Source organism: Numenius arquata, chromosome 12 (genome assembly GCF_964106895.1).
Source record: "Numenius arquata chromosome 12, bNumArq3.hap1.1, whole genome shotgun sequence".
In the NCBI taxonomy this organism is placed as follows: Eukaryota; Metazoa; Chordata; class Aves; order Charadriiformes; family Scolopacidae; genus Numenius; species Numenius arquata.
Genome location: NC_133587.1, coordinates 40,825,370 through 40,969,548, shown reverse-complemented (window position 1 = coordinate 40,969,548; position 144,179 = coordinate 40,825,370). Strand labels below are relative to the sequence as shown.

Below are 144,179 nucleotides of genomic sequence, written 5' to 3'. Positions count from 1 at the left end.
ATACAGACAAGAAAGTTTTGCTCCCCTCTAGAGGGGCACTTGTTGGCCAGATCTGTCAATGTTTGCTGAGCAAAAGCTTCAGTCTGGAAATTCAGAGAGGCAAAAGCAAACAGGAACCTTTAAGTGCAGTTGTTGTTATGGGGGAGAGTAATCTGGGAAAGGTTACCAACACAAAAAAAAGTAAATTCAAGGAGGAACTAATCTAAACAAGGACGAGAAAAGAGACAGGAAAATAACACTGAGATTCAATCTTGATAAAGCTGAGACAGCTAGGGTAAAGCAAAGCATCCAGAACATTTCCACTGACAAGGAGCAAAGAAAACTAAAGATGAATAGTCAGAGTCTGATGGAAAGAATATGGCAGAGGAAAAAACTGAGTTTAGGTCTTCCTAGACCTGGTTATTACTGTAGCCATGGGGCTGTGGTGACTTACTAGAAGCAAGCTGGAGGAACTAATGAATACTAATAAGGGACTCATAAGAGTCAATTTATTATCCAAGCTTTATGCAGGGCTTTGGGGTGTCATATTGCTTAACAATGTGTTGAAAAACACAATTAGGACCTTATTTGAATAATTCACATTATTTTAAACCTTTCTCAGTATGCCCCTCTCTAACCTGCAAACATGAGCTCAACCCATTAATTTATTTGGATCATGGTACCCGTAAAGTCTTCATTGGCCACATCCATGCTAGTGAACAACAGAGACGTTAGAGACCACTCCCAGGACAAGATATGGCCAAACTCTTAAGCCATCCAGCTAAAACCTTCACTGTCCTTCTGTCCCTGGGTGGCCTTATCTATACAACCCATCATGAACCTGTGGTCTGTGTTACCCACTCAAAGCATATCCAGACTGAGAGGGTGCTTCTCATCCCAGATCAAAAAGCAATTAGGGATTGTGCTGGCAAACTACGGTGTGTGAGCAGGTTACTGACTCCCTCTCTTGGCCCTCTGCATCTTAATGGTGTAGGTGTAGCTTATGGGGTACACATCCAGCTGTGCCAAACTGAAGGGCACCATCATATACATGGATAAAGGGGACGCTTAAGCAAGTCATTATAAGCAGTAGTCCTTATGGGCATCTCTGCTGAACAGCCAAGGTATGAGGAGCATGCTGAGTAGATAGAGGATGTTGGAAGATGCACAAGCTTGAACACAACTTTTCTTTTACCTGCGAGTCCCTTAACAAGTTTGGGTTTTTTTCATGGCCTTCACCACTGTTATGAGACATGATTAATTACAAGCTGTATAGGATTATTCTTTGAAACAACTGTTTCAATTAATCTAGGTTTTTAGCCCTGTACACTATGCTGTGCTCCAAGATGGACAAAATGGAGCCTTTAAGCCCATTTCACTCTTTCTTCTTTGGGTGGTTTTGATGCCATATGAAAGCAGGTGTAAATTTCTGTACATGTATCCTCGTTCATGTAAACAGACCTTGGTTGATTTCAACCAAATTTAAAAGAAAGGTAGAAAACTCAGAGACAGTAAATTTCTAAAACACTTATTAAAATAGGCAGCTGAGTAGAAAAGTCCTCTTAGCGAACTTTAACTACCCTTCTAGACATCACAAAACCTGGGGAAAATTGGGGAAAATAAATAAGAGAGGGAAAATATACACAAGCATGACCAGTGCAAAACAGTCTTCATCTATTCCACTGCTCATAGAACGACTATGCTTTTTTGCTTTAAATTTAAGTCTCATTGCATCTTTAGCTCTTTGGTATTTCATGCAAATCTTCTCACGGGAAAGTATATTAATCTAAGATTCCCAGCCATGACACATAACGAAGTCAAATCTGTGAGGAATATGAAGCCAATTGCTAACTATTATTTAAGAGAAATAAATTGTTTCATTAACATTCATGGTGTTTTAGACCTCATTTTCTGTTATCACGATAATTTTATAGAATTTATTTGTAATTTACCAACAGCTTTCTACTTCTCATACTTGGAAATTGGAAAATAGTATTTTATTTATCCATCTTGGGCATTTTCTATTAACAGTGCTGCTGAAATATAGACCTGTACTTAAAGAAACCCAACAAACACAGCAACAGAACTAGGAAAATTTATATATACACATGCGTATAAATATATATGCGTGCTTAGGAAGAGAAAATCTAGGATAAATTACCAAGATAGAGGGGAAACCTTCCTAACAAGACCTATTTTATAATAGCTCCCCTGGGGAAGTGATGAGCACATAATTTCTTGAAATACTGAACATGAGCTTTTTCAAAACCAACAAGTGTAGGGCACTGGAGGGAAAAATTCTACTGGCAAGGAGTTAGACCATTTAATACTCCTTTCCTATCTCTACAGTTTGTGATTCCTATCTCTACAGTCTGTGGAGATCTCAAGGGGCTAAATGAGCCTCAGAGATTCTAACATTGCTTTCCAGTAGTTTCTTATCAGTCAGAAGTGAGAAAACAGCTGGGGAGTTACCAGAGCACTTCATGCAATTTCCCAAACCAGGTCAGACTAAAGCAACCTATCGCCTTGGTACATGATAGATCCAAGAATGGAGATTATTAATACCATATAACATCTGACTATGCTGCCTATAGTGGTCGGCTGTAAAGACCTATGCCCTGTCATTAACAAAGACATTGTCCATTATTTCCTTATTAGGTTAATAAGGAAAATTCAGAAAAACAAGGATGAAGACAATCAAAACTGATGAGGCAGGGGAACAACATTTTTCTTTTTTTCCAAGCTATCTTTCCAGCACACCCCTGTTGACCCACCTATCTCCAGGCCCCTGCCTGCAACCAGATAGCCAAAGGCAGCTGCTTTGCTCAACAAACAAACTTGTGTACCCACTGCATGTGGGTTTTGCCTATGAATCACCTTCTGATGTTGTTCCAGTTCTTTTCTGTGCATTTATTAAAAACCATTCCAAGAGTGGGATGGACATCAGACGAAAGATGGCTCAGTCAAAGAAGCTGTAATTTCATGTGGAATTGCCTCAGGACTTACCAGTCTGAGGAAACTGCACAGATGTTGTATTTCTGAGCATTAACTTATCACTGAATAGGCACTGTTTCAACATAATTTATATTTCAGTCTTGGGATTTCCCTGACAACCTCCTCCAAATCATTTCTAGCTGTTAATGTCCTGTCAGATTTAATGATTCTGGCTTCTCTGACAGTTTTATCCTTAATGTGAAATAAATGCCTTCCTGATGTTTCTCTCACTGTTGCTAATGGGGTGGTAGCTTTACATTTTTATTCATGTTTGTCTTTTGGTCTTCAGAGGCTAATCAAATCCGGCCTCTGAAGGCCAAGAAATGGATCCTGCTGGCTTCACTGAAAGTTAGACAAGTCTCCTGTCCAGGTGGGACTGCAATGGTCAGTGAGGCAGATGTGGAGGGGGATAAATCTCAAAGGAAGCCACTCCTACTGGATAACTAAAGGCAGAGGAGTTACTTGAGAGACACAATATTTTTGCCAGAGGAAGCAGAAAGAAGGAAAAGTATTGGGATTCTTCAGACACCATCACAGGCACAGGATCAGCCTTATTAAGCATAGGCCAGAGGAATGAAAACTTTTACTCACTAAAACTTGTTTCACTCTATACAACTAGATATCCAGGTTTCACAGCGCACACAGTCTAGTCAGAGCACCACAACCTGAATAACCAGCCCTTGTGTATCAACTGCAAGGATTTACTCTTTGTGTAACACAGACACAGAGAAGCCTGACATTTCTTTACTCAGCCCTTGTAAGATTTAACATCCTCGACTTAGGTCAGAAATCCTCCATAGAGTGTACTGATTCCCTCTGATGCTGTAATGTAGAATCATAGTATAATTTGGGTTGGAAGGGACCTTTAAAGGTTATCTAGTCCAACCGCCCATGCAGTAAGCAAGGACCTTTTCAACTAGATCAGTTTGCTCAGATCCTTGTACAACCTGACCTTGAATGTTTCCAGGGATGGGGCAGCTACCTCTCTGGGCAAAAAAAGGAGAAAACCTATTCAAAAATATCTTTAAGCTACAATTCCTATCATCTAACAAATGCTTGCTTCTGGAGACTGGGTCCAGTCCAATGCCAGCAAATTAAATGGTCCTCTCTGGGAAGTTATCATCTTTGCAAAGACTAAATCTTAAGTTCCTTAAGATTTGCATTTTCTGGGTTGCAAAAGTCTATACCATAGTTCCTAGGCATTGATTATTACAGGAAGGGAATAGTAGTTATATGATTTGTCTCCTTGATTGTTGGTGTAAAGAGAGGCTCCTCCAGAGGCTGTGACCAAACACTCATCCCTCTCATTTGAATAGGGAGAAGTACAAGAAGCCTAAACTGCTGACTTTTGTGTCAAACTGATGCTTAAAATTGGGTGACATGAATATGTCCCTCCCCATGGTGTCTCGGCTACAAACAACTTTCAGAAGGATCCAGGAATTGTGAGGTCCTTAGCCACAGAGGTGGAAGAGTGTGTTTCCATCAAGAAAATGGTGATCCAGGTGACAGTTGTGTGGAATGCGTGAAACATTGGCAGCACGTTCTAATATTGATAGAAGATAGAAATTTGCAACCCAGACTTCAAGGAGTATAAATTCTCTTCCCCTGGATTATGCAGGCTACTGAGGGATCCACCTTGTTCTATAAACAAGATGACAGAAAAGCAAGACATTCAAAGAAGCATTTCCCCTGTGGCAAGATTTGATTCTGCCTTATTTGGATGATTTTTCCAATGTGACCGAAGCATCTTCAGAACAAAACAATACAAGAAAAAAACCTGGCCCAGAAGCACAAAATGTAACGTGGAGAAGGGACTCCTATCTCTAACACAGCAAGTATTTCAGAGAACCTAATTCTTCATACTCACTGTTTCCTTCTCTCATTTTTAAAAACCAGAACCTTCTCACAAGGTCAGAATGAAGAATAATTCTTCATACTGCGGGCTGTGGAGCTATTGCATTCCTTTTCAACAACACCAGAACCACATGAGAAAGTTTGCAAATACCATTTCAGATAGCAGGGAATGAGTTGCCTTACATAAGACCTCACTGTCCTATTTAGTTAATAGTCAGCTTAGCTAAAATTTTAATATCTGGTACCTGTTATCACTATTAGTAACAAATACTATATAGGCAGTTATCCCTTAATCTGACAGTACCACTGCCAACATTTAATTAATTTACCTAAAGGCCTGGTACTGCCTCAGTGGGGTAAAGGAATGTTTCACCATTTATTTAGAGGTAAAACATAACCCAACTGCCATTTTCAGGCACTTGAACACTGTCTGATTTTCCAGATGTGCAACACCATTCGTTTCAGCAACACAGCCAGATAGCTGGTTCCTAAACAGATTTAGAAGCCTAATTTCTGAGCTGACAACATTTTTTTGTAATATCTGTAATGTCTGAATACCTGACATTCCAATGATCCTTCATCATCATTATTTTTCTTCATTCTGTAAATGAATTTTCATGAAATAATTACTTCCAGGGCACAATGGAAGGATAAACTACTTGCATTTCACACACAGTTTATGTTTGGGAGAAACTCCAGGTCTAGAACTTTTCCTTCCACTTGTTTTCCAATTCAGCCAACGTACTGGAAGGTGCATTTGTTCTAGAAACCAGTCTGGTATGAAACCTATTCAGTCCATAGGTTGTGAATGGAAACTGCTGGTATCTATATGAAGTGCTCATATGATGTGCTCTTATGTGTTGGCCCATTTAATCTTCAAATGTAAAAGACACAATTTCATGTGTAGTTACTCTTTTGTAATAGAAATGGTCTTTTTTTTTGTGAGTGTGGTATTAGCAGCACTTTCAACAGCCACTATAACAAAGTGAAATAATTTATGACCACTAGGTCTCAATTTCATACAAATCCTTTCTCAAACTCATTTCTGAATTTGAATAATTTCTTTCAACAACAACAACAAAACTTATTATATTCTTGGGATTCTCCAACAATCAGAAATGCAGAAACACAGAAATAATAACAAAATTACTTTTAAAAAAAGAACATACATTTGCAATCCCCCCCACTTTTGGCCAATGACCACACCTAGCACAACCTGGAGTTCATCCTGTATCCACTTGTTTAAACAACTAAAGAACAATGAGACATTTCTGGACATTCCTGCAATTGCCTTCTATCCATCAGCTCTGGCAGCTGCTTGGCAACTCTTTACTTGGCCTCTGAAGTAAACCCACCCTCTGAAGAAAACACTCAAACCTCTACAGCCAGCCTGTTTGCCTGCAAAGTGATTAATTTTGAGCATCTTGAAACCAAAGCCAGTGTGTTGATAACATGAAACAAACAGGGAGCAGTGTGTGGAACAGCTAGGAACAAACCGTTCCTGCTTTGCAAGCCAGGTTTATATTCTCACCACGCATTAGGTTTTCCAAGGGATGGAAAATAAGCACCCTGGGCAAGTTTGAAAGGCTTGAGAGAAGATCTTCCTTGTTATCCACCTCCTCATCTCTATGATTGTGGAGACACCCTTTGATAAACATACATTAAAACTCTTCATGTTACTCAAGCCTAAGATCAACCTCTCTGCTGAAATTCGGAGTCTTACCTCTCTGAGCCATCCCTGAAAATTCCTTCCATTATTCTATTGATAAAACATGAATATTTCATATAATAACATATACTGATAAGACACGAAGGCTGAGATGAAGAGGCCTCTTATGAAACCCAGTTAAGAAATACTTGGGTTATCTCAACCAGATGTTATAAAACTCACCACAGGAATTACTGGCTTAGATATGCTGGGCTGTGTTAGGAAGCATTCAAGCCACATGATTAACGGTTTCTTTTAGCTTTAAAATCCACATATCCTTGCAGCTATTGAACTTGCTAACTCCTTCTCTGCAACTCATGCGACAATATCCGTTTATACCATCTTTTCAGAAAAGTGTTTGCAAAGAAAAGCTTAAAAGCATCAAGAAACAAAAGATTCCATTTTCCTTTAATAATTTTCAAGTCAGTATCACAATCTGGAGGGATCTGCCTCAGGATTTATGAGTTATACAAAGTTAGCCTACTTACCTACCGTATACGCTTTTATCTTGTGCTCATCCCATAGTTTCTGGACATGCCCAGTTGTAGCCAAGAAAAACTTAATTAATCTTGGCTTAAGTCAAGGTAAACAATCTAAAGCATTTTAAAATGGTCTCTGGGGCTTAAAAGAAAGCAAACAAGCTTCACTAATGGAATACATGATTTCATTCCACAAGCTATTGTTGAGGTTTCTTCAATTTGGTTGAACATCTGTAATGATTTTCCAAAAAGATAGCAATAAATATTGTTTGTAGCAAGAGAGTTTGATTTCATGTCCCTTCTGATTTTTCCTGACAGTCCTCAAGATGATCCTGGGAATGCCCTGGTCATCTTTTTCTTTTTTCTCCCCACCCCTTCCTTCACACATAGCAAAGCATCCTGAGGAATCATGACAGACAGGGAACCGAGGTGTCACCTGCTTGTTCACTTTAACAAAGGCAGTGTGCTCACAGCATGTTATACGTAACATCAGAAATATGTATGGGGATGGTTTATTTAGGGTCCCTCTAAAACACTGAGCTCCTCTTACCTAAGTGTTTTTGGAAGGGGACCAAGCTGATGTATCGTTGGAACCAGCTTCCAGCATGCACCTGTCTTTACTTAACTTCAAAATTTAGTCTGTGCTGGACATAGCTGGATAAGGTGTTATCCTCTAAAAGCTGGTTATTAAAATTCCTTATTCCCTTTAGAAAAACAATGAAATTAAGTTGTTAAAGACAAGTCCTGAATACATTTCAGAGCGTCCTGAAGGTAATCTAAGTGGGTGGCTTACGGTTCATTGAGCTATCATACATTCACTGCTCCCATAGCCTGGAAAGATTTCCAAGAGACACAAACGAGTGAGGCAGGACCAAGCATGAGGTGTCAGAGAGCTCAACGGGACCACTGACTTTGCTCTTATGACCAAAATTGCGACGGAGACCAGCTCCAGGGCAGGTAAGACTGCGCTGGGAGTAGCGATCTGTAGCTGAAAAGGCCGAGGGAAAGCTCTTTTTGGGGCTTTTTTGTCGCCGGGCAAAGCCTCCTCCACGTGGTGGGGGCTGACAGCTGGTGGGCCGGCTGCTGACTAAGCCTGGGCGGAGCCAGCGCCTCCCACGGCCCATCACACCGCCATCCTATAAGAAGCCCCGGGGGAGGGCAGAAGCTAGCTTCTGCCCACCGAGCAGCAACCAGTTGCTGGGTGGGTGTCCTGGTCGGTGCCTAACGCCGCTGCAACTTGTACAGCTGGGTCCTGAGCCTCTGCCGTTGCGCAAGGTAAGTTCAATTCCTCGCTCCAACTGACCTTTCCACTGCCTCTTGCTTGCACACATCCAGCCATGGCTAGAACTAGGTCAAAGGCTATTGCCAAGAAAGCTGTGGGCACCCAGACAGAGGCCCCACGCAAACACGTGGGTGTCCAGGCCTCAGGCTGCAGGGAGTGCCGAGGCCTGGCCCTTGCCATGGAGGGTAGTGGTGATGACACCTGTGTCAGATGTGAACAGGTGAATGACCTCCTCGGCCTGGTGGTTGAGCTGAAGGAGGAAGTGGAAAGGTTGAGGAGTATCAGGGAATGTGAGAGGGAGATTGACTGGTGGGCCCACTCCCTGAAAATAAAAGAACATGTTGAGGCCCCACATAAGCCAGAGGACCCTCTCCCCATCTCTCGCCCGACAGTAGAAGGGGATCTCAGAGAAGAGGGGGAATGGAAACAGGTCCCTAGTCGGCGAAGCAGGCGAATCGCCTCCCTGCCTCTCCCACCTCCCCAGTTACCCCTGCAGAACCGGTATGGAATCCTGCAGGAGGAATTGACTGTTGGAGAGGAGGATGGTACAACTAGGCAGGATGTGCCAGAAAGACCACGTCGCCGCAAACCTGGCATCACAACTAGTTCAAGAAGGAAAAGCAGAAGGGTCATCGTTGTGGGTGACTCTCTATTGAAGGGGGCAGAGGGACCAATATGCTGTCCTGACCCGCTTCACAGGGAAGTCTGCTGCCTCCCTGGGGCACGGGTCAGGGACGTGTTGGACAAAGTTCCTGCTCTAGTCAACCCTTCTGACTATTACCCCCTTGTAGTTTTTCAGGTAGGCAGTGATGATGTATATAATACATCCAGGAAATTAAAAACAATCATAAAGGACTTTAAGACACTGGGAAAACTGGTTGAGGGATCAGGGGCACAGGTAATTTTTTCAGCGATACCCTTAGTTGCAGGAGGAAATCCTGAAAGAAATAAAAAGGCAACTGCGATAAACAAGTGGCTCAGAAACTGGTGCCATCACCGAAATTTTGGGTATTCTGAACTCAGGGAATTTTATATGGCACCGAGTCGGATAGCAACAGATGGAGTACACCTGTCTCAGAAGGGGAGAAAGATACTGGCAAGTGAGTTGGCGGGGCTTGTTGAAAGGGCTTTAAACTAGGATCGAAGGGGGAGGGGGTTAAGCGTAGGTTGAGCAGAAAAAAACTCAAAGAGAGCCTTCAACCTGCCATCTCAGCTAATAAGTCGGCCCCTTTAGGCACCCAGCTGAAGTGCCTTTACACAAATGCACGCGGCATGGGGAACAAACAAGAGGAGTTAGAGATGTGCGCACGCCTCCAGGGCTACGACATTATTGGCATCACCGAGACGTGGTGGGATGGCTCTTACGACTGGAGTGTTCGAATGGAAGGTTACAAGCTCTTCAGGAAGGACAGGCTGGGCAGAAGGGGAGGGGGTGTTGCCCTCTATGTCAAGGACCAGCTGGAATGTATGGAGCTTCACCTGGGGATGGGTGAAGACAAGACAGAGAGCTTATGGGTCAGGATTAAAGGGAGCACGGGGGCAGGTGATGTTACAGTAGGAGTCTGCTACAGGCCACCAGATCAAAGTGACAGCGAGGATGTGGCCCTCTACAAACAGATAGGGGCAGCATCGCGCTCACACGCTCTGGTCCTCATGGGGGACTTCAACCACCCCGACATCTGTTGGAAGGACAACACAGCAGAGCACAGGAAATCCAGGAAGTTCTTAGAATGTGTCGACGACAACTTTCTTCTGCAAATAATAGAGGAACCAACGAGGAAAGGAGCAGTGCTGGACCTTGTCCTCACCAACAAGGAGGGGCTGGTCGGGAATGTCAAGTTCAAGGGTAGCCTCGGCTGCAGTGACCATGAGATGATAGAATTCAAGATTCATAAGGCAGCAAGGAGGGTGCGCAGCAAGCTGGCTACCCTGGACTTCAAAAGAGCAGACTTTGATCTCCTGAGAGATCTGATTGGTAAGGTAGCGTGGGAAAAAGAACTGGAAGGGAGAGGGGCCCAAAAAAGCTGGGTGGTATTTAAGGATTGCCTCCTCCAAGCTCAGGAGAGGTGCATCCCAAAAAAGAAGAAATCGGGCAAAATAGCCAGTAGGCCGGCGTGGATGAACAAGGAACTGCTGGACAAACTCAGGACCAAAAAGGAGGCCTATAGAGGGTGGAAGCAGGGAAAGGTAGACTGGGAAGAATACAGAGAAGCTGTCCGAGTCACCAGAAACCTGATCAGGCAAGCGAAAGCCCAGGCAGAACTAAATCTAGCCAGGGATGTGAAAAATAACAAGAAGAACTTCTATAGATATATCAGGGATAAAAATAAGACGAGGGAAGCTGTGGGTCCCCTCCGGAAGGAAACGGGAGACCTGGTCACCCAGGATGTGGATAAGGCTGAGCTACTGAATGACTTCTTTGCCTCAGTCTTCACTGGCAAGGGCCCTAACCACACTGCCCAAGTCACGGAGGGCAAGAACAGGGGCTCTGGGAATGAAGAAGCACCCACAGTACAAGAAGACGAGGTTCGAGACCTCTTAAAGAACCTGAAGGTGCATAAGTCCATGGGACCTGATGAAATCCATCCACGGGTCCTGAGAGAACTGGCGGACGAAGTTGCTAAGCCCCTCTCCATCATATTTGAGAAATCGTGGCAGTCTGGTGAAGTTCCCACTGACTGGAAAAAAGGGAACATAACTCCAATATTCAAAAAAGGAAACAAAGAAGACCCGGGTAACTACAGGCCGGTCAGTCTCACCTCTGTGCCTGGCAAGATCATGGAGCAGATCCTCCTGAAATCCTTGCTAAGGCACATGGAGAATAAAGAAGTGATTGGAAACAGCCAACATGGCTTCACCAAGGACAAATCGTGCCTGACAAATTTGGTGGCCTTTTACAATACTGCCACAGACTTGGTAGACAAGGGCAGAGCGACTGACGTCATTTACCTGGACTTATGCAAAGCATTTGACACTGTCCCGCACGACATCCTGGTCTCAAAATTGGAAACTCATGGATTCGATGGATGGACCACTCGGTGGATAGGGAACTGGCTGGATGGCCGCATCCAAAGGGTTGCAGTCAATGGCTCAATGTCCAGGTGGCGGCCAGTAACGAGTGGTGTTCCGCAGGGGTCGGTGCTGGGACCAGTGCTGTTTAACATCTTTGTCGGTGACATGGACAGTGGGATGGAGTGCACCCTCAGCAAGTTTGCTGATGACACCAAGCTCGGTGGCGCAGTTGACACGCTGGAGGGAAGGGATGCCATCCAGAGGGACCTAGACAGGCTGGAGAGGTGGGCTCGTGCAAATTGCATGAAGTTCAACCAAGCCAAGTGCAGGGTCCTGCACCTGGGACGTGGCAACCCCAGGCACAAATACAAGTTGGGTGGAGAATGGCTGGAGAGCAGCCCCGAGGAGAAGGACTTGGGAGTGCTTATGGATGAGAAGCTCAACATGAGCAGGCAGTGTGCACTGGCAGCCCAGAGAGCCAACCGTGTCCTGGGCTGCATCAGGAGAAGTGTGGCCAGCAGGTCTCGCGAGGTGATTCTGCCCCTCTACTCTGCGCTCGTGAGACCCCTCCTGGAGTACTGTGTCCAGCTTTGGAGTCCTCAACACAGAAAGGACATGGACCTGTTGGAACGGGTCCAGCGGAGGGCCACGAGGATGATCAGAGGGATGGAGCACCTCTCCTATGAAGACAGACTGAGAGAGCTGGGGTTGTTCAGCCTGGAGAAGAGAAGGCTCCGGGGAGACCTTATAACAGCCTATCAATACCTGAAGGGAGCCTACAGAAGAGCTGAAGAGGGACTCTTTGTCAGGAAGAGTGGTGACAGGACAAGGGGCAATGGTTTTAAATTGGAAGAGAAGAGATTTAGATTAGATATAAGGAAGAAATTCTTTACAGTGAGGGTGGTGAGGCACTGGAACAGGTTGCCCAGGGAAGTTGTGGATGCCCCATCCCTGGAAGTGTTCAAGGCCAGGCTGGATGGGGCTTTAAGCAACCTGCTCTAGTGAGAGGTGTCCCTGCCCATGGCAGGGGGGTTGGAACTAGATGATCTTTAAGGTCCTTTCCAACTCTAGCCATTCTATGATTCTATGATTCTATGAAAAGCAAGAGAGTTATCTGAGAAAGGCACTCCTGTTGAGATCAACGAGTGAGGGCCAGAGACCAGCAACTTCAAAAGCCTTCAAGGACTTCTGCCAACATTTGGTGACACCATTGGGAATCTAGTCATGGCTCTCAAGTTCTTCTTTCCTATGTAGATAACAACAGCAACCTGTCTGTGTTTTGTCTTGAACCTCAACAGCACAATATTCGTCACATTGAATTACCCAGTACAGGGCCATGACTCTTTGAGAGACCAGAACACAGCTTCTAAGGGACATCAAGGAAAATGCGTGAACTACTGGTCTGTCTTGGGCCTTGAAAACCTGAAAGGAAAAGGTTATGGAAACTGTACCCTAAAGTAAAATGTGAAAGGAGGGAAAAGTTGTTTTTTGTTGGTTTGCTTGCTTGCTTGTTTGCTTCCGAATAAAAAATGAAGGGAATTCCCTGTTGCCTTGTACAGGTCTGTAGAGTTCTGGGCAGTGAAAGCTCATTACACTAAACTTCAGTGCTCAGGAAACCATATCTTTAGAAAGCTGAGAAAAATTCCCTTTAAAACTCCTAAACATGCACAATATCAAGGTCATCAGAATAATAGCTGCAAAATACACATACATGTAAATCTTTTCAGGGAAAAGAAATACTGAGATATTGCTTGTCCTCTTTCCACCAAATATGGGAAGAAGAATTATTTTAGGGTAGAGTTAAATATTTCTTTTGGATAAAAGGCTATGTTCTGTTAGTCATCAGAATGGAAATAGAGTGTAAATCATTCATAGTCAGCTGCATTCTGCATTTCTTTCCTCTACCTGAATTTGAGTCCTTTGTTATTCACATAAATACAGATGTCTATAAAGGTCACCCAAAACCAAGCAAGAGTGATACATTAGTATATACTCATCACTGCGAGGTCTCAGCCTATGAAGCCTTTTGGTTTTCTTCTTTATGTTCATTCACCCGTTTGGTTACTTCATAACGATGATTCACTGTCCTTTATTTCTTCATTATTCTTTCATTTCAGGCATGGTTTTCTATTCATTTCTCTTCTTATTTGATTGATGTTCTGAAATGTTAAAGTTGCAAAATATATTTTTTAATGAAAAATCCTTTACAAATGAAGGAACTAAAAATAATCAGAAAATACTATCCTGGTGGTGTACATATGCTCCAATTCTGAGCACTATTATTTATGCATTTTGATAAAATCTTTGATTTGAAAAGGCTGTTTATCGTTATAGTTCTGACAGGTGACATCTGCCTTTTTCATTTGTTTGGTTTGGGATATTTTTTTGAAAATGAACTGACAGATGTTTTAAAAATGTAAATGTAAAAGATGTCTATGATAATACAGGATGAAAATGTAACATGAAATGCTCTATTGTCCTATTCTCATTGAAATATCAGCCCTACCATTGATTCTGTGTTTCTTTTACTTCATGATAGCTGTGTCCAGGCCATAAAAATACACAATTCCAAAATATCAAGAAAATATCCAACCTTTGTTGAGGAAAAGTTTTCTGTTTGATGAGGTAGGGCGGGAGTAGAAAACATGTATCTACTCCTACCATTGGCTGTAAACTTCAAGTGTGTAATGGGCACTTGCTCAGAAACAGTCCACGCGTTTATTACAGCCTATAAAAGCAAAGTCCTGCTCTCATCCCTTGGTTGCTGAGAGCAGTGAACGCCAGATCAAAACATCCCCTGGCAGAATAATTACCCTCTGCTGAGATCCGTGCTACTGTGGCTGTTTCACCTCCAGAATGAGAGCTGACTTGGTTGAAGGTACAAGCTATGCCGGGTATATAGGGTGTTAATATGTGCCATGACACCAGATGTGGCTCATTTGTAGTGCATGGCAAGACTTTCGAGTTAAATTTCCACTTACTGATTGCAAACAGGGGTTTACGAATGTAATGAAAATGTTTATTTGGAAGAAGGTTTAAGCAATCAGCGTTTCTTAGCAGGCACTGAAGATCTATGACCGCAGCATTAGAAAGGTGACATTTGAATTCCTAAAATCTGAAGACCGATCTATAAATAGTGGAAAGTGGAAGAGAAAGGGAATGGGAAACAAGTTCATCTTCCAAGCTGCCCACATATCACCTCGACTTAAATGCATTTGGTGCCCTGTTCATGGGTGCACAGTCTTTTCCCTTTGTCCCCAAAGAGGTGTCAGAAGCTCCTATAAACCTTCCACCTACCAAAGCCCCTGAATCAGGCTGCTATTTGTCATTTGTCATTTGTCATCGTCCTCCTCTGCAAAACAAACTCTCCATCCATGCGTTCCACTGTACATAACAAACCAGATAATAAAGCTGCCAAGAAAGGTCATTCTCTGTGTTTTTTTCTTCCTCTTTCACACAGCTTCTGTGAAAAAACATGACAGGTGGTTTGAATAAAAAATACTACATGCTTTCTTTTTTTCATCAAAAGGCTGATGAAGAATGGCTTGTCTGTCACATCCTTCTTGCAATATCTTTACTGGGCCAGGCTGAAACAGAGGCATTTTTGGAAGCAGCAGTGCTCCCAAGCATTTTCTGGGTGGCTGACCTGAACAGCATGTGTGTGGAGATAGATATATCAGACTGTTCTGATGCACTGCAAGCCAACACACTCTCTACAAGCCAACCAGGACTACCAGGGTTTTATTACAATTGAGCCTTGGCCAGTGGGTGTCACTAAAAATTAGCTGTAAGGGAAATTAAACAACAACAAAAAGAAAACAAACCCAAGAAAAAACATGAGGGCAAGAGAACCTGAATATTAAAAAAGCATTTCAGAACTTATTTTTGGCCCCAAGCCTTGTTTTGAATCCTTCCTTTGGTCAAACAATGGCAATGAGATCAGAGCCAGGCATCTAGTGCCCGCTAATTACTATCTGGAGTGACGCTCACAGTGAATAGCTGGTAGGAGGCCCGGATAGGATGGGAAATGATTTTGCTGAAGTATCCCGCATGGATTCCCTGGTGGTGGTGGCATGTTTCTTTATGGGCTTCCTACGTTGCTCTCCCTCACGCAGTGGGGGAACGCCAGCCAGGTGACTCACTGAGATTCTGCCCCATGTTTACTGCAACAACCCTCTCCACAGGGACTTGTTCACTGTGTGGAGCCTGATTTTCCCAACATCTCAAAGGGCTAATTTTAAATTAACAAAAGCTTTGGAAGGCAGGGAGAAGGGAAGGGGGAGGGGGATTTCTTGTAGGAGGAAAGAGATGGCAGAAATAGACTCCTTCCTTTTTCCTTTCTCTTGTCCAAGATAAGGAAACATCACAGCTAAAGGCAATTTAAAAACAACTTAAAAGGCAGATAAATTTAGTCACAAGTATTCCGCTGGGTGGACAATCGAGGTATAGAACAAGTCTTCAGCCAGAAGGTTTTTAGGAAAAACTATCAGTGGTCAAGGAAAAGGGGCAAAAATCAAGGAAATAGTGTTCACATTAAAACCACCATAGGACTAGGTCATAAACCTCTCTAGAGGAAAGATAGTCCAGTAGTTAACACAATGGACTTTAGTTTCTGCATTCCACCCAGGTCTCCTGGTCCAATCCAGGCTTCCTCTCTAACTTCGACAGAGTCACTTCAGCTTTTCTGTGTCTTAATTCTCCACTCATAACATAATGATATTAACTTGAAGATGGCTAGGACCAATGTATGAAAGGCTATGAACTTTGCTGAAGTTATAATTATATTAATGAGAAGTTGCATACAATTCTTAAGACAACTGTTGTACTCTGAAAAAAAACCATCAAAAACCAAGACTGGATAGTTTCACTGGGGAGCTCTGATACTTCATGGTCCAAGTTTCTAACTGAGAGATAAAGAATAAGACATGAGCCCTGCAAACTGGTCCTGAGATTTGCTTCCTGAGCATATGAAGCCAATGGCATACTTTCATTGTGTGTCTCCTGGAAAAGCACTAGCCAATTTGTCCACCCAAAGAAAAGTAAAGCTGAATTGGAATGCCTCAATATACTTTGATTGGAGGTGTCCTTCTGTGGAATGTAGTGTGGAAGGTATATTCACATGGCTGGAATCCCAGTGTAGAAGGGGTATGCACATGATGCACATCTTCAGGAAGCCTAAGAGGAGATGTCCTCTATCATATGAAAGACTTCATGTTCCAGTTCTATCAAGACTCAAACTCTTCCAAATCTTTAAAAAGGTGAAGAAACTCATAATTCAAGGAGAAAAAAAACGAAGGTGAAGAATGAATCTCACAGGCACTACTACAATCTGATGGTCTTTCTGTCAAAAATTGAAGGGACTTGTAGCTCTGAGGCAGGGAGATGCTATGAGAAAAGGACAGTGGCAAATACTCAGCAGAAAGTAGTTTTGCATGGAACCAAACATAATATACTCACACTTCAGATTTAATACAAGGATTATAGTAAAGCCCCCTCCTTTTATGTTTCTTGTCAACTGTCTTTTTGATACTCTTATTGACTGTTTTCTCAGCGATCTTTGGGTTATAAGGATTTTGTGCCAACTTCTAAAGTTTCATGGGCCAACAAAGATATCCTATCCATTCTTGTGGTGAACTTGTATCAACCACAGGTCAGCACTAGCTTAAGGATGTCTGTATAACGCTGTATTGCACTAAGTAAACATGTCTTTAATCTCTCTGTACCATCTGGAAAATTATTTCGCTGATTTTTCTCTTTTGATTTTCTTTTATGTTGAGATTACAAGTATTAAAGGCAAACCCTTTCTCTTATTACACAAAGCTACATGAACACAAGTATGACAAACTGGTCAGGACCTGTTCCTTGGCCCTGAAGGCAAGTGGTGTGATTCATCTCATGGCCATATGGCTAAACCTTCTTCCATGTGAAAAAAATGCTTGGCCTCACCCATACTGCCCACAGGGAACAGTCTCTGACCTGTGGTGTTACTTGAACCACCTCTGAGCATTGGGAAAGAGAAAAATTACACAGAGGAAAAACTGTTTCGGGGAGGGTGCTAACAGTAGATCACTATGGAAGGCTGCAGGTCCAGCACTGCTCCTCTTTAACAGCACAGACCCAATTTAAGTGTACAGTGCCCAATACAAAAGGCCGCAAGGTTGATTACGTTCTGTGATATTACCATCAAACAAACAAACAAAAAAACCAATGTACTTTTCCAATTCCCTTTTTGATTTGGTTATTATTAATGCAAATCACCAGTCACGAGCACCTCCCTGAAGGAAAATATCGACACGATGACAGCGTGCAATGTCTACATAATCAATCCTCCAGCAGAGGTTCTTGTGCACTGCCAACCATTCTCTGCTGGTTTTTCAGCTCTGGAAAATCAGCACAATACGTTACACCAGTGCGTGAGAGGAAATGCCATTAAAGAACATGACTCTCTTGACAGAGCAATGGAGGTGTGTATTGCTTGGCTTGGCTATGGTTGCACTTTGTTCGTGTCATTGAAACATGCAACTGTGAAAGCAACATCTCTGATAATCCTTCCCCAATGTAGTGAGAAGGAACTGCTGGTGCCACAGAGCAAAAAAAGATTTCCATAGCTAGATTCTAATTTCCTGATTTTTAAAAAGGAATTGCTCATCTGCAGCTAATCATGTTTGCGCCTTTCGTTGTCTCCAAGAGCAACATGTTCCAAGGTGCTTTTAATGAACTGAGCAGCCTCTTAAAGGCTCATGAGAGACGGAGAGACTGTCAGAGACAAATCACTGTATTTGATTAAGCTTCACAACATCTTGGTGCATTCTTTACAGAAAAGAACACAAAAAAGATTGATCCTCCTCCCACTTAAATCAGTTGGGCTTTTTCTCTAAGGTGGGATCAGATCCAGAACATATTAATTAGAAATGTGTTTTGATGAAATGTTGCTATGTAGTGTGAGGTGTGTAACCAGAAAAGCAGATTAGGTTACAGGAGGGACATAGCTGGAGTTGATTCCAAAGGGAAAAAGGCCAGGAGAGGTCAAGATGGTAGGTTTCAAAATGGAGGGCTCAGCAAGGAGCAAGAAGGGGCATCCACACAACCTCAGCCTCACCTCTCGTTGGGGCTTGGGCCCTTCTGACTTGTGGGACGTACTGTGGTAACCCCACCTACATTTTCAATAGCTTTGCCAATAGATAAAGGCATTTATTTATAACGAACTATTTCATGTGCCTTGGCAGAAAAGCGCATAGTTGCGGAACAGTTGGGAGAGTGTTTTGTCAGAGACAATCTGGCTGAAGGCTTGCCGAAAAAACTGTTTGTTAGAGCTCTGTTGGGCTACATTTCTCATTTACAATCTGCTCTGCTTTTGCTGTTTTGTTTTCTTTAATTAGTATTTTTAATCTGCCTAAAGGAACACTTTTCCCCAAATACAGATGAAAATTTCAAAATTCTTAATTTAATAATTCAGCAGCAAATTCTTGCAATTACTCACAGGTAACATGGGTTTGATATCAGGAAATTACATCAACTCTTTTGACAGAAATCATAACAAGAAACCCTCTGCACTTCCAGGTGCAGTCTGTGGTTTGTCTGTCAGTATATCTCTCACTTTCGCTCTCTCCCTCTTTCTGGAAGCAAAACATTGCATAGGATTTGAACATAGAATTTGAATGACTTTAACATAAACTGAGGTGCTGTCAAAAGTTTATTCACAAGGCACAGAGTCAGTCCCAGAGAAAAACACACTTTCCTTTCTGCTCTATCCTTTTGATGGTCAACTGCTTTTGAACAAATGAAAAACCACTGAAGTTTTCATCTGTACCTTTCCTGACAAGTGAAAAATCGACAAAGTCCATGAAATAATGTTTTCTCTTACATGTTTTCTTTCTTTGGTACAACTGAGATTTGGCTAGGACAGAACATCAATCTGCCAGAATTTTGCGGAAGGCGTAGGATTCATGGCATTTCAGACCCAGTCAACACAATTAAGCAAGCTTTGTTCTATTTTAAATTCAGAGAACATGTCCATCACCTCAGAAAGGACTTCCAGAAAGTTTTGTTTGGTTTGTTTTGTTCTTAAATAATGCTAATTCCAGGCTGATTCCCAGAACATTTATGTTTCAAACCCAAATAGGAACTTCTGAGGAATCATCTGAGCTGAACCTCCAGGTCTTTGACAAGACTTACCTGTTGAGAATAGACAGCTGCTCTCTGCACAGAGTCCTGTTTAGCTTCAGGCCTCCCTGCAAGATCTTCTATCACTGCAAAATTAATCTTTTCAGTGGTATCTAGACTCTCTAGAGAAAAATAGAGCAAAAAGCTTCAGCAACTGTGACCAAGCTTGTTAGGCAAATGGAAAATAAAATAGTCCCAAAAGCCCCCGATGTTCCAACAGCGATGGTTTATGCTGATGTAAAAAAAATCTCAGATGCTTACATTAAAATATAGGAGCCGTTACTCTGCCTTTGTTTTTCTATTCAATTGTAAACTCATTCAAACAATATCAGGTTAAATCTAACTCAGCCTTTTCAGTGCTATAATAACCCCAAAGCAAATTACATCCTCGGTTTGCTGACAGGAGTCTTAAGGGTCAGAACTCTAAATTCCATCACTTTGGTGTAGTGCCAGGGATTTTGGAAAGAAAAAAATAATATAGTAAGCTTCATATGCATCTTAACAGATGTGAATAATTCTAATAAAAAGAATCTGTTGCCTAGGACTATGTACACTCTAGAGTCCCATCCATGTTTTTTTCTGATATGTAAAATAAAACCTAATGAGAAGTTACCATAGATTTATGAGAAGAGAAAGTAGAATATTGGTTTTATTTAATTTCCAAATTGTTGTGGAGCCACTAAGGGATAAGAATGATTTGTCCCAGACACTCTGATGTACAGTTTAGAATGTGGTTACTGAATATTGGTTATTATATAATATCAGCTGAAATACATGGAAAAGGACTAATTACAAGGCATCTTCTGGGCTTGCTGTACCCTGAGTTTCCAGAAGATTTTTTGTAACCATAATGAATATAACCACTATTTACCTACTAACCCTTAATGCTTCAAAATTACAAAGCAGGGTTCCATATTTTTATTATCATATATCTCAAGTGAGATGCTTATATATATATGGGTAGGTAAATGTCCAGGAAGAAAAAGACTTCTGAAAATCAGATCACTTTTCTGGAGATGTTTTAGTTTGGAATAAAGCACCCAACTCAAGAAGCCCAATTTTGATGGTGGGTTTTTTTTTTCTTACTGGTGATTTAAAACTGGCATGGAATCTTCTCTGATATTTGTCATGCGGCAGAAACATGTTTTCCCTTACAGTCTCCAGCTGAATGTTTACAATTTAAATTGCAGGATTTCCTCAGATATTAGCGTGCTTTAAGAAAATTGTTCACACAGCCCTGGTACAATCTGCTGTATGTGGCAGAAATAAGTAAATTCTGTGAAACGTTTTGCTCACCTTGGTTGTTCATAGAGGAAAACCTGGGACATTGGGATTCAAAGCGTGGACACCAATCACTTGGAATCCATTGTCTGGCAACAAGCCTTATTGCTTATGTGACCCAATCATTAGAGGAGAACGTGAAATCTGAATCATTTTTAGAAATAAGATGTCTCTGGATATTATTGGAAGCATAAGGCAACTATTCCATGACTTAGACATCTCAATCAGGTGCTTAAATGGAAATGGGATCAGTCTGATCCATTGTTTCTAAGCACCAAGGTAGAAAGTGGGGAAGTCCTGTCATTATAACAACAGTCCCTATAGCTCTCGTTATCTTGGCAGCTCTAAAATTGTGAAAACCATTTTAAAACGTCATTAATTTTTCAGAAACGTCTTTAAAAAGGGCAGAACTAGAATGTTTTAGGGATTCTGGTATTAAAATGAACCATGTGTGACAGATTTCTATTCTCTTCTCAGCTCTTACTCTTACAGAATAAGCCTAGGCAGAGGTTGATTAAATGCAGCAGATACAGAGTAATGATTCTTTTTGCTCCTTGGCACGAGAAGGATTATTCACTCCTCACAGCTTCCCTAAAAGGAGAGGAGGAGAGCACGCTGCGTGCTCTATAAATTGCTTCCCAGGGAATGTTAAGTGAGCAGCTGGGCAGTAATGATTCTCTCGTGTCTCTTTGGGCAGGGAAAGGTCCTGTTTGCTCTGGCCCAGACGAATTTTTCAGCACATTTGCCTTGGTAGCAGCACTGCTTTTTTCACATCCCTATTTTCTGTTGAATCAGTGATTTGGTTGTTTTAGTTCCAAGTTTTCTTAATGTTTTCTTTTCTTTTTTTCCCTACAAACCTTGGTAAACAGTCATTCGTTTGTCAGGTTCTGACTGATTATTTTCACCTGCCTAGTGACTCTGAATCTTTCCTTCTTTGGTAAAAATTGCATAGATGTAGCAATTTATTCCCTGTTGCAAAAGTTTTCACTCTAACTGATAAAAAGAATATCTTGGTGTAGCTTCTTCTTTAGTCCAATCGCCACAGTTTTTTACGTCAAATGAACAGATTTTTCTTCTCTGTTTTCTCAAGGGTATATTTTGTCTAGGAATCTGTAACTGCTCACCCAATTAACCCATCTCAAAGTGGCCGTATGATCATCCGTGTGGGGAACCCTGCATCATTGATCACGATCCTCAGCTTAGCACTGACAGCGCACCATGGCTCTGACACTGAATGCAGCTGAGCTAGGCTAGGTCAATGGACTAACACACAGGGCTGTGACTTCAGTTGGCTTACACATTATTTTAATTTATTTTATGTTTTGGGAGCTACCAAATTAAGAATTCATTCTCTCTTATGGAGTTTTATTTGATTCTCTATACCTCAAAGCTGTTTTGGAGGTCTTTTAAGTGAAATCCTATTCATTTTGAAATCTAATCATATTGATTTCAGCAGGAATGGAATTTCACTGTTAAAGGCTTTTTTTGGGATACTGAGCTTTCAAACGGAATTCATTTCCTTCATTCCTTTTCATAATTGTTTTTTTTTCTCAAAGAAACATGTGGCTAGAGATGCATCAGCCTCATTAAGTGGGTCATTAGATATGTATAGGTCTGTAAGGCTCTACTATTAATTACCCTGCACATCTTATGCCAATATTGACAGGAGGTATTTAAGACATCATGAGGCTGACTGAGAAGTATTTAAAGGAAAGTCAGAAGTTCTCTGAATAATTTTCATAGAAGAGTTCCATTGCTAATTTTGCAATATCCACTCAAATTCACATGGGATTCTTTTTTTTTTGATTTTGCAATGAGGTCCTTCATGTTAAAGTACAAAGGTGTCAGTTTTATTCTCAAACTCCATGTAGTTAAGAAATAGGAGAGGAGAAGAAGAACTTCTTTACGGTGAAGGTGACAGAGCCCTGGAACAGGCTGCCCAGGGAGGTTGTGGAGTCCCCTTCTCTGGAGATTTTCAAGACCCGCCTGGATGCAGTCCTGAGTGATGTGCTCTGGGCAATCCTGCTTTGGGAGGGGAGTTGGACTAGATGATCTCTAGAAGGTCCTTTCCAGCTCAAACAATTCTGTGATTCCATGAAACATAAAACTCTGTCAACAAAGGTTTTCCCGAATATCCTTAAGTATATCAGGACAGAAGTAAACATAAGACTCGGTATGTCCTTGATTTGAAGTTATGTCCTTTCTTCTCTGAATTTCCCTTCACCTTACTGCAATGATGTGCATTGTTGTTGTCATTATATTTTTTCTTTCATTTTCAAATTACAGAAGTGCAACCAGGGAGTTTCAGTTATTCACTTTCAATTTTGCTGCTCTTTTTTTTTTTTTACATATAGCCAGATTTTCCTAAATATTCCTCATGGATGTAGCTCTCCTTTTGTGTATTTATTGTGAGTTTCAGAGTGAAGACAATCAGAACATCACATTTTGTTCATCTGTTTATTTTAAATGGGATTCTGAATCAGTAGTATGGAACCGCTTAAAAATTTCTGAGATTTAATCTTTTTCCCACCATCAGCTTAGAGCCCCAGTGCTCTAAGGAAATGCAGTTTGCTTGGAGCTGCTCTGCTTTGTGACTTGCTGTGCTCAGGGATCATTAAAAGAGCTTGTCCTTCCTTGAACTTCTCAGGTACAAAGGGCTTGATGAAGAAAATGATTAATTTTGTGTGCTGTGACTCTATCCTAGCACAACTGCTTATGTTACCTATTTATTTCTTCATATTGGGACTCTCTTAATTTCAGATGCCTTTTCGCTGGCTTGCTTCCCCAAGCTTAATAAACTGGGCGTTTTCATCAAATATTAACAAGTTAATTATAAATTGTAGTGTCATGTACAACATGGGTGCATTCTAAAGACATGTACCATCTTAAGTAGGGAGGCCACATGCTGTTAATTTTGGATAAAGCAGCAGGTTTATACCTCAGCTCTGGAGAATGTTAGGGGCATTCACAGTTCTCACTCCTAATTTATACAAAGGACAACTGCAGCAGGGCTTAGTTTATTTGTTATAGTAGCAATCATTTTGGCACATGCTGGCACTGGCACTGAAAGCAGGATAATGTCACCGCAGGCCGTTTCCTACACACTGCACTGGAATTGCTCAAAAATCTCAGCTGGAAAACAGCTTGCTGAGGCCTGAGCTCATAAAGGGCTTCTCGTGCGTAAATGATACTGATCCTGGAAGAAGTAGTTAAACCTTCTGCAAGCTCAGAAAGAGCATGGAGAAAAAGCCCAGAAAATTACACTTGATTTTGTAATTTTATTTTCTTTTTTTTCCACAAGCCTGTGGCCTACACACAGATGCCACCATCTATGACCCATGTACAGGAAGGGGCAGGATTATAAAAAAAAAACTCTGTACAATTACAGTTGCAACCAGAGGGTCCTTTGAAGCATCCTCTGAAGCCATGAATCATCTTGGACTCTGTGCTCCACTTCCAAAGGTGTATTTTTGTTTTCTTACGGTAGCTGTGAAAAGCAGGTCGGGAGGAGAGATCTGTTCATCTGACCCTAAAAGATGTGTAAGGTGGTGAGTTCAGAGATAACATTTCAAGAATAAAATTAAAATTGACAGCTTCCACCTCAAGAGGAAAGCAGCATTTAACAAAACTATGTCATTCAGGTATCAGTGTGTGTTAGGGGTGCTCCGGACCAGACCATCACTTCACACACACGTTCACGGCCCAAGATGACCATATGTCTTTCATGAGGAGATGAAAAAGCAATCTCTTTCAGTCAATTTGCTCCATTTTTGGTATACAATGGAAAACAGGCTAGTGCTGCAGTAAACGAAATGCAATTTTACTTTAACCTGAAGGGACACTTGTTTTTAAACATCTCAGTGATTACAAGAAACAAGATAGCCATGGTTTTGGCACAGAAACTGGTAAGACCCTCTCAATAACTATCACTTTCCCTACCTGCATGGTTTGTTTCTCCAGTTGTTCTCTATTTTCAGACTTAGAATTTTTGTATGATTTTCAGACACATAACACAACGACTGTCCATGAGTATAAGAGCCTTCGAGGGAAACCAAGATCAAGATGTGTTTATTAGCTTGTTCATTCAAAAAAAACCTCCTTTATTTTCAAAATCCTTAGCAATAAACTGAAAAGCACAAACCACAGATGAGTAAACAGCAGGTAAGCACATCTAAGCACAAAAACATTTCTGAACGTGAAGAACAGAAAAGAGTAGATGTGCATTTACTGTAAGACCATGGGCAGTCGCTTCACTTTGGATTTGGATCACAGACTAAAGTTATTCATGACAAAAATTGAATCTGTCTAGACATTGAAACTTTTTTGATAAGGAGAATCTTTTTGTACTACATACCATTAAAAAGCACAGCAAAGCAGAACCAGGTATTAGTCAGAGTTTCACTGGAGTGCCATGGAGTTAAGAACCAATAATAAAATTCTAGTTCAGGCATTTACCTGACATTTAATTTTGGATTTGTGATTAATATTGGATGTGAGCCACAACATACCAGTATGGCATTTTGTAACCGTTCACCTTTATTATAGAAAAAATGCTAGGAAATATTAAATCAGAAACCCATTGGTCCCTTGCACAGAAGTCAGATCTGTAGAGACATGGAGAAAAAAAATAATCTGAATTGTAAGCAAGAAGTGAGAGAGATGATCTCATGGAGGGGGAAATTTGAAACCTCCTCAGACCAAGAGCAATGGGGACATGACTTTCACATATTTCTACAGTGGAATGAAGGACCAGAGGAGATTTCCCTGAGTTGCTGAACTCAACACACTATGTCCTACAACCCCTTTTAGGAATTTTTGTTGATGGAGGAACAAGTTCCCATCCCATAAATTCAGAGCACAGAAAGGCCTCAGGGTGTTGTTGCAGGTGTCCAGTCGTGCTGTTAAAATTCCCCAAAAGTATTAACATCCAAGTTATTTCCTTTATTTAATAGCTTAAAATCTGTATCCAAAAGTTCGGTCTCTCCCTTAGTGTCTTCCATCACATTATGTGATTAAAAGCTAATCACCATAAACTCCAAGGTTCAGTGAGGATCAGATGGACAATGACTGGGGAGACCACAGGTCAGGATGATGGGTGTTACAGGCAGTTGGACCCAAGAACCCAGTAGACGTGAGGCTGCCACAGCTCCGTGTGCTTGGGTTCAGCCAGCTGTGTGGTTCAGCATGGCTTCCCCACAGCTGTACACACACACTCACGATCTCTCCAGTAGCTGCTCCGGACCTACAGACCATCCAGCAGCCAACTTGCCTTTGTGTTTACAGTGATTAGCTCTTAATTACATATACTAATGGATTAGGGAAGTACCCTGCTTGCCGCTAGTTTATTCCTCTTCTGGCCAGCCCTGGCATGGCACCTAGCATGATTTACCCATCTGCTAATCCAAAAATATCATGCTCTGCTGCTTTCCATTGCCCAGGTTGTATTAAGTTCCCAAGGTCTGGCGAACTCTTGTCTGGCCACATCTCATTGCGTTCTCTTCCTTTCAACTGCCCTATATCAATCACCAGCTTCTCCTCACCCACATCTGTGAAGGTTTTGAGATCCTATAAAACCCTTCCTGATATACAACTTCTGTCTCATTTGTTATTGTGTGCCTTTCCCTTTGGCTCCTTCCCTCCAATTAAGACACTACTCTTTCCTCTGGGTTTCCTTCTCATTCGGTCTGAGTCAAAGACATGTGATGCCTGAAACTCTGCCCCATTCATGTCCCCACTCAAAACTCCTCTTCCCCAGAAGACTCACCAAATCAGCTGATGAAACATCTTCTCCACCTCACTGTGAGACATAAGGGCAAAATGAAGAGATCAGTGAAAAGCAGCAGTAACTGTTCTATCAAGCATATATTCTAGATTTTGAAGACTGGTTTTAAAGCAAAGAAGTTGATTTTGAAGCAGGGTCCACATGAAACATTTTCCCTTTCCCAAACCTGATAACAAAGAGGCGGGTATATAATCTCTTCCTTCCAGACTCATTTCAGCAGCCACAGAATCAGCGCGACCCTTCTGCTGCCCCCAGGACTGACCACAATCAAGGCAAGGCAAAGAAAAATCTCCACCTCCCAGCGATGTGTATCATTAAATTTAGCAGCACGTCAACGTACGTTCCTTGAAATTAATACTGTGAAGACCCCAATGAGAACAGATTGTTCAGTTTCTCCATTTATTTTACCAGCCACTGTAGGGCATGCTTTTTCCATACCTTTTGATGCTTTACCAGAGCAGGGATGAAGATCTGAAGGTATGGCAATGGTAAAACTCAACTGGAGTTAGAGGATTTACGCAGTCTGAAGACCTGGCCCTACGTTTCACCTTGGCCTTTCCAGCATGCTGATTTAATTTAACCCAAGGCCAGGAATTAAAATACAAAAAACAACAATTCATGCCTGGTTACATTTGTGCTTGTGACCTACGCCTGTCCGAACAGGAGTTGGACAGGACAAAGCACAATGCACTTCCTTGCTTTTATTGCTTTCGTTCACTTCATGTCATGCCAGAGAAGGTTGATTTAGGAAGTTCTAGTAATTAACTGCTGATGTTTTTGACTGCTGTTCCCAAGAGACTTACAATGACTTGTAATGGCTGTTCTGTAGGAAACTCTTTCTGGAATGATTGTAGATAACTTATATTCTCTGTTTGGCTTTACTTTTACTTGATTATTTTTTCAAGCAAGTAACATAATTTTTCCTTTAAGCAAAAGTCACCTGTTCCCTGCATCCCGGAAAGCTCATAAATCACCTTTCTCCTCTCAGGACATACTTACATTTGCTGCCAGAGTCCACAAAACAAAGAAGCATCCTAATTCAGTTACACATTAGAGATAGGATATGTAAAGTGGACAAAACAAGCAAGGACAGAGTAAAAATTAATGCTCTCGTTATACCGTAAGTTATGGAGTACCTTTCATTGCTCTTAGCAGTTGAGAAAACTCAAAAGAAGGAAGCACATGAGCAATGGGTATTTGGAGAGCACAAGTTGTTAGAAGAAATTAAATCTAGGCTGGTGCAATTAGAGAAGGCTCGAACAGCTCCCAACATGGTTTCATGGCTGGTTTGTCTCTCACTCTTCAGGATGCTTCCCTGTATTTCTAACTACCTGCTCTGTTAAAAATTAGTGGCTGCCTTAACAATGTTGCATAAAACCTAACAAATTCCACCCAAAATTAAAAGAAATATATTAATTATCATTCTAATTCCACTTTCTGTGCCCTCTGCTACTCATACACACATGTATCTCTCAAAGCATATGGCATGCAGCCATGAGACACCTATTTTCCCTCTTATATGACTAAACAGTTGGGTACCCACGGCCATATTTCATACTGTAAAAAAAAAAAGCCTGATTTTCAGATTTTCACCTGCTATATCCATCTGCTACTGACACCAAAAACTCCTGGAAAATGATACCAATAAAAGCTGAGCAGATTCTAGTGTGTATATTGTATTTGTCAGGTTTGCAAACTGGAATCATAACTTTAATGAAACTGGATTGTTTCTTACAGGACTGACTTGACCAAGAGCGACTCAGGAAGGATATCGTGCGTGATAGGAATCCTGCCCTGAGAAGGATGTCAGTCGTAATAAAACTGTGCTGTATTGAAGTGCTCATAAAAGACTGGCTTTCTTCACACGCCATTGCAAAGCATTACTCATTTGTCACACTATCGAGGACTGACATTTACCAGCCGCAATTTGTTATTGTGATGCTTTTCCCTTTTACTTCTATTAACCAAACACAAACAACAAATGACAGCAGATTTGAAATCATATCAACAATGTATTACAGCCACTTAAAAACAGGAATACGGAGATGTATCATAGGCAATAAGACATAAAGACACAAACGGTGAACCTTTTTCTCAGCTAAAATGTAAGAGCATGCAAGACAGTTATCTTCCATGTGAGAGAAACAAAAATATGGAGCACTCTGCAAACAGTGTTTAGCTGATTTGGACTTGGCACGAGTTTGGCCCTTAGTATGTTTTTCTCCTGAAGAGATATTTAAAAGATGAGCAGACATGGTGTTGAGGGACATGATTTAGTGGTTGCTTTGGCAGTGTTAGGTTAATGGTTGGACTCGATGATCTTAGAGGTCCCTTCCAACCTAAATGATTCCACGATTCAGTAAAGAAAATGAAGTGTAGGCCTAAAACTGCATCACAAAGAAGAAAAAAATCTGAGTAACAGAAAAAAAACAGTGATTTGTGATGTCCTGTACCTCTAGAGTAAAATGACTTGTGGCCTCTTCCATGTTCAATGTTTTTATGTGGATTTTTCCTTTTCACTTGGGTTACTAAAATTAATTTACTGTTGCATCTTCCAGCCCCACTTATGGTGATGCCTTTTTAATGTTTAGGCTTTAATCCCAACCAAAACTTCACTGACGTGATCCATGTCACACACACACAGCTGACTGAGCGGCTACTCAGTGTCTGTGATCTTCAGTTGGGGTTTTAAGTTCCCTTTGGAAACACTCGTGCAGAAACCCTGATGTCCTCAGGGGAACTGTGCCACACAGATCTGCACAGGTGGAGATCAGGGACCACTCCCTTCCCTTAGCCAGAAGCTATATTTTTCCATGCTCCTTGCAGCTATAATCCAGAATTCAAGGTCTGGAGACCTTGGCTCGTATCCACAGCACTTACCAGCCCAAGTACATCTCAGCAAAAGGTATGTTTGTGGAATGTAACTTTTAACCTCATATTCTTTGTGTATTGTACAGAGAGGAGCTGAATAATTTATTCTTTTTTTGGTTACACATTCTTTGCTGGTGTTTTGTCAATTAATAAATATTTGCTGAATTCCAGCGCACAGAGTATTTTTACAAATGCCCAGAATATTTCTTAGATTAATTTGGAAGTCCTTGCCAAATGATAAGATAATGATAAGAAAATAAGCAGAACACCCACACAAGGTACAGATATCTTGGGTGTTTTATCAGGATTTAGGATTGTGACACAGTCCTAGTGCTTTTATACAAGAAATCTATGCTTACAAAATCTCATGTCTAGGACACCTTCCAGGTCTTGACTCTGATATGCCTCCTGTTTACCCCTGTGAGCAACGAAATTTTATCAGCAGCTCCTTCTTCAAACACTGGCAAATTCCTGCCGCTCAATCCTGTGATTTCTTTCACAAGTAAATGCTTCTCTAGCTCACAGCTAGAAGATGTGAAGTAGACAGAGGCAAGAATGGTGCAGGAGCCAGGAGGAATCTCTGAACCATCATCTCATTCACTTGTTTTGTCAAATATGTGGGTCTATAAACACATCCTCCTTCTTTTCTGACTTTATCATTCGCATACGGTGGGATTCATTTGAAGCAGTCATCTCATCACCCCGAGAGTCAGTAAAATCAATGGAGATCCAGCCAGCAGCAGGCAGGGAAGTGGAAAATGCAGTTCACTTAAGCAGACATTTCAAACAGGTCAGGTGGCTTATGCCCATGTTGTGCTGTTCCTCACCCATAGCTGTAAAGATAGTCCTGGGTCATTGGTTTACATGAAGATATCTACCCTGTAGATAACTCTGACTAGATTAGATGGATCCTGCTTTAGGTTCACAGATGAGACTAACCTTCCTACAGCAGGAAGCCACCTAAGTAGAATAGCTATTGCCAAGACCACTTGAAAATGTTGCAAGTTTTTGGTTTGGGACAACCACTTTCAAACACATGAAAGACCTTTATTTTGAGACTGTGGGTGCTCACTGCTTTCCAGTGCCTTTATAGGCATTGGTACATCAAGCAAACCGATTGTGTTACAAACATCTCTCAGTAAGCAAATGCAGGGACCGGCTGAGAAAATGTAATGTGTTGCATCTGAACCCATTACCCTTGTTGCATCTCAGCCAATTAGCCTCCATAAAAGAATGAGGGTTTATAAGTTCAGCTTCAGAGCTGTATTAATGTGGAAGCGTCGAAGACCAGGCTGGATGGGGCTTTGAGCAACCTGGTCTAGTGGGAGGTGTCCCTGCCCAGGGCAGGGTGGCTGGAACTGTATATCTTTAAGGTCCTTCCAACCTAAACCATTCTATGATTCTGTGATTCTAATGTCACGCTGCTGCTTCCAGGTTTACTGTCTCTGAATGTCTGAATCTCGTCTCTGCGCATGACCACTTCATCTCAGTCTGTCTACAGCCAACTCATTATACTCTCATTTTTCCATGAACAGTCTGAGGTTTCTCAAATGGGCTTTGGAAAGTGAGGCACCCAGATCTGTGAGTTGCTATAAGACATTTTAACCTGTGCAGAGCAAGGGTGTGCTATGTAAAGTATAGTGGGAATAGAAGGCAATGTGTACAGTGCCATGGAAACCACACACAGCCTGAACCTCACCTTGATGCCAAGAGCTAGAAGTCAAAGGAAGAGTTATCTAGATCAAGGGTCCAGCAAAAGTCTAAGTGCTCTCCATTCTTCTTAATAGCAAAGAGCTGTGCCTCTAGCACAACTTCCATGAAGTGTCAACTGTTGCAGTTTAGCATAATCCCTTCAAGCAAAAGGAAAATAATAAAAAAAAAAAAACAACCCAGCAGCAGAAGCTTGAAATCTTGGACTATTAATAAATATTTGACTTAGAAAAAAGTCACTTTGCATACTTGAGAGGGTTTTTCTTCTTAAAATTGGTGCTTGTTTCCATGTTAATATAGTCAACAACTATTGTTAATAAGGGATGTCACAAAAATAGGTTGCTCTCCACTCTAACAGTCCTTACCACCCTGGCTGAAACGACAAATAAAATATCTGATTGAAAATGCCCTTTTTCCTTCTCTGGTTTTATAAACAAAGCTGCTAAGGAGAAACTGCTTCCTCATTTCAGAGCAAATGTTGAATTTATTATCTTTTACCCAATGAAAACAAATAAATGAAGAGTGCTAGTGCATACAAAGTGTTCTTAATGGGGCGAGTTTTCCTTGGGTTATGCAGCAGACTGGGCCCTGGATCATACGGACATGCAGGAGCATGAAGAAACATTTCTGTTTCCTACATGATCTTGCTGACGAACAGGAAAAGAAAATAATACATATCAGTAATAAGGGCTTTGGTGCTTGATTCTTAATCTTTAAGCATCTGCAAAAATGAACTTAAGAGACAAATTATTATTGAAGAGACAAAGACAAACTTTGGTGTGGGTTAATTTTTTATCACCTACTCCCCAGTAACTCTCCATATACCAGGTGTGGTCAATGTGAAATAATTCAGAGCATTTTCCTCCACAATAAACTTACCCTGGAACAGGAAAATGAAACTGAATTACTGAAAATAATGTATATCTATGTTTTGTACCACATTACAGTTTTGTACTCACACCCCAAATCATGTAGGCACTCTGAAGAACTGACTATTTTACTCCTTCAAAAAATTGGTAACAGCATTTTCGGAAACCAACAGCGATTTGAGGTCCTCGTGGTTTAACGGAGATCCCAACCAGACAATCGTGCTTTCTTAAAGTACTTCAGTTTCAGTAATTGAAGCTTTAGAGCTCCTCCTAAGCCACTTATCACTTCTGAAAAACTTGGCTTATGGCTGTGTCATTTTTCCAAGCTCTTCAGCTTTCCTCTGATTTCTAAAGTGACCGTTTCCTGTCATTTCACATTAGTCCATTAGATATATTAGGAACAAAACCAAACAGACATCTGCCTCCGAAAAGCGAAGACTTGGAAACAACAAGACTCAAGTTGTCACTTTTGCTCTGCCTGGGAACGAAGCACACAGTGACAGCAGAGATACATTCATGATAGTAAATCTCAAAGTTCTGCCAGATTTGACCCCTACACATGAATTTAAAAAAAAAAAAAAAAAAAGAGGAGGAAATTTGAGTTGTTACTATGACCATAGCTTTAAATGTTTTATTTGCATGGGACATTCTGTACAAGACAAGGTTAAATATACATTTTGTACAAAGGTGACATATATGACAGCTTTCCAAAATAGTACCTCTGCTTAGATATTCATCTACATACACAACAGGCCACGTCTGCTGTGAGTTAAGGGGTCAATTTTCAACACAGGGTATATTTTTTATACCACAGAAGAAAAGACAATGACGTTAAGACATACATACAGACCAAGTGCCAAACACCGCCGGTGTCTTTTAATGCTCAATTATCAAAAATGGTTGCTGCTTTGTTCATTTCAGGAAGTCACATTCATTGGGCAATGAAAAAGAAAAGGAGAAACAATGAAGAGGAAAACATAATTAAAAAAAAATAGATGCATGCTGCTGGAAGAGGATATGATTCTGCACAGATCTGTGCAAAGGTTTTTGCACTGCCCTATAACACTTGGCATCGCTTTGCCTGATTGACTCAAAAAGCCCTGTAAAGTCTTAAGGGAAATAACTTCTGGTGCTTTATATCAAATAAAATTCTGCAAATCTTCTTTTTGATGCAGGCAGTGGCCGAGGTAATGCTCTGGCATTTTTCTGCAATGGAATTAGATCTCAATGAACTCTCTAGTTTTATATTTCGTCCTTCCTGGTGAAGGAAAACACCGCTTTTGGGCTCCAGGGTGGTGGAAGGACCTTCATAATGCTGAGGTTCTCAGTTCTCCAACTTGGTGGAATTACCCTATACAGGTGGTGGTTTGGTGAAGTGGTCCAAGTGCTTTATTTCTGCCTCTGTGAGTGAGGGCACGGGTGAATCTGGAGTCCATTCACCTTAAATAGATGACAGGTGGACAGTGGGCTTTGCAGAACAAATATCCACGGGCACAGTAACAGATAATGGGTAAAATGATCTGTCTTACCGAGGTTCTGTTGTCATAGAAATTAAATTTCAACAAAAGTACTCTCCATAAACAGTGATGGAGCCTAAAGGTTCTTTGCAGCCTGTTTTACAGAGAGGATCAGAGTTCAGGGTCTCTCCTCATCCTCCTTTACACTCCAATATGAACCATAAAACATAATCTATTTCCAAGACCTACTCAATAATCTATACTCTTTTTTATATCCTGAAAAAATCTAACATCTTCATGGGTTAAATCCATTAGGGACAATCCTCTTGGGCTCCCTTTATACTCATCTTCTCATCCTACAGTCTGGAGCACAGTTCTTCTCATCCTAAAGCAAATATACATCACACCCTGATATCTCCCCTCCTCTGAACACGTCTGCTCTGTAGAAATCTGTATTTTAGTCAGAAGAAATCTGGCCTGTCACATGGCAGCTCCCTCCTTCCCCAGATGAAGATTTATCTTTGGTGCTCTTTTATCAGGGGGTGGAAGGTTATCTCCAAACTGACATACTTTAAAGCAGTACTTGAAAGTAAATGATGTAGGTTTACTCAACTGAAAAATCCAGAAAGGAATTTTTTGTTAAACCTGGTTCCAAAAATCTTCCTCCATTTTTCATCTCTACACTACTTTCTGTCCAAATGCATTCTGCAAAAAAAATCTTATTTGACATTATAGATGCCCTGTGAGGTAGGTGGGAAAATCAAACTGTATTTGCTTCGTGGAAACAAAGCGTAGACTATAATTCATAGAAATTTCAGGAGGAACAAAGGCTTTGGGTCTGGGGGGACCTTTGGCCGTTTGGGATCTCCCACTCCCAGAAGCACCAAAGCTCACACTGAGCTCTTCCTGGGAAACTGGAGTGCTTGAAGTATGGATGATGAGTGTATCTTAAAGGCAGTATATTGAGTCCTCCTATAGCTGACAGTACAAACATATTCCTATATACACAAAAATGAAAGGGTTTGCCAAAGGCCATGTAAGACCCCTGTAGCAGAGGCAGGAATGGGCTCAGATCGGATACCTCTGAGGCTAAACAGGAGGTCTTCATCTCACAAAGTTTAAAGAAGTTTGCCTATCTGGTCTAAAGCAAATAAATTACATTACACTGAATTAAATAAAATTAAAAAGACTGAAACTCTGAGATGCTTTACGGCATATAGATAGTTTGATGTGATTGGGAAGCAAAGAGGGAGACAGCTGCTCATTCAAAGACTATCTAAGCCTTCCTGGTACTCCGTTGTGGCTTATATTCAGGTTGGTTTCCAAATCCAGCTCAAGTGCTCATTTCTCGAGATTTGTATTTGCACGGTCAGTTTGGTATCACTACACTAAACACAGTAGGACATTGAATTTTTGTGGGAAACTGATTTTGGAAATAGCAACTAGTTAATCAGGACTCAGCAGAGTTTGCACACTGACTAGGAAGAAGGTGATAAATATCAGAAAGTAAAAGTTTTTTATTAAACTCATGAAATACTCCCTCTCAAGAGGAATAATTCCAGAAACACCATTTATCTGCCTTTTTTCCAAGGCATTTTTTCCCATCTTCAGTTCAGTAACTTGTTCCAATTTTGGTAAAGTGTTGCCAAAATATGTCACTTAAAGACTTCAGAGTACAAACTGCTGATTCGGTACCTCGTGATACCTCTCCACGATACATCGTTTCCGTGCATGCACTTTATTTAATCATGAAAAATGGTATCTATCACAGATAGGCACCATTTAAATTTCAAACCTAACAGCTCTTCTGTTTTCTTCTAATTGTGAAGAAGCAAACCACAGATCTTATCTATCACTCTGGGGTAAATAAACCCTAGTGTATAAGTAGTTACAATGGTATAAATGTAAAGATACTGATACAGCTTTCTCTCATCCGGAAAGAAAAATGAGCTACATCAGTGTGAGGCACTGTTATACACCAACTGCACCCAGTATAAGGAACGTACTATTATTATTTTTATTCTGGTAACACCAAACCACAATCCTTACAGCAAATTTTATGACACAACAAGGATTTTGTATAGGTCAGGCTTTATCCGAAAAGCCCATATGGTTACCAATCTGTTTAGTGCAAACCAAGACTTACTAATATAAGGTAAAGAAGTGAATATTTATTTCTTGGATGATATTTTATACTTGTACTGGGGTTTTGTAGATGAAGAACTAGGCAGTACAGAGAAGGCATGAACAGTGACAGAAATCTGGGTTTAGCATCTTTCATCAGATGCTTTGAAACAATTGCAGGATACAGAGTGGATCCAGAAAGAGACCTCAAGGGGACGTTGACGACTTCACTGCTTCATCTGTAACCTTGATTTGGTAGTGGAAACTCAGTCTGCTCTCAGAAGCTGTATGTTAAAGGCAGTGACAAGGAATTTACGTAAGTGTTGTTTATATTGCAAGCAAAATATCTGAAGCACGAGGTGATTGAGGTGAAACTCTTCCAGCCTGCAAACCATGTCATTCTTCCTCATCGTAAACTGCACAACTCTGGTCCTATTTCCTGTATTGGTGGGAATAGGAATGTGCTAATTCAGTCATTTCCTTTCTGTCTTTACAAATAAAGTGCAGGTCAGGTCAGTCACAAGATTGGTTCTGTGCCATTCCAGTCAATAACAGCTCCTTGCCACCTAGAAATGAAAGCAACCATTTTACATCCATCAGTTAATCAGGTCATTGGAAAGGTAACTCAGCATCCCTCAACCACCCGAAGAACCTTCGAGAGACTAGGATGGACTCATCTGGGGTAACTAATCACATCCTCTCAAAGGGAAAGGAATTGAAGTGAGGTACTTGCACCCCCTAATTTTGGGTGCCCAAGTTTGGAGGTCGGTCTCCTTACCCTTCCTCTGATCTCTTCTATGCAGTAGAGAGTCCTCAGCAGCAGATGATTCAGAATAAGTAACTTTGTGTTGCAGAGACTGTAGGGAATCCCCAAAATGGGCACAAAAGTTAACCCTATAAAACCAGAACGCTCAGTCTCAGCTGTTACTAGGCCATTTGAACACTCCTATACAGACAGCTTTGAATAGGAACTCTGTGACTCTGAGACCATGAGAGAGGACTATTTAACTTAGCAGCTATCTTTGCTCCTGACCCTTGTTCCTTTGAAGTATTCCGTGGCTCATTTTAATGGCAATGTTTTGCTTTTCCTACACTGAGGGTTTGCTTTTCCTCTGCCCTCATTCTTTCTTCAGAATAACACTAAAGATGTATATTGAGAACAACATTTCCAAATGAGTCCACACACGTGCACAAAAACCTCCTGTGTTTTTAATTCCTGGCTGTGCACTGGCTGCTACTGCTCAGCTGCCCCCTCCAGGAATGTGACCAACACCGAATGCAAAGAAGGTACCCATCCTGCATTTGTCAACAAATGTATCTTCAAATCATGGCAGAAGACAAAGATCTGAACTAAGACCTCACTGGGTTGAAGTGAGTCAACTCACTGTACAGTCAGAGTCAGTCACTGCATGAATTGCACCCTTGTGGGTAGCATTTCTCACGTTTGGAAGTTCACGGTCCGCATCTTCCGAGAACTAAACTATTGCATTCCCAGTGTCAAGTATTTATATCTGTTTTCAAAATCTGTCTCAGTGCATGTGCACAGTAGTAAGACATTGGTGAGGGGGTGAGTTGCCCGAGTACCACATTCTTTCTGTCACTGAAGAAAGAATGTGTCAGCGAGGGTATGGAAGCTCAGTCCTTTCACTGAGCAAGTCAATTAAGTGTAAAATAAAACCAAAGTCTGAATTCATGCAGTATTCAGTGCAATGGAAGCGACCATCTAAGGGCTGCTGTGAAATTTTTCCTTCTTTTTTTTTTATTTTGCTGAGAAAATAAAAATTTAAAAATTGCAGAAACTCTGTCCTCTTTCCAGAGCTTGGTAGGAATACACAGCAGTGATGTCTCACATGTTAAGCTAAAAGCAGAACATGTTCTAGCTGGGGATATTCGACTGAGTCTGTCACTCACCAGTGGCGAGAACTGTCCCTGCCAGAGGTTCAGAATATCACCCCCAGAACAACCAAATTAAAGTGAGAAGGACAATCGCCACCTTCTGTCCCCACTGGATTTTTCAGTTAGTGACATCAAATCGCCCCCTATTTTGGTACAGTCTTCCCAAGGCACCGCCTTCTATCTCACCAGGGTGATTAACAGCTTTGAGAGGGATCCACAGAGACCCAGAGAGGCCAAAAGACACCGAATGAAATCTGCCCTGAGACGACACTGTACTCTGTGGAATTACTAACATGTGCTGATACTATTTTTGCTGTTACAGCTTACGATGTTGCTAACTGCTATGCAGTGAGGAACTGGCCGTTTTTAAAACAGGGTTTCAATAATGAGCTTAAACAGAAAATGATCCTTTGAAGCAAGACTCAAGGTCACTTTGATAACAAGCCTCGTCTCCTGTGTTTATTTTCAAACCATTTTTGCTGAGCTGTTTGTAGACTGAAAAGCAGTCTTTGGCTGTTTGCTCCTGTGAAAATGGATTCAAAACTTTTCTCACCTATTGAATCTGCACAAGAATAGGTGTCGAACAGTGAGGAACATCACTCACAGGTGCTGAGCAGCTATTCTCTTTACAGACAGAAACAAAACTGTCCAGAAAATGCAATGTGATCATTTCCCCAAACTGTCCTGCCACAATGTAATTCAAATAGATTCTAGCTGCTGATTCAATTATAATTTATCAGATTAGCAACATGAAAACTATATTTGACCTATCTGGTTCAACTACAGCCTCACCCAAGGGTCATGGTGTTAACGGGAACCCAAGAGGAACTGGGTCAGGCCCTGAACAACGTTCAGTCTGGAATAACATTCAGAGAGTATCTCCTGGACCAATCATTTCGTATTGTTTTAGAGCACACCAATAATTCAGCATGAAACGTCCATGCTCTCCTCTTATCTACTAAATTTCCACTGGATGTCTCACTTCAAAGCCAAACAGGTAAAAGAATGTATCATTCAGCCCCACTACCACAGGGGAAAGCGGATGCTAGAGGGTTAACAAAATATACGGCTGAATTCAGATTATAATATCAGATCAAAGTTTATTCCCCTCAGGGAGAGCTAACAGATGTTTTTTCCGCCAGGGCAGAGAGATGCCGAGGATCGTGACTGTGATATAAGAGTATTCTTCGGGGAAGAACGGGATAAGAGGTCTGCACGGCATCTCTCAAACAACCCAGGGATGCACATTCCAGACATCTCTTGGTCAGAATCTGACTGTTTCTACAGATGTCTAGGGCTGAAAGCCACAATAAAAGCACATGTACTTGTACTGAGGCCTTGGTTGGGAGCCTGCAGTGATACCTGTTGGTGACCAGTCGTTCCAGCCATCTGAAGTGTGACCTGTTTCAAACTCGAATCTCATTCTTCTGACATTTTATAGAATAGGGGTTAGAAACATGAGCCTCCTCCTTCTGCAGGAGCAAAACACCTCTTTTCCTCTGATAATATTAATAATAACAAAAAAAAAAAACCAACCCTGAATACAGAAACAGTCTATTGCATATGCACTTTTCCCTTTGGGAGAGGATACGAGAACAAACAGCAGGCAGATGTTAGGCCTATGATGGTGTTCAGGTATCGGGGTAAACAATGGGTAAGGCTTTTCATGGACTAAACCAGAACTGAGTCACGTGAGTGAAAGGAAAAACCCCAATGAACATATGGAAACAACGGTTAATCTTCTCAGTTCTGATTGTTCAGACTGTGAAATTCACACTGTCTGAGAAGTTATCCTGCATTTGTTGATGAGAAAGGTTTGATAAAGAGCTTCATTATGAATGCTTGGTCAAAAGAAGTAACAGCTCTTTGTTGCTTTACTAAAAATTAGTTTAGAAGTATTGTTGCATGATAGAAAACAATTCTTTTGTATCTCTCAGTTTGTTAAAATATTGGTTATTTTGGTTTGTTTTTACTGTTCCTTATATACTATTTCATATTTGGAAGAAAAAGTTCTTAAAACAAAAAGGAAAAATATAACATGAAAAACCTTTAGCAGCAAGGCCATGCTTAAATAAATACGTTCAAAGCAAATGGAAAATAGTGAAAACAAGGAGCCAGACTGATCAGGGTAAATAAGGCACATCCTGAGAATGGTACAAACAAAATAAATTGACACTGGAATTTGGTCATAATTTACTTCTCCAGGAGATTAAAGCACGGAATTTAAAATAAACAAACATCACCACTACCAAAACCGTATAACTTTGATGCAATGCCAGGAATGGAAGATGTTCTAAGAGCAACTTTAAGTAGTTGCATGCATTATTCACCCCACTGTGTGGGTTTCTGAGGCTACATATTACCTATCTTAGTTTGTGCTAATGCTTATGTGTCCCTGGAACAGAGGAAACAAAGCAATCTATATGTACGGGGAGCCTAGACTAATGTCACTGCTGTCATGTTACAGGATCCCTTTTCTGCTTTTCTGTAACTTTATAACGGTAGCCCTGCATGAACACACTGGTTGGCAGCCACTGAACTTGTTTTTTGGAGGTGTTTTTTACAGGAAGGATTGTGGCAAGGAGAGGAATTGAAATTACAAGAGAAATTTGAAGCTGCTTGGCTTGTTGATTTAACAAATGTTACGGTCTTTGACAATGAGGCTTTTACTTCTTGCTCCAAAGATATTCAGATAGCAGCTTTCAAAGTCCTACTCATGGAGTTGATATAAAGCTGATTTTTTTACCCAGTTAATTTTCGCCTTTTGCTTATTTTTCACTAAACTGAAAATCTTCTCATTAACTTCAGTGTGTCTCGGAAAAACTGAAGATTCCACCATTTAACATCACATAGGCTTTAAAATGGCCACGGAAATCCTAACATGACAGGAAATAGCCTTGCATTTAGGAAGAGAATATGACCTAAGAACTGTCAAGAATGACTTTCACAAAACACAGTGTTTTGTGATCTTGAAAAACTCTGTGCTGCCCACGGACACACGGAAAGTTTGAGAACACTGAGACCATGGAGCTTCATGCATCAAGAATGCATCGAGTCCCCCAGTGCAATTATATTTTTCAGAAAAGACTGATGAAGATGCAAGAATTTTTCTCCTTTTCTCACTACACCTCTGCAATAGGAACCAATCCCCTTTGGGAATCCAACTTTAGATCTACTGAAATCAAGCTACGCTCTCAAATTGAGTTTGGTTCAGTCGGTTCTTGGTGGTGTAACGAAGGTTCCTCTAAGAATGAATTGAACTTCTTAGCCAGTTTGATGTTAACTACAACAATAAAATGTGGAATACGTATTATCACAGCATGGCCTATTGAGATCCTTTATGATTTTCAAGTAGTAATTTTGCAACATTACTTGCTGTAATATTTTTTATCACACTCCAGCCTTACATATATTCTTTATATCAATAACTGAAAATATGTATAATAAAAATGTAGTTTTCACTTACTTTGTCCTAATACAATGCTCAAGTGGAGGAGTAAGATCATTTTCTTTATCTCCAGCGCACATCTGAGTTGTGTCTGCAGAGACATATCAGACAATATTAATGGCTGGAGTATATTTCTATTCGTATAGATTACCGCAGCAGCTTCTCGGAACCCCACCCATGGAAGTGATGGACTCCCACTCCCACGGTAAAACTCCCAGCCCCCAGTAGACACGTATCCACTTTGGACTGAAATACCCTGGGAGGTGAGCACTCATGGCTTTGTCGTCTCTTGAACCCTTTTAGCTTGAGGTCTGCTGCCTGTTCATGCGATGGCAGGCTACAGGCTGAAAGAGGGGGACTGAATGCAAACTTGCTGTTGGGAATGGTCCCCAGAATATGCCCAGTATTAGTTGTTCTGGGCCAGAAACTTGCTCAGAATTGTGCTGGCTGCTTAATGGTAAGGATGATCATGGGACAGTGTTCAGATTCATGCCCTGGCCCTAGTTAGTTCACTAATATAGAGATGATTTCGAAGGAAACATGGATTAGAAAGTGAAAGAATATGCTCGAGGGCTGTCATGAGGTTTTTTATTTTACAATTGATGTCATAATTACTAAGAAAGCAATTTTCATCACCCAGATACTAAGGACAGGGGTAGTCCTACCCTTGAATAGGAAATCCCATGTCCAGTCCAAACTGGGTTAAGATACCTTCACCTTGGAAAAGAAGATCGTCCCTTGAGTGTTGAGAAAGCAGTGCACGGACAGGAGAAGACAGAGTTGTGTTGGATATAAGAGAGCCACCACAGGCTGCGAGCATTCCTTTGGGACAGAGAGGCAATTGCGCTGTTCCGGGGAAAACAGAGAGGTCAGTGTCTCAGACACTGGATCTGTCAACAGTGAAAGTAGTCGCTTAACTTCCCAGAGAGAAAACATCCTGCCACCAGCTTGTATGTCAGTCTGCTCAGCTGTTTCCTGTTTTGGAGTATAACATTTTAAACTGCGGCAGACTCGGATTTTTTCTTTTTCTTCTTTTCTGTTCGTCATCCAGCCAATGGGCAGGTTGAGAGAAACAAATGATGCCAAGACAGGGTGTAGGTGGGTCCGCTTCGCTGAGACTGATGTAGACAGGATGGGAGGCAATTGATCTTAGATTCCCAGCTGCCAGTCTCGGATATATCTGGCTTCCTCGTGTCCCAGAGAGGGCCTGGCTCTCCCTTGCCTGTTGATCTTGTGGTATAAACGCATGCTGAAAACTCTGAATGACTGTAAGGGCAGGAGTAGTAGGAAACAGACAATATCTAAAAGTACATAAAGTACTGGCAGTTTTCTCCTAGATCCTCAGGAACTTAGAGGTACACAGGAATCTTTTAAGTTTCAAAGGGCCTCTTTTATCCTAATACTGAAGAGTTTATATTGGTTCATTAGAGGTCTGGAAGAATCTTCTGAGAAATTCAGTTATAGTTTTTTCAGCAATTACTCAGCTGCTTTTTGAAAACACCTTTAAAAGGATACTGAGTTGAAGGAATGCACCAGTGAGATACAAGAATGATTTATTAAGACAGATTGTACGAAAATTCCCTGTATCTTCGGTTGGAGACAACGTATTGTAAATGTTAACACAGGTAGGCGTTAACTGTGTATACCAGAAAGGAGAAGCAGTATCTCCCTGAGCAGTACAACGCTTTCATACAAGTACTCTCTGTGACATATAATAAAAAACCAAGAATCTGCAGACGGTTACTAATTTAGATACACTGCCTTGTTTTCCATCTCTGCCTATCAGACATTTCTACCCCAATGGAAAGGATTAAAGAAACGGAAAGGATAAGGATAGTATGTTGAACTCACCTCCGGGCATTGCCTGCTTTTAGGAAGGAACTTCATATTCCTTGTCTACATTTCGGCACGTGGTTATGAGTAGGAGAAGCAGGAAAAATTCTCAATATAAAGTGGCAATTGCTATTGCCCCTGAAAAGTAATTCCACTCTTTCTTTCTGTTTGTTTTTTTTTTTTTTCCTTTCTTGCCCAGTGTAATTTCATCAAGATTTCCTGAAATGTGACCTTGAACGCAATTTTCCTAATTATAAACAAGATTCCCATTTCAAGGAGTTCACCTTCTTGCTAGTGAAAAGCAAAGATCTTTGCTAACCAGGACAAGTGAGATGTGGCTGTGCAGCGCTCAGGACCTCACGTTGCATCTCTTGGTAACGCTGCCTAACCGTAATAGCTCATTGATATTTCCACAATGGAAATGCCAGTAATTCTTAGCATTCTGATATTTCCATCTGGTACTCTCTGAGTGGTTTGGATGTATGATCAATGGTACCTTTTGGATGTAAAGTAATTTCAGTTTTTCTCCAGACCTAACAAAGGATTACTCTACAGCCAGAACTAGGAAAGCATTTCCCTGGAATGATGACATTATTTGCATTTTACAGCCTTTTGCAGAATTTCACAGATACCAGAAGTTTTACTAGGAAACATCCCTGGAAGAGGCTACAGCCACAACAAAAAGATATCTACCTCTCAATGCAAGTTTAGTGTTTAAGGAGAAATATACAGATATGCCGCGACAGGTTGAACAGTAAAGGGAAAAATTTATACAAACCTGGCACTTTCTCATCCAGGGATCTCAGAGTGCTTGGTAGCTCTGGATTTTGGAAATGTTTCTGCTTTATTTATGATAAAAAGACAGAGAAGGACATCTATTTGGGACCGTGTGTTACACGATACAACACATAGAAAAAATGTGTCTCGATTTCTCTAGTCCTCTGCTGAACTATATCATCTGTGTCACTTACAAATACTCTATATCTGCGACAGACTGTGTGGGAACCAGTGGGCAACTATAGTCCTGTAAAGGTTAAGCAGTTTTTTTGAGGTAATATATAATGTGATCACTACAATAGAATGACAGGGATTTTAATTAAAAGAAGAGGATAAATAACAGGCAGAAAGACAACTGAGTTCACCACCAAATCTTGTGAGATGCTAAAGCCCCCAGCACTCCCACCATGCAAACAGCTTTGCCACGTGGCTTCAGTGAGAACAAACAACACCCGTATATAACTAATCCGGTCCAAGAACCAGAATGTAGGTGCAAACAAGGAATACAGACAGCTTATTTTCAGAGAGTGGACTACAACAGAGTGGCTCCTTAAGACTGAGAAGGAATTTGATTAGATTGTATAAATATATCGAAGGAAAGAAAAGATAAGTAGGATATTATTAGCAAATAAGCATTCAGTGGTCAAGAGTATCTTAATACGGCAATAAGTAGGAGCTTTCTAAGCATCAGAATACTTCTTTTCCAAATGCCTTCCAGTTGGAGAAATACGTAACTACTGTAAAAGCAGCTGCATAATTTGGCACGGTTTCCTGAAAGAGTGAGTGTAACAAGTCAGAAGATCTTTTGCATGCCTGTGTTTCCAGGTATGCTTACAAGCAGGTAAGAGACTAGACTTTGTTAGCAGATTCCTGCCATCTTCTGAAGTAGCTGGTTTGGGAGGCAAGAATTTCATGCTTCCTCACCCTCTCCGCTCATTTTACTACAGGCATGTAGGGTTGGGGAACAGGAGAATTACATTTGCTGCCTGTCGAAACGATGTGAGAAGATGTAAAGGAGAATGAGAGTAGTTAAATATGGTTTATACTCCTGGGAGCATGAACAGACGAGATCACAATCTGTTCCTTGGAAATCAGTGTCACTGAAAGATTTACCAGTCTGTATAAAGTACCACATGTTCACTTTTAACCCTTTCAAGAGTTTATCCTCAAAATTTCCTTGTGAAATCTAATTTCCCAATTTATGACCAAAACTAATTACAGAAAATAGGAAACAGGCACACATATAATCTTTAATACCTGAGATCATAATTGTTTGTGCTACTGTATCCTCTGATTTGATGCTGTTGCCACCACCAGGGATGAAATACAGAGTTCCTGAGTTGTACATACCAACCGTTAGCCGTATTTCTTCCTCCTGGTTGGCCAAGCCATCATAATAATATAGATCAAACCTCCGCTCTGTCTTCCAGTCACCCAGTAAATCCTTTTCCAAACAAAAAAGCACACTGAAGTGGCTTTCACTGCATACCAACCAAATTGGGTATTTAGGGGTCTTCAAGTAACAACCAACCTAAAAGAAAGATATAAAATATTACAATATCACAGGGGACAAGGGGAAAAACAACTCATTGTAGAAAACATGAGATGTATGAGATCACTTATTTACTATAGTCTACAAACATTAATGAAGGCTCTTTATATACTGCTGATAAAGCAGACCAGGACAGCTCAGGTAAATCATGGAACATATAAAACAAGTATCTGGCCTTGAGTTATAGGCAGGTAATGAAATCCAGCTATAGTATCCTTGCAGCAAAAAGATCCTATCTCAGATGATGAGAACCAAAAGAAACCCTATCCTCTGTAATAGCTATAAAACCATAGTGAGTTTAGGTCAGGAATACTACATGAGATCAAAAGCAGACCATGCTCTTATGCAAGAAGCCAGAAGCCAGGCAAGAGACTTCAGAGAATCTCAGATGACATGAGACACCCCTGTGTGGGCAACTAAATGGAGCCAAACATCTTTTCTTGGATTAAGAATACAACACATTCCCTTCATTTTAGCATCTTCTTCTAGGTTCGCAGTCCAGACATGTAAAATATTTTCAGGTTCTAGAAGAATGCAATAACAGAAGCACTTGCTTTGACTAATTATTCTTAAAAATGAAATATTCTGCGCTGAAACACTTGGACTTGATGATCTTAAAGGTCTTTTCTAACTAAAGTGGTTCTATGATTCTATGAAAAAAATCAATTATTTCTTTAGAAGATGCCTTTTCTAAGCCTTTGGCCTCCTTTTGAAAGTTTGAAAGTATACTTATTTATAAATATCCTAAATGTTCTGCATGAAATTGCATATAAATGATTTTCATACTCATTACTGATTTGAAGTACTATACTTAAATCTATCAGCTATTTAACATGCGGGCTACTACAGCAATTCTTTGGATTTGTAAGTAACTGCTTTTATCTATATATGTATCCCCATTTATCAGTTTAATCATTTTTTTCTGCTGCTTCACCCCGTAGTCCTTAAGGTTCAAGTCCGGCAAAGGATTGAAGTTAGTTTTATGTATATATAGGCTCGTATCTATTATTTCTCAATTCTCAATTTCTCAACATGGAATTTATGTTTTAAGGCAGACATATATATGCCTTAATACCTAGGAGAGTGTATCTACGGTTTTGAAACTTAATATATGCTGATATGAAATGAGTTATGGAAGTTCCCTGCATCCCCTGAGGTCAGAGAATATCTTGTAGTATTTTCTTCACCTCACAGTAATGTGTCCTGAGACAGATACCATCTTCCTATTGCTTCCTGCTGCTTCAGAGCTGAAGTATCAGTTAATGACTTTAGACCCTTCAGTAGTAAATAACAGAGTACAAATAGTGATTAGATTGTTTAATGTAGAAAAGAAGCCTTATTACTCCCAGCTGGGATTTTAATATTCAGCTACAACAGATATTTATTATTAGCTATATTCCTGTCATTGAAAGATATATTATAAGCTTTTTTTTCTGCTGTGGAATTGTTGGGGTTTTATCTTTGATAAATCGCTCAGGGAAACTAAAAACCAAAATAAAATTTTTGCCTTCAGTGGAATGTTTCTGACTACAGCTCTTCTTATTATCCTTATAGTAGACAGAATCACTACTGTGCAGGATGCTGGGTATAACCATCTTTATTCTATCCCCAGTTTTACGTATCCTCTACTAAATAGATGTTACACTGGTATGCTCCCAATCTGCAAAATAAGGGATGGCAGCCAGGTGTGCAAATATATGTGCATAGAAATAAAGATCAGTTTCTGTCTTTGTAATACAGACAAGGTGAGCAAAGAAACTTTACTACTTTAGAGGCTCGAGAAGTTTTGAAGAGTTTTTGCATAGTAACATGGTGAGATAATCTACAGAAATCATCTCTGCCTATTGACACTTTTATCTTTACCACTATGGGATTTAAATCATGATTCAGCATATGCAGTGGGTGCTAGTGGAAACTGGAAGACTTCTAACAGAAAAGTTCTCATATGTGTTTTCTAGATATAGATTTGTGAATACAGCTTCTAGAGTACAGCCCTCGATTCTTCACCTTGGGCATGCAGGTACAAGTGTCATCCAATAGACTGCTAAAAGGCAAAAGCCAACATATATGCTGTTGTAATTAGAAGTCTAAAGAGCAAAGAGCATCCTAAGTGATGAGGAGTGTGGGGTTTTGCTTTTATAAATGAGATTTAGAATTTATATCTGAAGTGTTATGTGAGTACAAAATCAATTATCTTCCCCATTGAGAATTTCTTCAGACGTTAGATAACAAGTCTCTAGCTAATTAAGTAACCGTTCCCTGACTCATTATTTTGCCAATATCTATTTAAAACAGCTTTTTAAACAACAGGTTTGCTTTTTATGTAAATTCTTGGCTTAAAACTACAGAAACTTTTTTACAAGATTACTAAAATACTCATAACAGGAGTTACCAAAAAGGGAAATACGCAGATGCAACAAAAGATGGAAAATTGGAGGGATATGGATGAAAAGATTCAGTTTCACAAACACACATATTTTAGTATGCTGATAAATCAAAGCCAAAAAGGAACAGCCAGTCTTCTCCTAAAAATGTGTTCTTCCTACATACGTCTGCTAAAGTAACTTCCAAGTTTCATCAAACAACATTTGACAAAACAAGATTAGACAGATACAGAGCTGTTTCAAAGCACACGTCCACTCCAGCTCTTACTCACATGAACAGTCCTATTGAAGTCTGGACAAATTGTTCAAATTGTTCAGATGAGTAAGGTCTGTAGGAACATTTTCCAAATATGTTTAGTTTTCAATTACAATGCTTGCAGAAGAAGGCAAGGGCGTGAACTTTAAGACAATAAGGAAAGTATAAATACACCTAGGTCAAATTCTCATCTCCCATAAAAATGAAGTTTTCATTTCAGTTACGTCAACTGTACTAGTTGAGGATTAGCTCCTGCCTCTAACATCAAATTGCATTCCAGGTGCTGGCTGGTCCCTACAGGTGTGCTTCTCCCCAAAACTACTTGGCCCACTATCCCACTGTCATCACCTTCTAGAGGCTTCTGGTTCTCCAGATACCTGAGGTAATTCCTACAGTTGTAGATTAAACAGGTCCAGGATCTGTTTCTCACCTTTAAGGTCAAGCAGCATGGAATAGTTTTTATCCATGAGGCTAAAATTTCTTTCTCCTCCAAAACATGTTATTTTGTCTAGATTTCCTACAAGGAACTTCCCTCTCCATTCCCCAAAATATGTTCAGATTTTTTTCTACAAAATCTAATATGGAAGCGTGCTACTGACAAAGCAAGTACAATCATCATTGTGAGGACTCCTTTGCCCGCTTCTTCAAGCATCAACTGTTGAGTGGACTAGAAGTACACCCACATTGAACTGCTCCAGCTGGGAAATGGTGAGTGTTTCTTCAATTTCCTGGCCAGGCTGGTTGATGGTAGTGATCCTGGAATATAACAGGACCTTGAAGCAGGACGGGGAAGAACAAGCACGAACACCCTGTGCTCTGACTCCTCAGGAAACCCTTTAAACTCCGTCAGAGTGTGTGTCATCCATCAAATGCTTTCCAGAGAATCGGGGCCTTCTTTCCAGCTGCTGCACGCTGCCTTGTGTAATGCTGGCTCTGGCTTCCAAAGGCAAACCAGAATCTATTCAATAAATGTCATTATTTTTGCTAAGGGCTTTTACAGTATCACAATGCATTAACAAGTAATAATGCAATACTATTAAAATATTTGTTTTCAAACATGCACATTAATCTTCTTCAGGAAAAAAAAAAGAGTAAGAGGGGGAATGAATTAGGTGTCTTTTCATGCTGCGTGTTTTCAGTTCCTTTGGAGACTTCACTAACCCTAATCCTCTCCCTTACAAATCCTTTAAGAATGCTCATAAATTTCAGGGACACAATTCTCATTTTTGGAAAATGTCAGCCTTTCAAAAGCAAGCACCTTCAAAGGGTTCATTTTCAACACTCCAGGTGGTCTTTTTCCACAACTGACTTGAGTGTGTATTCACACAATGGTGAAATTAAACCTACAGAAAAATATTTATTGCTGGGGAATTATTCCAATATATCTGCCAGAATGGGTGTATGGTACTTCACCATCCAGATTTTGTTTGCTCATTGAAAAAGGCTATCTTTGCTATGTGTATACCAAAAGAAAAAAGTAAGAAATATAACCTAGATTCTGTGTTTCTTGGACTCCATTATACAATTTACCTTGAACAGAAACAAACATCAGGTTATCACTCCTATGCAGTGCCCATGATTCAAAGAAGAGAAGATGATCTCAAACACAAGGAGGATGACTGGATATGATTACTGTGATGGCATTTTTCTCCAGGATTTTTGTTATCACTGAATAAAATTTCACTTCCTTGCTTGTTGGATTTACCTTTTTTTTTTTTTTAATTCAAATTATATTCAGTCATTTCTTGCTTTATGTTTGTTTGCCTGAACAGGTGCTTATTTTCCAAAGGAATCATACAGTGCAGTACTGAGACCCATGTGATTCCACAAAGGTCTGGGTTCTGTCAAGCAATTGCCAGTTGTACTGAATCGAATCGGATTGATAGACAAAAGGATAATTACACAAAACTTTCGCAGTTACAGGCCACAGCCTATTGTTTGTTCTGTCAACGTTTTTTCCCTGCAACTGCAATGACCTTTAGTGAATTCATATTAAACAATGTTCCAACAGTGTTAAGACTGAAGTGTCAATGGTATAAAAACAGATACCCTTGCAACAGCCCTTGGGTGACCAAGAACACCACTGACTCAGTTCACCTATTCCACCAGCACTATTAAAACACCAGGTCAGCCATATTACTATTATATTTGTATATAGTTAAGGGACACTGTGAGGGTAAAGTTATTGCGATTAATATGCATTTGATGACAACCAGATTAAGAAAAATAAAATTAATATTCACAATATCTGACATTCAGAGTATGCATAATGTAACGGCTATGCAGATTAGGAAGAAATTGAAGAGTTTTTAGCCATATATTTATAAATTGTAGTAGAAAACATTACTGTCTCATGGGAGCCCTAGATAATTGCTCTGCAGGTCTGAATCCTTTTTGTAGTAGAAAAGAAAATCTTCCTTATGATGAACTGGAGGAAAAAAAAAGGGCAACATAAATGAAGAAGAGATGTGTATTTAATCCCAGGACTACCAAACCAAAGAAAAGGCTCATTGGAAAGCACTGGCTTTTGACTAAAGTTCTCTTACGCTGCCACAACTCAAAAGAAGAGCAGTTGTGGCAAGGCAAATAGACATCAGGGCACCAGGTAGCCTCAGGATCTTTTCTTTACCCTTGTTCCATTCTGATGCTTTTCTGGTAAGTCCCACCAAATGAAGAAATGTCGAGGAAGATTCAGACCCTAACTCAGACTTCAGCACTTTGCCATTCCCATGAGTTTATAATTCATTTCAGTAAGTTACTCCACCGCAATGACAAAGATAGGTCAAGATTTGGTCCACTTAACTTTTCAGCATCTATTTCTAGGCCCTCTAATTTAGGCTGGTCCTTGGGCTTTGGGTGTCTGTAAAATCAAACAAGGAAGAGAGGGATATTGTCAGAAATTTAGACCCCTCTGTTCGTCAGCTATAATGGGAGTTGGCTGGACTCTTTACCTGAAGCATTTTCAGCCTATAAAGGACCTAAAGTTAGACGGGATAAATCCAGATCCAAATGCAGGTATTTATAATCTATAGAGACGTGGAAAATATTTGACTTATTGTTTTCTGTTTTGTCTGTTTGCAAAGCATGCAAAACTCTTAAAAACATGCGGGGTTTGTTATTCTTATTGTCTTAAATAAAAACTCTGTGGTACTATTTTATTTAGAAGGACGTTCACAAGAAGTCAATGCCAATATCCCAGCAACGGTGACTGGCCTCTGGGAAAATAACTGACCATGGATAAGTAGGAGGACAATGGGACTTCATTAAAGAAAATTTCAGTTCCAGGCTAGAAAGGGAGATGTAAAAACAAGGAATGAAGAACAGACTTTTTAAATGGCCAATGCTTTGTCAGCCTTGTTTCAGTCGAACTTGTATGTATCACATGTTTTTGCCCACAATGGTGCTCACAAATGTCTTACATAAATAGCAGGGTCCCTTGCTGAATGATCTGTGTGGCACAACAGATGCAGCACAATATCTACCGCATACCCATTACTGAAAAATAAGTGGAAAATTGAAACCAACCATCAGTTTCCATTCTGCACATGCATATTTTTGGTTTTGGTTTCTTAAACAAGATGGTTAAAAACCTCCTTCTCAACCTCCCCCTCTGCAACCCTACCAATGACCTGGCTTGAATCCAGTCCATCTGACTGAGAAAGGCGCCTGTTTAGCAGACGTATTTCCCAGCGAAGAAGGTTATAGGAAGGATGTTCCACAGGGCAAATAAACAGGTGAGGTGCCAGAAGACAAAGCATGTGTACTGAATTTAATAATTCAAGTAGGTCTTGTTATAGCACAGAGTGTGCTGGTTTCATCAAAAGGACCACAGATAATATTTCCCAGCTGTGGAATTTTAATGAATAAATTCTGTTCATTTATGTTTCCCTCTCTTTTTAAAAGAATAGGAAAAATGAGCATAGCTTCTTTGTCAATGCTGTATTCTCTCTTCATTTTCAGAAATGCAAAAACTAAAAAGCATCCGTCTCCTGAAATGCTGACAGCAGAGGCAGAGACTTGGACCTCGGCAAGAATCAGAGTTGGGTGAGTTTGGGAGGTCAGATGACAGGAGGTTTAAAAGGACTACAGCAGGGCAGGTTAAAAGCAGGAGAGAATCAGCAAAGATGAAGAATCAGTCAAGGTTCAAAAGAGACACATAACTCCAAATATTTCCATTACTTCATGTACAACAGCACATACCTAAATGTGGTTTCAAAAAGCATTTCCGAAGGATGGCAAAATTCATCAGCCAGTATCATACTAAATTTAGAATGAGAAATTCAAAAGGCCTGTACTCTCTTCCCAGTTCAGCCAGTAGCTTACTGGATGACTTACTGGGACAAGCACTTTGACTTTTGTTTGTCTGTCACCCCCTCTATAAAACGGCAATGATACTTGACTTTTTTGCAAAGCATAGATCTATCCATAGGAAATGACACATAAATGCTAGACATTGTTATTGTTATTATCATTATTAATAATAGTAATAATAATAACATATTAGTAGTACTAGCAATTTTAAATTCTTCAGATGAGAATGCAGGATTATTTTTCCCTTTTGTGACTGTTAGTATTTTAAATGATCTCATATAAATATCAGGAGCATCTGTTTCCATCTGTTTCTACTTTTAGCATCACAAAAAGTTTTGAAAAGAGCATTTCATCATTCAAAGTTTTTCCACCTGCAGTTTTAATGTGGCATTTAGGCCAAAGACTCTGACCCAAATGCAGGGACTTTCTCACTCACAAATTCTATAATTGCCCCCGCCCACTTCTGTGTCTCACCCCCATCTCTGAGGTCTTGTCCCTGCTACAGAAATGACTCAGCTTCCCCGAGATTACTGCTGAACTGCTGGATGCTGCAGCCCAGCAAACAGAGGAAAACCTGCACCAATTTTATGTGGGCTGACCAGCTTTCAGAAATGTTTCTATTGCTTTAAGAGCTCTAAAGAAATTCCAGAAAACCTAAAATCTTAGTTTAGGCTTCTTAGATAAATGTGTAAGATCAGATGGAATTAGTACAGCTTAAATATGGGTTTAGCACAAAGAAAAGAAATCCAAAGATTTGTAACTTGTCTACCGAAAAGTAACAGAATTGGACTTTAGCTTTTTTGCATCAAAATACGGAATCCCACTATGAAACAAAATGTTTGCATATGAAATAGATTGAATGAATCCATCTGTCATAGTGAAATGATTTGCAGCAAGTAGTTACATTACAAAAAGTATGCTCAGTATGGCGATACGTTAGGACTAAGAGTGATGATTAGACATTAACAATTCCAGACAAATTACACGAAGCACACATTTTTCCAGTCAGCCAAGACAAACGCATTCGGCATAGAGATTACTGGATCAGCAACAGAGTGATTCTTCAGGAGATCGCTGGGAAAAAAAGGTACCGATCATTTTGTTTTGATTTGCTACTGTTGAAGCTTGACAGAAAGATTAATTCAGTTCTCATGCCCTCGTGATATTCTCAACTCAGAAGACACGCCAAGGAAATTGTGGATTATATACAAATACTCCATATATCAGACAAGGGAGATAAAATGTTATAGAAATCTTTCTCTATTTGGATTTACTGCACCTAGCCTGGAATCTTGCGTGTCTCTTCCTAAATGCATCGGTAAATTGGAAGAAGTCTAGAGTAGAGTAATAAAAATAAGCTTTGGACAGGATGTTCTGATGAAAAAGGGAGGAACTGTTACATCAGCTTGCAAATGTCTAGCGGATGGGGATGAATTGTTTAGGGGGCAGGCTGGATTAGAAGTAAGAATGATTATCAGAGGAAACTAAGTCAATGAACAGTCAGATTTAATATTAGTCCACCCAAAGCACAAGCTGTGCACTAGATATTAAAAACTCCACATTTGCAGGTACCTGCAAATCTGTATTAGCACTCCTCAAATTTTAAAGTGAAGACGTGAGAAAAAAGGTAAGATCACAGTTATATGCACTAAAATCAACTAATAAGTGGCCATCTGAACAAAAAGGCAGGAACTTAATGGATACAGATTTTTAAAAGAAAGCCTACTATATAACAGGACATAAAAATATCCTGAATTATCCCCTGAGAGCTTGGCTGGATATGACCTAAAGGGAGTTTTCCAACTCTGATGTCTATGATTCACCATATATCACGCTCAGGATTTTCTTACTCTTGGAAACAAACAAAAAAACCCAACAAAAACTGAGTGTCCTTTTCCATTACTGGTTTCAGTTACCATCCTCATAGCCACAATATAATTGGATGCTGAATCTACTTACCAAAACACTGAGAGGAAGAAAAGAGTCAGTTCAAAAGACTTTACTGGCAAATTTTATTCTCAGTTCCACTAGTGCAAACTATGAGTGACATTTCTTTTTTTTCTAAAACGTTCTAAGTTAATTTCTTTGTAACATAAAGTGGAATCTGGCCCCTCATGCTGAAGCCACAGTGGAGACTCCCCAGACGTGAGGGCAAAGTCCACCAGAATCTGACTTTTGTTCTAGTCCTAAGGCAGGCGTTGCAGAATGCGCTGAGACCTACGAACTGAAATGCAGAGCACTTGCAGATGTTCTTCATCAAAAATAAGACAATTCGCATCAGATGCCTCACTACTGTAGACTGAAAAAAAAAAAAAAGTCAACTACGTCTACTGGAGTTTCTGTAACTGATTAAGAGTCACTGGCTTGGAAAACAGATGACTGCTCATGAGTCCAGCCCCCATGGAAGAGCATGGTAGCAGAACAGACAGACCCCCTCAACTGTATAATTTGCAAAATAAGCGGAAGACGGTGTTTGATTCTCCGGGTAACTTTTTATGTTATTTTTAGAGGGCAGATGGGAAAGAAATAGCTCTTACCTGCACTGACATCACTTACCATTTTGCTGCTTAGAAGTAATTTTCCTCACGAAAGAATGGAAAAAATGCTACAGTGGTGCATAGCCATTTTGGGGGGTTTTAAATGTTACATTGTTTATAGAAAAGGACAAGGAGCTTGAACTAGACACAGAAGCTAATTTTTAGTCCATTTTTTTCTGGGTTAATCTGATTTGGATACACTGATATGCTGTCGTGACTGAATTTAAACCTTATTATAATTTTGTGCATAATATAAAAGATTGTGTTAATTAAAAATAGCAAAGATTATAATTTGTCAGCAGTAGGAAAATGTAATTGACTTTAGCCATATGGGAAACAGTTAAAACCAAGCTTTGTTTTCAGTCACACATTTATATTAAATCAGTACAAACAAATTCTTTGCTAATCACTTTCAAATTTTTATAGAGGCACTGACTGCAAATCCAGATGGGACCGTTACAATTATCTAATCTAGCATCTAACACACAGAGGAGAATTTCAAATAATATCCTTGCATCAAACGCAAGACTCTGCTTAAGATAGAACATGTCTTTAGGAAAGATGCCCATCTTGACAACAATGTCTGTTGAGGGAGAACCAGTGAAATCCTTATACAAGTTTTTTCCAGAGGTAAATTAATGGCTGACACTTCTTTGAAATGCTTAATCTATCTTTTAATTTTCAGTAGGACTAGAATTAAAATACTAATTTCAAAGACATGTTAAAGAGAACATTTACGTTGTACTGGCAGCTATTTTAATTGTCTATAATTTTCTTTCCTGCTAATAGAATATGACCACCATTAGAGCGTGGAGTAGAGTATTCAATCAATCTGGTTCCCCATCGCATAGGAACTCATGGAAAACTGAATACTAAGAGTGAGCTTCAGATTCAGATTCAGATTCAGTTGCTTATATGTATTACTAAGATATAGATGTCCTCAAGCAAGCTGGGTGTCTCAACTCCACTATAATCAGTGGAGATCTAGTGAATACAGCCAGGGGAACCTGTTCAGCTCAGCCTAGAGCACACCATTATGTTGACTCAGCTGAACAGCTTTCACCTCCACAGATTGCACTGAGCAGGTCCTGGTTCACATATACAGACCTATACAGTAGCCACTTTAATAGAAGTGTGTTGGTCCGTAAACTGACTCCCACTTCAGGAGATCAGTTAGGAAACGACGCAGGAATGTAAGATTTGAGGTGCTGTAGATCACCCAAGACACTTACCAAGGGGTGGCAGCTTTGACAGAGAACCTTCATCCAGAAGGGAGACCACACGGCCTTGATGTGTTTAGAACAGCACTAGATGCCTATGAGTGAGCAACTGAATTAAGCCCGTAATTTCTTAGCTGCTATGCTCACTCCAAGCCAACTTTAAATTTAATTGTTTCCTTTTTAATTAAAATCAGAAGAATGAAAAGCATACCTGACAAACATCGTAGTGCTCAAAGAGAGACAGCAAACCAATATCACTGCGGCTTGTGATACCTTTCAAAATCGTGATGTTGCCATTTCCAGAGTCCAGCTCTATCACATTGTTGAAAACATTGGACACAGCTTTGCCAGTCAAAAGCAAGTTCACCAGTTCCTGTTTGTGACATATTTATAAAAAAATCCAAAGCAGTAGTTAAATGTCCTGTCTCTACCAGACATCACTACAAGATTGATTCAGGATTGATAAAGTTACACATGTACCAGACCCTTAATTTATGTGGTGCCTTTAAATTTAGAGTTAGGATTAGGATTACTTACAACGTTTTTTCCAGATATTTTTGGGAAATTCTATTCCTAAAGTAAAATGAGGAAATATTAGCAGAGTTTTCAACATTCATCTTTCCAGAGGCAAACTGCTGATAATCAATTTACTCTTACATCCAACTCTCAACCTTCTCATATAACTGTTGTTGGTGTTTTTTTAAACTAAAGGTTTTGGTGTCCCTTTTTCTCTATAATGGAAGCTACAGCATGAATCATATAAATTAAAAGCCTGTACAGTACTATCTGATACTTCTGCATGTGCTTAGTGATGTATTTTGTATGTTGGACAAGACTTGGTACAAGATTATTGTTTTCTCACTAATTATTTCTGGATGAACTTAAGTCTCATTCAGCAAGACATTCACCCATACGGCTTCACATCTGATCCATATCACTAATATACTCATACTAACTATAGCAGACTGTTGATTATTTCCACTCCAATTGAACTAGAAGTATGGGTGTGTCAGAGGCTAAATACATGTGAGAGGGTGCGTGTGCGCATGTGAGTGTGTATAGAGTTTAAGGAACAGAGACCCAAGACATTTTTCCCACAAGGGCCAGCTAGGATGTAACAGCACGTAATAATATCTAGCAGCAGACTGTGCCACAGCAACGAACCAGCTAACCATTAATAAATAACATATGTCAAGAAACATGAGGGGACATAACAAGAAGAAAGTTTCCAGAAAAAATAGTCCAAATTACCATGCCCGAAGACAGGAATAACACTGATATTGCCAGTTGGACTTGACGTATGATTTTCAAAATACTTCGCACATTTATAGCCCCATGTTTCTCCTGAAGGACTCCTCAAAGTTTACAGTTTTTTTTCTGATGTTTTTAGGACTTCTAATCCACCAGTGATGTTCCACCACCTTCTTGAGGAATCACTGTGTAATCACATTATAAAAGTCTTCTAGCAACAGCACAAGAGAAAAACACAAAGCTTGCCTTTTGCAGCTGAAATAGCAGCACATTTAATGGCTGTGGACCACTCAGCTACCTATATACCAGCTTTGGGGGAATCTGTGTCCCAGAAGTTTGGGATCTACATTCTACCTATATGTCCAAAGCAAAGTGTTTCCAACTGAGTGGATGCCTCTGCAGGCCTGAAGCCAGCCAGTAGGAGACGTATGGTACAAGACATGAGCTGGAGTTCAGACTACATACAGTTGTGGTCCTAAGTGTCAGGCAGCAATTCAGACCGCTTATTTTCATAGAATCATAGAATGGTTTAGGTTGGAAGGGACCTTAAAGTTCATCTAGATCCAACCCCCCTGACATGGGACACCTCCCACCAGACCAGGTAGCTCAAAGCCCCATCCAGCCTGGCCTTGAACACTTTCAAGGTTGGGGCATCCACAGCTTCTCTGGGCAACCTGTGCCAGTGTCGCACCACCCTCCTAGTGAAAAATTCCTTCCTGATATCAGATCTAAACCTACCCTCTTCCAATTTGAGGCCATTACCCTTGTCCTATCACTACATGCCCTTGCAAAAAGTCCCTCTCCAGCTTTCTTGTAGGCCCCCTTCAGATACTGGAAGACCATTATAAGGTCTCCCTGGAGCCTTCTCTTCTCCAGGCTGAACTGCCCCAACTCTCTCAGCCTCTCTTCATAGAAGAGGTGAAATTTTCAAGCACCACATGTCTTTTAGACACGTATGTAATAAGTCAGTGTCTCCAGTTTGAAGCACCAGCTTCAGTCAGCATCAGCTCTGTCAGCTGAGCAGCCACCGTTCACAGAGGAGCCGTACAATCAGACACGCAACCTCAGTCACCTTTCTGAAACATCAGGGGGGAACTCAGCCCGCAGTCTCAGCAGTATCTCAGCACTAAAATCAACTAAGGAATTCAAAAGAGGGAGTAAGAGGAGTAAGAGCACATGCACACACAGGTACAGACATACAGAGACCAGAAAACCAAGCCAAAAAGCAGAGACTCTGAAAGCAAAGAAAACAATATGCCAAAACACAAGGAAAAAAGAATAAAGGATGAAGGTGGATGACATTATGGGGAAAAAGGAAAAATGTAAGGAACTTGAATTAAGAAATGCCATCTCTTCCCAGAGGTCAGTTCACAGCTCTGCATGCAGAGGCATATGACATCCCCAAGACCACACGCTTAACGTACCTGAGTACAATAGCCATGGCTGCCAATCAACCGGTTTGTAAGTACATCAAAATCATTGCGCACCCTGAAAAGAAGTAGAGAATACAATTAAATTAGGAGTGGAATATACAATTAAATTTAAATACAATTGCTTCTTTTCATTAGACTTAACATCTCTAAATCTTGGAGAAAAAAACGATCAAACTGTTTCCCAACCATAAATATAGCTCTACATTTTGGAATCCTTTCTGGTGATTTTTTTGCATGGTGAAAAAAAAGTGTACATATCAACAAAACCTGTGGCAAGCAAAAGTTTGTTAAAGGTAGACAAAAGAAAATAGCTGTAGAGAAGAAAAAAGCCATTGTCACCACTAATTAGAACCTTAGAAATTAGAACCTTAGAAGTTAGAACTACTGGACAGCTTGTCTTACAGAATTACAGAAACAGTATCACAGAATGGTTGAGGCTGGAAGGAACTCCGGAGCTCACCTTGTCCAAACCCCCTGCTCAAGCTTGGCCACCTAGAGCCAGTTCCCCAGGTCTAGAAGGTTTTTGCATATCTCTAAGGAGGTAGACTCGACAACCTCCCCAGGCAAACTGTTCCAGTACTCAGATAAGATTTTCTCACAAATGCATGTATTTGTTATTCCTATCCTCAATACATGGAATATACCCACAAACTGAAGATGATATAATCTATAGACTATATTGTCCATGAAAAGAAAAGAAAAAAATAATACTCTAGGTGCATACATTTATAATACTGCTGTGTAGTCTCTTCTATTTTATGACATCAAAGAGAAATGTCCGTGAAATTGCATTATTGATAATTAAGGACTAGTATCTCCCCAAACCAAGTTCCCTCTCCCACAACTCCTGGAATTATTGAATTAGTGATTGGTTGATGACCTAAAAAATAAAGATTGCAACTGTGATCATTGTTATCCTGAAGGTATAATGTAATTGCAAATATTATTTTATAGATAAATAAATATATAATCTAGTTTTGAGGGAAAAAACAGTGTACTATATTCTGGGACAGTTATGGCAATAAACTTCACAGATTAATTTGATGGTTCATAAAAAACCCATTTCCCTTCAGTATAAAATACGTCGATCTCAATTGTTTTGTCTACATCCTTATTTTGGTATTGTTACAAAGGTAGAGATAATGCCTGAATGATCATCAATTAAAACTTAGTTAATCTACATATATCTGGCCTTCTTATTCTCATTTGACTTGTAAAATCTTCTATGCACCCAATTATTCATGTTTCCTGGCAATTAGCACAATTATTTTTAAAAAGAAAAGATTTTGTTTGTGATAAAGTAAGAGTTGAATTGATGTGGTTAGAGTAGAGCTAGCTAGAAATTTCCCTTCAACGTTGCTATGCATGCTTTGTTAAAAAAATGATTTCTTAAGGAAAAAGCTGGGATATTCCCTGTATTCATCCCAAAGCTCAGAATGCAGTATATAACTTCTAAGATTTCCAGCCCTATTGATACTTAAAGCATTCAAATCAAGTCATAGCCATTGAATCACAACTCCCTCTTTTTAAAACTTATTTTAAAGAAAATTTACAAGTTAGTCTCAAACATAACAAAGTGCCATAATAACATCTCTTGCTAGTGTGAAATCAAAGGAAAGACCACGGAAAGTGTGCCTGTGATATGGAAAATTCTCTCATGCAACATTGCAAGGAATGGATGAGGCGATAATAATCTTTGGATTTTGGCCATTTTTTAGTTTTAGAAACAGTTTCATCTTGAAAACGCCATAGCCTTCTTTGAAAGGAGTAGACTATACAATATGCGTCAGTTAGGGACGATGGGACATACGACAAAGACAATAGGAGGAAGTTCTAATTTGATCTGTAGGTACAAACAATATGGGAGTTTAAAGGTGTATCTCAGATTTTCAAGAAGAACATCTGCCTTTCAAATCATCTCTGCTAATGAGGAAACAGGCATCAGGCATATAGCTATGGGATTTACACCTACTCTAAATGGTTTTAAGATTATTATTGATACCTGCCAAAGACTTACCAGCTTCTGTGCAGGTGAATTTATTGTGTTACATGTTGTGGTTTTGACCGGATTGACCAGGTTCTGGTTTACCTCAAACCAGGACATTAAAATAAAAAGCATCAGTTTATAAGTGCAAGTACATTTCATGCATTGTAAAAATACGATAACAAAGTGTTTTCTTTTCTGCCGAGCTGTGAAGACATTCGTTGATGACAAGCAAATCTGAAGCATTTATTCATTCTAGTGTCTTGGCTATCAGATGTTAAAACAGATGTAATGAATAAATCATTACTACTAGTACCACTTTGTCCCTGCATGGAATTTTCCATTTATAATTTTTAAATCACTTTAAACCAGAAAATCCCATTAATTTTAAGCCAGGAGACTTTTAAGTATCCCGATAATCATGAGACAATGAGTTAAAGGCTTGACTCTACTGAATCCCTCCTTCCTAATTTACCACCTATGCTCTGCACGCTGCTTTGACAGAATCAGAAGTCAGTAAAAAGACACTACGGAAGAGAACAGTGTTCACGGTAAATATTTCTTTCTCATGCTATATTATCAGTATTTTCCAATATCATGGTAGTACATAATTCTACCTGGAGAGTAAACTAGGAGTATGTGGACTGCTGGTGCAGAATGTTGCTGTTTGCCTCACCTGATAATACTGTAAAATCTGTAGGAAAAAAAAATGAAAAAAATCAATCAGAGAGCAAGGTACCGATTTTGAAAATCTCCTGGGCAAATGCTTAAAATTAAGCATGTGTTGCATGTGTTCAGATATGCTTAAGCACAGTCTTCAGCAGGAATAATTTCCTGAGTTGATTCATAATCAAAAAGTTGACAATGAGATCTGCTAAATTTCTGATCATTCTTTAGATCTCCCAGCTTGATTTTTATTTTCACTTGCACCACGTGTAAAGTAACGTGGCTTATGTGGGTACTGAAACCAGGGAGGAGCGAGCTGGAACTCTCGATGTAGCGAGTGAAGCTCTGGCTTCTAAGGCAGAAGCAGCCTGTCGAGACGAGAGAGAGATGGCAGCAAATACACTCAGATTAACGCCCTCCCGAATGTGCGTAAAGTCATAGTTTCGACTTCTGCTGGGTTTCAGTTTTTGCCTTGGGACCCCTGAATTGCTGAATTCTCCACTCAGCAGTGCTGGAATTGCTTAGTCCAGCTTTCCCGATACCTTGACAAAAGGTGGACGTGTTTTTATACACTCACAGAACCTAAATGACATGGAAAAACTCATCTCCACATAGTTTCTTGATTTCATACTGTTCTTTTAAAAAATATTTCTCTTTAATTATTATAATATTTTTTTTCCATAACAGGAGGGTGAGGGTGAGGTACCTGTAGCCTGGGGCTTAACTGTCTTTTCGTTCAGCATGTAACCAAACACTTTTTTCTCACATTATTATCACATAAAATGAACAGCAAAGCCAAAAAATGTGTAAGGTGGCTTCAGAACAAATATCTACTTTATAGCAACCGGAAAAACCTCAGGGAAGCTAACAAAATATATCTGGTGTGAATTATACATATTTTTCGTGTTTTCTAATGCTGCCAGTTTTAGGGCAGGAATGCCTGAAATAGCCTTTCCAAAAAATACCATTACATACTATAAATCTCATTTTCTCTCCATGCTCCTGTTGGTGATTCTGTGTTAATCTTCTGCTCTGTTGAAACTGTTAGTTTCAAGTTATAAATAATGTCTTTATTAAGGACGTAAAGTACTGAAGATGTATAGATGTTCTGAGCCAAACTTTTCACTGCTCTGAATTGTCACAGCCATAATGACATAACTTGCTGGCTTCATCATAGCCATGACAGTTCTTATTAGGAATCTGCCTCATGTTTTCAATTCATTCATCCATTCTGGGATACACAAATTATATTAAAAAAATATTCTAAGAGTTTAAGACAGATGGACAAAACCACAAGAATTAGAAGATACTGTAATGGCAGTATAAACCTCAGCACTGATGGTATATTGATAAAATAAATTACAGCTATCTGTATGGATTCTATTAAAGTTCTAAAAGTGCATAAATAAAAACCAAAATATAAATATTTTGAGTGCTGGATGCTACAATATAACATCATCTGTAACAAGATGAACTTTTTCATAGCAAATAACACTGAATTGGATAAATAAGACTTTAAAAAATGCTTCATATGCATTAATTCTGAATTTATTTCCAGGAAAGTTCTTGCCAAGTCCTAAATGGAGAGCATCTGAGTATTGAATATTAAATACAAAAGTCACATACAAACTCTAACACTAGGAATAACTCCAGACTATCAAAACATGAGTTAGTTCCTATCTGTTATTTACCCTAGATATCGTCTGGATTGATAGCAGAACAAAATAAAACAATATAAACCAAATAATGGTGCATTCAAGTATGCGGTAGCTGTTTTACAGCCCTTAACTCTGTGGCAAAGCTGTAATAGAAAATTGGTGACCTCACTTTGTTCATGGCAACAGACAGCTATATTAACAAACACACAATTACAAGTCTACTCCGAAAATAGAATTTGGGTTGGGAGGGAGAAAAACTCATCTTCAAGCATAAGGATTTCAAATAATTACAATGGGGATGTGGAAAATGACAGGATGGGTGAGTAGCTTATTGTGTAAATGTTCCATAATATTTTTTTTTTATACTGGCACACTGCAAAGGTTTAGATGAATGTTCAAAAAAGAAGGGAAGAGCCCTTCTGAAAAAAAAAAAAAAAAAAAAAAAAAGATTGCTGTTTGGGATTCAAACCAGTGAAAGCAAGGAAGTGGCTTCATTCTTTATTTAACACTTTTATCACATACCTGATAATTTCACCAACTTCTTAAAATGTACATGCACTCAGGCAATAATGCACATTCAGTTCATGAGCTCTGCTGCTATGGGGTCCTAACATATATAGAAGATATTTATATTGCAGAGAGATAGATCTGATGTAAAGAGTGATTAAACTATTGGCACATTCAATCCACTGTTTCATTTTTCAAAATAAATTATCTTTCTTATTGAATGCAATATGTCTTCCTGAGAGCAACACTTCAAACAAAGATACTAAACCCAAATCTGCTTAACCCTGTTGACCTCACATTTAGCAAACAGCTGAATAGTACACACTATGACGGTACTCTATCTGAAATCTGGCAACAATATGACAGTGCTTTTGTTACTGCTCTGTTTTGTAGTAGAATCCCACTTACTCTTTCACTTCTTTGGAGTCTTTCAAATAAATATACTTTAAGCCCCTAAAATCAAAAGAGCTTATTTCTGAAATGCCTTGATTTCCTGAAGGAAAGGGAAACAACAAGATTGGGAAGATGACAAAGCTAATAAATCACTTAGAGGTGGGCTTCACATCACTAATTTTTTATATCTAAAGATGGACACCTAAACATCAGCTAATCTCTCTGGGCTTCTTTACATTTTTGTACATGGAGAGAAACTGGTATGTCCTGAAGGTAAAGTATGTGACCTTGCTTAAATAATTTCCAGAATTGTCGTTGTTTAACCCCAGCTGGCCGCTAGGACCATGCAACTGCTTGCTCACTCCCTACAGCTGGGATAGGGGAGAGAATCAGAAGAGTAAGAGTGAGAAAAAACTCGTGGGTTGAGATAAAGACAGTTTAACAGGTAGAGCAAAAGCCGCACACGCAAGCAAAGCAAAACAAGGCATTCATTCACTGCTTCCCACAGGCAGGCAGGTGTTAGCCATCTCCAGGAAAACAGGGCTCCATCGTCCGTAACAGTTACTTGGGAAGACAAACGCCATCACTCTGAACATCCCCCACTTTCTTCTCCTTCTTCCCCAGCTTTATATAGTGAGGATGATGTCACATGGCATGGAATATCCCTTTGGTCACTTGGGTCAGCTGTCCCGGCTGTGTCTCCTCCCAACTTTTTGTGCATTCCCAGTCTACTCACTGGTGGGGCAGCGTGAAGAGCAGAAAAGGCCTTGAGAGCTCAGCAACAACTGAAAACATCAGTGCTCTGTCAACACTATTTCTATCCCAAACCCAAAACACAGCACTATACCAGCTGCTAGAAAGGAAGTCAGCTCCATCCCAGCTGAAACCATGACATGAGTAGAGGAAGAAAATCTACTGGAAAATGCCTTTTCTCCACCTGATGAACATAAAGTAAAGGGTGATGATTGATTCGGGCATGGCTATCTAATTGCTAAATACAAGGGACTGGACAGATAAATCATACTCACAAAATATACAGGTGGACTATATTTTTTTTAGATTACAAGCTGAGAAATAAAGTTGCTATGGAAATGACACCTTGTAGCCAGCCTTGAAAAAAGACTTCTCAGTTGGACAAGCCAATTAAAAGCAAAGCAGGAACATTTTGTTTCATGTAGTCACTTTGTTATAAATTTTACCTCAGCAATAATAGAATTTGAGTACTTAGATATAATAGAATCAGAGGAAATTCAGATGGTCAGAAGAAACCACTGCCAAGATATGGAGCAGCTTTCCTCTCAGAGGAGACTACATAGATGAGGAACATTTCACTACAAAAGGACACAACTGATGGACTGCAACAGAAGTTCACAAACTCCTCAATGGTAAGGAGGTGATTAAGGAACATTTACTCACTGTTTTTCATAACATGAACTAGGCAACACGCTGTAAACTTATTGGTCAACCCATTCAAGCAAACAAAAGGGAAAACTCTTTCACAAAGCACATTGGGGAACTCATTGCCACAGGATGTTGTGAAGGCCAAAAGAATTAAAGGGTTCAAAAAGGTTTAAAAAAATTCATGTAGGACAGGTTCACCAAGGGCTAATAAACTCAATGGCCCGGATACAATTGCCAGCTTAGGAAGTCTCTGAATTACTGACTATCGGAAACATGGAGAATATACCAGCAGAATAACTGCTCTACATTCACCCTAGTTTTTATGATGTTTCCTTCAGCAGCCGCAGCTTTCCACTGCCAAAGGGTATTAGGCTAGATGGACCTTTCCTTTGATCCTACATGGACAGTCTGACAACTGAGAGGCAATTGAATCCACATATCTCAGATACTTCTCAGAACAATAATCTGTTTACATTAGCCATAGTGTGGACTACAGCCATATCCCATACCGGAATAAAGCAGAGTCGAGGGGGAAGAAAGGAAGATGATGTTCTCTGCATCTGGCAGGTAAAATCCAGCCATTCCAGTTACTCTCTTTCACAGGAAACCACATTTCTTATTTCCTTTCTTGGCTTTCCGTACTGTTTTCACTGGTAGCTTAGGAACCTGAAACCTAGTCACGCTTTCACTAGGTTTACTGAGTCACAGGCTAAGTTTACTGATACACTTTTGGTTTGTACTAATATTGTTCTTTAAAATAAATAATGCTTCTCTTATTCTTCTCTTTATTCTTCTTCTTGTTCAGTTACAACTACTACCCTCCCATTTTTTTTTTTAAATATAGTTATGTCCCCTCTCAAAATTTTCTTTTAGGCTAGAAAAGATAAAAAATTTTGGTCTTTTATAAGACAGATTTCTCATTCCCCTGGTCTTCCCTTTCCCTACACTTCTCCCAGTTTTAACGGGTGAACCCAGTTTGATATGGTATTTCAATAAGGCCACATCAGTGACTTTCACAATCCATTAATATTTCTTCACCTCCCAAAACTATTTATGCTGATACACCCTAGGAGTAGATCCAATGCTATTTTACAAAGCTGGATCAAAGTCACTGTGTGCTCCACTGCTCTCCTCAACTCCCCATCCTGCCATCTACAACTTATGAACCCCCACAGTACAGTAGTGAGCAGTCTCTGTTTCCATGACCTTGTAGTTTCTGTAGTTAAAAGAAATTCTTCTTTTATTACCCTCATCGTGAAGCTGAGCCAACTCTTTTTGTACAACATGATTTTTCTCTGTATTGACAGTGCCTTTCAACTTTTGAGTCATCAGTACATTTCATTAGCGGGCCACTCCCTTTTTCCAACATTACCGTAGGGAATAAAAAGTTTAATCTCAGACTGACCATTGAGGAGCTCTACAAGTAACCTTCCCTACGCCGATAACTGTTTTCTGAGTCCCTTTCCTTTATCACCGTTACAATTCTTATAAGTTCTCTTATTTTCACATCAGCAAATGACTTCTCATTTGGCATGATATCAAATACAAAAACCTCTTACTACCTCTCCATTCATAAAATGTGACAAAGCAAAAGAGAGCTCAGAAAGTCTTCCATAAGTTTAGGAATGAGATCTAGGCAAAAAGATACCTGGTAATTTTTTTCCTTTATGTTGTGTAGACATCACTTTTTCAGGTTCAGTTCTACCTCCCACAAAACTAATTCAATTTCTATGCATGGATTCCAGTTATCCATCCTGACTTTGCACCATGTTGTTCTCCTTAGGGAAATGTAAGGCAGAATATTAACTTAAATTTGCAGCATTCTTTACATTATTCCTAATAGCAGCCATACCACTCTAGACAGAAACTTCACATCTTTTCCTGATATCTTTATATTGATATGATAAGGAAATTGCTTGTTGCAATTTCCGTAACTCAGGGTCTGGGTCTGACCTCATCTGAATCATGTTATTCCTGTATTTTCCAACACCAAGATTCAGACCACGAGTGCGAGAGCTATTTGTTGCTCACCACATTATTTTCACTCCTTTGGACTCTTTTTTTAGAGATCATAAAATTCTCTGGAGAATGAGCTAATAAGCTTCCTTCTCTTTAGGCATGTTCCTCAGCTTTATGACTTACTCTGATCTGTTCTAGAAGGAACTGGATGTGTCGGAGGAATAATCTGGATTTTTTTTCCCTGTTGCCATAGGAAATCTTTCTGTTGCATATTCACACCAAATTTGCTATCACTCAAAATATAGTCCACTTGTCTGTTCTGTGGACCCATGCTGATGACAGGCATCCTGAATTTTCTTAATAGGGAGATACCAGTCACACGTCTCTCTCCGGTATTTGTGTAAAGCCCAGGTTTTCTTCCTTTTTTTTTTTTTTTTTTTTGCATTATTTCCCAATATACCAGTCCCTTACCTAGCAAGATTTCAAACAGAATCATTACAACAACCTCTTTGTCTTCTTGATTCTTCCTTTTTTTGCTGAGTTTGGTTTCACTTTTCCCCGTTTCCTTTACCACTAACTTTTGTTCCTTGTTCTTCAGAGCAGCAAACTTCTTCAAACCTAATTCAGCTCTTCCTCTTCTTTGTCTTTGTGGTCATGTTTCCACCTGGGTCACATTCATTACCTAGCAGGCTATATAGCTCCCTTAGTTTCAGATCTTATTGGACAGATGCCTATATATTTGTGTTGTGTCAGACCCTATACTCCTTTCCCCTATCTTGTCTTCAAAATTCCTTCTGCCATCATCTCTAGCTTTATTCTTTTGTCCCTGGGTCTCCTCTTTCTCAAGTGTTATATAGTGTGACATTTCATACATCAATATATTCCACTGTATATCCACTTTTGAAAGAACATAAAATCTCATAGCTTTAAATCTTGGCCTCGCATCCTTCTTCAAGTATTGCTAAGGCTGTCTCACTTATTATCCCTGCCTTCTTGTCTTTCCTTGAAGGAAAATCATTATCTTCCTTCAAGCAAACTCCCCTCTTTATTGCCTCTTAGCAGCTGAAGCTGCAACTTGTGCTTCATTAAGGTTCTATGTTTATTAATATATCTACTAATGTAAGAAGCGATTCTTGCCCAGTGAATACTCCATCTAGAAGGGCCTCTGTCTAATTCACACAACAGAGCATCAAAGACAAGGAAGATCCTGAAGATTATGAATTGCATGCAACCTATCAAGCAGGAGGCACAGAAGTTCACTTACCCAAACAAACAAGGACTCAATTCTTCCCTGCCAAGGATTGGATCCCACACAAACTCTCCTATTTGCTCTCCTCCCACCGTTCTTGGTAAATCTAATCTCACGCTTCCTTCATGTTGTAAAATCACAAATGTGTCTTGGAGAGGGCTGAGACTCTCAAATATGGATTTTTCAGTTAGGTCAAGCTGCTTGTTTTTCAGCACTGTAACGTAATTGACAGCTGTTTCCCCTTAAAAATAGCTGCTTCCCTATCTTTTTCAAACACCAAAAGACTAAGCTGTAAAATACATGATGACATGTATTTATATTACGTAACTATAAACATCGAGTGAAAAATGCTCACACGCGTAATTTCCCCTTGCTGTTGGTCTCCCAGGCATTCTCAAGCTGGGGGGAAACTACCTCTGAAAAAGTTTTCCCAGAAAACCCGCTCATAGAAAAATATCTTTCCATCGAGAACGGTGTATGCCCCATGCGATTGGATCTTTTACGTGAAGCTGTAATTGCTTTTACCACTGGACAAGCCAAAGGGTCATTTCACAGAAAGCCTTTCTTCAGCAGCCAAGTAGTGTGAGGAGAGTAGGCGCGTTTTAGGGGAACTCTAAATTGGAGATTGGCTCTGAGACAGGAAAAGGTGTCAGTTAAGGAAAGTGGATTGAGGATGGAGGAGCCATTGTTCTACCCACAATTCATGAGTCAACAAAGCATCACTTTCTTTTTCAGTGTCCTACATGACTCAAAAGAGTTTAAAAGTCAAGTAACATGTCAGAAATGGGGTTATTTAACACTAAATTATACAGAAAAGGATAGAGAAAGGATATAGAAAAGGATACAGAACTAAAAGGGCTTGATACAAATTTCTACAGTGATGGTTATCAATGTTTCTGTTACACATCTCAATAAAAAGCTGTCTTATTGCGTAAAGACAGTCTTCCTAGAGCTTGGCTTTCAGTATGTTTTAATTGCACTAATATTTTGCAATTTTAATATGGTTATTTGAGATTATTTAAGATTATTTATTGTAATGAAATGTATGGTTAAATGAGAGTGCTTATCCTGTTCTTGCAGCAATATGAAATAATCCAGATGAAAACGGACCAGCAAATCATGTCTGAAAGGCAGGTAGTCTCATGGCTAGAGATGCCAAAGTTCAGCAAACAATTTAATTTCTTCTCTGATTTGTGGCAGCTCATTCTGGCCACAGTAAAACAATGTGCTCACATGCTTATAGCACATGCCCAAAAGATATACACATCTGGAAGCTCTTTGATGAATTAATTCCCACAGGCTTCTGCTTCCCATTTGTCACATGTTCCTCTTGTTCCATCAAAACTCTGTAGAGCAGGAATTGTGTGGATATGGGGAAACAACTCATCTTGAGGCCAGGCAGAGTGTGACCCACAGAAATTGCACATATATATGCTCTTACCCTGCAGTAAATCTGTGATAACTTTCTCCTGTGTGAAAAAAGGATGAACACATCTGTTTGCCCTATAATTTAGTGCATATATGGTCAGAGCTACTATGGATTAGCAGGTGACGCGCCGAGGTGACTCTGGATGTGGCTTTATTCTTTCTGACTCCTTGGGAAGGAGAGCTTCTGATCTTTATTACAGTCCATAGGTATTACTGTACTGTAAATATATAATGTTCATATATAACAGCACGTGTCACAGTGAAATGCTGTCCTATGAAGATAAGTAAAGACAAAACTGTTGTATTTTTAAAAAAATTGATAAAAATAGTTTGCCAATAGGCCAAAGTAGGAAAATTCTTGGAATATGGCTTGCAATCAGACATATAATTACAGAAGTAAAACAATTTGACAAACGGATATATTTGAGTATCGTATGGGGCACAATAGTGACAACAGTGCATCCACAGCTCATCCACATCCTCAGAGCACTTAAAAATCAGATTCCTCAGATAAACAAGTTGTTGAGTCAGAAAGGTACACTAGTTCTGGAAATGCTGGAACTGGACGCTCTGCACAGCCAGAGAGGGATTGTAGCCACTGGTCCTTCAGCCTCCCTGATCAGGCTTTTCTCTCACATGAATTTCAAAAGAAGTCAAAACGTCTCTCCCTTATAACATGCCAAGCGCATCTCAGCTTCACTTATTACATGAAGGATATTTTTTGAGAGGGACTAGGTATACTGGACAGATATTAACATGATCTGAGGCTTGCATGTATTCATTTCAAGAATGGATTAGATTGAAAGATGAAGGAAATTTAACTTCCCCAGTTCAGTAAAACTGTATCACAGGAATGAAGAATAAGTCCTCACAGGCACAGAACAACACAGTTTTAATCATATGAGTCCCCTTAGTAAAAATTCTTAATTGATAGAAGATTGCAGAAAACTAGATAAATTACTAATAACTAAGGGCAGACTTACTTGGTGTGAGAAGTCCTAGACTGATAAGGAATCAAAATGCGATTTATTCCATTTAATAAAAAGGCATTGGCTTTTGAAAACAAACAAACAAAAAAAACACAACTAAAAAAACCCACAAACAAACCCCAAAATGGCCAAAACTCCCAAACTCAGAAATGGAAACAGCACACATAATTTTGAAGCAGGGCTGTACACATTTCTGGAGTAGTAAAGACTACAGAAGGATAGTTATTAGTGTTGTGGGATCACAATAAGGAAAAAGATGTTGACGCATATTTTCCTAGGTTTATAAGTGGCCAGCCTTAATGAAGTACACAGCCTCCTCTTGACTTGCAAAATCACTCTCCTTTTTTTTTCCCACAGATAAAGCCATTGTTTTCTTTATTCTCACACAAACCCTTCGCAGAAAAAATTGAAAAGATATCCGAACGACAAATGTTGACTGCAGAATTACATTTGTGATCTGCTTTCAGTAAGTGATAAAGTATCCCTAAGTGGACAAAAGAGGTTGCAAACACCGGTGTTTGGATTCTATTGGTCAGCAAATTTGTAACACAATGAGCCTGTGTTTCAGACAAGGCTGTAATTTTCTCCAGGTAGCTTGAAAATGGCAATACACTGCTTTTCCAAAAAGGAATTTGACCTAAGGAATTTTCTCATTCAATATGTTCTTTGCTATAATAGGTTCTAGTAATGATGGTTTCACACAATAAAGTTATTGCAGGGATTAAGAAAAATATGTCAATGAAAACAGACAGCGTGACTGGTTGGTAAGAAGCTGAAATTTAAAGAAGGCTTTACAATGAATGGATGAGAATCAGCCACATTCCAATACAGCGATGGTTTCTGCCCGAGTAAGCACAGTGAGAAAGGTGCCAAAAGTTAGAGGACGTGTGACAGCAGCTAGCAGAGAAACCTTGTGCTGCAGTTCCAGTATACGTTGTATACCTTCCAGTAGCTTCAGTAAGACTGGGGGGTTTACTGAAGTTGCCAGGACTGGCTCAGTGTAAACCACTCCTGAGTATCCATAACTTTCCTATACGCAATGTGCCATTCTCAGATACGACAGCAAGGCCCACGTGGGGGCTTGCAGCCCACCTTTAAGCTCAGTCTCTCCCAGGTACATGGAAAATATCATCTACATCTTAACAACCTGAAGATTTTAGTACACATTTTGCACATTCAGGAAGATTAGTCCCCTGAGCTAGTACAATACGCCCACTATTTTTTAATTTTACACTGGTTCTGTTAAAAAAAAAAAAAAAAAAAAAGAGATTACAATTGTTAGTGACTAGCATTCCTTCCTGTACCAGAAGCAACAACACGTTCTCAGCAACTTCCTCAGGAATTCTCACTCCTCTTTGGCCATTTGTTATCAGTTCTACCAGTGATGATCATTAGTGCATGGAGTATGATAAACTCATTACCAAAATCTACAAAGCAGTGCAAAACCCTGCATTTCCTGGCATGCGTTCCCATTAAATAAAAATACTTAGATCGTCAGTGATTTAGAACAACTACCCGACAGACCTAGCTAAAATCTGGAATTTCCATTTACAAGAAAAATCAGTAACAACGTAAAAGTTATGGAGCCAGACCAAAAGTCAGCGTAACCCAACATCCAGCCAGCACCAGCAGCAGTGCCCATCAAGGCAGAACACAAAAACAGGGCACATGGAGATTACATCTAGACAGGTGGGTTGAAAAGGTACTGAAGCAGGTCCTTCCCAGTTATTTGTCTAAATTTATTTGAACCTCTTCGTACTTTTGGCCTCCTCATCTCCCAGTGCTGAAAATTACTTATACTGTGGGGGAAAAAAAAAAAAAAGACTCCGGTTTGTTTTAAAATTGAAGCTTGAGAACTTCCATGACAGGACCCAAGTTTCTAGATCCTTAGTCTTTAACTTGTTTACAAGAAATGTCAATTAGTTATAGAACAGACACTGACCAAGGGACCCTGGGGAGTGAGCACTGTGGGCACATGGTGAGGAACGGACCCAAACAGAAGCATTTCAACATAATTTGAGATAGTAAAATACGTCAACTTCTCAACTAAAATTAAATAATCTCTCTAGCTTTTTCAATAGAATATGCACACCAAAAATCAGGGAAATTGAAACTTCTGTGGTGTTTTCGTTTTAAAAAACCCCACAAACAAAAAGCCACTGGTTTGCTGTTAAAAACCTGGGACAAAACAAAATCTCAGGGAGCTCTATTACTGGAAGAAAATTCCATTACCTAAACCAACTTATTTGTCTTAGACTATTCATCCAGAACTATGCCAGTTATGTAAATAATTACTTACCATGCCTGTAACACTCACTAAACGGTACATATTTCTTGATGATATGAGCAGTGAGTTATTTGTCTTGATATTTTTAATATCCTAAGAGTAGTATTATGAAATAGTTGTTCAAATCTATTACTGAAAATTACACAAATGAAATTTAGCTTGCACTTCTAAAAAAATTTGTATTTCTAAAAAAATTTGTATTTCTAAAAAAATGTGAAGGTCTGAAAACACACTCCACTGTATCTAGAGACAGAGAAAAATTCTTGTTTCCTATAAACAAAAGATAGGTACCAATGCAATACGTATATAGCACAGTACCAAGCTAGAAGAGTAACAGTATTTTAAAACAAAGTTCTGTGAGAAAGTCATGAATCTTCCTTGAAATAGAGCTACATTTTATAAACAATTCTGACATTGTGGACCAGAATTGTAAAATATTTAGATACCTAAAAATGCAAACAGAGACCATAAGGAATTTTCATGTTCACTTTAGGCACTTAGCTCCCCCAAATACAATCAGAGATGATTGACTGGCCTTGTCATAATCCATCTGCTAAGAACCGAGCTGTGATGGGAAAAATAAGCTCCTTGCTTATATTATTAAAAGATGTTTACTATTTTATAGCAAGCAAGTAATGCAATCAATGGCAATTAGGACCATTGCTGATTTTGGTGATCCTACCAAATGCCAAATACCTCTACTGATCTGGACCACTCTGCTGTAATTAGCTCAGAAAAATTAGAATAAATTACATATGCTATAAAATTATCACATTGTTTATGTTAGATTGGAAAAGTAGAGTTAAGTCAATGGCCTGTAGTGTTACTGTAAACAAAAGAAAGGAAGAAATGACAAAAAACCCAAAAAACAATTTGTAAGCACTTGCAGGATTCTCAGTAGGTGAGCAATCAAATACATATCACAAATTTGGACTAAGCTGCTATTTATTTTCAAGACAATGCAGAGATGTAAGAAATAAAAGCTTACATAAATCAAACCCGTGCTGCTTTCAAGTGCAGCTGCTCTCTTCATGTCAGTTCTTATTGCAAGTTGTCAGGGAACAGTTCTTTTCACTTTCAACTCTAGGAAATTTTTACAAAAGTGGAATTTGACAAAATGGAGAAAGATATTATATTCTGACTCATTCTGATAGTCACAATACCACAGAAATACATTTAATCTGTATTAAAGCAAAATTAACTGCAGGGGCAGGCCACAGTGAGTTTTTAAAAAAGGCTACAAAGACTATCCCTTAGGTAAAGTTCAGCATACTTATTACACCAATAAACTGAGACCAGGTTTGTCATATCTTACCTAAACCATATAAAAATTAGCTGCCTAATCTGTTTTATATTAGCCTTTCACTGATGGAGAGATTGGGGCACCACAAGTAAGCTATTCAACCTTACCTAAGACCGATACTTGAAGTACGTGAAATAAATAACGCTCTGATGGATGGATCACTGCCACTTTAACCACATATACATATATACATGCGTGTACCTTTATACAACAAAAAAAAGCCAAGAGTAGGTGAGTAAATCTTCATAACTTCCTTATATTTACCAGCGTAAACATCAAGATAGAATAAAAAGGCCAGAAAGTTAAGTACATCGTGGCCACTTCCTCACTTTGCGCAGCTTGTTTGCTTTGCAGTTTATGAAACAGGGACACAGAGACACTCACAGATTGATAGATCTTGATAAGATGACAGACACAGTCAGAAGGATGCACCCACAGGGACCGGTTTCAAACTGAAAAAGAAAAAGGACGGGTTTTATTTTATTTGTTGTGTACATCTTTTGCCCAATGCTAAAGTAAAGCAAATAAAAAAAAAAAAAAGTAAAAAGAATTATCCTTGCTTATGCTAAAACTGAATTTGCTGCTCTGTTTGCTAAAATGCAAAACATGTCCATATAGTGTTTGAAACAATGTTCAGAAGGCTTCATATGAGACTGATAAGCACAGAAAAATGGGCAGCCGAACGATAACAGGTTTAGTACCTTCTCTATACACAGTACCTGGTGAATATTCTGCTGAAGAAATACAATCAGATCTTCATATCTTGTGGCACTATGCAGTATTAGCTGGGAAGAAATGTAAGACAAAAAAATAAATAAGTGAAATAATAACAACTCATTTTTTATAACCTGAAAGCTGAACTGAAGTAGAACAAACTTTAAATCCGACTGGACAGATTTGAACTAACAAAATGGAATGAAGATCTAATGAAATCTACCTCCTACTGTTGTTACTTGGTATAATACTACATCTCAGCACTTTATTCTGAATTTTTAAATACTACTTCTTGTTGGTTTTAAGTTTGCTGAACCGACAGTTTGATTCAATTTTAATCATTGTTAATGCAATGAAAACTAATTCCTAGAACAAACATAGGAATACTGCAGCTTTACAAGACAGAGAATGGACAAGTAGCTCAGGAGTTTCTACATATATACAGGCACATACATATGTACACCTATAGCAGGCATCTATCAGAGCACTTCTTCTCACACTCAGAGAATACTCCCATGAATACTCCTATCCAACACGAAATTCAAGAGAGTTCAAAGATCCAGGCCCTTCCTTCAACATTGTCTATTTTTCCATCTTCAGGTTTTGACAGAAATGATGGTCTGGCAGACACTGTGTGAGGAAAGATCAAGCCGTTTGGATTATATTCCTTTCCGTCACATTTTCACTGTGGCCACGTCCACATGATAAGCAGGATAAGCAGGATAAGCAGTCCTTTGATAAGCAGGACTCAGAGGCCGCATAATGGTGTTAGTTGTACTCTGAAATAGCCACAGCTCAGTTATGTTAACATATTAATTAAATAATCTATCTTGTCTCTTGGAAGAGCCTGTTACAGACAATTTTCTGCTGCGTTCACCCTATTTATACAGGTTTTCATTTCCAGTTGTTCCCAAACTGTCTGGTTCCGAGAAGCTGCTGACACATCCATTTCTCCATTTAGGAGACCAGTAATATTTCCTTAAACCACTAAAGTCTGGCTTATGGAATCGGTGTTTGCAAAGCCATTTGAGAGCTTCAGATGGAAATAAAGGCATAACTGGAAAGTATTTTGCCATTTGGAGCTACTAGAGGGGAAAAAAAAAAAAAGGGCAAAGAATTCTGTGTAAGACAAGAAGAAAATACTATCTTTTGATGCTCACGGCCATGCTGGTCAACTTGAAAGGGTCCATGTTCACTTTTACTGCAGACCAATAAAAGTAGGCAGAGTTTATAAGCTTGAAAGGTAGACGGAACAAAAAGGACTTCAGAGAGCCCAATTTCCCACAGACACTGGGATGACTCAGAGCCAGACAGACTACGGGATTTTGTTATTTCCTATTGGGTTTTGGATCACAAATAACTACTTTGACATAAAAGATTTTAAAACACTAAGAGAGCAATGGAAATCAGATTAATTGTACTAAAATGAGAAAGGCTAGAACAAGGATATATGGAGAATGTTACTGTGAGTTACACAGAGACTTACAGTTTCTAAGATTCCATCTGCCTTGTATTTTCCTACGGGAGTGAACTGCTGTCTTCCTGATGGCCTGAAGGGGATATTCAGACAAAACCAAAGCTCATGTTAAAAGGAACAAAATGGCATTAAAACGAAATCAACACGTTATATGAACTGAATGATGAGCCAAAGACCTTCTATTATTCTTTTTAACCACTTTTTAAAAAAAGGACCTCTTCAATAAGAAGTTCATATTACATATTAAACAAACTTTTATCGCTAAAGTGTATACTTTAGCTGTGCTGTGCTCTCTCAGTCTATTTAATATTAATTACAAGTTTCTCCATACAGAAAGAGGATAAATATGTTTAAGATGTTAATGACAGTTTTTATTGGAAAAGAATATTAGAGCAGTGACATTAAAACAAGCAGAAGAACATATGCACAATATCATCACAGATGAAGCATTTTATAGATGTAAAATATGCAAAATATAATTTGAAATGTCTTTGAATTTGCTGCTTCTATTTCAGGTTTGAAGATGGACTTCTGTGCTCTGTTATTTTTCAGCTATCTTAGTTGATCTAATAAAAGAAATGACCTATTCTCACAACACTTGGCTCACTTAAACGTATCGTGTAGGATCCAGTACAGCCAAAGCTGGCTATCTGAAAGTTAGATGTCTTGTGTACAAGCAGCTTAACTGCGTAGCATAAACTAAGTAACTAGTAGGCAGCAAAAGGAAATTAATCCCAGCCATAATAGAATATCCTGCAATACAAATTGTCGGAGTAAAATGCTGCGTCTGGAAAAATAACTCTTGATAAAGATTTTGGAGGAATCCTAGCCTTAATGAAGGGATCTTTCACAGCAATTTCAAAGAATTTGACTATTCTGTCCCAGTTACTGGGACAGCAGAAATGACATTTTGCATTTCTCCCTAAGCCATTTTAGACTGCATAAATGCATCTTACACAACTTCCACTTTTGAACTATGTACATAGATAACAGACACAAGTATAGGAGCATTGTGCAATAACTAAAGCTGCTTCTCTTACTTACAGTGCCACAATTGCTTTTTCATTGCCTCCTGCACGCCACAATATATCTGCAATAGCCATGGTGAGGCATTTGGTCCTGTGAACTTCTGAAGGCTGAAGACAACTGGAGTCCAGGAGATGCAAGAAACAGACAAGTACCAAAATGTGCATTAGAGGGCAAACTGCCCCAATTACACAGTACAGGCAAATTCATGGCAGTTTTGTAGCTAAAAGAACAAAAGCTTTTTTTTTTTAGAGACTATTTAGGTGTTGCAACGCCTAATAATGAGGTTCTGGCAAGTTACCTCACAAGATTATCATGCGGGTATCTCAGGTCCTTCTATAGTCAAGAGACAACTGGGATGGCCAACTCAAAAAAGTCCTGTAAGTTGAACAGGGAGCTAGTATTGTTACTGACACACCAGGTATAAAGGTGTGGATTAAGCATCTGAATGAAATGCCATGGGAGCACTCACTGCGCACCAGTACGAAGACTTCTCACCACTGGACTGAACAGGTGGTAGGAGGATGTGGTGCTGCTGTTCAGCACCTAAAGAGCTCTAAAAAGACTGAAGTCGCCACTGGAATACGGGCTTTCTGGAAATATTCTTTGAGGTGAATCACCTTAAATCTCATTTTAGGCATTTAAGAAGGCACCTTGGATTTTACTGAAGATAATCAGATCCAGTGAATAGAGCTGTATCTAGAACAACTTCCTCTTTAGATCGCTAGTGAAATAAACTCTGGGCACAGTGGGTAGGTCTCTTCAGAAGTCAAAAACAAAACAGAAATTTGAGGGAAGCTAATTCATCTGGGGGAAGCGTTAACAGCGGTGTGTTGCATTTGGGGGATGTGGACGAGCTTCTGTTGCTCATAGCAATGGTGAGACTGCTGTTATGGGTACTTAAGCTCAGCAATTGTAAGCTTGCTTGCCTATGTCTATAAGTTCTGTGACAATACCCTTGTAATACAGGTGAATCTAAGAGATGATATGCACAACCTCTGCTTCTAGGAGATTGATAACGATGTCTGACTTATAAGGAGCAATTAAAATAAAACTATTATTAAGAGCAATGGACCAAAATCAAGAGAAGACTAAATGAAGTAGGATCAGCAACAGGAACTGATCATACACAGATCTATAATCGTACCCTGAAAACTAATCTTCTAAGAGAAACAGCGGATGCTCTTTCAGAATATATACTTATAATTGCATGGACTAAAAACCAGATAAATGTACTTTAGGGAGCAATACTGTATTGGCATATAATGGGCAAGAGAAGCTAATCCATCTTTAAATCTGCAATAAAATAGTTTTAATATTCTCTAACAGGATTTTTTTAATATAGTGAATATGATTTTTCGTTTATAAAGGCCTTCATACTTGATTTCTTTCCTAAGTTTTTATTTCTTAACTATTGCATACAAATCTACACCACAATGCTCATACCTACTACTAAACTTTAGCTAAAGTATCATCTGCAATAAACACTATGCTTGTATTTTTTTAATAAGGTATGTCCCAAGTGGTGACCTAAAATATTATGGTCTGTGCAGCCCCACTGCTTCTGAAATATTTTCACTGAAATGCTTGGCTTGGAACTTAAACAATGATGTGCAGAACTATGGAATGTTTACAGTAGTCTGTTGATCCCAAGCATGTAAGCAACACTGCCAACACACTTCCTACAAACAGTGTTTTGTGAAGTCTTCTAATACCTCCTGTTACTCTAACTTTCAAGATGTGAATGGAGAAACAAAAGACTACGAGGCCAAAAGTCACATAATGGAAAACCGGCAGATTTAAGAATAAAATCCAACATCCATAAGCCTGAAGAAACGGACAACAGATCCATGCCCCTGGGAAGTACAGAATGGGCATTTTCTCTAGTGGCTTCAAGAATGGCCGGCTTTGAAATTCAGATATTATCAGCCTTAGAGTGTGACCAGCACGGGAGATGATGTCAAAACCTGTTCCCAGCATCTGAGTAAAAGATCTAATAATTCAAAAGACTAAACAAGAAACACCAAACATCAAAAAATTAAACAGACTTTCAAGTTCAATGTCTGCCTTGAATAAAACATTCATTTAGAGAATGGTTCCCTCTCTGAAGGATGTGAGATATGGGAAATAATTGGTGAGAGTTTTCAAGTGAAAAAAATATAATGACAACTTTCTCTTATCTCTGCCTGTGTTCTAATACAGACACTCTACTACAGAAATTTACGGGAAGCATAGCAACTCATTTATGTGTCTGAGAGAGGTAGCAGATTAAGAAGGAGACATGATAATTATTTCTTGAAGAAGCCTGAAGTGAAACGCTTACTGTGAAGCGGCTAATAATTTGAAAATTCAGGTTAGAAGTAGAAAGGAATATTAATCGTCTCATTTCAAGCTCTGAGACTTCCCTTTCCTTCTGCCTGACTAAGAGTTTCTGCCCATGGCAGAAAAATATGTTTATCTCATGAATAAAACAGTCCACCTTGCTATTCATTTTTAGGAGCCTGGAGGCTTTTAGCATTTCTGTGCATAAAGACAAAGAGCTCACTTGCTAACCTGAAATTCCTCGGAGACTTTCTGCATACTTCAGCAGCATTTTTCATACACAAACTATGTAAAAACAAAATATTTTAAAACCATGCAGATAATAGGATGGAGAAAATAGAAGAGACAAATATTGCCAAGTAAACAGGATAGGTTGCAGCTGGCATGAGTTGGGACACTTATAGTTTAAATAATCTGGCCTCAATCCACTTATTTGGGTGCCACATAATTTTATGACTTTTATGATCACTGAACCATGCTGAAAAAAGAAAAGGTTAACATCTCTATCTTTAATAGGGATGACCTAAGACTGAAAGGGACCAAGGAACAGATGATCAAAGGCTGTCCTCCAAGCTGAAAGAAATTCTTGGTATTCACAACCAGAAACAATTCTTTGGTGAATTCTGTGGAGATTCCTTGCCACAAACTCTAAATATAAACTGATTTTCTTCCATGGAAGTTTCTGAGTTTTTTCCTTTATGTTGACAAGAGCACCATTCTGTCTTGAAAAGTCTACTCTCATTATAATCTGAATTAGAATAATAAAGTTTTGCTAGTTTTGCTTATTTGGCTTGTACGAGAAGTGCTTACCCACTAGCACTCCGGCACCTGGGCGTCTGTGTGGACACCCTAAGGCCTGGTAATCCTTTGATTAACTGTCACCTCCCATCCTGGATGCTGAAGACAAATAATGATGTTCTTCAGATGTCTTTTTCTTTCCATTATTGATGAAAATAGCCCAAGCAATGAATTTACATTAGGAGCCAGTCAGACAAAACTAAGGAAAATCAACAGAGATCTCATCCCTTTTCTAAACAGTTCCAAGCAGAAAAGTGTATATTTAAGGACAATTTTTTATACATGATGAACATTTTTACAGTGTAAGGTAATGAAGTTCAAGAAGAATCTCAGCATGAAAGCTTCTCTTCTGACTAAATTGGGACCCACAAATACACAATGTGGTGGCAGCATAAACCAGTAAACCACTGTTATCTCTATTCAACAAACTGTACCTATAAAACACAGGAAAGCTTCGTGAATTTTTTCTTTTTTAATGGACTTAATTTCTTATGGAAAACAAAAGGTGAATACAAGTCTAGCAAAAAAGACATTTTTTAGACATTATTTTCCAGCATTTCTTTGAATTACCTCTGTTTCTTTAGCAAAGTGACAAGTACGTTAATATTATAGCAGTCCAAGCAATTTTCCTTGACACTAGCAATATTTCACAATATTCCTTTTAAGTAAGTAAAAAATACACAGAATTTAAATTCAAATTCTATTAAGGAGTTTAACTGGGAAAGATCGAACACAGTAGCAAGAAAAAAAATTATAACTATAACTACTTTGTCACCCTTCCTGAGATTCTTAGTGTCAAAAAATGCATGAATTTCATGGTCTTTCAAACCTTGACTACGTTTTCTTTGAAATCATATCTCCATGGGATCTCAAGGTTAAATAATTTTCACTGGCTTCAATTCAAAGCGCTGAATTTTTTTAGACGTTCTTGGGTTGATCACAAACAAGTAATTATACAAATAAAGCATCAACCTCTAAATTCCCACAGTTGAAAGGGAAGTAAATACAAGTAAATCATATGCTACTTTCTTTCTCTCTCAGACACAAAGAGAAGTTCAATAAGTTCAAACTCAAAAGGCTCCTGAGTGGCTGCAGCAGAGAAAATTCTTTTTTTTTTACTTCTGTATGGAAAGTATTTCTGATGTTAATTGCTGGCTTACCGAGTGTCTTTATTCCTGTTACTGTCTGCAAAGATAAGCTGCTGTAGGACACAAGCTTGAACCGCAGCCAACACTCCGCATGGCCCACCCTGAGGGGAATAATGGGACACTCCATGAGCAAACCAATTTGCACTGTTTGATGCTGGTGAAAACTTTTGCAAGCCATGTGCTTCCACTCAGGCTTAAGCCATTCTTTCATCTCTCTCCTTCCATCCGTGACTTTGTAGTGCTCTCTGTTGCTCTACTTTTTTTCCCAGCCAATGAAAATCAGTGTTACTAATTGGTACTGTGTTTCTCACCTGTTTTTCCTGAAAATGCCTAGACATCTAGAACGTCAAAGGAAAGTTTTTTTTAAAATCTGTTCTGTGATTATGCAAACAAATGAAAGAGCTCCTGATCACTACTGAGCCACAGGCTACCTTAACTTCCATAAAGAAATCAAATCTGACTGTTTTCCAAAGGGTGAAAATAAGTCTTGCTCTTTTAAATCCTCTTAAGTTCCCACTCACATCACTAAACAAGGATTTCAGGTTTATGTACACACATATGTGTGCACGTGTGCACAATGCAGCTATCTCACTGGGGAAGGGAAAGAAAATGAAGGGAGTTTGAACTTTTCAAATTATTAATGTTGGGAAAAAAATCACGATACCAACAAATACCATATTAACTTTAAACTTCATGGAAAATAGATTTATAGCTGGTTTGAAAGACTGTGGGACAGGGTAGCAATGTATTTCCATCTCCCTGGTTATTCCCTGCCATCTAGCCCACCTGACCCCACTGGATGACCAAGACGTGTTCCTTTGGGTTAACTACATGGCAGAGACAGCTGCTGCCCAAGTTGTCCTAAGAAGCAAATGGTATGCCCTCTTCTTGTCTAGAAAACATCATCCAGCATGACTCTCCTTCCCCTGTCACTCAATTCTCTCCCAGGTGCCTCATATTATTTTCTCAAGTAGTTTGCTGAGGAGACAGTGAAAAGCCATCATTTGTCTGGAACATCTATGTATGAATGGTCAGGCTATGCAGGAGACAAGAGTAACATCACAGATCACAATACTGCACATCACATCGGTAGCACTGGGAACTACTGCAACTTAACAGAGGATTCAGCATATTAAATCTCACAGATACTGTCCCATCTGTCTGTCAGCACATGCTGCCATTCAGAAATGGGTTTATTCTTAACTTTAGGATGTCCGTTACTTTAACACAGGCTCACCCTAAACCAACAGCCCATATAGGCTGACGCATCAGTGCCTGCTTTGTCTAGCCAGGTAAAGAAAGAAAAACAATGAGGGTAAGAAAGCATGGACCACTCAGCAGGTCTTCTGGAGAGTCTGTGTTCTGATTTTAACCTATGCCAAAGCCTACGCTGCTGTTACTCTCCATAGCAGGAGATTGACCCAGGAGATTGACTGCCATCGTATGCTACAGTTGCACCCCTCATTTTCTCTGTAGATCACAACCAGGATGTGATGAATCTGCTTAGGATCCGTCAAGCTCCTCTCAAAACCCTGGAGGAGAATTAAAAGCACAGCCAGCATTGCTATTTTCAAACAGCAAAGGGATCAAAGAAATCAGTTTAATTCTTGGGTTGTCCTAAGTACAGCACCAAGCCTCAGGGAAGGGGACCTTGCACAGTACGCAACCCAGAAAATAAAGGTCCTGTAATCAGAAAATAGCTTAGGTATTGATACCTTCCGTTTTCTCATTGGTATTACGCACACATGACCTCTCTATAATTACTTACATAACTAATGAGTGAATTGTCTGAAATACATTAAGGAAAAAAGCAAGGCTTATTTCAATCTACCAGGGAAAGCCTCCCAGTCAAAAAAAATTATAGGAACCATTCTAAATATCTTCTTATAGCACCACAGAAACTTAATGAAGGAGAGAATTAAACAATTGTTCAGCTGAACTGAATTTTGGAAGTGAGGAGGAATCTATTAACTATCTGAAATAAACACATCTAAGCAGAACGTTCTGGTGTTCCTGTTGAGGAATTTACAGCAGGGAATTTAATGGCTGGCGAGTCGCTAGAAGTGATGAGACATCCTTTCTCTAGCAGCAGGATCTGGAAACACCAAAGTAACTTTTACTGTGGACCAGCGAACATTACTGCCATGGTTCCTTTTGGAGTTTAAATTAACGTTTAATATCTTTTTTTTTCTGCTAGGTTTTATTTAAACATAAGCAGCTTTCTTCTGAGATTATCAGACTAATATAATATTTAACTAGACAAGGTAAGTTAATTAAACATCTTAGTGACATGTTTATTAGCCACTGTACTTGCCCCAAAGCCTCTCTTCCTCCCATTTCTGTATGGTACATAATGGTCTACTTCTCTCAGGCCAGATAAAGATTTTCTGCATCAGTGCAGAAGTCAGATAAGTGTTTTGTAAAGAGGAGTCTACTCCTTCCTTAGTCTTTACTGAAGTCCTCAGATCCTTACTCTTAAGAGAAGAGACCCGTGCACAGATATCACAGAAGTATACGTAGAGTCACAGGGCAGAGACAAGAGAATTAAGCTACAGCTGAGGAGGATGCATTTTCACGATGGACCTGCTTGATTTTGGAGGCTACACATCCTGTGCCCTGTGTGTGGTCCCCAGTCTGAGTCTATGCATTGGCCAGCTGAGAAACCAGGCTGACCACCTGCATCTGGCATACAGAGCAGAAGGACGGTCTAAAGCACTGCAGTCTCAGTCTGTAAGAGTCAGGTGCCCAGGCAAGGGCGACAAGACAGACACCAGATGAGTGAGTCTCCCACTGAACACCCCAGACCAGAGAGATCTTTGTTAGCACCAAAAATTTCTATGGATTTAGTCCAGGCTGACCCTAGTCATGGCATGGTTTTACCAGCTCTGGTCACCACAGGCACCTGTTGGGGACTTTAGAAAGGGCCACTTGGTTTATGATGCCTAGCAATTGGTAAGAACCTTGTTTTAAGGAGAAGCTGGCATCTTGTGGCTGCAGTCCAGAATTACAGAAGTATGGCTGCAAAAGAAGTGGTGACACTGCAGAGGCATTTGTTCCCTTTTTATTTTAGGAATGAGCCTCAGCATGGAACCCTCATACCTTTCAGAGGCAAAAGTTTCTTTGCGATTTCCCAGGCACTGCAGGCAATTCTTGCAACATCCCCCCACTGTGAGACAGATCAAAAGATCAAACTCCATCTTAAACTTATTAAATATTGCCCCTACATATCCTTTTTCTCTTAACCTCCGCTCTTGATTTATCTCCTTTTATTCTTTTACCACCACTAGCTTTCAGCTGAAGACGTTTGTCTTCCACCCTACGAATAACTCCTTATCACACACACATATGTGCACTTTCTGTAGCTACTTTAAGTTTTCCTCAGAAATATTCCATCCATCACAAGTCTCCTAACAAGACTTGTGACATCATCCAGTGGTAACCAGAGAAGTGAAAGAAAGAGAAGAGTCTTTAGAAGACTTTTTTTTTTCACTACTGAAACACACAGCCTTTGTAAACTCAGTGTAAAAAGCAAAGATCACTTTTTTTTTAAGGAAGTCATTTACCGTACCTTTTTTTGCACAATGCCATATTTTAACTGAGGTATGTTATTAAAAGTAAAACTCTGTATTTTCCATTCTTCACTGAAGCAACAAAGACTGGAGCCAAACAAAAGATTTTTTAATTCCTATAAAAAAAAAAAAAAGAGAAAGAAAAAAGTTCTCACTTTAAAAACAAATCCAAAACACAGGTATGTTTTCTTGGTAATTTGTAGAAAAGAAAGGAGGAGTGTGGAAGGGTAATGACTAACTCACTATAACCGCCCTTTTCTGTTTTATATGTTCTGTAAATAGCAACACTCGAATGAAAAGGAGCAATTTTTTCCTTTTCCTGCAATATTCCTTCAACTCATAATGCCGTGTGCTGCTCAGCGTAGGAAACCGTTTATGCAGATCGTCTGGGGCAGAGTTTCCCATGCAAGCATTACAGAATATTGCCTTAAATTAACAGATAGAAGAGCAACGCCTACTAACGGTTACATTAGGGAGAAGAGGACCCTGCTGGGCACAGTAGGGAGAAAAGGCAGCCCGTTTTGTCTGTCAAAGTTGCTGGTATGAGATAAATGTTACCCAGATGTTTGACTGCTGTATGTCTGATGGCGTATCAGCATATGCCAAATTCAGATCTTAACCCCGAACAACCGCAGACAACTTCTATTCAGGAATAGCTCAACTGAAGAAATTGCATTCATGCTAAAGTAAAGCTGAGTAAATAAGAACAGACTGCTCAGTGTTTGTATAGTTACTAGGACCTCTTTGATCTAGAAATGAAATTGGAAGGCACCCTCATTATCTTTTTTCTGTTTTTTTTTTCCCCTTCTGTCAGAATGGTAAGGAAAATATTAAAAGTACTTAATGGTTCCATTTCTGCTCAAAATAAGGAAGATACACAAGGGAGAAACAGTGATAGGGGGATAATAAACTTGTTCTGAACCACTGTTAATTTACAGGACTGGAGAACAAGCATATGGATAATTGGCTGGAGCCATTAATAAAATAATACAAGCTTCATTAATTAAAGCTGCTATCTGTTCTTCAAGTGCATTCTGGCATGCTCTTCTGGTATTTTTCTGAATTTTTAATGGGCATCCTTACATTTCTTCATCACTTGAATAGCAAATAAGGAATATACTCAGGAATGAATACAACACATGTTAAATCCCACGCAAACATGCAACACAGAGGAAACCATTGCAGCTTTGGCTAATTTAACTGAAATAACATTCTCACACATCTGTTTGAATTTACCATCATAGTTAGTCTTACTTTTGCAAGAGAAATATCAATTGCCTTTGATACTACTTGAAGCATATACAGTGTTGAAAGATCCGGATTCTTACTAACTTCTCCAGCTCTTTCTTCATCCTCAACATCAACTGAAAGAAAAAAAAAAACACATATAATCTGCTGGATGAAAAAAACTGCTTCTCCCAGCAGGCTTAGTACCAGGGGTTCATCAATATGACAATTAACACTTTCTTGTCACCCATCTTTCTAAAAGAGATAATATAGTTTTAGCCAGAAAGGACAGATAAAAAATATATCAGTCACCCTTTGTTTGATTACTTCTTAATGACTTCTTTACACAGTCTTACCCAAGAAGTTAACAGCAAATGCAATTACTTTTAATCAACTAAGAGTTACAAAAGAAGTGACTCACACATATTTGCTTACAGCTGCTCTGAAGAATATGATGGTAAAAGCCAAACTGAAGCGTGACTTCACTTACCTAATTCTAGGACGTCTTTCATCTGGTCTTCTTTATAGCAATTGGATGTTGGAGACCTCCTACATTAAAATCAATAAAAAAATGAATGACCAAATGTTCACTTTTAATAAGAATAAACAAGAAGAAATATGGAGTATGCCCACACAAAGATATATTTTTTCCTCTGTGTGTGTGTGTATAGATATATATATGGAGGGGGCATGGAGAGAAGGACAGATAATAAAAGATGCAGATAGATAAACACATTCAATGACTTTCACCTTCAGCTTTTAAAATATTCTGTACAACAGAGTTCAGCCTCCACAACATTTTTGTATAAAGAAATAAATGGTGTTAGAGCAAAAACTTTTTCAGTGGAGAAAAGTTGAAGTTCAGGAGTTCATTGGGAAAAGCAGTCAGCACAGAGCAACACACTGCAATTGATTTAGGATTTCAGTCCTGTTTCAACATCACTTTCATTTCATTTGTGTGATTTCCATATACATCAGGTCCTGCAAGCTCATATAAAGGAGCAGATTTTATACTGCCCTGAATTTCAAGTGATGATATTCGCATATATGTGACTGCCTCTCAGTTTGAAGGATCAGGACATAAAATGCAATTTATATCCCTGATGGGGATCAAGGTGAAGTTCAAGTTAGTCATTAAATCACTTGAAATATCTTAATAATATAAGTGGGAATTGGTGTTAAACTGGCTTCCTTTACCAGGGTAATTTTTTAATCCACTAAAAGGTAGCAGTGCCCTTGTGATTTAATTGTATATTACATCAATAACAGGTTAAAAATTCATATAAACAACTACTAAAAGGAGTAAGCATTTACACTTGGCTGTGAAGTCAGAACTTAAATAGAACGCTAGAGTTTTGGAGGTGAGATGGGCTTATTCTTCCTGTTGAATTTGTACCAAATTGAATTCAGAACCAAGGGAAAGTTTCACGTAACTACTGTAAAAAGTCCTTTTTTTTTCAAGAAAGGAATACACCATCATCGGCCTTTGCTTTGGAAAAAAGGTATTGCACTGACAATCCTTTCAAAAATAGTATGGAATAGTTTCCTCAGCAACATTCTTTGTATGTACTATATTATTATAGCAACAACTGCTGTCATATCACATACTTTCCATTAACTTAATTTCCTTTTTCGGTGTGTGAACGATGAATAAAAACAGAACACAGACATATCACACTGGAGACTTTTCCAGTTGAAAAGCATTTTGGCACCTTTCTTCCTGGTAGTTTTTGATACCATAAGAAAAGAAACACTTCTCTTTTTCTCTAGAAACAAGTTAAAGGGTGTATGCAATGAAATGTGGATGGCCACAATTCCGAAAAGATAGAATGGAAATGAATCACCCTTGTTTCTAGGATCTTAAGGGAAAAAATAATAGGATGCCCAGCAGGTCACTATAAATAAAAGAGGACTGAGAGCAAGTTTGTATAGTGGCATAAGTAATATTGAGCTCTTGCTGAATATAACAGTACTTTTAATGTGATATACAGCTTAAATTGTTGACTGTTGTATAGTTTAAAATACAATCAGATTGCCCCTTGCTTTTTGCTAATACTGAATTTCAGATGAGATTTCTTTCAGCTAGCTACTTGCTAGTATTTTCATCTCTCCCCCTCAGGGAAAGGGGCTCAATGACACTAAATTTGCCAATAAAATGTTTTTCAGCCAAGTACTCACGACACTTAATTGCACATAGACATAACCACGGTCCACATCTTTGTTCTGCTTGAGATTGCACACTATCGTCTCATTTCCTAGAGAATAATGTGTTTCTTCCTAGGCCAACCCATTTTGATCCAGTTTTGCAAAAACAGAGCTCTTAACACTTAAGAATGCAGCACTACAGGTTACAGCATCAAATCCAGCCTCAGTTGCTGCTTTAGAAGGGCTTGAGTCTCCTATAGGTACTGTATTATATCTCCCAGCTTCATTAGATGTCTTGGGTACCCTAGAGTCTCAAATAGCACTATACCCCTATGTTTAGGCATGTACATCAAATTAGGACCCTTGACTCATTGTCGTCCCAAACACTTCTCCTCGGCAGTGTTTCATCTGAAAAGATCTATAAATGAAAATAAAGTCAACTTTGGTACAATTCATACATAGCTCACCTGGCACCAGTTTTTGTAACATTATTGCTTTCTGGAAAGTCTAAAAGATTTTGGGTCTACACCCATTCCAGGAAGAACCAAGCCCGGGATGCAAAGTGTTTTGAATTCTCAAGGCACAAGGAAATTCCCATCAAGCTGAGGAAAGTGCTGACATCAAAGATTGATGTAGGGTGTTTTCTGGTTAAGTGGGGTATTTTTGCAGGTGTAGGTTCCCTCCTTAAGGGGAACTTGTTTCTCAAAACACTGTCAGGACATTTATTGCAATTTCCATGTCAGCAGATGGTTACTGTTCCAAGAAAATTTATTGTACACGTAAACCCATACAGTTAGAATACTTAGGAAGGGGGAAGTCATCCGTCACGGCAGAAAAATGGGACAGGAAGAAAATATGTCTCATTATAAACATACTATACAGTACTTTCTCTAAATATTTGAACATTCCTATCTGATCTCCATGCATTGCAGAAAACTGAATTTACGCAGAATAGCCGAACTCGCAGAGAAAGCACTTCTCGGCACAATAATGGCTGTACATTCCACTATTTCCTATTTATACTACCATACACAAGAGGTCAAATAAACAAAGGGGTTTAAAAAATAAACACTGATCACCAGCGGCTTTAAGGTGACTGCGTTGGTAAAACTTATTTTCACAGCCTGATTACAACAGGTTTTCTACTGGGCATATATCTTTTCTGCATAACAATTCAGTGTCAGAAGGATGCCTAGAAGTCACAGTGCAAACCTACTATCTTCTGCTGTTACGCCATACACAAATATATACAATTCCTCTCAGAAACCTCAGATTTTTAGCAGTCCAAACCACTGTAACCTGATGATTTTAGCAAAATAAATTATCTTCCTGAAAGCTAATATCAAACATTAAATTGGAAGAAGACAAGAGCTTACACTGAGAAGTGGGATAGTTCTCTTACCTCGATAGGATGAGGGGTAACAGTTTTAAACTGAAAGAGGGGAGTTTAGATTAGATATTAGGAAGAAATTCTTTACTGAGAGGGTGGTGAGACACTGGAGCAGGTTGCCCAGAGAAATTCTGGAGGCCCCATCCCTGGAGGTGTTCAAGACCAGGCTGGATGGGGCTCTGAGCAACCTGGTCTAGTGGGAGGTGTCCCTGCCCGTGGCAGGGGGGTTGGAACTCGATGATCTTTAAGGTCCCTTCCAACTCTAACCATTCTATGATTCTATGATTTTATTATAAAAAAAAGGTGAATACAGATAACAGCCTACTGGTGAGCACACGTACTCCACAGACATTTTACCTTCTGGTAAAGTAACCTTAGGGAGAGTAACACATAGCGGGACAAAAATTCCTTGAGCTACCAGCCAACTACTGATAGTTTTTAAGGAGCAGGTAATTTCTTACGCTGCTTCCTACCGTGCTCCCCTGATGCTCGTATGTAGACCCAGTGAAAGAACGTGGTGTGAAGCTCTACCAGGAAAATAGGATGTATACTGTCTGTTCTTGCTTTACATTTGAGAAAACCTGGAGTCCCTCTATGTTTGCATGAACAAGGCAAATTCTCAATTGGACTGAATGCATTTTAGGCAATGAGCTGGACGTTTCCACTTTTACATCCTTTCCAAAAATAAAGAAATGATACAGAAGCCATTTGCCATTTCCAGTAATTGCAAAGTGCTTCTTCCTATGGAGTGCTGGAAAAATACTAAAAGGGCAAATGGCAGCACACACAGATGTTATGTCGAAGGCTCTGATGCCATAAATCCATTGGCACAAAACAAAAGTCACAATAGTTACTTTTATTTTAGGTTCTTTTTTTCCGGTCCAAGCATTATGTTATAAAAGGTGTTATGCAACTCCAGATTCTTGAAGGTTTTCACTACCGAGTGATTTGGCAAATACAATCTCTCTCTCTTTTTGTATATGGACCAGTTAAACTCATATTCCCCAAAGATGACCCCACTTTGTTTGACAGCCATTCTTCTGATTGCCAACTGCAAGAGTCAAATAAAGACTTATTCCCCAGCTGGCAGCTGAGCATGCTCCAGGAGGGTTTGGTTGGTCTCTTAGGGAAGGTGCCGACCACACTATTCTTACTCTGCTTCCTGCCTACAAAGCCACACCGAAATGTTAATGAAACCTTGAGATGATGCCATGTGCTTCTTGGTGTGGTTTAAGGACAATGCCTGGTGTTACGCACAGATCACAGACAAAGGTGGAAGGAAACATGAAAAGGTAATTTACTATTAGGTTGCTCCAACTCCACATTCCTTTCCGTTCTTTTATCTGAAATGCTGCATTCTGACTAAACTCCTATTTCCTAGAAATGCCACCATTTCCCAATACATCCTCTTCCTCCCATAGTGGGAAAAATTTGATGAATTCCTCAGATATTGCTCATATACACTGCATGTCATCGAGTACTGAAATCAGCTGGGGTTCTCTGACTGATTTTCAACAAGCTCTACTTTATAACACTACGGCCACCTGAGCTCAGACCTCATTTCACAGAATAGGCTACCAGGGTGATGAGTACTTTTAGGAACTACTCAACATCTCATAGGATCAAAACTTTATTACTTACCAAAATGCCAGATATTATTTTGGAAAAAAGCAATCTCATCTGACACACTGATTTTCTATATAACAGTGAAATATTACTGCCCATTAGGCAAACAGTACAGACTTTTAAACATTCACTATTCCTAAAAAACCTATTTTTACAACAAAACGTATAGCAGAAAAGACCAGAGCCAATCGTAACTGTTGGGTAAATAATGTACATTACAGAACTGTGCTGGAACTATTTTTCATTTGAGTTGGAAATTTAATTTTATTTAAACAATACAATTAAAACTGGAATGTTGATTAGTATCTTTATGAAACCTGACATTCACATATTAACCTTCATTAGGCACTGTATTTTCCTGTTTCAGTGATAGCCCATATTTAAGAGGGCAGCTGCTTCAGTTCTCTTATTTCTGTCACGAGTCCAGAATCACAGAATAGCTGGGGTTGGAAGAGACCTCTGGAGCACACCTAGTCCAACCCTCTGCTCAGAGCAGGTTCAACTAGAGCAAGTTGCCGCAGCCCATGTCCAGTCATGTTTTGATTATCTCCAAGGATGGAGACACCACAGATTCCCTAAGCAACCTGTTCCAGCGTTTTCACCGTCACAGGAAAAGTTCCTTGATCGCTTGTGTCAGGAAGATGATCTCTGGAGGTCATCTGGTCCAACACCCCTGCTCAAGGGAGGGTTGATCCCACCTCATCAGCAACCTCCTGGATTGCTTGTGCTTTGTTGCTTATGCTGATGGAGGGAACATCAAATCCTGCTCTGGACTCACTCAGAAACTCATGGCCAACATCCTCTGCCAATGTTCAAATGTAAATCAGCACAGCCTGTGGCCAGGAATGATGCAGAATAAAAATGTGTGAGAGATCTTGGCAGTTTTAGCCATTCAGTCATGGCTTGATCCTTACACAGAAAATAAGTTGGTTTATTCTCATTAATAACAGAAAGCATGAATATTAATCCTTTAAGGACCATAACACTTTCAAAATATTATTTTGAAAGTCTCAGTTATTTAAAAGAATATAAAAAATCTGCATATATTTTTTAAGGACTTAAAGGATTTCTTTGAAGAAGATCAGTATTTTGTTTTCCTCCAAGGATCTCCTACCTCCATAAAAATGAATTTTCAGGGACTTTTTGTTAGAGTATATGAAAGGGAAAAGGCCAGAATTTTCAATAACACAATGGATTCACCTGTACTGGTCTCCGTACTTTCTCCATCCTGGTTCTCAGGATGAAGAAAGCAATACATGGTTCAGAAAGCAAAGTCAAGTCATTCACTCCTTGTCAGTCTTACACAGAAATGCAGGGAGTTGAAGGGAGGTATCTTTTCTATCAATAAATAGGAGCACGTATTGCCTTAAAACAGAAGATTAGACTGACTTCATAATTATACTATAAAGGCCATTTTAGAGGAAAACACACTAAAACACCAAGGAGGCATTATGCACTCAGTGTGCTTGAAACTGAAAGTAAGAAGGCATATGCCTGTGACAAACTGCAGTGACAAATGTGTTAATGTGATTTTATAATGCTGAGAATCATGCCGTGAGCAGCAGGTGACGGTCTTACCCTGTATTAGTGAAAGTCAGAGTGCGACAAAGTTAGAGCAGTCCTTAAATGCATGGAAGAAATATAAAACAAATCAATAAAACCTAACAGAAAAACAAGAGCAAAATTTCAGAGCAGGAAAGATGAAAACACAAGCAGACTATACAAGTTTTAGACAAAAATTGCCTAAAGGAGCATGAAAAATATTTAGAAGTAATTCAACAGAGGCGAATATGTAGCAAGGAACAGAAAGAGCAGACAAAAATCAACTTCAGCTATGGATACCAGGGCAGAAAAAAGCAAATTCAAGGCAAATATATGGGAAGAAGACTTAAGGACTGTTAAACACTGGAATATATTCTCAGGGGAGAGGTGTCCCTTGAGTGGTTTAAGACTGGACTAGAAAAAACCCTGGAAAAAGTATTACAGCAAATATATATATAGCAATGAATAAACTGCCATAGAAACAAATGACCTTAAAAGGTCTTTTCCATCTGTAATTTCTAAGATTCTATGAAATATGAGTAATGTTCCACTAAGGAACTTGGTATCTGTGGCAATTCACTAACCCTGCCCATTTCGTGTTAGAAAGCAGAGCACTGCTAGAAAAGGTCTTATTACCAAATAATGAGTGATATTTTGGGAACCACTAAAGAGTGTGCAGCAAAGGTGAACTCAGTTGAGGAATTTCTCTTCTCAGGAAGAGAAGTTCTGGCTCTGGACTCACTGGTTCTTGCTTTTCCTGGTGGTGGAGATGAAATGCATCAGAGATACTTAGGTTTTGGTTGGAAAAGGCATCCGAAGCCAAGCTACACACTCATAAAACAGTCCCAACTGTCTGAAATATCCATCTGTACTGGCAGACTTCTGAAAGGAAACCACTAGCTCACATTCAGTTTGCAGCCAAGACTGATGGCAAGGCAAAGGAGGGTACGGCAGACGCAATTAGAAGAACCGGATAAGTAGGGTGATTGCTCACAATGAAAGGATGAGTGGAGAATCAATTATCTTCCTTGCTATTGAAACTGTATTATAGATCTCTGCTTTTGGACGATGCGATCCACTGCTGTATCCTTTTGCTCATTAATGGCAGGAGGAAATTTTTGTTCTGATATGACAATATTCCCATTTCTTTTTGCCTGATAGCCATTCCTTTTTAGTTTCTGTGAAATTGGCAAGAAATCCTTAACTTCAGGTCCTGATTGCTAAGTCCTTTTGTTCCCTTGGGTCTTTGATTCCACTTTTTTTTTTTTTTTTTTTCCCCACTTTTTTCTCTTCTCTTGCTCTGATTCTAGCTTCTTTGCTATTTTTCTTGGAACCGAGGGAGGGAGGGTGGTTGGGTTTATACATGAAAACTAGAAGTTCAAACATCTCAGTATGTTGTTCTTAACTACCAGAAGTGAAACTGAGGTCTACAGATAATATCTGCCCATCAAACTCAGCATAAAGTGGTTCCACTGTACTGCAGAACTGCCCAGTCAGAACACAGCTCAGAATTACTCATTTAGAAACTATTCAGCTGAGAACTGGAGGGTTTCCACATCACCACCACACCTTACATTGACAGAATTAAGGGGCACGGAAAATTAGGAGAGCACTTCAACTTCAGAGGCTGCATTACCAACAACTGTAGTATGTCTCTGTAGCTAAGACAAAAGAACTGTTTCTCAACTGCTGTGAAGTGGTTTTTCTTGCCTTTCCCCAATTTTGTTTGCTCAAGCTGTGAAACATGGAGAAATCTTGACCTTCTAACACCATTTAGCATTCCCAAATAACTCATTATTCACCACGTTTTTTCTGGAAAAGCAATAGAAAGATATTAATCCAAGGTCAGGCAGCAATATCAATAGCTATTTATTTTTTTACAGTTCCTAAAGATCATGAATAGCATTCCGCTATAGACCCTCATTCTTTATTCTGTGTGCTCAGTTTAGTGATAAATACTTCATTCTTGTAGGGGACTCAGCATTAAGGAGAATCATAGAATCACAGGATGGTTGGGGTTGGAAGGGACCTCTGGAGGTCATCTGGTCCACCCCCTCGGCTCAAGGGAGAGTTGACCCCACCTCAAGATATTAAAGGTGGCAGAGACTCTTTCCTCACTGCCATTCAAGGTTCTGCCCAGGTTAAAAGAGTTGGGAAAGTCTTTAATAGTTTGCTGCCTTTGATCTGAATCTGTTCCTTCAACATTGTCTCTCTCAAATGCCTGCGGAATATGCAGCATTTTAACAAAAATAATAACTACAGATATCCAAATTTTAATTAGAATCTTGGATCATTCACCTGAATTGTATATTTTTAAATACATAAATTTTGATTCTCTTGAAAATCTCAAAATAATTAAATTTAAAAAGTAGTGAGTCATCCACATTTTGCTTGTGCCTTGCACACAACTCACACTTCTGAGAAGAACAAGGACTCAACAAAAATGAGAACAGTGAGAAATATCTCTTTGAGAATGAACTATTAACAGCAGCATCAAAATGACCTAAAAGATAGATGTGGTTTCAAGTTCTCCACTGAAGTGGCACTGAGACATAAATGTCATTTTTAATTTGTTAAGTTCAATAAAATCGCTATGAAAGAGGATGGAGGAATTACTGACATAATTCTGTATACAGCTTGTGTGTGTAGTGTGGTACCAGTATACAAATATTACATTATGTATTTGTCTCCATACGTTCTTGAAGAAACATTTTTCATTTCCTTAAAAGGGAAGGTTGTACAGTAAAATAATAGGAGTGCTGTGTACATTGTATTAGTTTCTACAACAAGAAAACCCATCAACAATCTACCTTTGCATGATAAAGTCACATAAAAAAGTATCACAAACTGATTTACTAATAATTACTTCTGCTGCGTGACTTCTCTGTCAAAGCAAACCTTTACCTTTCCTTATTTACTTCATAAATTCATGACTGTACTACTATTACGTAGTTTAGGCAAGAAAGAAGAAATTTACTGTGGCCACTGAAACATTATATCTGAACTGTTAAAAGCTAAAGCCATGGAATACGAAAAGTCAAACATCCAACTCTTGAGAAAGGTAAGCTTCAAACTCAGACTGAAATACTGTCCTTATAATAACCTCCTGTACCTACAGCTTTCAGGAACCAGCGTGGTCACAACTACACCAACACCACAACATATATGGTACAATAAAGAAAACAAGATGAATCGAGAAATTGAATTAGCTGCTGTTTGCTTATAGCTTAGGATACATGAAGATTTGCTGCCACCTATATATTGCTTTTTTTTTTTCTGGATTAATTAAAAATGAAGGAATTTTAAAAAGAAAGGCATATACATTGCATTCACAATTACACCCACGCAGGATGCAAACTGAACAGCAAATTATACCTTCTTTAAGGCGTAACTCCTAGTGACACGGAACAGAATACAATCAGGACACAGAGAGTTATCATTGATCCAACAAAACAAAAATTTCTGTTCTTCTGTAAAACAAGGATGAAAATAATCCTTATGTTCTAATTCCTTGCCATCATTATTCTCCCTTTTCTGGGGAAGAGTTCAGACATCATATTGCCAGTTACTATACAGAGAAAAGAAGATGCAGGTGAACAAATTATTCTTCACCTCTATCCTTCTGTGATTAAAGAAATGCAGTGCACTCGTTATGTAGTGACAGTATGTTTGCAAGGGGATCAACATTAACTCTGGAGTATAACGAAAAAATAACACATGGTTTTCTATTAAAAGTCAGTATTTTATTACAGTTATGAGCAATTAGGTAGTAACTGCAGTTAAACACTGCCCTTTTAAACCATCACTAGAGTTACCTGAATTTGAAAGCAGATGCTCTCAGCAGTGGCAGTTCAACAAACAAGCAAAGACTACAGGGGTATCATTACTCTTCATTTGACTGATTCACTAACTTGATTCCATTTTCCTAAAAAGAAACAAGGAATTGCAGCAATAGCAACGCAAATAAATGAATTTGTACATTTTTTTCCTATCTGTGGTGGGTGTGTTGGTCTGCCGTTTTGGAAAACTTAAGTGTTCACTCCTGAATTACACAGCCCTCTTTGCAGGCAAGCATTCAATTCGGGTCATCGCAGAAATCCAAATGCCTCCTCACTGTCAAGACAGCAAAATGGTATCTATTTGAACAAAGAGAGAAGTTCCGAGTCTTCATTAGGGCAATTTCACTGAATTTCACTGAATTTTTTTAGAGTTGGAAGGGACCATATAGATCATCTAGTCATAATCTTTTATGTGAAATATGGTACTCAGGGGTCTAACTTCACGTTGATATACTAAGACTGAAACATGAAGTCACAAATCTGGCCTCCCGACACAGCTACCCCCACATACACACATCATGTAGTACCTATTAGATAGCTGATGCATGATCATTTCTTTCTTCAAAACGTCTGAGTTGAAATACTGTGTATCTGTATTTCCCCAGGATATTTTTATAGCTAGGTATTTCTGCCCTAAATTACTCAATTTGTAAGCATGAATTCGATAACATTCAGCTTGTCTTCTGAAGCATGTCAGTGGGTCTGCTTCATTTTTTCCTCATACGTAGATAACGGATGCCTGCAGCCTGTACGTACAATAGCATTGTTTGCATATGAGAAAAGAGAATGAAAAAGTACAGCAAATGCAAGGAAAAATATGATTTGTACGTCCTTATTTTTTCTGTAGGAAACAAAACCAGAATTGCAGATGCCTGTGAGTGAACTAGCTGTGGTTAATCCTATAAAGATTTTCAGCTACTCATCTAAATATTTAATTAGCGCTTATGTTAGTAGCATCAGGTAGCAGTAACAGAGACAGGAAAAGAATCCAGACAAATATCTGCTCCGATATTGTCATTTTTCATCTCTCAAAATGATGAAGCACTCTGGCCAAATCCTTAAAGGCTCTCATACGCTGCAAGATTTGGCCAAAGGAACAGAAGTCTCGCAAGAGCCAGACATTATATTGTAACAGTCAATGTTTATTTGGGATCTTACTTCCACTCTCTGTTACTCCCACTTAACTTCAGGAGTATCAGCAGTCCTGCTGATTTCAGTGAGACTTTTCAGGAGCTCAGAGCTCAGCGTGAATTCAAATGCTCTGCTGGCTTTAGCTCAACTCATCTGGCAGGAATGTCCCTGTTTTGCTTTGGAAACAGATTACGTGGACTCTGCTTAGGAAATAGCTCCCTCTTCTGTTCTTGCTGAAACCAAACCAGTCCTCTGAAGGAAGGAAACTATTTCAAACCATTTACTACAGCAATGGAGCCCAGTACCACAGTACATTGCAGAAAAGGGCGCACTGGGACAGTCCCCTTTCAGCACAGCTTTTCCTTTTCTGCTCGCTCCACAACTACTGCATAAGGTTGGGAAGTGTCAGCACGTCCAACTACAGCTGAGTGATGTTAGAACAAGAGATTTCTCGGTCAGACACAGTCTTCCCAAAGAATTTTATACAGTCCAATGTGCCCTTGATACTCATAAATAATGTACTATATATTCATTGATTATGAAATACCAGGAATACACTTACTCTTCTCAGCTTTGTTGGGGAGCTGTCAAAAGCCCACTGAAGCTGTATGGTCTACCTCAATTTATGCTGAACGTGAAGTAATAAACCATCCTGAAAGTGGAAAGGATGAAGTGATGGGTTACTACTACCTTATACGCTCTGTCAAGCTGTATGAAACAGGAGTTATATGGAGTCAGACCCTGTTGCTTCTGCTTCCGCAGTGACTTATGAGCTGGCTCTCTGCATTCACACCGAGCCACGTAAGACTTAATAAATCATTCTGGAAGCAGAATATCAAAGGTGGCTCTGCAAGCACCGGTTCCAGTTCAGCAAGAGCTGGACTTGTACTGCCTGGGTTTAGCCATTATCTGACATGGCTCAGATTTCCAATACGGTACATAATGCAGACCTGAACTCTTGTGGATTTTTAGATTTAAGACTGTAGTACCTCGGCCTGTTACTCAACAATCTTTTACAAATTAAGTCAGCTAACACAGGGAAATAACTGCATAACACTAGTGACTGTTTTCAATCGGTTTTTTGGTCCAGACCGAAAGCAAGTGCCACTCCCGGCCCATTTGCACCTCCAGTACACCCCCAGTTTGTTAATTCCCACAGCCCCTAGTATAAATGTGGAAAGACACCTAATATATATCATTGCTTCCTCATGACCTCAACAGGACCTCAATGCGCTGTGACTCAAGATTTAAAAGAAATTAAACAGGAGACAAAATAATAATAATTTTTAAAAAAATTATGGTTGCAGTTTTAGCATATTAATGAGGTTTTTCAGTGCTTAAAAAAAAAAGCAACAAACCTGGCTGCTGTTAAATTTAGCACAACAGAAATACTACTTTATGGCCCACAGAAGGGGAAGTTGGCATGTGCCTTAGTTTATGGAGCAACAGGTGATATAAACTCGAAAATCTTTCTACCAATCATAACCCACGCTTACTTCTAGCACTGGGAGTGCACCTCAAGACCAACACTCAGGGTGCCTGAGCCCTATGGATGACTTTACTATTGACACGTGTGACCTGTAGTATGGATGATGCTCTCTACCTGCTTCAGTTTTCCCATCTGTAGTATGGGCAGAGTGATATTCACTCCCTGCTTAACGTTGTTTGAGGGCTGCTGATGAGGAGTGTTAGATAATGAGGCAGCAGCTTTTATTATGCTGATTTTATATCTGCATGGACAGGGCATAGTTGCCCTGCACTGCTCAAACCTCAAGCATCTTCAGAGGTTCAGAAACCCAGACTGGTTGAACTCTGATGGAAGACTCAACCTGAAGCATTTCAAAACCCAACCCAAGTCACAGCCCTGCTACAAAGCCAACTTTGAGATGTGGCAGTCTGGGTCCTCCTGCTTTAGCAACCCTCAAAGAAACAAAATCCCATGCCTTCCACTCTTCTCAAATTCTGCACAGAAAAAAAAAATAATAAAAAAAAATCAATTAAGTTTATAAAACAGAGAAAAGCCAAAAATACGTATTTGGAGCTCACAGAAGGAGGCTCTTCTAAACCTTTTATATCAAAGTGAAGCAACGCAACACAATAAAAAAGAAATCTGAGCTAGCTTTGAACAAAATACCTTGAGACACAGGAGCTGTGTGCCTGCACATCATGGTGTGTGTATGCTAACTGGGCTTAATCTAAATACTGCAATGACACGGGCTATCCTGCTTCAAAGCCACACCACAGTGCGTACAGCACTGAGCTGGTACTTAAACCAGCTTCTTTGGGTATGGCTTGGATATCTTGAGGCAGCACTGTACCATGTGGACATATCCCTTGCCAGCACTTGGCTGGCATTCCTTCTTTTTATCCTCTGAGCCCTTCTGGATTTACCACTGCAATACTTAGAGTTAAAAGGACTTTTTTAGGTGGGAGTCCCCTGTACTGCTTAGATGTCTAAGTGGTCTAAGTCTTAACTAGTAACTAGCTCTTTTTCGAAGCAGTAAATAGAAAACAGCACCTCTAAGGTCTCTCCAGTGACCAAGAAAGGAGTCTTGAGTGGTTTGAGATTCAACAGTTAGGAAGTTAAATCTTAAAGCTTCTCTGCCTTTCAGTACCTCACTTCTTTCAGCTACTTCCCCTCAATGAAATCAGAGGGTGCATCTCAGTCACTGCAAGTCCTGCATCAGATTTCATCAATGTATTAATATAATATTCTTACAAATATTCTTACCTGTGGCCTGACAACCGACTCTCATTTTTCTTGAGCGACCTTTCTCTCTTCTCTCTTCCAGTCCCTGAATGTCTGTGGGGGGCACTCACTTTAAGGCTTTTTTCATTGTTGTCTGTACCAAAGCTCAGAACTGATTTTCTTTCTTCTGTCTTGGTCCTCTCTCTTTCAGACAGCAGTTTGGCAAAAGAGTCATCTGTATCTTTGGGGATGTTTCTTAGTTTTTCAGAGGCTGAACTTGTGTGTAAGCTTGACATAGTCTTTGATGCCAGCTTCATATTTACTTGTGTTGAAGATCCTTTACTTCCCTGAAAATCAGTAGTTGGAACACTCAGGTCATTTTCTTCATGTTCTTCACCCTTGAGCTGCGCTGTGCTGCTTACGCTAGCAGACCGTTTTGAAAGCCTCCTTTTTTGCAGATCCTAGAAATAAGTAAACATGAAAAACAAAGGAAAGCTCTATCACTAATTTCTGGATAAGCAATTGCTTCATTATTGGGAACCAAGTTAAATAGTACGTCAGTTCTTTTTTTAAAAAAAAATTATAATAAATAAGAAAAGACATATACTTTTACTTAAAATTTGAACAGTATTAAAAATGCTGCACACCTTAAAAAAACTGCTTTCTTTTACCGAAGATTGTCAACAAAATGCCTCTTAAAAGCTTAATTTTGGGGCTGTATCTATCCCAGAGGAAACCAAAACATACAAGACATTTTACTGGAAAGACTGCCCACTACAGGTATCTAGTCTTTATTTCCAAATCAGAGATATTTAGAAAAATCCAACTAATTCATTTCACTTTTATATTCTCTTCAGTATTATCTAAAACATATGTTTAAAATGTTTCACTTTCTCATTGTTACAACCCTAATTTTACACAGGGAAAGTTTCTGTCTATATAAAAGCAGCATGGAGGGGAAAAAAAAAAAAAAAAAAGAGGCAAGAATTTGAGATCTGCGTTTTGAAAACACCTACTGATGGAATATGGTCTGACTGGACCACTTTAGAAACAAATTTGTAACTGAAAGTAATCTTCAATTCTAAACTCCTACTGATTACATGTGGGGTTTCAGATAAACCTGAATAAATCATGGCTAAGAAAACTTTGAAAGTAGTAGATACTGCTAAGATTAAAAAAAGTAATTTTCCTAGGAAAATTGAAAATCCCATCTGTAAAGAAGTAAGAGATATCAAAAATGGAAAAGATTTATAAAGAAATTCTGTAACCTAAGATCACAGACAAGCAGGGGGTTGTGGTTGTATCTGAAACAGTTTGAAGTTCTGAATTAACCAGAACCACTGCCCTAACTTAACATACATACTCAGACTGCAGATTTAATGGATTAGCATGCAGCAGTCATGTTAATATTATTTGCAAGTTACTTTATCGTAGAAGGTTAGATATGAAATCCATGGCCAAGCCAAGTATTTTGTAAGTGCTGGAAATCACCTCTGGGGAACTGGCTACTGGTCCAGCCATCATTCCTCTGACAATGAGACCAGACCTGAGCCTTGGCTTCTCCTTCACTGTGGATTTCAGCTCCTCAGAAATCGTTGCTGCTTTTAAATCTTCTCGACTACCTTTTAACTTCTTATCCCCATCAGAGGATACGAGGCTGTTGTGTATCGTCCCTGTGTGGCATTTTTCACTTTTGTGCTGATGTTTTCTGGATGGAAGGACTCTATCTGGTGGATTCTCAACATCATATCTACAAGGAAGGAAAAGGCAAAACTTCAAACAGCAACATAATGCACAATGAAATCAACGAAAACATCTGCTTGGCTAATTAAAGCACTGCCGTCAGTTACTTGTTATCTAGCAATGGTTCTCAAATACAACCACTTTTCACTTACACATCTATATGTAGATGCTCAGGACATTACTTCAGTATCATTATTATTGGTTACAGTATGTGTAACACCTTAATCTTATGTTTACTTATTTTGATATGTATCATATCATAACAGAAAGCAAACTACATATATCATACCAGACAGGTCCTAAGTTACCACCAGCAGTTCCCATTCCTTCTCTATCTGCTTGGTTGGCAGTCTGAAAATTTGTTAACGCTTTTGCTAACATTCTCTTTTATCATATAACTTAGACTGACTCGACGGATCCCTTTCACTCTTTGTTCAAATGCAGACCGCTTACTTTAGTTCAAAAAGAGAGGTACTTTTGTATTTGGGCTTTTCTTTGACAATAGGTTGCTACATTGCTGTCATTCAACCTTCTCCATATTCTTCAGCCTGGTCCTCCAGGGAGCATCACAAGGTGTAGTTCACTATTTGCATCTGGTTTCCTACACATATATAATGCTATAAACAAGCTTCTCTGAAAAGCAGGAGAAATTCACCTGACCTGTGATTTCGTTTGTTCAACACCATATGCGTTTCCTTCTTTAAAGTATCTTTAAACAAACCATGTTCTCACTAAAAAGTCATCATTTGTGCCTGTAAGAAATCAAGTCTGATTGTCTTCCTCAGAGTCTGTTTCACCGTCTGCATAATATTAGATCACTGTTAAATGGAAATTCTTTTATTGAATAGTTTCCACTTCACTGAGACCTCTTTTGTGTAGGTTGATAAATTTATATTCCGTTTTTCACTTCAGGATGTTTTTCCTCCACCCTGTTTCATAGTAACAATTCCACCATTCAAAGCATCTTGTATCACAAAAACATTCCCTTATTTAACCGGCTACAAATTGTTTATTGAAGTAGTATGTCTCGTGTTGTGAAGACGTGCTCCATATGTAAACTGAAGGGAACATGTCCAATCTCTGGGAGCATTAGGAAATCTGAGGGCTGTTATTCCTAACCTGGGACCACATAACCCCTCATTGCCGAAGGGCACAGTGTGTCAGACTGTTTTAAGAGTTACAGACATTCATAAAAACTTCAAGAGGTAAGCTAAAAGGAAAGAGGCCTCTTTAATAAAGAACCAGTGAAGAATCTAATTATATTCTCTTTTCCCCAGGAGTGCTTACCTGTGTCCCAGGCTCGGATTCTCAAGATGGTTTTGGAACAAAAGTCATTCACAAATACTGATTTATATCAGGACAGGCCCCGAAACCACATCCCCCTGTCATACACGCTCAGCACATTTCGCCTTCCTTGTGCCTCCAGCCTCTCCCACCTCAGGAAGGGATAACCAGTGCTTATGAAGGCATGAAAATACATACAAAATCACACAGGGTTTATATGGAAACCTGCAAGTCAACACAGGGTTTTGCCCTCTCCGGAGCTGGCAGCTGTCAGTGTGGGGCTGGGTAACATTCCCAAGCTGGTATACACGCAACAGGTTGGGCATTTCTGGTTTTTCCTTTCCGATTTTCCTTTAATCTTGCCATTTCTGGATCCTCCCTACCCCCCTGGGCCCTGGGGGATACTTCGCCCCTTGAGGGCCGGTGCCGGCGCCATGCCGGTGAGGGGCCCTTCCTCACAGCACCACACCGTTCCCCATTGCTTCAGCGTGTATGGCTTTACTTTGCTAATTTCCATTTGTGTGTTCGTGTACGTGTGTCAGGGTACGTTTGTGTGTGAGGTGGGGTGTCAACTCAACACTCACACTTCGCCTGACCCTCCCGCCAGCGGAGGACTAAAACCATAGAGTGCCCTCCAGCGCAGGGCAGAGCGGCCCCATGATGCACCGCTTCCGGAGCGACGGCGGCCACTCTGGGCCCGCAGCCGAGCACTCGCTTTGCCGCCCGCTCCCACCCCGAGAGCTGCCACCACGCATGCGCACTACGGGCTATGAGTACCTGAAGGAGGGGGGGCGGCCGCCATTTTGTTGGGGGTCGGTAGGGGGAGCGAGGGGGCAGGTTAACTCAGCTGAGCGCTGCTATTTGGCGCCGGAGGGCTGCTAGTGGAATTCTCTGTAAGAAAAAAGCTTTTTGGTCTAATGAGAAAGGCCTGCAGACACTGGGGAGGCTCGCAGGGGGGATGGAAACACCTTGCAGTGGCTAGGGGAAGGAGAGTGAGGCAGGTATGAGCTCTGAGGCAGCGTGAGGTAGAATTGTGTCAGACAGGGGGAGAGACGATGACAACATGCCAGAAGCTTCTATATCTAAGAGAAGCAGCTAATTCTTCTGCACTGCCTCCTTTGCAAGTGTCACTTCTCAGCTGGTAGCATCAACTTACAAAATCTTGGCTTTCTTCCCCAATAAGGAAGGACTTGCTGGGGTTTTGCAAGGACTGATGCTCAGACTTAGCTACTTTGAGCATGCTGCGTTTAGGATGAGGAATAAAATTAGATTAATTCCCTGAGAGGCAAGGCTGAGAAGGTGAATTACTCCTTTGTGCCGATTTTAAAAGCTAGCTATTGAAGCACAGTTAGGGCTGTTACTCTTCCTTGAGGCACTAATAAGCGCAATTGAAAGACTTGGTTACATGCTGTTTTCACATATTTTCCAGCATAGAAGTAACCTCTACTGTTCGTAACAATACTGAATTTAAGATAGTAGGCCTTGCTTTTGACTAAGGCATGAATATACCTGTAGTTTGAGTGCAGGTGGTTTGTTTCTCATTAGAATATGCTTCCATTTGAGTATTTCCAATTTACAAGGCATAAAAGTTCAGATTCTATGTACTTCAGTGACAGGAAGATGTGATTGAGATTATCAATCTTCGTAACTGGTAGGGAACACAAAGAGCATTTTTGAAGGGTGGCTTGCATAGGAGAATTTAATAATCTGGGAAATTTAATCGTATTACTAGGATAACAGGTATAAATGATAAATCTTGTAACGCTATTTCTCTTATGTAATTAAAAAAAATAGCAACTACATAGGGCAAAGAGAAAGAGATTAGAAAATTAGAATTAGAAATTTAGATTAGATACTAAAAAGAAATTCTTCACTGTGAGGGTGGTGAGAACAGGTTGCCCAGAGAAGCTGTGGCTGCCCCATCCCTGGAGGTGTTCAAGGGCAGGTTGGACGGGGCTTTGAGGAACCCGGTCTAGTGGGAGGTGTCCCTGCCCATAGCAGGGCGGTTGGAACTCGATGATAACTTTAAGGTCCCTTCCAACCCAAACCATTCTATGATTCTAAATGAGACATACCTGTAGGCTTGAGTTTCGCTTTCATCAGGCGTGGTGGCATTCCCATACACATGGTCTTCATCCAAGATGTCAGGGGGATGAGATGTTGAGCTCTTACTTTGTGGAGCTGACAGAGCAGAACTTGAACTGATGCCTCGGGAAGTCCCACGATGCTCAAGAAAGTAATTAGTAATAATTTCAAGAAGTGTTTTCAGTGGGTTCTCCTTTGCCTGTCCAAAAAAGAAAAATAAAGTTCTTGGTGACCACTGAAACTTTGTTAATCTTGTTGCAGCCTAAAAGAGGATATTCCTTTTATACTGTTGAGTAGCTGAACACGTTAACTGCTTTCTAGAGAGAGCTGCTAGATGTAAGAATAAATGATACAGGAAGGTCGAAGGTGTCAGCTAGGGAATGTCCATAGCTCAAAGGTGTTGCTGCATTACACGAAGTTAGCACTTGATGCAGAAGAAGCAACTGGTCTCTGTCATTCCTTATTTTGGATAAACATTGCAAAATATGGTAACTATGCTAGAATACACCTTTTCTAATGTTACCTGGTCAACTTCAGAAGAATAACTGCAAGTATTTTTAGTACCTGTTTTTGGTATTTGTGGTTTATTTTATCAGAACTTGGTGGGAAGCATGGACCCTAGAACTCTATTCCTGTGCTTGGGATAACTCTTTGGTATAGGGCAGCACCCTGCTTGTTACACTGTATTTCAACAGTACTCTGGAAGAAGTGTACTGTGTATATGAGCATTTCATTAAAAAAAACCAAAACCCATAAAACACCGTAGAAGTTTAGGGCTTAAGTAAAAAATATTACAGTGTCTGCTATAGTGATATAACTACACTGATTTTTTTCCAAGTGCCTTACTGAATAGTCTCATGTTTTAAGTCATGAGCGGACAGCACTGGGTCTAGGGACTAAGCCAAATTACCCATTGATACCCCTGACATCAAATATCGCTGTCCGTATTACATTTCAAAGAATAATAAATGCTAGAAGTGTAATTTTATCTGCCAGGTCTTATATAAAGTTGCAAATAGATATGGACGTGTACTTCCAAATTTGAGTAATCTAGCTGTAACAACGGGAAAGGTGTTAAAGTGAATAACCGCACCTGGTTTATTAGAGGCTGCAGTTTGTAAGAAGGGTTCCTGAAGTGCCAGGTTCTCAGCTTCATTCAGTGAGCTCCAGTCTCACCTAAATGTCCTCTGTTCCTCAGAGAACTCTCAGTGTGTCCGCAGCAGTACTGGCTGCGGACACCGGCTTGAGTTCTCTGCAGTTCGGACATACACTGCAGTCTTGACCTGGTTGGCCTAGTTTTGTGGGATCTGATACCACATTTTGGAGAGCACGATGTGTTTCCTTACCTTGTTCTGCTTGTACAAGGAGTGCAGATGTAGGACATTTCGAAGTTCATTCCTGTTATTGATGCTAAGTGCAGAACGTGGAAGTTCCCGGTCCATGGTAGTGATGGTTTTCTTCAACCCCTGGGAAGGAAAAGTGTCACATTTCAGAGTACTTGAGACAGTACAACTTACCAAATCTTTTGTTCTTGGCTTTGTTGGATGTAATATGAAACTTAGTAACAAGCTAACCCTTAGAACCTGTACTTTAATGGTAAAATCTTGCATTATTACAGACCACAGATGTGAAAATAATTAAGGTGGCTCTGTTGTCTGTGGATGGAAATTACTGAGTGTGAAAAAAAAAGACCTCCCCACACGTGACTTCAGCAGCTAAACTGCCTCATGGGACAGACCGGGCTGTACAAAGGCTCCTGCTAATACCTGGCCTTCTAGTTCAAATAGTTCCAGAAATACTAAGTTTGCTTTTTCCATGAAGATGTGATACAACTTTTCATAAATGTGATTCTGACTTGAGTAATTAAAAAGTCTGAACATCAGAGGTACTCTAACCCTCGGGGTTTCAGAACCTTTACCAAGAGTTGAGGTTATTCCAGTCAGTCTCAGGATGGAAATCAGTCAGTTCTCCACAGCATCAGCCAGTTTGGGATCTTCAGACTTCTTAACTACTTTGTAATCAGCTTATGTGGGCGCTTCAGAGACAAAACGTACAGACATTTCACTGACTGGAGGCAGAGACTGATTTATTGTGGAACGTCAGAGTCAGATCCTGAACTAATTCAAATGGTCCAACACCAGACCACCATTTTGAGAGAGAAAGTCCTGATTTCTTCTCTGAAAGGCTATTGTTAGAAGAAAGGCTGTATTTTTCTGCAGCTGGATTGTCTGGCTCAGATTTAGGGAACTACGGAGAAGTTGTGGCAAGTAAAGGATGGTTCTCAAAGTCGGCTCTGATGTGTATTAAAGCTTTGGGGGAAGCAGGAGAACACTTGTGAAGAAGAAAAAAGGATTCTCGGTGCCACTTGGGTTAGGCTCCAGAGTATGTAGTATGAAATAGATGTGGCAACTCAAGTATAAATTACTGTTATGAGCTGTATGGTCTGTTTTATGCTTTTATTTGGTTTTCCATTTACATGTATCTAACTCGTAAATATAAATGTCTTTCGTTTGAAAAATCTCTGCAGTCAATTGAACAGACAGACTTGAACCTCTCACGCTTCTGGTAGTAAATGGCACATGATGAATTCTGCATCTGAAATTCTGCTGGCAAATGCTTCAGCTTCATTCACGAAAACCGAAAATGTGCATTTGGAGACCGGATGCAAAACAGATGAAGAAAACTGAGGTTTGTGTAGCACTTAATAAAGCAGCGTCTGTTTAATTTCTGTTAAAAGCTAACTCATTCCTGACACTGTGGGGCTGACTGGGCTGGGCATCCGCAGTATTTCCTTAGGATTTAACATAAATACAAGGCGGTAGCTACTTTCACCTGGAAATGTGAAGGTGCCTCTCCTTCTGCTCCATCCCACGCTCCCCACACCTATGCACAGTATAAAGTTTCCTTTACGGCATTAAGTTTGTGAGAAGTAAGGGCCTCTTGTCTCCCCTTCTCCCTGTCCCCTTCCCCCGGATAGATCTGCTGTCTGCAAAGCTGTTACTGAAAACTGGGAAAAAAACCCTAAAACACGTTACTGGTTCCTCTAGCACTGCTGCCTTTTGCCGGGTTTTTTTGTTGTTGGTTTTTGGTTTGTTTTTTTTTTTTTTTTTTGTTTACGTATTTTTCCTGGAAAGTTGTAAACACAAGGACAATAGCAAGAACGGTAATTAACGAGAAAAAAACAAAAAACAAAAACAAAACAAAAAAACCCAAACAAACAAAAAAAAAACCAAACAACAACAAACCTGAAACAGCGTTGCTTGATTTAAGGCTTTCTCAACCAAGCAGGAAGCTGGCTTCCATATTCAGCAAGGAAAGGGCATTGTGGGAAATGTAGTGCAGATACTTACCCGAGAGGCATGTTACGGTTCGGGTCTGGCTGCTTTCAGGCTGGAAGAAGTCCCCCCCTCCTCCCAGCTCTCCGCAGTCTTTTACCACTTAACATTTTTCATGTGTCATTCTCATTTGTACTAGCTGGAGAAAAGCGAGACAAGTTACCTTTCTACTGAGAAATTCCCTCACCAGTGATGCAGCCACTTCTTCCACAAAGGAGTTGTCCATTTTTAGCCCAAAGTGTGCTTAGGGGGCGTATTCTTTCCTTCCATCTAACAGATCACTGGAGTCCGCCGGCATCGCCGCTCTTCGGGGCGGCTTTTAACCGCTGCAGCCCTGGATGTTGCTCTGGAGACCGTGTCATCGGAAGCTGGGAGAACTCCTCCCCCTGGGAAGGAAGCCGGTGATAGACTTAAAATTCAAAAAGCTCATGGTGTAACGCTGCAGCAAGCATCTCGGTAATTGCTTTAATTAATAACATTTGGGAAAGGAATGTTCAGAGGGGACAGTTTTCTGATTATTTTCTTTTTTTAAAGAAGCTTACATAGTTATTTGCAACCTATTACTCCTGCACTAATGCAACTTTTAACCATAGATGTTTCTTTAGTAAAATTGCACTCTTGTTTAAAACAAACGAAAAATGCAGCTGCTAAATTAAAGCTGAATCTCTCATATTCGTAACATCTGGGGCTGGGGGGGGAGCATCCATCAAGTGAGTCTTTCCTTTCAGATTGCACCTAAATTGGCCAGTAATACCATGTACTAACGGGAGGGGCTGTGGTGAGTAACGCTTTGGGCTGGGGATCTGATTTAGGTTGAAGAGGTCACATACCAGGATCTTGGCCCAGGGTGGAGATTCCACAGCCTGGGCAACCTCTTCCAATATCTGACTGCTCTTGGGTGGTTTTACAGAAGCACCCCAAAACAACTTCATACAGATAATAAATTTTAATTCATAACTAAATCCAAACAACCAAAACCAACGAGACAACAGGGGTAGCCAAAATAATGCTTCGATAACATTTCATAAATTGTAGGTTCGGTGGAGCAGTTAGGGAAGTTTTCACTACACAACAACGCATAAGAATGACATGTAAGAAAGATGATTCCAAAGCCTGCACACACTCACTCACAAAGGCTGGCCTCTCACTCAGGGATGCCCACAGGATGTAATCACTCATCCAAAGGGACGAGGGCTCGCTCAAGGGTATCCAGAAGAATATTCGCTCACCAGAGGACATCAGTCCTGGGACATTGCTTTGGATGACATCTCGATCCAGAGGGAGGGCTTCGGATGGTAGACCCACAGCTCCAAGGAGAACCACTCGAAGGGGGTCTCCGGTGGGCATCCCATCTTATAGCCTGGTCAGATTAGAACTGCGGTCATTTTCTGGTTGTGGTCCTGAGGCGCTCTGCTGGCTGGGGACCCTGCCTGTTGACCAGGAGTTCCACCTCCCTTCTCCCAGCACTGGGGGGGGCACACAGTGGTCTACACCCAACCAGGGTGCAGCAGCTGCATTGCGCTGCCATGGGGTGAAAGCAAGGGTGTGAAAGAGCTGGCAGCCACTGTGTGAAGAGCCTTAGCTTGTGTTGGGGGGAAGTGAGAGGCTCTAGCCACAGGTGGGTAAACTATTCAAAATATTTGCTCGAAGAAATGGCATTTTGCAAGTTTTGGTTAGTTTTTCCATATGGCTTTTGGGGACATCTGGGGAAAAGAAGATAGCCTTGCGGTGGACCTTAATTTGTCATGTGCCTTCAGGTTATCAAAGAAGTTAATTTATCATCCATTTAGAAAATGGAACATGCAAAGGGTCTGACTGTTCTTTACTGTTGTCGGTACTGGCTGTCTGCTGTGCATTAATTCGATGGCATTTTACGTTGTCTTAGAATATGATGCAGCATGCAAAAGAATGCTTGCTATAGTATATGTCCCCCTCTCACCCCCTTCATTCCAGGAACCTGTATTCCAAAATTATTTGATAATAACAGTTTAGCAGTAAAGATGCTACCCTGTGGGTCTAGATTAAAGACAGGGAGATCACACACCAGCTACCACCATGAGCAAAACGGATTCAACTTGGGGAAACTTATTTTAATTTAAAGTCAATTTTAAAAATAGAGCATGATGGTGAGAAACAAAACAAAAAATATGTTCCCTCACCCCTCCTTCTTTCCAGACTCAACTTCACTCCTTCATTCCTGACTCTTCTAAGTCCTCTCCGTCAAGTGAGGCGGGGGAATGGGAGTTGCAGTCAGTCTATAACAGCTTCTCTGCCAATCCTTCCTCTGCACATCTTTGCTCTGGCACAGAGTCCTCCGCAGGCTGCACTGTGGATATCTGCCCTGGTGTGGTCTCCTCCACAGGCTGCAGGGAAACCTCTGCTCTGGTGTCTGGACCAGCTCCTGCTGCTTCTTTGCTGACCTTGGTGTCTGGAGGGGTTGTTTCCCACACTTTTTTTCCCTTACGCTTCATACTGCTGCACAGCAGGTTTCCTTTTCTTAAATATGCTTTCACAGAGGCACCACCGGGCCTCGCTGATGGGCTCAGCTGTGTCCTGCCCATCATGGAGCAGTGTGGAACCAGCATGGGGCCAGCCCCTGGTCTCTTCTCACAGAGGCCACCTGTACAGCCACTCCCCACCCTCCTGATACCAACACCTTGCCAGGTGAACCCAATACACTAATTTCCCCCTAATTCCAGGGGAGGGGGAGGGTCTGGGAGGGATAGGAAATCAGTATTGATCAGATGAGAGCAACAGACTGCGGAAGGGGGTTCTGCAGGTGATGGTGCAGTGGGAGGCCCCAGGAGGCCTGTGGAGAAAGTTCTATCAATATGTTCCCGGGTAGCATGTGGGGGAAAAATCTTAAGTGCAGATAGTGAAATATAAAGATGGTGTAATAAAACGCAGTGACAAAGCTCAGGTCTTAAGAGCTTTTACTTCTGAATGTCTTACAGTCTTTTACCCTCCATTTCTCTTAGAAAAGATGAATATTGTTATGCATTTACAAAAAAAAATACAGCACTGTTTAGAATCATAGAATCAGAATGGTTTGGGTTGGAAGGAACCTTGAAGATCACCTAGTTCCAACCCCGCTGCCATGGGCAGGGACACCTTCCGTTAGACCAGGTTGCTCAAAGGATTACCTCTAGCCAGCTTTTGATACCTCTCTTTCCTTAAAAGGGAGGTAACAGCTCCTGGAAGTTAATTTTCCCGAGCTGTATATGCCAGGAATGCCCTCTGGTGCCCACAGGTCCATATTGCAGCACCGAGAGAAGCTCTCGTCGATGCAGCTACCAACGTGGGTACAGAGCGGGTGACTTTGGTACCCTCTCTATCACCTGGTTATTGCTGTGAGAGTGTTCTTAAGGTTTCATTTAACGCTTACTAGTAAAAATAGGTTGATTATAACCCGGCAAAGAGATGATGTGAGGTGGTGATGCAGGGATTGATTTTCCCTGAAGTAACCCTTAGAGTACTCCTAACAGTGGGGATTCACACGCGCTGTGAAGCAAGGTCTCACAAGGACACAGAGCACTCTCAGCCGGGATACAAACAGAAATCATGAAAGTGCATTTCAAAGCTGGGGAAGGTTTACCTTTACGCTATGCCAAAGAATAGTGGGCTTCTGAAACAGAGTTTCTGCAGCAACCACCTTAAAAAACTGATTTTACGACTTTTACCTTTATCACTAACTAATATGCGTGAAGTGTCTCATTCTTGGTGCGTCCACTGCGGTGGGTATAGCATACAGTGAACATACCTGTTACACGGGCTGGGTAGTGGTTGAGTACACAGGACAATGTCTCTCCAGTATCCACATGTATGAAGAAGTACTCAGCGGGCTCAGTTAGGTCTAAAGCATTGCAAAATTCGGTGCCAATGACATGCTCTGCCTCCCTGTAGCCTAAGGCAAGCACTGCTGGGGTCATGGTGTTCCTCAGCTGAATAAGGTTGCATCAGGTGGTGGGAAATGGGATGTGCTATTTCTATAGAAAATTAATGTAAGAAAATTCAGTGTGAAATCATATGGAAGGGGATTTTTTTACTATGCAAAATCTTTCATGCTTTACATACTTTTTCTGCTAGTAAGCGTGTTGCCCACATACTCAGAAGCACCAAAACCTGTGTTGGTGCTTCTGGGTCTGGGCAGGATCACTTCTGCGCAACGTGGAGGGACAAGGGACACCGGCTCTCAGACCCTGTCTTTCGCATTCCTCTTGATCAGCAGCAATCGGAGTTGGAAGGCACCTGCTGGGGGTGTGTGTGTTATGCCCAGCGTGAGCACAGTTGGGAGAACATTCAGTTAGAAGCCTCTGATGATGTTACCCATTTTCCCAACGTCAGAGAGCAGCAAGACCAGATCTGCTCTGCAGAGGAGCATGAGCTGGGTGTCAAGGGTTACCACATCATGGGTAAGGGTTAGTGACATCTCCAGCAAGGGTGCAGTCCCACATTAGCCAAGCAGGGCAGATCTATCTCGAAAATGCACTGTCTATAGACCGATAGTTGAGACATGGGGACGTCCTGTTCCCAAATGCTATATTAACAAAAAAGAATTACTTAAAAGCATTGACTAGACTGTGTTTCTCCAAACTTACTGCCCAGTCTGGAGTACTTTTCTCACAGCCTCCTGGATCTCTGTAACTGCATGTTTTGATAATTGTAGTTAGTAGTGATAATGCCGAGACATTTCTCTGCAACTGCAAGGCAAGCTGAGTGTTACCAGTGTAGTATCTTGTGCCACCACTACTCGTGGTGTGCTCTGCAGCCTAGTTTGATCAGAGAGCAGAGTTTGGAGCTGTGCATGGACAGTGCTCCTCGAGTTTGAGAAACAGTGTTGCAAGAGAAACAGCCTATAGTTGGGGTTTTTTAGTTGAGCTAGTGAGTTTTCCACCACTCTTTTACTATGATTTGAGAACTGAGGGGAAAAAAGAGAGAAAACAATTCGAGAAACACTTCTATCTTACCCTTTCCCAGTCTCATATTCCCTTATTTTCACCAAATGATACATGAAGTCCATAAAAATTCCTCTGATGAATAGTTGGGCAATGTAGCAGTTCCTGTTGGAGCATGGTGTCAGCCGTAGGCTGGAGTTCTCTCAGGAGCATACCTTGCCTGGCATGGTGTATTCCTTCCCCTCGAGAGTTCCCTAAACTGTTCCAGATGTTTCGTTAAATACATTTAAGCTCAAGTACTTCTCTGTTTCGATTAAGTTTTTGCATGCAGTGAGTTTTCCACTGTTGCCTCATTTGTCTTAGGGCAGCCTGGAAGTGATTTTGCATGACACACGGTGGTTTGTGATGTCATTCCCAACAGGTCACTGTTGCAGCCCACTGCTTCTTACAGCCTTACAGGCTTCTGGGTTTAATTAGTCTTCAAACTCACAAATATCGCCACCCCAGATTTCAGGATCCCAGTCGGTGACAGTGATGGCAGACACCGAGCTCACCGCCTGTTCCCGCACAGCTGGGGTAGTATGGCGTGTAGTTTAATTTGGCAGGTTCAGCACCACTAGCTACTGAATGCATGCGGTCCAGAAACATTCTTCTGGTTGGGGGCTAAGGGAAATGGTGTCAGAAATGTGAGTGACAGTTCCAGCAATCCAGCAAATGTGAGGTCTGGGAAGACTTCGTAAAATACTCTTTGAACGTTGTGGTGTCTGTAAATACCATTATTTTCTAGAGTGAGTAATGCACAATGAGTAGAATAAATCTGGCTTTTAAAAGGCACTTAAAGTTAGCTGACATCTTTTTGGTACAGGATTTGGAATACAATAGTCTCATATCAATGCAAAGTAATTAGAACAAGTTATGTATTGCTTGTATAATTGCGCACAATTATGTATGTGCTGCGGTTTGTTTACTCCTCTTGTTCTCCGCTCTGTGCTATAGAGAAGATAATTGCACTTAAGGCTGATATTTTATATGCTGTTTCAGATGACCTTTATTTGTCTAGTTAATGTTCCTGTGTTTAAAGGATAAAGTGAAACGTATAAAGATTTTCTAAATGTGAAGTGCAGAAACTTTGTGTGAACAAAAGGCATTTTTGTAAATAAGGGTTTTGCAGGGTGACTGATTTGTGCAGGAAAGGGCTTGACTGGTATTTGTGGTGCTAAACAAGAAAGCTGGTTGAGCTCCTTGTTGCCAAAGCATTCGTTAACATCTACTGTTGTTTATTTTCTGTTACCGGTCTTTTTTTCAGCCCTTAGCTCAATGAGAGGGGTGGGAGAAAAATGAGGTTAAAAGCATGAGAAAGAAACGGATGACTCAGACCTCCGTATACACACAGATCCACAGAACAGAGAGACACTTACCCAGGACTGTAGTTGGAAATAAAGTGTAATGAGGAGAGAGGACAGACTTTGCTGACCAGGTGCAGAAAGACAAGCATACTGACCAGCCCTGGCTAACACACATCCAACCCCTTCTAACTCCTTATCTTTCTATTTTCATGTATCTAATCTTTCCAAATCACCTTGATCCCTACTTTCCCCTGCCTTTGGTTCCTTCCCTAAACATCCCTAGTAAGTTCTGAACAATCCTGTGGTGCTCTTTCCTGCATCGTATAACCCCTTCCTCAGTCCGAAAGATGCACAGGAGAGCCTTTTCCTTGTCACATTGATGGCTCTCCTGTGGCAACCCTGGGAAGAGCTGCAGCGGGGGCTTTTTTTCTCTGGGTAACATTGGGCTTCCCTTGCCTGTTGTTCCTCTGTGCTTCTTCAAGGTGATGACTCCTGTGATAACACAGAATAGTTGGGGCAAGGTATTATTCAGGTTCTCCCATTCACCACTATCTCTCTGTGCTTCTTGGAGTTGGACACGATGATCCTTATGAGTCCTTTCTAACTTGAGATATTCTACGAGTTTATGATTCTTTGTGAAGATGAACCTTTTCTCACACAAACTAACAGAACCCTTCCTCCCCGCAGCTTTCTCTTCTCCACACTGAACAAGTTCTGTTCCCTCATCCACTTCTTACAGGACACGTGTTCCAGCCCCTGACCATCTTGGTGACCTTCTTCTAAACTCAGTCCAGTTGATCAGTGTCTTTCTTGTACCACAGGTCCAAAAACTCTGTGTGGTTGTGTAGATGTGATCTAATGAGTACAGAGAAAAAGGGGATAATAATTTCCCTCAGTTGATTTTCCTCAATTAACAGGCTGTGCTCCTTTCAATACATAGCCCAGGATGCTGTCGGTTGCTTTTGCTGCCAGAGCACACTGCTGGCTGATGTTCAGCTTGTTGACTACCAAGACCTCCACATCCTTTTCCACAGACTATTCCAAATAACCACCGTCTCTTTCATGTGCTCGGAATTGCATTCCAGGAGGATTCGTTTCATCATTTCCCCTCAAACTGAAGGAAAGCTGACTAGCTGGGTAGACCTTTTGGCCTTTTTTGAAGACAGGTGCAGTGTTTGCCTTTCATCAGTGACTGAGGATCTCCACAGCTGTTCAAAGATGAGAGGTATCAGCCTTTCTATGATACCAGTCAGTTCTCAGCACTCATGGGTGACACCTGTCTGGTCCTATGGAACTGGATGAGTCAGACTCTCACAGGTAATCCCTGACTCAAACTGTATCTGCTGCTGGTAGTGGTCCTTGGAGGGAATCTGAGAGACCTGGGAGATCTTGTCAGTGACAAATAAGGCAAAGAAGGCATTGACTGACTGAATATTATGTGTCTTTGCTGTCATTAAGTCACCTGCCCCATTGAGCAACAGCTTTTTGCCACTAATGTGAGAGAAGCAACTCTTCTTTTAGCCGTTTAAGTCTCCTACAAACGTGAACTAGGAGCGGACTCTGGCTTTTCTAACACCACCCCCAAATGCGTTGTCAGTGTTTCTAAAATGCTCCTTTGTAACCTGTATCTGTCTATCACAGTTATTCAGGCCTTTTCTTTTGACGTGCTCATGGTCTCCTTTGACCATGTGAATGAGCAGCAAGTGTCCAAGTGGATGAGTCTTGGCAGTCTCTCCTCAGCATCCCTGATCCAAGCCCAGGGCAAGCAGCAAATCTCCTTGGACAGGGAGGTGGCTCATTATCTTGTCATCTGGCTCTGGTGTTCTCCACATTAAGGTGCCAGACCCCAAGGTAGGGGCTCTGAAATGATTTGGCATCCTGGTCACAAGTAATGTGGGCAGCTCTACCAGCCTGCTTTAGAGGAGTGGTTTGATTCTTGGCCACATAGTGAAATGACCTTGGAAACGGGATGAAATGGGCCTTTGAGACTTCATGGGAGATCTCAGGGGTTTTTTTTCTTTTTTTTTTTTTTTAAAAATCATTGTTTAGGCTCATTGATAATGAAAAAGTCATGTGTCTGGTGCTTTTCCTACTGAGAAAGTAGATCCTGCCCCTGATTCTTACCCTCTGGGATGGGTGTGAGCTCCTGTGTGGAACTACCAAGTGTCCCTGTGTGTTCTCTATCATTTGAGACCTTTGGAAGGAAGAGTGCATATTGACAGTACAGATGTACCTGGGTAGGTTTAAAGAGGTTTTTTGGATGGCATGGTAGCCTCTTGACTGACTTGACCAAAATCTGTAGTGAACCTTTAAAAAAAACAAAAAGGAAAAAAAAAAAAAAGAAAAAGTACTGCGTGTAGCTATAATTTCACCCTACAATTTAAATTTCCTTTCTTTGTGTCACCTGGTATAATGGATTGATCTTTGCATGTCTGCATTATATAGATATAATTTTCTCTCCTTTGTGATTCATGTTCTCTTATTCACATGAATAATTGTCTTCCCTTGTTCTCTATGTTTTTTCCAAGATAAATTATTTTATGCAACAGTACTTGAAATGCTACATTTTAAGCATTAAATTAACCCTGGATACGAGATGTAGATCAGCAACATTGTACTATGAAAGGATTTCTATTAAATAATTGACAGATTCTTTTAAAGCCGTGTTTAAGCTCTTGAAGGCTATGACACCCACTTCAATTTATAGAATTTGGATTTGAGCAAAATGATGCACTTAGCTTGAATTTGGCCCATTAGTACAGATATTCATTAGAAATAATTTCATTTCAGTTCTGCAATTGTACATTTTTTTAAAAAATGTAAAGCAGTTTGTGGTTATTATATTCTAGAGCTGCTGTGAACAGGAATATAGGAGATTTCTGCTGATAAGCTGAAATAGTATTAAAATCCATAGTAGGAAACTGTATTGCACAAGGAAACTTGAACGGCTTTTGAAATGTGGTTGCTCTGGGAAGCACGGTACTGCACTTTGATCATCACCTGTAGGTGGTATTCACATGTTGCTCACCATGGATGCTCTTTGGTCATGTCCTGGATGTGGTATCTTCTTTCCAACCCTGAGGCAACGTAGCTTATTAATGAGTAGTTACTTCAAAATATAAATACATCATGTCCACAGGATTCCCTTTACCCAAATTCTGACTGATAACACTCATACAAGTCCAGCAGCCTAGTGAGACTGGATTTCCCTTTATGAATCTTACCAGTTCTCTCCAAATAGAGTGTATTTGCCCATATGCTCAGAATTTTTTCTATATTTTGGACTCTGTCACTGCCATGGAGGTCACTCGCAAGCCCAGATACCTTCTGGAGGCCTTCTTGTAGATGGGAGTTGTGTTAGCAGTGCTGCAGGCCCCTGGCCGAGCAGCTGTTTGTTTGTGGGTAGGATGCCTTTGCCAGCAGTTTTGCAGGTTCACATTTGAGAGACTGCTACCCAGTCTGATATTTTATTGGCATTATCGGTTTGGTCCAATATTTCTTGTGTATTGACATTGATTCACTATAAAGGATGTCGGAGATGTGGGAATCTTCCCACGATCTTCATCAGAAGAGACCAATGCAAGAAATTCACTGGGTGTTTTTGACTACCCCCAAATGTTCCTATTGACCAGTCCTGTCGATTCCTTAGCTGGCCTCCTGCTTTTAATGTTTTTAAAAAACTTTTCACTATGAAGTTGAGTAAGGTGCTGTTTAAATTAATTTCCATCCTCTTAATTTCTTGTTTACATTTGACCTGCCATGTTGTCTACATGTGGGCAAGCTTTCCATTTCTTTCAATTCTGATCTTTTCCTTCTGACAGCCTTCTTTACTCCCTGTTGAGTCAAACAAGAATTAATAGGGTTGGGTTTTTTTCTCCTTTTTTCCCTTTTAGTCCATGTTTTATCTGGGCTTCTAATCCAGTATTCTGTATAGCTTTTACATTGCAGATTTGATTGTTCCTGCTTTTGGGGCTGTTCTTTTCATCTTTTTCTTGACTAATAGCCTTCTTTTTACGTTGTTCCATTTCTTCACAGTTTTTATCTAGTGCTTTCTTCACTCACCTGCTCTTTTCTATAGTAACCTAATTGTGTTGCGATCACCGCTAAAGAACAACTCTTCCAGTGATTCCACTTGAACTGGTTCCCAAGTACCACTTGAGTCTAAATCCAAAATAGCGTCTCTCATGTGGATTCCTCTACAGGTTCTTCTAGGAGTTTTGTTTCTGCATCTCATCTTCATGAACTGCCGATCCTTTCTGTATGTAGATAATTTAACTTCTATTGCTACCAGTCCAAAATTTACGGTTTCTGTGCTCAGCATTTCATGATCACGGTCATTGCCCTGATGGAGGTCAGTAATGTCCAGTTCCAGTGCTAAACTGGAATTAGACTGTGGATTTCCTAACCTCAAGGATTCTTTCATACTTCTTTTTTCCTATAACTTCTTCATGCTGTTGCACTACAAACATATGTAATTCTTTAACTATATTGGAACACTCCCACTCATACATGTGGCTCTGTTACTCTTGTAAGGTTGATAATTTAGCATTAGTCATCCCATTGTTGAAAGACCCTGTTTTCACTGGGTCTTCAGAATGTCTGTTGCTATTGGGGTGGTCATTAGATGTCCAGCTTTGCATTTGACCCCCCGCCAGGTCTCCAGACTAAGTAATTTGACCAGAGCACACCTGCTTTATGGAAGCTGCTACAGTCCCAGCCCTGGACTCAGGAAGGTGAACCTGGTGTTCCATGGAGCCACATCTTTCCTCCTGGGCTCCCATCTAGGTCAAGACCTCTTCCATTCATGTAGAACATCACCATTGCACTGAGATACCTTCCTGGGGTGCACCTCTGGGCCTCCTGCTATGCTAACCACTTAGTGCCTGTTTGCACACCCTGGCCATTTTATATTTGTGGGTGTTAGTTAAGTAACAGGTCAGATGGGAGCCTGCTCTCTCATCTCTCTCCTGACAATTGAGTATCTGTCATTTAAAAAGGAGGCTTGAAACAAGTATCATCTTCTTGCCTGTGTTTATCAAAACTATCTTCATTTAACTGTTAGAAATCGAAGGCAGAAATGGCTGGAAGAGTAAAACAACAACAGCAAGAAATTTTGAAAAGCTTTTCAAAGATGAGGTGTTAAACTCTGATGCTTAAAAGCTGTTACGCTGCTTTCTGCTCAGGACTACTGCTGTAAATAAGTGCTGCAAAAATTAGCCTGTCAAAAATGACACATGAATACACTCTTAAAAAAAAACCCACTAAAATACCACCCTCTGAACACTTCAGTATCAAGGTAGCTTTCTGCTGTTTTATTGACTGAAACCAACAGAATCTGCCTGGTCCGCAAGTGGATTCTGTTTATCTTAGAATCATAGAATGACAGAATCATAGAATGGTTAGAGTTGGAAGGGACCTTAAAGATCATCGAGTTCCAACCCCATGGCAGGGACACCTCCCACTAGACCAGGCCCTGTCCAACCCGGCCTTGAACACCTCCAGGAATGGGGCATCCACAACTTCCCTGGGCAACCTGTTCCAGTGTCTCACCACCCTCACAGTAAAGAATTTCTTCCTAATATCTATTCTAAATCTCCTCTCTTTCAGTTTAAAACCATTATCCCTCATCCTGTCACTGCATTCCCTGGTAAAGAGTCCCTTTCCATCTTTCCTGTAACCCCTTGTAAGTACTAGAACGGACTATAAGGTCTCCCTGGAACCTTGTCTTCTCCAGGCTGAACAACCCCAACTCTCCCAGCCTGTCTTCATAGAAGAGGTGTTCCTGCCCTCTGATCATCTTCATGGCCCTCCTCTGGACTTGCTCCAACAGGCCTGTGTGCTTCTTTTGCTGGGGACTCCAGATCTGGATGCAGTGCTCCAGGTGGGGTCTCGCAAGAGCAGAGCAGAGGGGCAGAATCCCCTCCCTAGCCCTGCTTGCCACGTTGCTTTTGATGCAGCCCAGGATGCGGGTGGCTTTCTGTGTTGCGAGCGCACATTGCTGGCTCATGTTCAGCTTCTCACCAACCAACACCCCCAAGTCCTTCTCCTCAGGGCTACTCTTCTATCCATTGTCCACCCAGTCCAGGTAGATTATATCAGTTTGTCTTCCCTTATCTGCCAATGCTGTAATGCTGTTGCAGAAGGCCACCAAATTTGTCAGAGATGAATTGTCCTTGGTGAAGCCACATTGGCTGTCACCAATTATCTCCATGTGCCTTAACAGAGCGTCCAGGAGGATCTGCTCCATAATCTCGCCGGGCATAGAGGCAAGACTGAGCAGCCTGTAGTTCCCCAGTCTTCCTTTTTTCCCTGTTATAAAATGGGGGTTATGTTTACCCTTTTCCACTCAACACTTCACAGGACTGCCACAGCTTCTCAAATATGACGGCTAATGGCTTGGCAGTTTCATCCACCAGTTCCCTCAGGACCCATGGATGAATCTCATCAAGTCCCATTGGCTTGTGTACCTTCAGGTTCCTTAGACGGTCTGGAACCCGCTCATCTCCTACGGTGGGCGGTTCCTCATTCTCCCAGTCCCTGCCTTTGCCTTCTGCAACTTGGGCAGTGGGGCTGGAGCACTTGCTGGTGAAGACTGAAGCCAAAAAGTTGTTGACTACCTGAGTCTTTTCCATATCACTGGTGGCCGGGCATCAGATCTCTCGTTCTGGGGAGGACCCGCATTTTCCCTTGTTATACATCTTGCTATGTATTGTTTAACAAGTATATTAATTCAAAAGAATTGTTTTAATAACTGTTGGGGATGGTTTAGATTCCTCCAATCTGGTTTCACTAATATTTTCTTAAGAATTTTTTTGATGTGGGATTGAAAAGCTGTTTCATTTCGTAAAAAGAAAAGGCATAGCACTGTATATTTTTTTTTTCAGCATTTTTCACTCCCCATCAATTTAAGAAGGGTTGGAAACAATGGATAGGGCTTAAAAAAAGCCTTTATTTCTGTACTGCAGGGTAGCCTTGGCTGTTTCTGTAAAGGTCTGTGAAGTACTGTGTATTTCAGAGTTACAAACAGAGAGCAAGTAATCACAGAGATGCCAGACGCAGTTTGAAATACAGTAATGTAATCCTTCGTGTAACTCATGAAGCGTGAGTTATGGCATTGTTTCAGTCTGGAATTTCATCCATCTTTTTGTCTTGCTTCTCTGAGAAAGGAGTACTGGTTTAATGTAGGACCCTCAGTTTTCTGTTACAGAAAAGGCATGAAACACAGGTAAGAATTAAATTTTAGAAGCACACTGATGAAAGCAAACAATATGTGCTTTTCTACCACTGAGTTTTGTAATTGCATTTGAGGTCTTGAGAGTAAGCAGCTGTGTAATTTTTAATATTGTTGTAATATTTCATACAGAAATGTGATGGATGCCTTGTTCTTCACCAGCCCTGTTATTAAGAGACTGCTGGATATCTGGAAGCACGCTTGACTGTTAACTTTATGCGTGTGTGTAATGACACATGTATCTTTTGGGTATGATGCTGCTATTAGTTTTCTAATACCAGGTTGTCATACTCCTGTGAATATTGCATTTTAAATACTTAAAAGCTAATTTAGTCAAAATCTCTGGGACTATTTGCTAATGCAAGTTGTTAAGCAGCAGGAGTCAGAGACAGTAGTCGTACCTTAATGCTTGGAAAATAGTTATAAACAAATGTTCATCATTATCCTATTGGAAATATGAAAACAATAAAACTTAACAGCGGGACTGTTCTTGCAGGATTGATGCAGCATCTGATAACAGTGGGCTTAATTGCTCTTTCTTTGTGCAACACTTCCATGGGAGCTGACAGCCTATTTTTCTTGTATTCTTCCCTTTTTATTTGATCCTCTCTTTCTGGATAACTGTCCTGATGTCTGCTGAGGTTCATACAGAACTTTACTGCCCTACATTTTATAAAGCAGGAGAAGAGAGAGAAGACAGAGGCCATGGATGGATGCCTTTCATATCAGCAAACCTCTCTTCACTGCAGTCTGTTTTAGATGAATGTACTTCATCCAAGCTTTTTTTTTTTTTTTTCCTTTTTGTGATGTGCATTCTTTGTTTGCTGGAGCAGTTGTGTGGCCATAGAAGTGCTCCTGAGTCCATACTACCATGGAAACAAGCTCCATTGGCTTCATACTGTTGTAGCGTAGATGGCTTGCTTAGGATCCTGAAAGTATCACACTCTTGTGCAGCATTTGCAAGTACATTACAAAGTGCATTACATTAAAACATTGCCCATTGTTCTTGGCTATGCGAACAACATATGTAAAGATCGCAATTCCTCTGGTCTATATGAGGGGATATTCATCTAGGTGGCTGCTGCACTCTCAGTAAATGCATCTTTCCCACCCCTTTGCAAGCCTCTCTGCTCTCTCTACCCTTCATAGGAACTGTTGCTACTTTCCTGCATAGAAATGCTTTGGTAATGACCATTCTTCCTTTGCTGAGTCCACCTGCCCCCATCCCAAAAGTCAAATAATCAGAATACGGCCAATCTTTTTCAAAAAAACCAAATCTGTACATTCTTCCTGGGATTAAGCAACAAGAAGCAGTGAGGTGCTCTTCTTCCAAGACGTGCTCAAGTATTCATAAGGGATTTCATCTTCTGGGATTCCATCAAGAGAAGAATGGCAGCCAGAGGGCAGCTGATAGAAGGTGATAAGCACAGAGCATCTTAGGGTACCCTGACGCAGCATATGTGCGGTCCTCACAGCACACAGGGGAACACCAACAAAAGCATGAACGGAGATGGCCGAGCGCTTTTACCCTTCTCCATCAGATCTGGACTGAAGTTCACTAGTGAAAAGACATTTACGTGCCTTGCCTCCCTAGATTCACAAGCACACAACCTTGGCGGATCTCTCAAATATTATCACAGGTTCTTTCATCTAATAGCCATGCCTGGACTTTGCCCAAGGACTGTAACAAGTTGTCAGTTGAGACCTTGGGCTTTACCAGACGTGGATCTTCTACTCACCAGCTCTTCTGTCTTGAAGTTAGTTATCAAATCTCATTCAACGTGCACAGAGAATTGACATTCCCTGGTGGAGCATCCACAGCCCCAGTACCTCCAGTTGCTTACATCAAGACCTACAGAGCCTTGTGGCTGACAATCTGCTCTTCAGTTCCCGACACTTACGTTACCCATAAACACAGAGAACAGAGAGACATCTCACACAAAATAGTGAAGGTTAGGATTGAATGAGGAGATAGGGTGGCCTGCATTGGTCAGGCACAGGACCAGTCACACAAGGGTTCTGACCTGCTTACGCTTGTCTAACCCCGTTTGTTCCCCCTTCTCTCTATTTCCCCATGCTTTTTCTTTCCCCGTGCACTTTGATCTCTTCATTTCTCCACTCCTATGTACTCCTAAATGAACAACCCATCTTTAATTACCTTTTTCCCGTTGGTCGGGGTTTTACTATATCTGCATCCAAATTTGGTATTTGGGATACTGTTATCTGGGTCATCTGGGCCTTACATGGTACTACGTTACCTGAGTCCTGTTGGCCTTGTAAGATCCTGGTCCCCAAATGGTCCCCAGTGCAACCCTCTGAAACGTGGCCATCTGTCACATAACTCCCCCCTTCATGATGTGTGAAATCCAGCCATCCCTCACAGGGCTATATATAATTTTTTTTCATCTTTTCACTCTCTTATTTATGTTCAGCAGTTTCTGCTGGTGTATCCAGTAGTTTTTTATGATCTGTTCAGTTAAGCAAAGCTCAGGCCAGTGTCCAGTCATCTACCTGCAGACCCTGACAGAAGCACCTGCAAGTTCAGTGACTCAAGTAATTTTTTTCTACAATGTTCTACTTCTCAAAGATCCAGAGGAACTGATAAACTTTGTGGGAAGATGTCACTCCTGAATTTTCTCTAGTAACAGTAATATGACTGTGTGGAAAATCAAGAGTATATTTTTGTGATTTAAATAGGAATTGGCACTGTTGTCAGGAAAATAATTAACTCAAGTCCAGTAGTAAACAATAATATGCTTTGGCACACAGACTGAGAAATAAACAAATGCAGAATAAAATTACAGGAACAAAATACATGCTCTGACTGTCAAGTCAGTTTTCAAACATCATTTTTCTCTTTTAAGATTTTTTTTCCCTGCGGATACAACACATGTTTAATGCAGGAATATGAATCAAAAGAATGCGGAAGATGTTTCATTTTTCTGTGCATTTCATTGTCAGCAAAATAAATTGTTGCCTTGATTCTATCACACTTTTGCTTGCTTTTATGGATTCTGTAGGGCTTCTTCTCCCGACTAGCCTTGCTCTTCTATCTCCTCTCTAAAACCTTTACGCTTGAGCAGTCACTTCTTGCAGAATCCCGTTGTTCTGATTAAGACAGAAATAAGAGATTTTGATTTGAGATCGAGATCCCCTTTCTTTCTTTTTCTTTTTTTTTTTCCTTTGGGAGGGGATTTTAGGAAGGGGTTAAGAAGAAGATGGAGCAACCAGAAGGCCCTGCCTTAGCGTCCTTTTAGACACCTTTAAAGCTGTTAAAAATAAACAGAAGTGCTCTACTTCCTTCCGTTTTGCCCTCAAATTTCTCAGTCTGTCTCAAGCTTTTCTTCCTGCTGTGTGTTTGCAGTGGTTTTTGGCTTCAGGTATGAATTGATCGCCATCATCTCATACCAAATCATTGCTATTCAGTTTCTTTTATCCAAGTTAGCTGTGTATTGGTAACCACAGTTACCTGATGCATCAGCACAGTCAAGCAGTTTTCTTCTTGGAGTCATCCTATTGTCCCATTTTTCTAAGGGAAAATATAAATAACTGCATGTCATTGGAGCTTGGTTCTGTCTCAGGGAAATGACAGTGTTTGCCCCCTCATCTCTGGAGGGTGGCTGTTTGAGAACAATGCTCTGCGTGCTGCGGTTTTCTTCCCCTAAAATGTGCAATCAGCTTCTAACTATTAAGAAATTCACCTGCTGTGGGCAACAGGATCGCTGGTTTTTTTTTCAGCGCTGAGCAAACTGCAGGTTTTGTATCTGTCCTTGAAAAGCTTTTCTTACTGTAGTTTTCAAAGGCTTGGGTTGTGGTTTTCAAAGGCTTGATGTCTCCTTCCTTTCTTTTTCTCCCACAATTTGCAGCCCACCGCACACTTCTGTTGAACGTGAAGCATATGCCATCCCACCCCTGGTATTTTCTGTCCTCCTGTTCGTAGGCAGACTGAAGAGGGTCACTTTGCCAATTTACAGGTGACAGGTATTGCTTCAGAAAAACTAAGCTGTAGTGCATCATCATTAAAGGCATCAAATCGTATGCTTGAAATGTACTGTTTTATTGATAATTAAAAGTAAAAAAGGCAGGAAGATAAGGAAATACTGGAAAGACAGCATGTAGCTGCATGCAGAGTGTATTTACGTAAATGGATGAGTTTCTGAAAACCAGGTCATGAATGAATTGAGAATTTCTTATAAATCCCATGTGAAATGCTTCAGATGTTTAGGTATTGCTTTTTTTTTTCCCCTCTCTTTTCTTGTCTTGTGTCTTACGCTGAAGCTATGGAGGAAAATCTTAACTAACAACTTGCTAGGGTTCTCGATGATAAATGCTGCAATACTTACAATCTGCAAAATAAACAGTAATTTACTCTTTGCCCTTAATTGATTAACTGACTTCAAAATGCACATCAAAACATTTGAGTATGTTCGGTTTGTTGTGAAATGAGAGATCCAGATTAGTAACCATTTGTTAAATGCTAAGAAAAGAAATCAGTTTAGGCAAGTAATTTTTGGCTTTAGTAGGGAAAAGGTAGACAACTAAAATGATTTATGAAAATGCTGAGTACAATATGAAGGATTTTTTAGTTCCTTGCTGCAGTCTTACTTCAAAACACTAGGGCGAGCTCATGATTCACGGTTTCTTCTTTTTTCAGAGGCTTATTTGGAGAGCCAAGCCTCCTCACGTTCTCCTAACCATAAATAAAAGAGAAACTTTAAACAAAATATTGCCTTCTACTCCATAGTGTAGCAATTTTTTTTTTGGCTAAGTGAAGTTGAAATGTAATTTAATACAATACTTAAATAATATTCTCAATACCGAATTAGCAAAACTCTTTTTTCTACAGATTCTTGTCCATTTCTTATCCAAAAACAGAGGGGTTTTGGCCAGTAACAGCAGTTCCAGGTGTTTTGGAACCCGTTTGCTATTTCTTTTTTCTTTTTTTTTTTTTTGTTTTCCCTCTGAGAGCAGCACAGGATTTTTAGTGTAATGGTAGAATTTTTATCATGCATTTTTTGAATATTTTCACTGTCATAGTGGTCCCAACTATTCTAAATTTCCGTTGCGGTATTCGGGAGCATTTGGGTAAATGAACCACAAACAGTAGTAGCATTTCCGTTCCTTGATTGGATGAGCAGTTCTGGCATGAATAACATACTTGTGTGTGTACAGATATAGTCTTTGGAGCCTCAAATATGCACCCAGGAGATCTTGAAACTAATTTCTTATAAGTATTTCTGCTAAAAAAGGAATGCATGGGTATTTGCTGAGAGCCAATGTAAAAGGATGTCTGTCCCAACTCCTGCAGGAATTCAAGCCTAGTTGAATTTGTTATGCTGTAATTTGAATCAATTCCAATCCAGCCAGTTTACAAACTTGGTTGGGTTTTGTACCCAGACAGTGTGAAAAATTAAGTTTATTGAGATCTGCAGAAACCACGTGATAATTGAACATGGTTAATGTTTGGATTGAAAAATAAGGCTGAAGTTAGCCATAGGTTTGCAGGTATTTACTCAGAGTCAGGTGGATGTGTATATGTTAAGAACAATCCTGTGGTTTCTCTGGCTGCTGTCCTGGCTATTTTTTCAGTCCTCAGCATCGCTACCATCAAATCCAAGGCAACTGTGCACCACAGCCCTGGATTATGGCAAGCTCCCAAATGGTTTTGTTAAATACAAACTCAGAATGGGATTAACAGATCCAGACCTTACTGCAAGGTTTGGAGTCCAAATTTTGGAGGTAATTCCATAATCTGGAGTACCAAGAGGATAAAATGCTGTCATTTTTTAGACTATGTCTATCCAGGCCATACTGAATATTTCAAAAGAAGGTGCAAGAAAATCTGCAGTGGACAGATCTGGCAAAACCTTACTTCTGGTCTTAAATATATTTGTAATGGCACCCAGCAGACCTCACTTTGTTTGGATTCTCTCTTACATTAACCATAGTTGTGGTGGTGGGGAAATCTGTCCATGCCTAAAAGAGTTTAAAAACAAAGATTCACAGAAATTGAGTGAGGAGTGAGTTTAGTGGAGTCCATGAATGGTGAATGTTTTGAGCTGGAGAAGAATCAAGTTACAGCTCGTCTACATCTCACATGGATCAGCCTGGGTCACACGGGTTTTGCTGCGCAAGTGAGCCTCTAGAAGAGATGATTAGTTTGGCTGTTACCATTTTACCAATTAATTTCCTCACATTTTAAATCAGACTGAGGGAAAAAAAAGCCTAGTGGCTTTCAATGACAGAAGCTTCAGGGAACTGGGCGGTGAGGGCAGGAGGTCAGAGTGTAATACTGCCTACTTGCATCCGAAGAGGTGTCTGTAGTCTTTTTATTTTCTCTTATTGTTTGTGGATGTTCTCAAAGTTTAATCCTTTATTTATTAAGACTTAAGCCCTTCTTATGTTTATGCATGAGCAATTATCTATTTACTCCAGCACGGGTAAGAGGCTATAAGGTTACAATTGTTGCTAACGTATCTTTGAATGTTGGTTCTTTTGATTGCTCTGTTTTTCAGGGCATTTGTTTCCCTCTAACAATGCTGTTCCTTTTTTGAACAACTGTTCTCATTAGTGTTATGTCATTTAACAATACTGTCTAATTGTTAGAGCCTCTGCTTCCCCCAGTGTTCATCCAGATGTGTGGGGAGGTTTTGTTTGTGTTACAGGATTGTTTGGTGAAAACCTTCATAGAATTGGCACTGGATTGGAAAGTGGAGTAGGGATTAAATAACTGATTACAACAAGAACATTCAATTGAAATTAGGCACAGTGAAATTCAGGAGAACGTGGGGGAAATAAAAATGATTTTTAATTGAGATCCTGTAGAAAAAGTAAGGCCAAATCTTTGCACTTCAGACAGTCTGTAATTTACAGTTAATCTACAATTAAAACTTTCAGATGTTGAGTGTTCATCTTCTATAATATCAAAGTTGTATTTTGACTCCAGTGTCAGTTTTGTTCTCCCCTCCTGTAACAGACAGTCCCTGAACTTTGAATCTCTTTCAAAATTCGGAGGTATTTAAAATTTGGATTTAAAATGTTTTGTGCCTGAGGGCTGTTCCTCCTTCACATGTTCATCTAATTTGAATGAAGACCTTGAGGTCTGTCCAACCATCAAAGGTATTGGAATTTGCTGTTCTGGAGAAACATTTAAATTTTTTCACTGGGGGAAGGGAAAGGTAAAATTCCAATGGAAATTGTATCCTGCCTTTCCAGCAGCCCTAGCAAGCATTTATCATTCTGTTTCCGTTCTTACTGAAGACATGTCTTTGATATTAGAAGCTCGTTATAAATTACAAACGTCCATAAGGTTGCTTTGAAACATGTGTGGCTCTGAAATATTCTTGTGCTCTCTTTAGGATCATCACTCAAACTTTATCAAAAATATCTATGGTCTTATGTTCATGTTTTTTGATAGAAGCTAATTATAGATACTAAAACTAGCTGAAGTGGAGGATTCTTTTTTTTTTTCTTTTTTTTTTTTCTTTTTTCTTTTTTTTTTTTTTTTTTTTTCTTTTTTGTGGAGGCATAAAGCCAAGATCATCCTTACAAGGTTGCACAGTTTGTTGCCTGTGTAGGCCTGGGGAGCAGATGGAGGGAGGTGTAGGGACTCTCTCAAGTAGAACTGGCTGGGAAACTGTACATCTGCTTTGTGAAAAAAAACGGGGACGTTTTGAAATCTGCGTGGCTGCTAGTGTGGAGCTGGGCATGGTGCTTCCACGATAGATTGGGAGAGAAAGCAGCCTTCCTGCAACAGCCGGCTTTGCTGTTGAAGACAAGCTCTGAGTGATGTCAGATGCTGTATTTGCAGTGAGATTTGAGCCCAGGTGTTGTCCTCTCCAAGTGATAAAACACTGGGAGGGGGAACAAGGAGAATGTGTTTGTGTGCATAATTTGTTGTAAAGCTTTTTTAGTCATTCCTCCTCGTTTTCTGGCAATTTAAGGGGGGCAATGCCTTTAAGCCTAAAATGTCACTGGAGAGCTGCTCTACCCAGGTTTTTAATAAATTCTCATTCAAAATTTGCTTCACCTCAGTTACACCCACTTAATGCTGAAGGAGCTCCTGTGATCCCAGCACTTAGAGACCCTGTTCACATGGTTTCAGCTTTACAGGGGGAAGTGATCTTGCTTGAGCCAATCTTGCCCCTACTTGGCAAAGTTGTTTGTTAGAAATACAGAATTACGGAATTGTGTCTCTGTTTGTTAGAATTATAGAACCTTTTAGGTTGGAAGGGATCTCTGGAGGTCTCTAGTCCAACCTCTACCCCAAGCAGGATTTGCTTCAAAGTCAGATCATGGGCCTTGAGGTTTTCATCAGCTAGGTGCTGAAAATCCCCAAGGACAGAGATTCCACAAACGCTCCAGGCACCTGACCCAGTGCTGCACCAGTCTCATGCTGGAAAAAGCCATTCCTTCATGACCTCCCGAAATTCCCCTTGCTGCAGTTTGTGTCCTTTGCCTCTTGTCCTTTCAGTGTGCACCTCTGAGGATAGTCTGGGTTTATCTTCCCTATAACCTTCTGCTAGATAGCTGAAGGCAGAAATTCAATTTCTTGCAATAACCTTTCTTACTTGGCACAACTGGAACAGAGAAGGAGGATGAATGCAGCCAAAGGAAAAACTCATTTTAAGATGACTGTGTATTCATGGACATTTTTGACTGCTGACCCAACTCACCCAATAGAACAGACTTCATCAGCCTGCCCATATCCCCCAGACTAATTCCTCTAAGCAACAAATAGGGGAGAGTGGAATTTTCCTGCCTTTTATTTTAAATGTTCTAAATTAGATAATTACTTAGAGCCCTGACAGATTTACAAGAGTAATTGCCTACTTTTATGATGCAGCACTACTGAAAACAAAGATTACTTGATCTAAATCATGTCTTGAAAAGGAAAGTCTTGCTGAATGTGTTTGAATAACAGCTGAGAAATACACTCTCTAAAGTCCAGCAGGTCACTGAGGAAGAGCCAGTTTAGCATCTGGCCAAGCCAGCTCCTGGGAAGCTGCACAGAGGAACTGGAGATGCATGAAGCATGAGACTGCTTGGTACGTAGAGAAGGAAATGGAGGAAGCGAAGGACTACGTGGGGGACGCAAGTAAGAGGGTCCAGAAAAATGATTAAAGGGCCTTGATGAATCCTTTGTGCCGGTCAGCAAGCTGAGTTTAAATTTCATTCTTTTTTTCTCTTTTTTTTTTTTCCCCTCCACTTCCAGTCAATCAAAACAGCTCTGCTTGTTCCAGCAGTATCGACCCTGAGATGAATTTGATCTACTGCAGCTATTGCGAGACGCTCTGTCCTCTCTCATGTTGACTGATGGCACTTTTGGACTGTTAAAGTTCTAGGGTACTCCAGAAGAAGCGCCTGTGTTGGAAAAAAAATAATAAAATACAAAATTGTAGGAAATTTGTGTCTGGCCATTGTCACACTCTGCTCAAGCATTTTTCTGGCTCTCCTCCCAACTGTACAGTGTCATAATGGCAGTTGTAAATCAAACGGCAGGTTTTTGGCCTATCTGTCCCTTCTTGGGAAACCAAGGATACCAAGCCAGGATAACAATACCAAGCCAGAATAGCACCCACCTAAATTTCTTACTGTCTTTAGTACTGCTATCACACACATCAAAATGGAGTCTGGAGCCAGGTAATTTTAGCTTTGAGCTAGTGTTAGTATAATTTTGATTGCATTTAATCAGAGGCGCTTTTTCATGTTGTTTGCAGAATAGAGGTGCTTGGAGAGCTAAGACTGTTGAAGCAAGAGAACTTGAGCTTTGTTCAGTCATGGCTCTGGAAGATGAGGACAGTTGAGGAACATTCGCAGAGCCCTCTCTTTGTAGGGAAAGGCCAGAAGACATGCAGAAGTTAACAGTTTTGATTTAACCATTCTGATTTACTAACAACTCATATGTCTTCTTGGAATTGCTCTGATCCAGGGTGCTGATATGCCTAGACATGAAGATACTGACATTGCTGCTCTTTTAATACTGCTTACTGTTGCCGTTCTCCTACTGAACCAGTGTTTTTTCAGTACCAGCCATCCCACTGCAAATTGCTATGGTGATAGAAATCAAGCACAAAAACAACCCTTCCCAACCATGTGAAGATTTATTTACCCACATTAATTCAACTGCATACTTTCTCATGAATATTTTTGGGGTATCAGTCTCAGAACAGAATGAACTGAAAAAAAAAAATTGCATTTAATATGAAAAACATGGATGACAAAATGACAGATCCTAGATGCCCAGTCAGTCCTTAGGGGACTGACTTGCAGAAAGTAGGTATTCTACATCTTTCAGAAACCATGGATCCTTCCAGTGACAACAAGGCACTCGGTCCCTGATGGGCTCATTTATTTTCTTGGAAAACGGATCACTACAGACTCCGCTATACTAATCTAGGACACGTCTACACTGTTGGCTAACTTGGCTCCCTGCTTTCTAGGGTTTGTGACTTACCATGTTAGTTAATTCCCAGGCCCTTTAATAGGGGTCAAAAATCGGCTCCTTCTGGAGTGAAGCTTGGGTTTGGTTCATTCCAGGATTTCCATGGTCAGTAGAGACAGGCCTGAGCTCCTCCTGTCCTCCAGTGCTGCCCCAGCAACCTCTGCGTTCTCAACCTTGCATCATGTGTTCTCCAATTTACATTTGAAAAACATCTGATCGGCTGCTGCATAGTCTGTTACCATCAATATTTTGAGCGGTGAAAAAACGTTCACTACAACAGGAATTGTCTAACAGCCCCAGTAGTGCCACACCGTTGAGTCAAACACTCCTGAAGTCAACCCACCCATTCAGCAGGAGCTTCTCTGAGAGCCTGGGGTTGCTCTCTGGTGTATGTACATTTAGCTATATAGAAATAGCAACATGGGAAAAAAAAAAAGAAAACCAACAATAAAAACCCGCCCAGAATGACATCTTTTGGTGTATTCAAACTTCTTAAAGTGCAGATGTTTAAACAGAAGACTTGCTTTGTATAAATTCTGTGCTACTGCTAAAATTATAATCCTTCAGATTCTTAGAATCATAGAATGCTTTAGGTTGGAAGGAACCTTAAATATAATCTAGTTTCAACCTCCCTGCCCTGAGCAGGGGCACCTTCCTCTAGAGCAGGTTGCTCAAAGCCCCGTCCAATCTGGCCTTGAACACCTCCAGGGATGGGGCAGCCACAGCTTCTCTAGGCAACCTGTTCCAGTGCCTCACCACCCCCATAGTGAAAAATTTCTTCCTTGTATCTAATCAAAATCTACCCTATTCCAGTTTGAAGCCATTACCCCTTATCCTATCACTACATGCCCTTGTAAAAAAAGTCCCTCTCCAGCTTTCTTGTAGGCCTCCTTCAGACACTGGAAGGCCGCTATAACTCCAGAGCCTTCTCTTCTCCAGGCTGAACAACCCCAACTCTCTCAGCCTGTCTTCATAGGAGAGGTGCTCCAGTCCTCTGATCATCTTTGTGGCCCTCTCTGCTTATGCTACTATATTTTAGATGTTCTTCCTCAGCGCTACTTAAGTCCGTTAAATCAACTCGGTATTGTCTGAATGGCACTACTGAATCACAGATTGAGGCTTCTCTTTCCTTAAATCATTTTAACGGAGGTATACTTAAAACGCTTTCAGTGTAAAAATGCTGTGTGAAAATAAATAGAACTGTGCGATAAGCACTTTCTCTCCAATTAAATCCACCATGTAATTTATCACTGTTTTATTAATAAACCCGTATCTCAACAAGTGATTTTTCATATCATCTTTTAATTAAAGCTGATTTATGTCTCTGTGGAAACTCTGAAGATGAACTACCATTATCATACATCCATAATCAATCACTTGTAGCATGTGAACAGCCCAGTCGCTGCAGATGTTTTTTTCAACTGTTTATTAGGAAACATTTGTTCAATTTCCCTATATACAAGTGAATCTCTGTTCTGACAATGCATCTTGGAAATCAATCTGAGTCTAAACTCTTGTGGTTTACAGCCCAATCAGTAGAGCAGTGATGGTGGCCTGTATGTTTACTGGAAAGTGAATTTATACTATAAACACAGTTTGGAATAAAAAATGGGATCATTTTGGTGATTTGATTTTACAGGGCCTTTTCTGTTATGAAACTATCTTCTGGGAGGAAAGGAGGATGCCAACAGATAATAACTTCTTATGAGCTGTTCCGTTGGCTTCTCACCTTCTGAACTACTCACAGATAGGTTGGCTTGGGTGCTTGTGTCCTGCAGGCAGTTGCATCATTTATATACATCATAGTTATGTCGTAGTCATGGGCCGGTGCAGGCTTGGGCATTGCCTCAGTGTAACTGGCAGGCTTTATTCTGCACTTTCCTTCTTTCACCTGGTTGAATGATGAAAAAGAAGGAAAGGTAAAACTACCCAGTGAACGATTTCTGGGATGAAGACAGTAGAGAGGTGTAAAAAGCTATGACACAAAGTGTGGGCTTTTTTTTTTTCATTTGTGTTTCCTAGGTCACACATAGAATCATAGAATCGTCTAGGTTGGAAGAGACCCTTGGGATCATCGAGTCCAACACTTATCAGGTGTTAGCTGAGGTTCCTCTCTGAGACATGACAATATTTCGTAAAATCAGCAACTAAGCAAAAGGTTTAACCATGGGATTTTAATATGTTGCAAAATTCTGATCCTATGTCCTTCTCTGGATTACTTTACCTCACCACTGCTAGGGCTCTCGTTGAGACAATTATCTATACTTTCTAGGCAAGATTTAGGCAGGCAGGTACCATATTCTCTTTCATTGTACTCCAGAAGGATGATATTTCTGGTTCAAGCTCATTTTGTGATCCTTTTTGTATTGCAGTGGCATTGACTGAATTTCTTTTCATTGCTTTTTTTTTCATCGCCACAATAAACTGACAGTAATTGGAGGATGGATAAATGAGTATGATTCCAGGAGAAGAGCTCATCTGACCATACACGCCAGAGACTGTCAAGTGTTTTGAGAGAATTAGGCTTCTTTTAGTGATAAAATAATTATTTATCATTCAAAGCTGCTCGGGGGGAGGTTTAAACAGGACGTTAGAGTGCATGTCTTTACTGAGAGGGTGGTCAAACACTGGAACAGGCTTCCTAGAGAGGTGGTCGATGTCCCACGCATGTCAGTGTTTAAGAGGCATTTGGACAATGCCCATAACAATGTGCTTTGACCTGGCAGCCCTGAATTGGTCAGGCAGTTGGACTAGATGATTGTTGTAGGTCCCTTCCAACTGAAATAGTCTATTCTGTTCTGTTCTATATTCTAGTCTAGTCTAGTCTAGTCTAGCCTATAATTTATACAACAATATTTTGTATGTAATTTGGGAAAGGTAATTTTTTGTTAATGATTTCTTTTTCAGCTTCCTATCTGTTAATCTTTAATATCCTTAATAGGATTACACAGTTTGGAACATGATGCAGGAAAGAGATCTGAAATCCTTAGTGTTCTGGGTTCTCATCCCGCAAGTTCTGTGAAAGTCGGTGGCAAAGACCTAGCCCACACCTGTTTCTCTCCCCAGTGCTGCTGCGGGAGATCAGCTCCATTAGTAGCTTCCACAGAGCCTACATGAGACAGGAACGCTACAAATGCCCTGAGAGCAGAAGAGCTTTGGTTAGAGCTGAAGCTTGCTTAGAACAGGACAACCTGAACAGGAGATGTTAAAGTCATACTGAATGAGGCTTCCTATCACCCTCTACTTGCAAACTACTTCTCTTTCTCTTTTGGGATGAAGTTTGCTCTGAAGACACGCCGTGTTGAGATTGTGCAGTAACTTTCTTTTCCCATCCTCAAAGCGCAAAAAAAACCCCAAACCAAAACTGAGAGCAACATCTACTCAGGGACTAATACTTGCTGTTTCTCAGCTGTTGTAGAAATGTGCCAAAAAGATGCAGTGCAGCCTAATTGAAGGGCAATTAATTTAAAATGAGTAAATAGGCCTGCCCATGCAGTCAACTGTGTGAGCTTAGAGGGCTGTAGCTGGACAGAAACCAGCATCTGTGTTGCAGCTTTCTTTGGCTGCTTTTATAATCTAATGAATGAAATAATGTAGTCAAAGACTGTGATTGTAAGCTGTTGAGTGACGGTTTGCCAAGCATACTGTAATAGTAATTAAGACACAAAAGGTAATAAAAATGTGGATAATTACATCATGGGCAACATGGCTTAACTGTTGTCTGCAAAAGCCAGAGGAAATTTCTTCCCCCATGAAGTGTTATTTTCTTGGATTGGAGGCCTAGTTTGGTACTCTGTTTTTCTTCAAAGTATCATATTCTGGTCTCTTCAAGAGGTGATGTATCAGAGCGCACTGATTCCTCCTAGGTAAATCATATTTTTGACATGCATTTCTGTGCCCTGATGAACAGAGAGAGTGTGATACACTCTGAAAATGGTCACCGGCCTCTTTTCTGAAGCCTGTGTGATGAAACATCCATTTCCAAATACTGTAATAGGGTCAGTCATTGGCAAGTCTTGCTTTGGTTGAGGGTGAAAACACCAGAAAATTGTTTTTCCTCCTGAACCATGTGCCTCCTCTGTGTGATATATTTGCTGTGACTGGTGTTCTGGCTTGTGTTGACCTTGGCAGTTTGAAAGCAAACAGCAACTTTGTTCTGCTACTGCAAATGCCCTAGTTGATCTTGTCAGTAAAAGCTATGTAAGCAGTTGCTTTATTATCCAGATAACACAATAAAAGAATTGCTAATAGAGAGTCCCAGGAGTTAAGCACTTCTTGCCATGGGGCAGAAAACAGAGGAAGGTGCTTTATGTCCTGTAGCTGCTTCCCGAGCCCTTGTTTTACAGTGATTGATAGAAGAATACGAACGTCTAACTCCTGACAATTGAATGAGATCTAATCCTAATGAATTCTCTGTGAAGAGAGGTGCTTGGCTTTTAAAGCCCTTTCCAGAATTGAGCCTATGGCTCCAAGTTACTACCTCTCTTTTTACTATTATTATTATAACAAGCAGCTTTATGTGCATCCCAAATGTCAGAGGAAAATTGCTGACTGTACAGAGCATTTTTATCCAGACCGAATGCTGGAGCTGGTCACCAGAACTTGACCTCGGATTAAGTGTGTGCTAATAATAATGCGTTCGTATGTCTGCTGGTGCTGGACCAAAAAATGTGTGGACAGGAGCCAGAACGCCACTTCTTCACAATTGAGAGAACCTAATTCCAAGTGAAGCTGTGTGTGAAGTGCAACAGCAGTTTCTCAAGCACTGCTTCTCCCAGGCAATCCCATGTCAACTGCAGGGGGGCAGGTAAAACAAAAGGAGAGAGATTAGGATACTCAGGACTGCAATCCGGTTGCACTTTACTCAAAAGCAACCAGTGTGCCAGAGGGCTACTAACTCAGTATATTCTGGTATAACCCTAGCGTTACACCAATGGCAAACCTTGCGATTTTCCTTAGAGTGTTAGTTTTTATGGTCATTGTTGCAACAGGATTTAACTGTAACTTGGAAGTGTAAGTGATCATCTCAGAAGAGAGAATTATTTTTAATTAGCTGTAATTGAATTTGGAAAGGATTACGTCGGTGGTCTGAGACGATAAATCACTCAGAGCAGCTAATTTTTCTGCTCTCCTGACTCAGTTATCAGAATTTGCCTTCCTCTCTCTGCCACTTTTTTATAATAATTGGGACTAGCAAGACAGAGAATTTCCAATCTCTGCCCTGGTGAGAAGCTCCATGAGGGCCTGACACACAAAACAATCTCTGCCTCAGTAACTGTGTTCTCATTCTCGATGTGTTGTTATTTGGTGTGAAAACTGCCCAGACTTGGGGCTGCCTGTCCCGTGGAGCTGACAGCTGAGCACAGCGATCACAATGGGAGCTGGAGGAGGTGGAAGCAAGCGAATTGAAAAGAATAAATAAAAGCAGGAATAAACCAGCCTCAGATGCACTGACTTAAATACAGAGTCTCTCTCCTTGAGACCTGCACTTCTTTATCACTCTCTCAAACTGTGAGATGGCCCAGTGGACTAGAAATTGTAAGATTGGGTTTCACTGGTGGAACAGTTCTCAGGCCTGCATGAGAAAGTCATACTATGGATTATGCTCCCTTGCCCTTCCTATGCCCTTTCAGTGGGAACAAGGAGGAAAAGGCAGGTGCAGAAAGAAAAATCTATTAAATGAAGTTTCTGCTAACATGCAGCTTGCCGGAGCAGGGTGGAATGGGTGCCGCACTGTCGCTTTCCCTGGAGCTTTGGCAGGGTGTGGAAAGATGCTCCTCAGCCCTGTTAAGGAGCTGCAAGGACCAGAGGCTATCAAAGCACAGACCAATGCTCTTCACTTACCATCCTGCCCTAGCACATGAATTGTCTGCCCACTTCCACACTGCTCTTCTCCCAGCCAAGCTGAAGGCGGCTTTGTCACTTGGGTGATGTGTGCCTCTATTTACCCCAAACCCATCAGTGCACTGCACCATGCAGAGTCTCTGGGAGGCTGTGCAGGGCACGGGAGGCTTCAGAAATATAACTGTTCACCCCAAGTGACAGTGTGAGGGTGAGAAGTTTGTTGTATTTCACACTAACAACTGGAGTGTGAATGCATTCGTATGCAGAGGAAACAGGGGAGAAGAATTGGTCACCTCAGCTGGTCTCTACGTACTTTGGGATCAAAATAAACAGTGTTCATACTGCACTTGTCACTCGTGGTTATGGGACAGGTGTGGGGCCTGCATGGTGTTGTGGTAGCAGCAATTGTTTCCTTGGCTTGTAGTCTTCTTTGGGTTGTGCCTATGTCATGGTTTAACCCCAGCCAGCAACTAGGACCACGCAGCAGCTCGCTCACTCCCCTCAGCTGGGATGGAGGAGAGAATCAGAGAAGTAAAAGTGAGAAAAAAACTCATGGATTTGGATAAAGACAGTTTAATAAGTAAAGCGAAAGCCACACACGCAAGCAAAGCAAAAGACGGAATTCATTCACTGCTTCCCGTCGACAGACAGATGTTCTGCAATCACCAGGAAAGCAGGGCTCCATCACACATGATGGTCACTTGGGAAGAGTAATGCCTTCACTCTGAACATTTTCCCTTTCCTTTTTCCCCAGCTTTATATGCTGAGCATGACTTCACCTGGCATGGAGTAGCCCTTTGGTCAGTTGGGGTCGGCTGTCCTGGCTGTGTCTCCTCCCAACTTTTTGTACACTCCCAGCCTACTCACTGGTGGGACAGTGTGAGGAGTGGAAAAGGCCTTGAAAGTTTAGCAACAACCAAAACCATCAGTGCGCTGTCAACATCGCTGTCATCCTGAAGCCAAAACATAGCCCCACACCAGCTGCTAGCATGGAAGTCAACTCAATCCCAGCCGAAACCGCGACAGCCTACCACGAGAGTATGCTTGGGAGGCCTGTGGCACACTGAACGTGGTGCCAAGACTAAGTTGTGCCCTTGGAGAGGGTGGGCAATCTCTGATGTAGGTGTTTATCTCCCACAGTGTCGTGGGAGAGCTTTTTTGAAGTCTGTAGCTGTCCTTGTGGGCACGGCATCCCTGTAGAAGCCTGTTGTACATCCCAGCCTACCCAGCAGCCTGTTAACCCATGCATTGGGAAAGGGAGCCTAGGAGGGGGGATGCTGTTGTAAAGCATAGCAAGCCTCTCACTCTGAATTTAAATTTTTTCATCCTGTCATTAGTATTGAAGTTTGTAGTAGTAAATAACCACTTAGGTACACTTTCATTGCCGTATAATGATTTTATTTTTTGTCTCGATTGATCTCATCTCATTTGCAAGCACTCCACTGAAAGCAACGGCTTGGAGTAAAACCATTTCGCCCTATCAATTATTTCTTTTGTGAGGCATAACTACCACCAATTTTGTCATAAACATAAAACCTTGTGCCTTGGAACTTATGAATTATTGAAATTGCATTTTTAATGTTTTGAAACATCAGGCTTCATCACAGTTGTAGCAGTTCTCTTTGGCTGTAAAGTTTTCCTGTCGATACCATTTAGGCACAGCGGTCTATACCCTTTTCTGAGAGGGAGAAAGGCCTTTTTACATAAGGGAGATGTTTTCTGGGTTAGGCTTCTTGCCGTGTCCCAAGTGACAGTCTCATTAGCCCCATGAACACAAGTTTTGGTGAAAATCTAATTGGCTATAAGTGACTGAAAAACTACCTAGGGCAACTGTCAGTGGAGAGCTGTTGGAGCTGGGAACACACCAGGAGATGCTGAGAAGAGCTGGATACAGCACTCCAGATATGTCTCACCAATAATGAGTAAAGAATCATCTCCTTCAACCTGCTGGTGGTGATGCTGGCTGCCTTCTATCCTGGAAGGGCACATTGCTGACACAAGTTGAGGTTGGTGTTCCCCAGGACCTCCAGGGCATTTTCTGCAAAGCTGCTTTCTAGCTGGTCAGTTCCCAGCCTATCCCGGTTCTTGTTCACCCCCAGGTGCAGGACTTTGCATTTGCCTTGGCTGAAGTTCATGAGATTCCTCTCTGCCCATTTCACCAGCCTGTGGAGGGCTCTCTGAATGGCAGCACAAACAACTTGTGTGTCAGTCGCTCCTCCCGGTTCTGTATTGTCTATATATCTGATGGTGCTGATGGTGCACTCTGCCTCAACATGCAAGTCACTGTATCAACCTCCTGTGGTACAGCACTAGTGACTGTCCTCCAAGTGGACTTCATGCCACTGGTCACAACCCTTTGAGGTTGGCAGTTTTCAGTCCACTGGACTGAGGTTCCTGTCATCCTGCTAGTGACTTCCACTTACGCATATGGGGAGTTTATTTGGCCTGATTTTCTGGTAGCTGATACAACCACCTAAGTTGGAGACCTGCATTGGGTCTGTGTGGTCAACAGAAGGATACTCTAGCCCTCAGGAAGTGCCGGTATCTCTGCATTGCTTAGAAGGAGAGGAAGATGATGTTCTAACTTAAGTGTTTGATGTCATATTGGGTCAGTCTGGCCTGTTCTCTCTGTGGGTTTCCATTATTTGATCATTCATCCTTTTGTCATCTCCCCTGCTTGAAATGTAAGCTTTTGGGAAAATGCTTTCCATCGTGTGCTGTGCCTCATCCAGGCCAGGGACAGGCTTGTAATGGTTTTGCAGTACAAATGGCATCGACTACTTCTGCTCGTCCATTATCTTGTCACCTGGGCACTGGTTTGAACCTGTTGACTTTAGTGGGTTATTCCTAATGTAATTTCATAACGGAGGGATTTGCAGCTCAAAACAAGGGTATAAATCTTAAAAAACCCACAAGTTTTTAAAAGCCCAGAGCGCGCCTGTCTCTTACCAAGGGCATGACTCTTGTAGAGCAAAGCACATCTTCAGGATTCAGTTATGGCAGCATTAGTAGAGGAGACTTAATGACACTGGGGAGAGAAGTGACTCTCTTTAGCTGCCAGCAGTAAATTGTTTGATCCCCAAGTGTGATATTTCTGTTTGTGAAATGCGTGTTTCCTGCATTTTTGTATCTTGATATAATGTGAGTAGAGAGCGTTACAGTACGTATGAACTACTTGTGGTATTAGTTTAAAACAAAAGGACACTTTAATTATGTTTACGTTGGGTCAAGTGAGATGTTAACATTTGGTCAAGCACAGTTCTCTTGATACCACGTGGACCTGCATTCTGCTGTAGGGCTAGTACGTCACTTTTGAGTAGATGTAGAAAATGTAAATGTAGAAAATGAATGACTGGATTTGCATCAAGGGAGAAATTAGATATTCTTCCGTAGAGGCCCTGAGTATAGTTGCTTAAAGCATTCTGATGAGGGAGAAAAGAATCAGATTTTCAGTATGGTTCTATGGAAATAGGTTGTTATAACTCAAATTTCAGTAAAATTTTGCAGCTGTGAAATGTGATAAATCCCAGTTTGTATTAAGAGAAAAAGGGGAAAAAAAATCAGTAATTCTTGCAAGGCTGAATTGGTGGCCAATTTATGATCAAATTTGGAAGGTCAGATTTCAGACTGCCCTGAGAACAATGACTGTAAAGAGGAGAAAAAATTACCCGTATTAATTCCATTACAGTTCACATTTACTAACAGGATTAGCACCAAATCAGTTATAAACCCTTCCTTTGCTATTCCAGTCCTCCTGAACACTGAGGCGGCCAGTGGAGGGTGGGTGGCCATTCCTTTCTGCAGAAGGCTTTTAGAAGGGGCTGCGGCTGGTGTGTAAGTAAGGCTGGTGTAATAACATTGCTGTGACTGTGATGGTGAGGAGTCTGTATGTTGTGGCTGACGTGCTGTTTTCGGACACTTTGACGTATTCTATGAAGGCTTCAGGCTGTAGTGCGGAGATAAGAGAAGGAATTTTCTGTCTGACTTGAGCAAAAATACTCTAAAAAGCTTTACCAGATTGGTATCGAGGACAATTAGCCTGCAGCTGTGCTCCAAAGAGACCGAAGACATCTGGACTCTATTATCAGCTTGAAGATAGATTTTTTTGCAACCCTTTGCAGAAGCCCTTTAATCATTTTGCCCCTCAAGTCTTCCAATATAAAACAAGAATAACTGTCCCTTTCTCACTCTCCTTGACTCTTTTCTACTTAGTTTGCAAGCTTTTGGCACCAGACTGTTCCTCAGGCAATGCTGCAGCAGCAAGTGTAACAAAGCCCCATCTCAGTGAGACCCCTGACGCCGACATAATTAATAGAAATAATTGATATGATGAGGAATCATCACAGCCTTCCCTGGAAGTGTTTAATTTTGCAGGGCACTTTGGAAGGGACTTTCTGACAGCGGCAGTGGCAGAGGTGGTTCCATTTTCGTATCTTTTTGTTAATTGTTTTCAGTTGTGACCAAATATTTCACTTCAAAAAAGGTTTTGTCAAGCCGTGTAATTTGAGGGACCAGTATTGCTTGGGTGAAAAGCCCTCTGGTTTTTATTGATTGAACGTGAAAATGGGAGATCTGTGGCTGTCAGGGAAAATGTGCTATTCATTGCATCGAAATTTCGAAGTAGCTCTAACAGCACTTGTTGAAGCTCTTTTTGAAAGACCAGTGTTGCCTCTGTGCTCTTGGCTCTGTTAAAACAGTCCTTTTTACCAAGAATTCTACTGGACAGCCCCGGACGTAATGCAAATTCCAGATAACATTGTCATGGCAAGTAAGGTTAAATACCTGCTAAATACCTAGAAACTGGGATAAGAATCAATGCAATGACTTTATGTCTTCAATAGATGCGTATAGTTCTGCCTTAGTAGCAAGAATACTTGTTGATACTGTGCTTCTCTGAATTTTATTCCTATGCTCACCGAAGTAGGTACTCAAATATATATATAAAAAAATTGCTTATTCTCTGGGAATGAACGTGTTCGTTGCTCTAATACTCACATGTAGGCCAAGTATAATTTCTTGTCCTTATTTCAAAATTACTGAGA

At 40.3% G+C, this 144,179-nt stretch overlaps 1 protein-coding gene across 1 annotated transcript; it reads right to left on the bottom strand.

Annotated features, from left to right (window-relative positions):
• Positions 1-35,436: 35,436 nt before the first annotated feature.
• MINDY4 (MINDY lysine 48 deubiquitinase 4) lies at positions 35,437-109,747 on the bottom strand. Its single transcript, XM_074157169.1, has 18 exons — positions 109,541-109,747; positions 107,389-107,508; positions 106,033-106,241; positions 102,422-102,680; positions 100,973-101,391; positions 87,059-87,117; positions 86,596-86,705; positions 85,341-85,457; positions 81,785-81,873; positions 77,523-77,624; positions 76,488-76,551; positions 75,007-75,072; positions 74,672-74,739; positions 58,455-58,518; positions 55,991-56,152; positions 44,870-45,050; positions 40,928-41,000; positions 35,437-36,131 (listed from the first exon to the last, which is right to left on the bottom strand). Exons 1-18 carry the CDS (start codon positions 109,601-109,603, stop codon positions 36,083-36,085), a joined length of 2,274 nt encoding a protein of 757 aa, XP_074013270.1. The 5' UTR covers positions 109,604-109,747; the 3' UTR covers positions 35,437-36,082.
• Between the last annotated feature and the right edge of the window lie 34,432 nt (positions 109,748-144,179).

Bases quoted from the DNA above. Each gene is read 5' to 3' on its own strand.
- MINDY4 (XM_074157169.1), bottom strand. From the start codon at position 109,603: ATGGACAACTCCTTTGTGGAAGAAGTGGCTGCATCACTGGTGAGGGAA. The intron at 102,681-106,032 runs GTATGTCTCATT...CCTTCCTTGTAG, and splicing joins AGCGAAACTCAAGCCTACAG to ATATGATGTTGAGAATCCAC. The intron at 36,132-40,927 runs GTAAGTGAAAAC...TTTCATTTCTAG, and splicing joins GAGCATTGTATTAGGACAAA to GTGGCAAGGAGCTGTTATTG.